Consider the following 126,187-nt stretch of genomic DNA (forward strand, 5'->3'; position numbering starts at 1 on the left):
CATACTTCATACTTGAAGGCGTTCACGGCACTGTGGTGAAAGTCTCATAATAAGAAGTGCTTATGGGAAGATGAGGAATGCAAAATGTTATTACAAACAGCCTGAAAACAGGCACAGAACCAAAGACATGGTTTTCAGATTATGAAGAAAGAAACTTGCCAAAAAGGACAATATTTAATTGAATCAGCATTCACGTTTGTTTATTTTTTTAGCAGCGATGATGGACAGGAATAATGATAGAACGCAAGAGTGTAAAGCAGGTGTTGAACTTTCAATCTCTAATTTGCTCTAAAAGCTGAATGTGCCATGTGCTGCATGTTAACACTTTTGAATAATGACCACATCAATATGACAAGTAGGTATTATCATAAACAAACAGGTAATCTAGGAAAAGATCAACAACCTCGATGATGCATTTTACATTGCGTGTCATCTGGGCAGATTTTGCAGTACAGCACAAAACAGGAAGAGGGCATTGTTCTTTAAGCGTTTTTTAGAGTTTCTAACAACAGCAGACGATGGAAGGAATAAAACGGCAGTGGAAAAATGACTTCAGACATAAAAGGCCAAAAAAAAATAATTACTAACTTTGAAGTAACATAATCTGCATAACAACGATTAAAGGCTGATAAAAAGTTGGGCCATTAAGGTTCCCAGTGCGTCACAGTGTGTTCATATTTCAACTAGATAGTTTCAACATATTGCTCTTTGAGTTTGGCGGTAGTTGGTAGGTTGACATGACTTTATATATTAGCTAATTATTTCGCCCTTGTTTATACTGATACAACTGCACTTAGACGTTTGTTGCTCCTTTAGTTGTCTAATGTTGCTTTGAAACGTACATACAGAAGTTCCAACTGTATGACCTCTTTTGGCATTTAAATCAATTTCTCACATTTGTGTTATATATTTGTTTGTAGTCAATTGGAAAAGCAGCAAATCCTGATATTTGAGAAGCTGAGACTTCAAACTGTAAATGTTTGGCTCTTACGCTTGATAAAAAAACTACACAATTCATCAACTAATCGCTCCAGCACTAGTTCTGGGGAAACAGAGTGCTGCAGCCAGCAGCAGTAAAACAGGCTGCAAACGAGTCAGGGCATGTTCGCACCGTTAATTTACGTCCAATAACAAAGCTTGATTTTGCAAATGACAATAGCCGATTGTTATTTTAATTGTCTAACAACTTATGGAAAGGATCCCTACAAAGATTGACCTTATTGTTAAGGAGCATAATCAGTTTTGTTTAACTGGAAACAGCCCTGAACTCGCCTTTGCCAAACCCACCGGAGTCCATTTAAATAAACAGTAATTTTAGCATGTATAGAGCCAGCATATTTTCATATCTAACTGGGAGAATTAAGGGTTTATTTTAACCAAACCAAAGTTGGTGATTGTTGGAACAGTGGAAAGATGAACCAAGACAGTTTTGCTGAGTTTTATTTTTTTCAGTCGACTTTGAATAAAAGTTGTTTTACAATGATAAATTACTGTTTGTTGTAAATGGAGTCTAGTGGGATTGGCGATAGCAAATTCAGGGCTGTTTCTGTCTAAAGAAAAAGGATCTTACTCTCTGATGAAAAGAAATAGTTTTCATAAGTTGTCAGACACTAAAAATAATCATCAGAACATGACAGTGGCAAAACAAGCACTTTTAGTGGACGAACACTGATGGTGCAAACAAGCCCCAAGTAGTTATATTGCAGTCTGCAGCGTTCTCGCTTAATACTCATTGTTGTGCCCATTAGTCACACGAATAACAAATTTAGCCTTTAAAATCCATGTACGTTTGCATACATACACAAAATCTAATGCATTCACTTCTGCACACATTTGTGCACTGTCACACTCAACCACAGAGAGACAAACACACAAGCCAACTGTTAGTTCCTGTCACACACACACACACACACACACACACACACACTCTCTCACATAGTAAGAATTCCACTGAGTGCAGCAGCAGTCATCTCCTCCTTGCAGCAGTGAGATCAAATCAGTCTGTTTATCTGATGGTGAACCTGACATTAGGCCAAACTAAAGGTCCCTGCTCGGCTTCCTCTTATCAAGCCCTGCAAACAGTGAACTCTATGGCCCGGCCCCTCACAAGGGGAAATTGATTACAGCCTCGGGCCAAAACGGCAGCAAGTCCGCAGCTCTGTTCATTCCATTATGAGTCCCGGAGCCGAGCGGGCCAAGGTGGCTATTAGCTACAGGTTCTGGATCAGATCCTCAGATATTATTTGATCTCGTAACAGTGATGGGTTGAAAGGGAGGTGTAGGTAATGTGAGCTTAGATGCAGGGTTAAGGGTTCATAAGACCTCAGTGGTGACTAAACAGCCGCGGTCAAAGCTTTTAACGAGAGGTCTCGGGAGTTCATATCGGTTTGACATATTTTATTTAAAATGGATGTATTGATTGTAGTGAATGTGGCAGACCACAGCATGCACACTCTACGACATGACATTTTAAATAGGTTGTGTGTCTGTGTTCATGGGGCCTACAGAATATGTCACACATCTGCATTGTTTACCTCTGTTTTAATATTCTGTTTAAATTTTTGTGCGAGATAGATGGAAGAGGGAAACTAACAGAGCGAGAAAGTGTGTGATGGTGTGAGAGAGACGAAGAGCTAATAGTTTTAGGGCATTCCTGTCAGTGCTGCTGTGTGATTGCAGGTCCTGTGTGGCTTCCTGAAAACTTTAACGCTTAGACGGGTTTGATGTAAACACTCAGAGGAGACAAAGATGGGAAAGTCCCTGAGATATTTAACTGACTAATTCCTCCACCGGTTTTTCTTTCTCTTTGTTCATTTCTTTCTTTGCTTTGCCTCAATCATTCCACTGTGGCGGAAGAATCTGGGAATCCGGGACATGCAAAGCAAACATGCCCTTTTACTTCATCATCAAAAAATAAAAGGAAAAAGTGTGAGTATGTGTGCTACAGACATGCAGGCATGCACGCACACACACACACACCTCCACCTCACAAACAAACACACCTTTTTGCTAAAACTTTGCTTGAGGCATTTTATTTCTCCAATTAGACTTGTCAAGAGCCTGACAAGTCTCAACTTTGTTCGCTCCACCAGACAGGAAATTAAAAATTGTATTCAGTTGTCTTCCAACTCAACCAAAAGCAGAACTGCTGTTTGGCACAGAAACATACACATTTTTTCATCATAATTCATACTGTAAAATTTAATTGTGCATTTCTATTTCATTGCTGACTTTTGCAGTTTAGTAAAGCCTTCAACCTTCCAAACATAAATCATCTTCTTATTTAATTTTGTACAATTTGTTCAAGGTTCATGTGCCAAATGAGTGAGGTTTGCGACTGTATATAGGCAATACAGCAAGTACCATAACTTACGGTATTCAAAAGTACATTTTACTGTTGTAACCCACTGGTTCTACAACTTTTAACACTGTGTACCAACTCAGAAAATGTAAGGCTCTCCAAGCACCACTACGACCAATATTAAAATACACTTGCGTAGTCCTGCCCTATTCAGCTATGGAGAGTTCACACAGGAGGCAGGTGTATTCCTAATTGTTAACTGCTGTCAGCCATGTTGTACAAAGAGGTAACACTAGAACTGACACCTAAACTCTTCCACACAACTGTAATACACCACAGGGGCCAGCTCCTCATCAGGTGCTGTGGAGACTTCACTGGCGCTGCTTAGGTGGCCACGAACACTTGCGCTTGGTTGAGTTTCAGCTCAGTTTCAACAGCACTGCTTGAAATATTCTCCTCCTGATCATTTCTCCACCCAACAGTTCCTGTTTGAAGCCACATTTTTATCTCCTCTTACCATCTTGCCATCCGAGTATTGCTCGTAACTATTGCGGCCGTATGCACATGCTACGTTTATGAACGTGACATTGTGGCAGGCTGATATCAAAACAAAAATGTTACAGTGTAGGCAAAGCTTATTTTTAATGACATGTCGGGGATCTCATTGTTTAAGTATTTTTGTTTGACGGCATTCTGTATATTTAAATAAATTCACTGATTTAAGAGATTGCGGAGATTCCCCTGCATACCACTAGAGGGAGCTCAGGTACCGCCAGTGGCACACGTTTCATAGTTTGGGAACCATGCTGTAATTCATCTAATACTATAACTGATCTGCAACTTCTTTGACACATTTAGGCCTGATTTTGTTTTTAAGAATAGATTTGTTCAAAGAGAGAGATTCGCACATGCAACCGTGTCAGATGCAGGCGCGTTGGAAAATATCACTTAGTCTCTCAACAGGAAATCCCGCACACTGCTCTTGCTCAGCTTCACAATCTATTAGTAACACTAACGTATTGTTCCTACTGGACCTTCGTCAAGAGTGTCCAACCACCTTGAACACTCCTGACAAAGGTCCAGTAGGACTGAAACAGTAGTGTTACTAATACATTTTTAAGAATAGATGAAATATTAATGATTGGTTAGAAATGTCAATTACCTTAACAGTATAATTAATGTTCATGGAATCTATGTTTGATTGGTTTAACTACCAAAAAAAGCAGTAGTGCTTATGTTTTGTGGTATAAAAAAAACTGCCATTAACACAGTAATTTATCCATGATTTAAAAAACATATAAAGTAAAAAGTGACTGAGGTACATGTTATTGCATTTACAAGGTGAATCAGCACAAGAAAACTTTGTCCACCAGCAACTCTAAATGGCAGTAAAATGATTTGTCATTTCCTCTGGGTGAAAAAATTACCAAACCTGGAGTTGGATACTAAACTATGTACTTATAAGGGTATCGAATCTTGTTACTTCTAGGTATCAATTCACGTTAAATCAATCTGTGCCAAATTTTGGTACCTAAGAGCACACCTTGGTCTGTGCGCCGGGTTTAGACAGAAGGTGAAAGCACTACAAGGCGCCCCAAAGCTGGAAAGCCACCAAGGAGCTCCGCTGGCTTCCCAGAAAGCCGAAATAATCGCTGCAGTGTTGATAATTTCGGTCAATCTGGTCTATTTTCTCTCTATTTTGTTTTAGAAATAGTCTGGCATCACTGTTGTTTGTGATTGCAGACAAACAGAGACTTAGCTCTATGTGTGATTAGAAAGGAGCAGAGGAGCAGAATCACTTGTTGACTGCAGCTTGTTCAAAAATTACATTTTTGTTATCAAAGAAAGACTAAAGGTACCAAAAAAGATGCAGATACCGAATTTGAGGGACCAGCACCAGCACCATTATCGGTTAAAATGTGAGTGGTACCCAACCCTAACCACACCTGACGCAATTTCACTTATGCAAAAAGGTTTAATCTGGTTTGTTGCAATTCTCTCTCCAAACAATTACAGCCCTAGTTTGTGTTTAAGGCTGATAATGAGTGATGCCTTTCTTTTCCGTCTCCGATCCATCACCACAACATGCTGAGGTGAGAAGGCCCTTCTACACTGTACATAAAGAATAAACATCTATAGAAGATGCAAATTAAAGTCTAATTAAGTTTTGTAATCAGATGTGTAATTTACTCTCTGAACTGTTCTCGCTTCATCTCGAGAACAACACATCGTACCTCAAATGAAAAACTGTGACCTGCATCATTTGTACATGCAGTCATATCATGCCCACACTAACCGCAAAGCCAGACGTATCGGCCACATGTCTGCGTTCCCATGCGTGCACACCCCCACAGGGCGCCTGCCCCTCCCTCCTTCCTCCTCTCTGATGTGTTTTTCATGTTAACACTTTGCAGTGCCTTAGGTACATCGTGCGGCTTCCCGCCATACACAGCCCTACCAAGCCCATTTAGAATGTTTTTGTGGGATAACATCGTTTTTATTTTTCAATTAAATTTTTATACTTTTGTGTTTTTCCCCCTTTTCTTCTTTTAAGGGTTGCTATTTTCCCTCGTACAGTTTCCTTATGTGCCGTTTTCTCCTCTCTGTTCTCTTTGTCCTGGAAAAAAGCTGGTTGCTAACTGTGTTTAGGTCACAAACTGAAACCTTGGTTTGACTGCCAAAAGATGATGAGAATGAAAGAAACATTTCACAGTAAGAACATTATTGGAAAATCTTATGTAAGCTGTTGACCAGAGTTTGAAGCATTATTATGAGCTTCACTGTCCTTATTATGCTAAATAAATTATGAAACTGAGTTCCAGTGGTAGTTGTGTTTACCCAGTTATTACAGGAGGAAAGTAGCTTATTACATTTACTGAGTTCAGTTTTGAGATGGTTTACTTGAGTGCCTCTTATAAAAAAAAAAAAAAAACATAGTAACTTACTATATTTTAGATACACATTAACTATCTTTATCTACAGCTAAAATTATTTGTAATTTTGTATTAGGAAAAAATGATAAGCTCACAAAATATGATGCGTTCCTGCTGTAGAGTGAGTGAACAGAAAACTGGACCTCGTGGCTGGACTAGTTGGGAACCACTGCCCTAAACATATATTACTGTTTTAATGCTCATCGTTTTAAATGTATCACTAGTGTTATAAAACAGTTGTAGTTACACTGTAAAACTTAGCGGTGAGGTTTAGGCAATAAAACTAGGTGGTTAGGTTAAGAAAAAAGATCATAGTTTGGCTTTAAACAAGTACTTAAGTTATGTCTGTGACATGACAGACATCACATACACCACGTCACATATATCGCTATCGAGTATACTACACATTCTGGCATACTAGACTACACTGTTATTAAAAGAGGTCAAATGTGACTTTGGGACACAAACACCTGTCTCCTAGGCGAAAGTCCTGTGCTTGTTTGACCCATCTACCCCCACTCCAGCCCTCCCTTTAAGGACTACGTCCATCTATACAACATTATTCCAACTTTGTTGCTTTTCTCTCTGATACTTGAGTGCTTTTTACTGCCAGTACTGTCCCAGACTTTTTTTTTCTTGCGCCACCATGAAGTTGACATTCGTGGTTTTAAGTGTTGAAAGGATTGTGATGAACTCTGGTACAGACATTCCCATTCCCTGCATTAAGTACTAACTCTGAAAATATTAGCATGCTAACACACAAAACTAAGATGGAGAACACAATAAACGTGATGCATGCTAAAGTGCAGCATGTTAGCATTGTCACTGTGAGCATGTTGTACACTGATGTAGCGCAGAGCACTGCTATGCCCAAGTATAGCATCATAGAGCCGCTAGTCCTGCGTAGCCAGACCTATCTTCACACCATTGTGTCAGCCATAGAGAAAAGTCTGGAAGGATACATTATCAGTCTGGTATATAGGAAAAAACACTCTGGGTTGTTTGTACTTCACTAAACCAATCACAGTCATCTTGGGGATCACTGAGGCCAGGATGTACCGACGGTGGCTTTGCAAAACAGGAGTACACACGTGGCTGATTCATTTTTGATCTGTCCCGGACCACAGCACTATTACAAATGTGTTGGTGCTCCCCAATCTCTATCATAATACAATGTTTACTGTTTGTACACAGGAAGTATGTTTTATGTTACCTACAGCAGCAACAGCGGTTTCTTTGAAGCAGTGAATATAAACACAGATAAATACCAGGGTTGAATAGATAAAGATAACCAGCTTACAGAGATTCAAACTCAATCAACAGGAAAACCAGTAAATTAAAATCACACAACATTCCTCGCTGATTTTTACAAAGTCCAGCTTAGAAACACCACCACTAGGCAACAAAAGATGGAGACAAAATAAAAAGCACACGGATTACAAACCCATTTCACAAATTATCACCTCACCAAACAAACTCTACAAGCAACAACCGATCAATCAAAGATGACTGTACCAATCAAACAAGCCTCTGAAAACAAAAGAGAGCAGACAGCATCAGCCCCTCTCATCTCTTTCCCTCTCATCACCTCGCACCAATCTGAATCTTGATTTGAATGGTTCGACGACGACTGATGAGGAGAACCAAACGCTTTGAAGCATCAGTCTGACCGGGCTCCTTTACGCCACCCAGCCAAAGTAATGCCATATCACATTTGACACCCCAAAGACTGAGAAATTGATCCCTCAGTATGGCCATTGATCGGGTTGGGGTTTGAACAGGCGCTCGGGCCGAGCATGGAGGGAAGGGTCAGGAGCAAGATGTGTGCCTGGCTCAGGTCTTTTGTTACAGGAATCGATGATCTCCCACCATGGGGGAGATTAGCCCAGTCAGGTCATACCAAGCACAGCATGATCTTATATCATGTTATGTTTGTATATGTGTCTGTCGCCAATGTGTTAATCTGACTTATCCGTTTGTCATTTTGCAGTGCTTGTGAGAGCAAAATTTAAAAAGAGAGAACAACATCATGAAAGAAGATCCTTGTAAGCAGAGCTGGCCCAACACATAAGCAAACTATGCAGCTGCTTCGGACCCAGTGGCCCGCACAAAGCTCCCAAGAGCGCCTGAAATGTCCCACAAACAAAGTTGGGCGGTCCCATACTTACTACACAAGTTGTATAGGCTCCGCATATTATGCTAGGCCCCCTCATCTCAAAGCTGGTGTCAATGTTTACAACTTCTACAAGAGCATAATAGAGAACTATCCTTGTCGCCACGAACAGAGAAATGACACCACGGGGGGCGATGAACCCTTTGGTCTGTTTGTATCTTGCTTGCTTGTTTGCCGTCACTTCCAGGCTGTGTTCTGTGGCTTTGTGCCTGACAAAAGCAACAGTGAAATACAACTAGTTATTACATTTGATAAACGCCGGTGTTTAGAGACTGCAGCTCTGAAAAGATAACTGTGTTGTGTGTGAACATGCATTCATTTGCGCATGTAAGAAATCAAACTCGTGCTAGCCAGCAGCAGCCTCTGTGACCAGTCCAGACAAATACGAGGGTGATAGCACTCCTTATGGGTGCTTCGGTCACTGTACCAGACCTCACACAATATTATCAGGTATTTTAAATGCATGTTCTTTACCATACAGTTGCCTTGTGCATCACATCTTTTTGGTCGTATCATATTCGTTATCAGACAGGTGAAATTCTGACCTTTGCAACGACAACATTAAAATATGCATCAAACTTTCGACAGATCAAGCAAATTCATGTGATTAGGGGCAGATAGACAAATTCTGTATTTATTGTTGGCAACTTAAAGATAGTATTGCTGCTAATAAGTCCCACTTTAGTCTTTACATGCTTATTCATACATTACCAGAGTTTAGACTACAATACACATAAGTTGGTTTAGTCCCATGTGAAGAGGCAACATGTTACCTTGAGGAGAGTCCCCAAACATTATCCACTTAGGGCCCCAAAATGTCTGGGACTGGCCCTGCTTGTAAAGATCGAGTTGTGCTCTAAAAGAACTAGATACATAGAACAACATGTTGTTTGAGCACGTCAGGAGACGAAAGTGTTTATACCTGTTGCAAACAGCCACAGTCAAAAGGCAAAGTGAAAAGCAGGCCGTCAGAGAGGCAGGGAGATGCATCTATCATTAAATATGGGGTGACAGAAATAGTTTCTGTACAGACTGACGAAAAGAGAGCTTAAGAGAGAAGTTCAAATCTGGGTTCCCTTCTCACCTCTTTCATCAATCACAATGTGAAGTGGGTGTAAAAATCTGATTGAAATTGTCAGACAAAATCCCCCAGATTGCAAATTTGAAAAGCTGTGGTAGGAGGGGGTTTCCGAAATTATTCGACGACCTGACGAGCAGTTCTGATGAAGTACACTGACGCCTAAAGGGTTGAGGTAAAAGTGTGCACGAGTCTGTTTGTGAAACATTTCCTGGAGGAGGTATGCATCCCTGAGACAGTTTCCGTTTGGCTTTACTGGAAGGTGAGACTTCGAGCAGACACACAAACACGTCCACATTTTCCCTGAGGCCAAATAAAAAACGTCTGTGCCATTTATCTCAACTACAAGTTCATACACTGACACTTAACAGTACAGGCATTGTTTGCAGGGAGAAAAAGCCAAGCAGACGGGCGTAATAGAGCATGCTGTCTTATAATGTGCACACATCTCTAAAAAACACAGTCAAGTCTCTCCAAAACAAAGATGTGTTTGTTCTTTATTGCCTAAAATCGTTTTCTTTTCCGAGGTGTATTTTACTTGTTGAAAATAAAAATACATTACATAAGTTGTCATGTTGACACATATTCAGTGTTATTGCAGCACTCATGTTTACCAAACAAACTGGTTAGTGATGCTTTAAAGCAAAGGAAATGTTGGGAATTACACACAACATCCTGTCAACAGGATGCTGGAGTCAACAGCAACCAGTGTGCACTCCAAAGACTGTTTTTATTTCACTCTTACATTTAGATTTGCATGTCCTTGTGAAGATTTCCCATCAATGTCCACACCCACCATCAAAATGTAATTCAGGTAAATGGTATGAAATTTAGCCAAACTGAATTTTTGAGGCCAATATTAATATTTGAGAGTTGTAAAAATCTGACTCCATATATGAGCTAAAATTTTTTTAAAAACAAAAAATATATATTTTTGACAGGCATCCCTTGAAGGAATAGTTCGGCATTTTGGAAAATAAACTTATTTCCTTTCTTGGAGACTTTAAAAGGTATACTATGCTGAATTGTACGGTTAATTTTTGTAGATACGCTGACCAGCGAAAGTGCAACTAAAAGTCAACTCCAAATGTACTCTCTCTGGCACTTTGCCTGACCATTAGCATTGTTTTTCCCAGTGCTGTGTCTCTTTGGTGCCTGCTGCTTACAGTCGTACACCTGGTTGCTACCTGAAGCCTCAACCTCACCTAAGTGTAGCATGAAAAGGGAAATAGCCCCATACCATTGCAATTCCACCTTTTTCCACCAAACAAGGCACATTGTATTTTTGCCCAAAAGGTTGTTTTAAGTTTGCCTGGGCTGGTCTGAGTATTTCGGAAACTGCTGATATACTGGGATTTTCACACACAACCATCTCCAGGGTTTACAGAGGATGATCCCAAAAAGAGAAAATATCCAGTGAGCAGCAGTTCTCTGGGTGAAAATGCCTTGGTGATGTCAGAGGAGAATGGCCAGACTGGTTCAAGATGATAGAAAGGCAACAGCAACTCAAATAACCACTGGTTACAACCAAGGTGTGCAGAAGACCATCTCTGAACCAACAACACGTCCAACCTTGAAGCAGATGGGCTACAGCAGCAGAAGACCACACCAGGTGCCACTCCTGTCAGCTAACAACAGGAAACTGAGGCTACAGTTCACACAGGCTCACCAAAACTGGACAATAGAAGATTGGAAAAACGTTGCCTGGTCTGATGAGTCTGGATTTCTGCTGCCACATTCAGATGGTAGGGTCAGAATTTGGTGTAAACAACATGAAAGCATGGATCCATCGTGCCTTGTATCAACAGTTCAGGCTGGTGGTGGTGTAATGGTGTGGGGGAGATTTTCTTGGCACACTTTGGGCCCCTTAGTACCAACTGAGCATGGTTTAAACACCACAGCCTACCTGAGTATTGTTGCTGACCGTGTCCATCCCTTTATGACCACAGTGTACCCATCTTCTGATGGCTACTTCCAGCAGGATAACGCACCATGTCACAAAGCTCACATCATCTCAAACATGACAATGAGTTCACTGTACTCCAATGGCCTCCACAGTCACCAGATCTCAGTCCAATAGAGCACCTTTGGGATGTGGTGGAATGGGAGATTCTCATCATGGATGTGCAGCCGACAAATCTGCAGCAACTGTGTGATGTCATCATGTCAATATGGACCAAAATCTCTGAGGAATGTTTCCAGCACCTTGTTGAGTCTATGCCACCAAGAATTAAGGCAGATCTGAAGGCAAAAGGGGGTACCAGGGGGTGTACCTAATAAAGTGGCCAATGAGTATACACTCAGCAGTCAGAAAGCTTATCATGAAGGCTGGAAACAGGGGACAACAGCTAGCCTTGCTTTGCCAGGTGACAAAATGTGCCTATACTAACATCTCTTAATCAATTTATCTTATTAACCAATCTTCTATATCTCATTTACATCACCACAAAAACTCAAGTGTAAAAAGTGGAAAAATGACAAGTTGGGTTTTATGTGTTTCACAAAATAATCCTTCAGAAAGAACCAGAAAAAGAAAGGCAATACAGTAAATTATGAGAGAAACAAAAGTGAAAGCATAAGCAGAATCCAAAAGAAAAATAATAAAAAGCAGGAGGAATATGGGAGAACAGAGAGCAGAGGAGGTGAGAGCTGAAGGCTTTGGCAGGGCCAAAGCAGGCCACAAACAGACCAGTGCTAAAGGGCCCAGGACAAGTGTTGCCATGTCCCCCTGAAACCGCTGAGGCCGCTGGGTAATGAATAAATAAACACCCCCTCCAACCATCTAGCCTCTTCCTCTTCCTGCTCTCCACGTCTGGCAGCCAACACACACACATACATATGCATACACATAGAGAAACTGGCACATGCACATAAACAATGCACACAAATGCATACATGCATGATTGCCATCGGCCTGACAGACTCACTAACATGCAGGTTTATGCCGCAGAGTCTCTGTGATTGTGTGTGTGTCCGTGTGTGTACCGGTGGTGTTCTATACATCCACCTGTCCGTGTGCCAGAGTTCCCTGCTTTGCCTACTTCACACCGTGTTTTATTTGCCAATCCATATTCATCCAAGGCTCGGTGGAGACATTTGGCTGGCGAAGCCAAAGCCAGGCAGCCTCAGTACATTCCCACACTCGTGCCATGTATAACCCAACTGAGAAATCACCCACACGCCAACATAGAGGCATGCGGCAACGCCATGTCAGAGCTTAAGAAAACAAGAGACAAGAAGCTGCGAGACTCACAGGGATGGTGCATCGGCTACACATCTCCGGGCCTGACAGTCAGTGAAAATATTTTCAATTATTCAACTTGGCGGATTGAGAAGCCAAAGACAGAGCAAAGGCCTTTTAACATGTAACTTGTTGTGACAACGCTAAAAGACCGTCGTCACCGCCTGATGAAATATAGATATTTTGTTTTGTTTCCAAGAGGATTAATTTGTCATTACCAAGTTGTTGCTTCGGAGAAGGCTGAGATCTCCACTCCCGTTAAATGTCAGGAGGAAAGTGAGAACAGGGAGGATGAAGGGAGATGGTGAGTGAAGGACAGAGGTAGCAAACCTCTAGATATGATCTGATGAACCAGGAAACATGGAGGGAAGGAAACACTTACTGTGCTCTTGGGTTTGATTGATATGTAGTGGAGGACAAAATCCACAGTCCTCATTTTGTGTAAAAGTAAAGACATCTTTCAAAGTTTTTTGTACCACACAAAAGTCTTTGTGCAACTATCCTTCTGCTGCAGCTCAACAGGGAGGATTAAATACACAAGCCCAAACTGACACCAAACTTTTCATGTCAAGTTAAATATAAATAAAAGGATAAAGTTTCACACCCAGATTTATCAGATTTCTGTGATGACAAGCCTCCAAAATGACGTTTACACCAGTAAAGCTGTCCAATTACACCAGACTACTTGAATGGTTTTAGGTGGGGTAATGACTCTTCAAGCAAAGGTGAGCCAAGTTTCATTACGTTTTTTTTTTGGTTTGTTTTTTTTTAACTGGCAATCATGAGGCTGCTAATTAAAATAATATCCCCTCGTCAATCATAACAACCTCAACAACAACAAGCGTTTTATTAAACAGTCAATCAGTGTAACTGTATTGTCAAAGCCAGGGTCGGATATTAAGGAGACTTGTCCAAAACATTTCCTTGAAAGTTCACAGAAGTGCCACTGAAATCAAATATAAGAGGGTTTGATTTAAACTAAACTTGTGTTTTGATGAATAAAAAATCAGGAGGCAGAGATTACACAGTCTGGAGCAATAAGGAGTTTTGTCAGCCAGCAGTAAATGACAATGCAGACTCACTCAAACCACACACCAGTCTTTCCCTAATATACACACACAAGGGTGTAGGTTTTGTTTAAGCAATTTGGGGGGGGGGGGTTAAGGGTCATCTACCAGAAAATACTGAGCACTTAATTTCCTGCTTTCTGATAAAAAAAATTCATGCATCAATTTCTGCCATTTCTGCCTCAGATTATGGTATTAATGTCTTTAATTTTGTCAAAATAAAAGTCCTTGGCTATGTTGAAGGGGGAACAAAAGCACATGTTCTAAATACTGAGGGGTGACATGTGCCCTGTGCCCCCCTCACACATGTACACACAAGTACATAATCCCATCTACTTACCGAAACACAGACACACATACTTATTGCTCTCCATCAGACAGAAGATTACACGGCAACCTTGACCTGTCTGCCCATCGTAAATTACCACACAGCCTCCGCTGGCACCTCATCCTTGTGTGTCATCAGCTCGCGCCCACAACCGCCATTACACTACATCAGTGCCTTGGTGGGTCCGTTGTATGTAGTACACCATGTTTTGCAATGTAAGTGACCTCCTGGTGTATTTGCAGCCAGGGGCGTCGTGGTGGGGGGGAAAGTGGGACTGATTACTGGACTGTGGACTGTCCCCGTAAAATAACATAAAATAAACTAAATTAAAATTGGCTAAAAATATAGTTTGAAGAGTGAACTTTGTATAAAAAAAGTGGAAGCTCCCTGAGGTCCCTCTTACCTTTAAAAGGCACAAACTGGTTTGGGTCGCCCCTGCACTAGATGCAGCTAGAGCCGAGGGAGTGACTGTTAATGCTGCTTGAGCACCAAAATACATGTTTTTCCCCAAGAGAGGTAAATCAGGGTTGCAAAAAAAGAAAAGAAAGGCAGAAAGGGAAGGGAAAGAAAGCAAACTGGCTTTGTGTAAAAACATATATATATTTCAAAAGGTCCGTGAGAGAGACATGGATCGATAAGGAAGCACAGGAGCCTGAGAGACTGCTTATGCACAGGGCCCAGAATCTGGTGTTACACCCCGGCTTGGTGGAATATAATTCTATACTGAGCATCTTTATGTGTTAGTCACAGCTGGGAAATCTGTAGCTGCATGCTGCATGGATTCTGCATATGTGCAGAATAAAATGGCAGCAAGTGATGACCAATTTTATTCAAAATAAATTTAGTTAGTTCTTGAGTTTTCATTTCTAACTTTGAATGAATCACTTTACTGTAACTGGTGTAACATTAATATATATCGCTACACGGATTTGGGAGTGTGGCAGGTAAAACCACAGTAACTTGTTCCTACATTACTGAGATAGTCAGCAAGATGGAAAACAAGCGTTTCCAGGTCACGAAGGAAAGCAGACGATAATGAGAAAATAAGAGCGTAATGGGAGCCCCACTTTACGATTCAGCCTGATAAGACTGGTGCATCTTTACAACAATAAATTGTAACCCCAAGCAGCTTTAATTGAACTTGGCAATTAAAGTGATTCAGATGCTGATCATTAGACCTGAGCACTGGCTACACTCACTCATTCCCAAACATAACGGGCTTGCAGGTACAGTAACGTGGCGAATAAGTGCTCACAACTTGATGCAAAAGACAAAACAATTAAGGTGAAAAATACGCCTGCCCGCTGCGTCGATGCTCTTTGATGGGTTTATTCATCAATGTTTTGACCTCCGCTGGCCTTCATTAGATCTGCCAAAGCATCAGCAGATAACGTTCAACATGCAATGATCAACACTTTCATCAGTGTAAGGAGAGCTGTCACTGTAATGTGTGTCAAGTAAACAAAGTAGGGGGTCAAATTTCCAAAAGACAGACATGAATCATGAATTACATGTTTGATTCACTTTAACCTTGAGTGATTGCAGAAGACAAGCGAGCGTTTCTGTCTGTATTCAGTACATGCATTATGTGTCTCTCTCTGTCCTACACTTTATATGGATGCAAATGAGGATCTGACTGTTTATATGGATGCATACAGACATGGAAAAGTGTGTGTGCATGTGTGTGTGTGTGTGTGTGTGTGTGTGTGTGTGAGTGATATCAACGTGTGTTCTCTCTGCTCTCCATGCTGCTCTGCTCCCACAGTGCCCCTGGGACCCATCTGCCTCCCTGTTATTAATTCATCAGGCTTAACCATGCAGCGCTTTATGACTCTGTTTGGACTGACGAACTATCACACACCCGTATCTCTCTCTCCCTCACTCCATCTCAGGAACACGGTATTGAAAAACAATATCTGTCACCGGATGCTGAACCTACACTTGCAGCTTGATATGCCTCTTGCATTGTCTGTTATATGTCCTGCCATCTTGGCCTCTGTATGCAGCTCTGTTGTCTCATCAATACAGCGTGCATGAGCGTAGATTGTGCTCTGTCTCTGCATTGCTGTCACCAAGAGCAACGTCTGCTCAATTATCGTTCATGGTCAGTTCCTGAAGCAATTTTCCATCTTTGTGTCAATTTTACAGTGTCAAAACGTATCTTAAAGCCGCCCAGTGATTCTGCAAGTACTCTCAAAATCACTAAATCACTCAGAAATGATTAAGCTGAATAAAAACCAACAAAATAGAATATCTTGTTACACTTAAGAGCCCCTAAGAGGGCCAAAAATAATTTCTCCGAAGGCCGCAAACCTTCTTTGGGCAGCCCTGAACTCCAAAACTAAATTCACTTTACTAGGACTTTGACTGCGGAGCTAATTCCCATCACGGAAACTATTTTGTCTGAAAACACAGCTGATCGTGACCATGTTCAAAAATAAACCCTTTTAAAGAACAAAATCTAAACTTTGCATTGAAAGATAATCTAAGAATCAATCAATGCCCTTCACGTGAATACGTCTTGATTGCCATGTCTAAACCTATTCCCATCAAAGACACAGAGAAGAGATCTGAGATTGCGGTACATCAAAAGAGTTTATCTAGCTAGTATTATGTGGCTGTAAATAGCTGCAGCAAAGATACGAGACGCACTCGCTGAGAACTGAGAAAGTAGAAGTGCAGAGGGAGGAAGTAAGGATAGGAAATGAAGAAAGAAGGGAAAGTCTTTTACTCTCAACTCCAGGAGTTCAGAACCAGACACTGCATTCCTCAAAAGATACAAAAATCAACAAACAAGATAACTACTTATTTTTTGCGACTAATAGTAGAAGTTTCTCTCTTTTTTTTTTTTTTTGATAAAACAGTTTTGCATTTTTGCCACTTACCAAGTCTGATCTTTTAGTTTCTCTGAGTTTGAAGTTAACATATTTTGCACCCAATATCACAACTGCAACTCCACTGTCAACTTCCTAACATCTAAAAGAGGCCATAAAAATCATCTTCTGACAATAAAAAAACAAAACTGGACTTAAACTAATTTACTTAAGAAACAGACTAGATTTTGTCAATTCTCTCCACTCTCTCCACATTTGTTTAATTTTGGTTAATTAATGTAACTTACAGGTCTGATACTGTGTTCACTTCCTGGCCTATTTTAAAAAAAATACTGCTTTTATTTAGAATATCATGGCACAGGTGAACAATGGTTATTTTTTTAACTATCACAAAAAATCTAAGTGACACTCTACTCCACGTTGTCCCTCAGAGATTAACACTAAGCTTGAGGACATCCAGGGGGAGTTCTTATGGGTTCACCAGTGGCTTACTACTGTGGTTATACTGCCCCCCAGTGGACATAATGTGAAGACAATTCTCTGCACTGGACAGAGAAAGACAATCAGCATCATGGCATCATGCATAAGTTAACAGCGTGTTCTGTCTCAAGTTACAAGTTGTGTGATCGGAGGAGAGGGGTGTGCTAACCCTGCAGCAGGGTCTGTGTCTTGCTCAAGGATACCTCAGCACTGAGTATGTAGCCGGGTGGGACAGGACAGACAAACTATTGTTCTTATCCACAATATTTGCAGGTCACAGAGTTTGTTCAACATATATCAAGGCTCCAATTCTTGGCCTTTAGTTGCCATCAGTGGCAGCCATTTTTCAACATAAAAAATAGGGAGTAGGACAGTAGGAGAAGGGGATATATTGGCATAAGTGCATAAGTGTACCTGAAAATAGGAATTATGTTTTTGTTGCCTTAGAATGAACAGTTTATATCTACATAGAGGGAGCAGGTCCTCATTCACAGAGTCTGCCATGTTGCACCGCTATTTTTCTACAGTAGCCCAAAACAGACAAACCAAACACTGGCTATAGAAAGGGCAATTCATGTGTTTGAGTCAGCCGCTGTAGCTAGCAGCCCCTCCACAGAGAGCAGCGTCAGAAAAATGCTTTTTTTTTTTTTTTTTTTATTTATGCAAAACTGCTTTATTCTGCAATTTTACTGGTTTAAATAAACAGTTGTGTTTGTTTTGGAGAGGAAGACACCTCTGTGGATAATTAAGCTCTCCATAAAAACCTCCTTAATATCTGCATCTTAAGTTATCAGAGAAAAAAGGTGAGCACACACAGGTTCTGGGCTAGTGGCAAGTCTGCTATGAGCCAAATAGCGTCTGTGAAAAACTGATTTCTAATGTGGAACTGCTTTATTCAGTGTTTTTACAAGTTTTAATCACCTGGGGTCTCACTTATAAAACAATTTTTTGCTGTTGTTGTTCTTTGTAAAGCATCTTTTTGTATCCTGGAGAGTGCTACATAAATCCAATATATTATACTAAAAATGTACATACGGACAAAAGCCAAAAATGGCACAAGTGACAAAAAATGACAAAATGTTCGTAAGCATGAGCAAAAGTGTCTCCCATCAATTCTATTTTAATAGATCACAACTTTTGCAGAGGGAGTGGCATACACCTCTTTCAGGCCTTGTTTTGTGCATACACAGTGTTTATTAAATGAGACCACAGGTCTGTTGGTTTTGGAGAGAAGAGACCTCTGCGGATAAATCAGCTCCTGGTAAAAACCTCCTGAACAATGAACACTCAAGGAATCCTAACCGGGAATAAATTTCAGCTAGCTGCAATCTGCAATCCTCACAGATGCATCAAAATCTAGCGGTGCTCTGTTTCTTTCCTTTAAGGAAAGGATCAAATCTTGCTGCTGTAGTCAGAACTGGAAGCAGACAACACTGCACGTGCATTGGTGCTTTTTCTCGTGAGCGCACAGGCATCTGTTTTAGAGACAACGGCAGAGCTATTGTTTGACTGTGGGGTGAAAACTTCCACTAACACATCAACATCACAAATGGATGTGCAAATTCAGCTGACAAAAAAAATAACAACACATAATCCTGAATAAAAAACAAAAATAAAAGCAGAGTCTTGCAGTGACTTACTGGGTTTATTTGTGAGGGATCTATGACAAACTTAACAGCACTGCTAGTATTTGTAACAAATTGAGGGTGAACACTTAAGATTCAAATTCTGTAAAGTATCACATTAAACACAAACTAGAAAGAATACTGTTCACAAAAGCACAAAAAAACTGCATTGATGTCCGACGGAACACAGAATTGGTGATACTGAATATCCCGAATGCATCAGAAAATTACAAATACAAATATTTAAACAAGTAAACTATACTTCTGCAACCCACTTGAGCACACACACACACAACACTTCACCCATGATACTACAAGACATTCTCTTACATATGTGTGGAAGACACTCTTGTTTGATTTTTGGAGTGCTAACGTTGAGCCTCTACGGAACAAAACGACTGACAATGTTTGAAAATGGCTCTGACAACATGATTACAGAAGTGACAGTATGGCAGCTGTCACTTCAAGAAAAAGTCAAAAAAAAAAAGAGAGACATGGAAATGTAGGAGAGAGACTGAGAGTCGTAGAGAAAAAATGTTGAGAACGATGCTCTCTGTGGAGCAAAGGAGTGAGAATAGCTGACAAGAGAAGGAGAGCAGTGATAGGAGAGGCTTTAAATGGAAGAGGATAAAGGATGAAACAGGAGAGGTATGAGTGGTATCATTAACATGGCTAAAATACCAGCATACAAAAAAGACAAAGAGAGACATGGGGATTTTATTCCCTCTTTGCTAAAGGTGGACGACAAGATGGTGAGGCAGGAAGGAGGAAGAGGAATGAGGAGAAAGTGAGGAAATCTCATTAGGAAGCATCACAACAATACAGCACAATGCAGAGCCGCTCCCTGATGTGTGAAATAAATCTTGACCTCTTATCTGTGAGAACACAAACTGTGGTGATTTATACCCGTTTAACCTCCACTACTGATTTTGACAGTTCACTCAAAAACATAAATGCATGTTTTATCTTTTACCAACAGTGCTTTTTATCAGTCTAGATTGTTTTGGTGCAAGTTGCTGAGTGTCAAAGATATGAGATGTCTGCCTTTTCTTGAATAAAATGGAAGTACAGTGGTGGAAAAAAGTTTTCGGACACCCCGTGCATTTGTGAAATATTGCATTAAGAATCACTCTTAGGTCTTCAAGTGCAATTTCTTTTAGTACAGTCACAGCCAAAATACTAAATAAATCCTAAAAAAGCCATTAAAAACTTAAAATTGATTGGTTCCATAAAAATACATAAGAAATTTTGAGTATTGGGTCATTTTGGTACCAGTGATGAAGGTCGTTCTTTTTATTAAAAGACACAATTTTTGTTGCCAAGCTTTGTGTCTACATAAAGCCAGCACATTTGAAAGTTCTTCAGACACAAAAATGGCTAAAACAAGGAACCTAACGCAGGAAACACGCCTGAAGATAAAGATTCTCAGCCAGGAAGGGTACAGCTGCCGCCAGATAGCCAGGAAGTGCAGATGTAGTCCTTCAGCAGTTGGATACACTCTGCAGAAATACAGACGAACCAACAGCTAGGAAGACAAACCAAGATCAGGGCGTCCAAGGGTTTCTCCAGCAAGAAATGACCGCATCCTGATCCACATGTGCAGGCAAAACCGCCAAATGACATCACAGGAGCTTCAGCAGCAGTGGTCAAACCAAACTGGTGTCCAGTGTTCCACCCGCACTGTACGTGGCCGACTTTTAGATCATGGCTTAAGGTCCTACAAGGCTATCAAGAAGCCCCTGATCAATGAGAGACAGAGGTTAGCCCGGCGTCGTTGGGCCCAGGCACACAAGAACTGGACAGCCAGGAACTGGAAGAAGATTTTGTGGTCAGATGAGTCCAGTTTCCAGCTTTATCTTCCTCCTACTAATGTGAGGGTACGCAGAAGGCCAGGCGAAGCATTATCTCCAGCATGTACAGTACCTACTGTCAGGCATGGTGGAGGCAGTATCATGGTTTGGGGATGCATGAGTGCTGCTGGTGTTGGTCATCTCACTGTCTGTGATGGCACATTGAACTCTACCAAGTATTGTACCATTCTCGAAACCCACACGCTCCCTTCTGCGCGTGCACTGTTCCGTCGAGGTAAAAACTGGATGTTTCAACAAGATAATGCCCCTTGCCACACATCCAAGGCCAGTAGAACTTGGCTGCAGGAGCACAGTATCCAGGTCTTAGAGTGGCCAGCTCAATCCCCGGACATGAGCCCCATTGAAAATCTGTGGTGGATTATCAAAAGGTCTGTTTCAAAGCATAAACCAAAGAATTTAGAAGAATTAAAAGCAGTAATTCAAGAAGAATGTGACAAGATTACCCCTCGACAGTGTGAAAGACTCGTGGGGAACATGCCAGCCAGGATTAGAGCTCTACTACGTGCCAATGGCAGGACTACTAAATATTAATTTGATGGTTTATTTATTTTTTGTTCAGTTTTGAACACATTCTCTGTTATTTGTTGACTTTGATACCGACAATGTTGAGAACTGACATATTGAAACTGTCAAGAATTTAGTTTTGTTAGTTTTTCTTGTAAACAATAAACAAAAAAATATAATTTGTATTTGTTTGTATCTGTCTAATGCAGCCACACCTTTTGAAACACAAAAAAGATTTTTCCACAAATATTTCATGATAATATTTGAGATTGTGTAAAATTTTAAGGGTGTCCGAAAACTTTTTTCCACCACTGTAGATGACACTCGGCTTGTGAGGCTCAAAGTGACAAACATACACATGTGAAAAACTCAGCAGCAATGTCTCTTTCCAGAAATCATGACCTGGTTACTCAAAATAATCCACAGACCTCGTTGTGAGCTTTTCATTTAGAAACTATTTTCTTTCCAAACTACACCCGTCAACAGTATCACTGCACAGAAGGAAGCGTGCATCTACTGTTCGCTCACCTAGCACCACTGACGCCAACGCTACTGCTCAGCTGCGGAGGATGCCTGTCACAAGCACGAGCATCTCGTCCATGAAAAGATGCACGCTTCCTTCTGCATAGTGATACTGTTGGGGCGGTGTAGTTTGGTGGAGAGAAAATAGTTCCTACATTAAACTGCTCACAACAAGGACTGTGGATTATCTTGAGTAGATGGTCAGTCATGGTTTCTGGAAAGAGACATTGCTGTTGAGTTTTCAATCTTTTTTTTTTTTTTTTTTTTTGATGACAATAGAAGTCAAGTGCCACCTACTTCCATTATATTCAGGAGAGGGCAGATATCTCATATCTCCAACTCACACCAAAACAGTCTATGTAGATTGATAAATAGCACTACAGGTAAGAGAAATATGTATTTTTGATTTCAGGGTGAACTGTTCCTTTATACAACAGATGTTTTAGATACAGAAACAGCTGAAGAAAAGAGGTATTTGGAAGCTCCATCTTACTTTAGGATTTAGTGTCAGTTTCTTTGTCTTTTAACTGAGATGCCTCTACAATATGTGTGATACAGAAGCATAAAGACACTGGTGTAAAAGGCAGATTTGGGGACAGTAAATGTAACCTGGAATGAGCACATGGCTCCTGGTGGAGACAAAATGTTACGGCAGCCGTTTGTGGAGTATCACCCTGAGCTGTTACGGTAGAGCAAGTGAATGTGTCTCAAAATATCTAGACATTAGACTTTCTCCAGTTCAGCTCAGCTGAGTTACACAACATTAACATCATACGTTAGGTGGAGGTGGTGACAGGGGTGGACAGAGTACTAGCGTATCCACACAAATAGAATTTCTGTTATTAAAGAGCACGTATGATTACAAGTGATGACAACTTTTAAAACCGCTACCAAGAAAAATGTTATTACATATCGTCACTGTGTGACGGCCAATTTGGCATCTTGACTGTAACTTGTATATTATAAATTCATCCCTTCAACTATTTCCTCAGATCAGTGACGTTCTCTATGCAGTGGTCACATTTGGTTTAGCCCTCTTTAAACTGACTACTGAAACTTGAAAATCCGTCTGATTCAATATCCTGTTTTTTGCTTACCACACTTCATTAGAAATCTATATGAGCAATAGTGTAAAATTTCAATTAAAAGTCTCGTCCCAATTAAACGCCCAGTCCTTTTTACTAGCCCGGTGTGGCTACACATTTTGACAAATAAACACCTGTCTCAGTTAGACGCCTGGTCTGGTTGCCAAGCAGTTTGTTTTTTGTAGAAGTCCGGGTCGTTTGCCACCTCAAATTATGTGTCCATTCCTCTATTACCCTGGAAGTTATTCAGATTCCTTTAGTCCATAAGGGTTCAACAGAATCAAAAGAGTTTCTCATAGAAATTCCTGTTTTAACAGGATAAAGTGGTGTTGTGTCGGTATGCTAGGTGCCGTAATCCTAGATTGATGTCTGTCAGAATTAGATCAAATGAATGATTCATAACTGATACATTATCTGAAGCCTAATTTTTAAACAAGTAATATTCATACTGGTTTAAATAAACAATTTGATTGTATGTTCCGATCTTTGCTGAGCAACAGTTTTGTGTGAAAGGAATGAAAGGCCTGTCCCAAATACAGGCCTGCTGAGTTCATTGATTTAAGCAAATTAATAGCCCGGGCTATTAATAGAAGTTTTACGGTAGTAGAAACAGATTTTCTGAAGTAATCAAAAATACAGACTGATTGCAGTTACTTTCTCTGCACATTTAACTATTTAAACAGCAACCGTTTCAAACTGACAGTTATATCCTGAATTCAGCTTCAGTGTCAAGAGGGCGTCTAATAGCCTGCATGTAACAATCAATATAAACACAGCAGAGACAATACATAGTAAACTGAAAGCAATGATATATAGTTAGAGCCCCTGTAATGGATTGAAGAAAAAAAGATTTCCCTTACAGAGTCTTCCCTCAAGTCTATTAAGGTTGCATTTTATTACACGCAACACAGCTTTCTCATATATTTGTTTGATATTTTTAGATATTTGTTAACACAGAGAGACCTCATTATTCCTCAGAACCTTATACTGTAATCTAAGCATCCAAAAGTACACAAAGACCGCCATGAACCCGACGCATATGGAAGCTACTGACACATGATGGTACAAAGATGGAAAACTTAGAAACGCCCTTGGCTTTAGAAAGTGTTCACACACTTTCTCTTTCTCCAAAAAACAAACATCTTTTAGCTCCTCGGGTAAACTGCTGCTATCTCTCCATTTCCTGCCCCAAGCAACCTCACTTAGTGCCTTTCCCTTCAGGGAGCTTTTTCTTGGCAAACAGGGCTGTTTATTTTACTAAAACGGGCCCTCACTTCAGCTGGTTCGTCTAATTAAAATGTTGCAAAAGCGTCGAGGAGTAGGTATTTTATTTAACAGCTAATTGTGCTGACACCAGGGACTGGGATATTTTATGCATACACTTTCCAGGATCTTGGGGAAAGAACACAATTGTATACACACATATATATATACACACACACACACGTGCGCGTGCGCGCGCGCACACACACACACACACACACACACACACACACACACACACACACACACAGGAGATCAGTTTCTTGCTCATTGGTGGGATGAATTTTAAACAGTCAGGAGTATCGAGTTAATCAGTGAGAATTCAGTGGGGGAATATCAGGTTGCCTTTTAACAGGGGAGGATGCATGTATGATTAACGCAGCGCTCCCCATTGGACTGAGCAGAATAATTGTCTTGTTTACCAACAGGTGTTTTTAATCTAGACACAAGAATTAACAATCCTTGTTTGTAAGGGCGCTCAGGGGTTGTCATGTTTGAGATGTAATGACTTGCCGTTTTTCTTGTCAACGGCTCGTGTCATCCTAATTGAGTGTTTCAAGTCAATGAATTTAGAAGGGACACGGCGGATCTACAAAAAAAAAAAGCTTCATTAGTGTTGTTTTGAGTGGACATTCACACCCTTAGTGTTAATTAGGGTGTTCACAATGAATTTGTGTCAATACATTTTTAATACAGCCCTAAAGTTGGCAAACTGTTCACACTCAAACACTTACACACAGTCACAACCACAGACTGATAGGAGGTAACAAGGATTCACACCAAAAATGTCACTGTGTTAAAACAAGACAATGAAATACAAACCACAAAGTTCAATCAGAGTAACAGATTAATGTGTTTAAAGACTTATCAAATGCCAAAAACACTGCTCATCAGTTTGCAGTGCTCACAGACAGGATTTTAGGACAGGAAAGTTATCACAGCAGCAAGTATTTTTTTGTTCAAAGTCAAATCTTATAACATAATCGACGAGGTAAACGCGTTTGCTTGTATTTCACTGGCGAACATAATGTCTTGCTGGACAACGTCACATCATGTTGCAGCAAACAGAAGGCCATGTGTTGTTAGCTGGTACCCCCAGTGTGTTGTCGGACTGTCTCCCCTCAAATAAATGAGAGGGCTGTGTTTTTTCATGCAAGGTTCGATTCAGTCTGAACCAGGCGTAAAAAGAATACTTTGCCTCTTACGTGATCATGTAAATGTCAGTTACTTGCCGCGTTATGTTGAATTCAGGGAAAAAAGTTTTTCTCACATGCCCTGACAGTGAACGGAGAATCCGAAAAGGTGAACATGAATTGAAGTCATAGTGATTTGAGTTTACCAGGAAAACTATGTCAAAACTAGGGATGCATAATAATATCGACACGTCATCGGTACTGGCCAATATTGGCTTTAAAATAAACTATTAGAATCACCAACACACTTTTTTCTGATTTTGCACAATGAATGAATGAATATTACAAACACTGAAAATCATTGTATTTCATGTCTCCATCTGCTGGTGGCCATCATGATAAGAGTATGTACACATGATGTGATGTTAATTCCACTACAGAAGAGACCTGATGATCAGTGAAATTAATTGGGTATATCGATATCAGTATTGGTGATCAGCCAAGTAAGTTGACATATATATTAGCATATTGGACATCTGCAAAAAATCCATTATCATGCATCCCTAATCAAAGCATCTGTTTTCAAACTTTCACACAACTCATGCAGTATAATCCAAGTCTGGTTTATCCAGTTGTATGTTCAGCACTTCCCAAACACCTGAATTTTGCTAAAATCTTACAACGCTTCCGCATAAACAGCCAAGTGCACCAGTCATCCGTGCGTGGGACTGTTTAGGAAATACTACGCATACTGCTGGATAAATGGGACTAGGATTATGCCACACGAGTTGTGCGGGTTTGAAAACTGATTTTTGCTGTTAAGCGTCGTCCCCCTTTACTTAAAAGTCCTCAAGAATTTTCTACGCTTTTGGATTCTCTGTCATGATGAAGGCATGACGGAAAAACAAAGCTTTCTTCACAAATTCAAGGTAACAGGGTGGGAGTAACTGACATACAAATCATCATTTAAGGGACAAAGTATTTGTAGTGACCAGGGGTCACCGGATATTCTCGGTCATTGACCGTTTTTTTACAACAATGACCGGAAAATCTGAAGGCCGTCGGTCATTTGACTGGTTGCAATTACCACCCCTGCCCACTTGGCGGCGGAGTGCACAGTACCGCAGAGAAAAAGTCATTCATCTGCTTCATGTAGTGTTGTTGACATAACGCCCTGGACACACCGGACACAGAACCGAAGCACGGCGCCCAGCAGCGGAGGCAGTTTTCAGTCAGCGCCCATGTTAACATATCAGACTGTCCACACAGGCCGCTGAGCAGAGAGGAGCGCCCACAGAGGCAACGCTTCAGTTCGGCGTCTGGTCTATTTTTCACGGGAGCCGCAAGCGCTTCTGTCAAGCTGGATTGAGTGATCGTACCAAACAGGAAGTCGGACACAGGAAAGACGAGAGAATCCAGCCAATTTTCAAAATAAAATAACAACCGCACGCACTGAGGAACGTGAGGAGAAAATACCATGTTTATAATTTAAAATAACACAACAGTGCATAACCGAACACATTTTTCAATACCCTAATCACTTCATTACAATTTTAATTTTGTGTCACCGAGCCTACAGGCATAACTACATAACGCCCTGGACACACCGGACGCGTTAGTGACGCGTTAGTGCCCTCCAGTGTGTCCAGGGCGAAGCCTAATGGCACGGGTGTGTGGATGTCTGTTCATCTTTTCGTTCATGTCCTTATTAATTCACACTTTATAACTTGCTTGTTGGATTTATTAAAAACGAACGAATGAAAACTAAATGTCGTTGAATATCTTTATTATCATTTAAAAACGAAAATTAAAATGACCAGTAAAAATAGATTATGACCGGATTTTTATGACCCTGTCGGTCAAAATGACCAGCGACGAAAAAGTCTAGCGCAACATCTGGTAGTGACTAACCCTATACTTTAGCTGCTACTGGTTGCTAATTGGCTGAATTCTAATTTTCTAATCTTTACCAATGCCATATATCATCATGCGTTTATTTTCTCACCAGTGTCCATAATGTCCGTATAAGTTTCAACACAGCCATATACATTTTAATCTGAGCACAGTCGAAAATAATATCAGCAAAGCCTGTGCTTACTGGCATGAATACCATGGCCTGCCTCAGCCAGTGGCATAAGCCACCTACTGGCATGGCGGGATAATACTTCTAACACAAATCAAACATATGGCTCCAACAGTATTCTCCTAAGGCCCTTGATCCAGGTCCCCTCAGTGGTGGTAATTAAGATGGGATGCTTAACTTGTTTGGGGATCAGACTGGCAACGCTCACAAGCCCACATCACAAACATCACTCAAATGTTCAGAGCTGCAACTAAAGATGATAGTTTCTTGATTGTTTAGTTTATAAAATGTAAAAAAAAAAAAAAATGTCAGACTCAGAGTCTAGGATAATTTGTCTAAAATACAATAATATGGGGCGCTCAGTAGCTTACCTTGTAAAACAGGTGCCATGTATACAAAGGCTATGTCCTTGTCACAGTGGATCTTTGCTGCATGTCATCCTCTCTCTCTCTCCCCCTTTCACTCAGAGGGTGTCATATCTAATAAAAACAAAAAATAATCTTAAAAACACAAAAATATTTAATGCACAATAACATAAAACCAACAAAAGAAGCAACTTCCATTCATTGGAGAAGGTGGAACAAAAGGAGGGGTTGTATTTTGCTTAAAATGTACTTAAACGATGACTCCATTATCGAAAAAGTTGCTGATTTAATAAATAAGTCAATTGACAGAAAATTAAGTGGCTATTTTTTTCCGGCTTTACATTATATACATTTCTTGCAGGGTTATTGTCCTGAATAAACACGGTAAGATGTTACTGTTTGTGGTCCATCCCTGTGGACTCCTTTCAGTAGACGTGATGCCAGTGGGAAATAAATTTATCGCATTTAATATTGTTACTCTCTGTTCTTCGTCATTCTGGCAACCAGACAAACAAGGCAAATCCCCTCACATTATCAATAAAAACTACTAGCAGGATTTTTTCTCTCTAATGAGGTGTTAAAACACTTGGGCTGTGGTCTTTGTGGCTGAGGATGGTTTGAAGGATAGTGTGAAGTTGGTGCAGTTATTGAAGCAGTAAGGGGGGGGGGGGGTGTCCTCAGTGAGAGTAAAGCCTAGCTTGTATTACCTTTTCACACGTCAGCCTGAAGCTGACAGGTTGCTAAAGCAAAGGTATTTTAACATCCAATTTCAACAGTTTTGTGGCACAATTGTGCGAAACTTGGGGTGAAAATGAAAATGGAGAGAGAGAGAAAGAGGGACCTAAACTTGGGAATGAATGGGGGGTTTTCTTTTTTGTCTTTTATCCTGCAAAGGTGGAAAAAAATACCTGACACACACACCAATACCTTTCATCGAGTGTGCGTCTCCCTTCTGTCATTTCTCACCTACGCTGAAAAGAAAAAGGAGTTTTAAAAGTGCTGGAAGAGATTTTGTGATACAAGATTGCAAGCTACAGGACCACAAAACTTCTATTTAGCTGATGTACCCTGATGTGAAACTGAAAAGCTTGGACAGAATACATGTTACGATGTAAAAACAGGAAAACAACAAAACTGGTTGTTTTTTCTAACACTGCACGAGAGGCAGGGCACACGCTGGACAGTTCACCAGGGTAACTGCGTGTCAATAAATGTAGATATGGGTTGTAATACGCTGCTTGCACCGATGACCTAGAGACTTTTTTTGGGGGGGTTGTCTGTTTTTTTTGTCTCTGCTTAAATTGTGAAATTAAAATGAAAAAGACTACAAAGATTTTCAACTCTCATTACCTTTTTCTGACCAGTACTGCTCACAAAAAAGCTAATTAAACCATGAAAGGAATGACTCCATATTTATTCATTTATCTACCACGAGTAAGATATCACTCTCATGGTAAATATAGTTAGCTTGGATTAAAAACAGCAATATTTTTAAACTCTTCTCCTCATATCTACCACTCAGTCAGTAATTCACTTTTCTATATGTACATGACCTCTCTTCTGTGATTTCGAATACAATAAATCACAGCAGACTGAAGCTAAACTTTGAGCTACTCTTTCAGCCCTCCTCCCCTCCAGTGAGCCTGGTAGGATCCCGTCCTATTTAGAAAAGGGTTAGCCAGGATTAAAGGGTGTTTCTGTCGCTCTTATCTAGTGTTTGAGCACTTGATCACGGAGGCGTGCCCTAATCCGAACATCGATGCGGTTCCATCAACACGCTCTCCTGGAGCAACTCGCCAACAAAGGGGCTGTTGGGGCTTGTTTAGATGGGGTCCCCACACGCACACACACACACACACACACCCACTCACACACAACATACACACACATGCACAGAAACACACAGATCCCTTTTTAAAGAACACTGTTTCTGCTGTTGCTCGCTTTGATAGTTGATGCCAAACGTCTAATCTCATAAACTTCTGCTTGTTCGCTGCTGACGGACTCAGACTTAAGATCTGTGAAGCGTTTGTGTGTCTGCGTGTGTGCATGTGTGTGTGTGTGTGTGCGTGCAGGTCTGTGTGTGGTGGGTTTGTTTGGAAATCTAAGTGGGAGATTAAGTCAGGTTGGTTGATCACCAGTGGATTTGTTTACAGCAGGCTTTAGACAGAGATGATAAGCTGTTTATGTCAGATCTGTCATGAATAATTGCAAATGTTTGGGCCTTCTGATGTGTGAAACAAGATAGCATACATGGGATGGGGGCTTTCCATCAGTGCAGATAAGCAAACAGCAATCACGTATCATCTTTGAAAAACATTTTTAATACCATTTGGGCCCTAAAATTGACAGTGCGGCAATATGCATCATCAACGTCATTTAAATATATTTTTTCAATATCAGGCACCTGGAGTGTTTTTAAATGACTATAGACATATTTTAATCATATTCTGCTTCCATTTCAGCCTAATAACAGATATGAGAAAGAAAATGAATTAACTTTGAGATCTGTAAATCCTTGATTGAGGGCAATGGCTCCCAAATCAGAGATCAGGAGCCCTCTAAGGGGTCACAAGATCAATCTAAAGAAGAGGCTAAAGAGGCTAAATAATGTTCCAAAACTTGGAAATTTTGGAAGAGAAAAGGTAAATTGCCACTTTTCAAAATGGGGTATTTAAATATTTCTGCATATTAAGGTCCCTGAACAGTCTTGGAATTGTATAAATCAGGTATGACTGAAAAACTGAGAGTTGACAGCCATATACTCTTTACACTTTTTCAGTTCCGCACACAATTTGACCAATATCTGATTAAAGTAGCCATCATGACTGAATGAATGAACCCACAGAAGATACAAAATACATGTGGAAATATGATTAATTGTATTATATTCACAGGAAGTCTAAAATTTTGCGTGATATCTTTAGTTTTGCAACAATATTTGGGGCAAGAAGTGAACTGGGCCAAGGCAAAAGTTGAGCCAAACATGGTTAAAAGCAGAAGAGTTAAACAATAAATTCCACATTCAAGGTAAGATAATTTAATTGTGTTGTTAAAATTCATTAAAAAATTGAGTGCTGGTATATTTGTGTCTATCTCAGAGTTTATATACGTGTATCTCTACGAACAAGGCAGAAACAGACGGACTGAGTTTGGTCAAACGAGAAAAAAATGACCCTCTGCTTCCCTTGTGGGCCTGCTGGCTATTTGACAGGACTGTATATCATACTCTTGGATGAGTCGTAATTGCAAGTGACTGTTCTGCGTTTCTCAGAAGTGGTTGTGTGTTGTGTGTGTGCGTCTGCGCGTGTGTGTGTGTGTGTGTTTGTAGAGGGGGGTGGGGGTCGGTGGTGTTTTTGTAAAAATAAAAGGAGAAGTGTTGCGCTTGCTGTGGATTCTTAAGGAAATTGCTGTCGCACACGCAGGGGCTGGAGCCGTGGCTGGAGCCGGGGCCTGGCGACGGAGACAGGAGAGTCTGGCTCCCAGAACCATTACTACGCCTGCTGGAGCCATGGAGGCCAAGCTGTGTGTGAGAGGGAGTGTGTATTTTGATAATACTGCAAGCTTTTGGGGGCCAGGCTGGACACAAGGTGGATATGTGAGGGTGTGCTTAAGAGGATTCAGTGTTTTTAAAGTTACCTCTACTAAATTAAAATCATCCTTTTCACAGCATCAGTGACTGCTTGTTCTTTGTGTCTGGGGTTTGATCTCCATCTTACGTTCATTAACACTCTTCTCCAAATAATATTTCACCATAATCTCCGTTCTTTACAGCTAGAATAAAACTAAGCTGCCAAAATCAATTTCACTATCAAATATTAGCCTTTAAAAATCCACACAAATGTCTGTATTTTGATTACAAATAAAGGATTAATATTGAACATGGGAGTGTGTGAACTGTGCACGCATGTGTTTGTATGGAGGGTCTTTTTACACATCACCAAGACGGTCCTTGTTGAGAATGTAATGCTATAAATCTCCACAACGTGAACAGAGAGCTGGAGTCGCCACTCTGGAGAAAACACAGACTAAACACTGATGACCCCAAAGCTGACCTTGAACACACACACACACACACACACACACACACACCAAAATGACACACATGACCATTTTCTGACCTTCTGTCCCAATGGATAAGTTTCAGCAACAATTTCCTGATTAATGGCACAGCAAGAGGAGAAAAAGAAATGGTGCCACGAAGCTATACGGACGCAACTACCACTTATTTTCAGTACTGATTAATCATTTGTTCAATACAACATGAGATAATAGTAAATAAAATGGCCATCACAGTTTCCTATAGCCTAATATGACCTCTTCAAATTGCTTGATTTGTACCAACAGTCCAAAACCCAAAGATATTAACTTTACTACAATGTAAGACGAGGAAAAGATGCAAACCCTCACATTTAAGAAGACGGATTCATCAGCTGTTCGCCTATATTGGGCCATTTTAAAATGATGGTCTTGATTAATGGCGAATGACTCATCAATTAATTGACAAACTTGGCTTTGTGCAGGCCACCACATAGAGGATGAATGACAGCTCCAATAAGCAACTGGCGTGAGGACTAACAAAGTCATGGCAAAGCAGCAAAGCACATTTACTTAAGTACTTCTACTTTCTATTTTGTGATTTTTCTACTTTTGCACCACCACATTTCTGAGGAAAAGAACCTTCCTTTGCTGCACAACAATGGTGAAAAGAAATAACAGTACATTTACTTAAACAGTGCTCATTTTACTGTGAAACCATTCACCTCTTCACAGCACAATTACGAATAAAAGACAAATTACAGCCGCTCTGAAACATTGTCTTATAGGTGTCATGCTTCAGATGGGGGCTGGCTTGCCTAAGAATGATGGAGTGCAAAATAACCCAGGAAGAGACTGTTCAAAAACAGAATAAGAATGAGGAGCACTGCATATCATTAGTTTTTGGTCTAACTGGTGAAGTAATCCAACATTGACAGCATATGAGTTGTCTGGACACGGTTCTTAATGCAGCTAACGGTGCTACCTTCAAAAACAGCGCTAAGCAACACAACAATGCTGACAGAGCTAAAAGTTTAATCAGGAAGAAACTATAAACTGGGCGCTAATTTCTATAACAACGCTGTCCTGATATTAGCGGTAACCCCCATATAGACACAGCGCACAGCAGCGCTGATGAGCTAGCCAGTGGGATACACACGTGTGATAACATGCGCACACCAGGGCGGTTCTGCTTACGACAACATAACACAGAGAGGCTTGGATGAGCGTGACTTCATTCTCTGCTAAGAACGCCATTATTCTATTATATCTTCAGATATCAACTAGTGGTGTGTGCTAATGTTCTGAATGCTGCATACAAAACCTTTTTTTCCAGCATATTTAGAGGTGAGCAGCTAAAAATACACCATGTTGCCTTTCATTTCTCTTAAAAACTGTGAAAGCACGTCTTATATTACAGCTGATATGACTGTTTTTATTATCACAGGGTTTCCCACATATTCATTTATTTGTGGTGGCCCGCCATGATTAAAACATCTGCCGCCACGTTTTGATTTTCTATTGTTAGAGCTGGACCGTTCATTAGGAGCACTATACCGTTCAGTTATTCATTGCGCCACACTCTTGCAGCGCAGAGTGTACTCTAAGCACAGATGGAGCAGCAGAACAGCAGGCACAGTGAAAGCGAAACCAAACCATTCATGGTGATTGGTGTAAAAGTTTGCTTTCACTCCAGCTGCTCCTCTTATCCATCCACCTAATCAGCTCTGATTGGATCGACTGACCAATCATCCCACCTACCACTCAAAACTGCTGAGGGGGAAAAAAGAAGAATTCAGCCTGCGCTACATTCAGGGACTCGCAACAAAGTAAGAATTTAGAGACAGACTAATACACAAGGATCAGACACACAGGCAACAAGAGCGTTTGTACTGGTTAATCTGCTAATTAATCATTATCTTCTCTGTAAAATATATAAAACAGTGAAAAATGCACTCAAACAATTCCTAAATCCCAAACTGATGTCCTCGAATAGCTTATTTTGTCCAATCAACGGTCTGAAACCCCAAAATTACCATTTTATAGTCACTATCACACAGACTAAGAAGCCAATCCACACATCTGAGAAGCTGGTATTTTGGTTTGAAAATCTGTTAATTCAGATGTAATTTCCTGTCCATCAACTAACTGAAAAATCAATAAATCCTTTCAGCTCAATTAGGAAGACTGAGCGGAGATTGTCTAATAGTTTTGGTTGAAATGCTTCTGTATGTCTGAAGTAAGCTCTACAAGTATGACAGTTCTAGGGAAGTATTAAGTTATTGAGTTTGTTATATCAAAGGGGCAAATTAAATACCTTTTTTAAACTGACAGTTCAAGTGAGGGGGCTTATCAGATAAAATGTGATATCTAACACACATTTCTTATAGAAATACAAGAGCCAAAAGAATGAGCAGTTATGTGATTCTCTGTCTCCCTCTGCTGGACCAGACTGGTAGTGTGTGGTGGTGACACTGGGAAGAGTTGCAGCAGTGTGACCAGACTGGTAACCCAAGTCCCAGTGACTCCAGTTTGCCCCCAAAACCCCACAAGAACTGTTAGGTCGACCTCTGACCTGTTACCACACACTGGGGCGACCTCATTTATCACCTGGATGTGGATTGTTGTGATAGAGGGGGTGGAGAGAGGGAGGAAGGAGGGTGCATGTGCCGATGCTGGTTTTTAAGTTGGGAGTGTGGCTTTTGGGGGTGTAAGCACTCATGAAGGGAAAGGAGGCTTTTATGTACATGTACAAAAGTTACAGACAGAGAGACGCTGTCTGGTTTGATTCTGATTGGCCGGGGGGGATGCAGAGAGGTCAGGGAGTCAGGCCTGATGAATGTTTTGTGATACTCAGGAGGGGAGGGAGCGCAGTGTGGTGTGGTTTGAATTAGAGACAAATTGACCCCCTTTAAAAACTTCTATGTATTTACTGTTGTGGCTGGGGGTGCTTCTGACATGAGCAGAGAAAATCAGAAAGATGTAAAAAGACTTGCTGAAAAACAAAAAAGTCAGCCAACAATTTTTATTTTATTTGTGTTCAGTTTTGCCAAGTATTCTGATTTTTCTTCCAATTTGGGTTAACAATTTCTCTGTGCGCTGCATCCCTGTCACTGCCAACCCTACATTACCATCCACTGAGTTGGCAAAGATGTTTAAGATATTTAAATACACCCCACAAGTCGGGGGCAACAATGCGAAGTAGTTCAAAGCACAACCAACGTGAATGTTTTAACCTTTATAAGTCAGAGCAGCAATGCTTTTCCTCCACACAAGATCTAATACAGAGTTTTTAAGGCACAACAGACAGTGATAGGTGATAGCGATAACCACACTTAAACACGTATATACCTGTATGCATACATATACACATGGCTGAATACATACACTCCCGTACACACAATAAGTCTATCAACTGTCAGGAAAGGCCAATCTGTAAATGTACGTTTTGCAACGAGATATAAAGATGTGAACAGAGGCAGCTGATCTGATGCTCAGTGGGAGGCTGCTCCAACGCCAAGGAGCAAGAACTGAACTTTAATCTGGACTCTGGAACAGTTAGAAGACCCAGAGTAGCAGACCTGAGGGGCCTGTTTTGGGCGGTATGGTGCGAGAAGCTTGGTTATATACTCCAGTTCCAGATCACTGAGAGCCTTGTCTGTGATAAAAGCACTTTAAAATGGCTTTTTAAAAAGACTGGAAGACAATGCAGGGAAGCCAAAATAGGTGTAACATGCAAGGATCGTTTTGTTTTGGTCAAAAGTCTAGCTGCTGAATTTTGAACAATTTGGAAAATTAAAATGTGGCTGCAGATGTTTTACTTGTGGCGAGCCACCACAGATGAATTAATGTGTGGAAAACCCTGCAGTATATACCAGAAACTAAAAAGAGTTATTCAAAAGGTTTGTTTATTTTCACCCATCACCAACAATTGGACAGCTAAATCTAAAGAAAACAGACAAAATATGTACTGTAAATATTTACATGTAAAATACACACAGCAGAAATAAAATTACCCGTTCAGTCAGTGCTACAGAAATAAAGTATAAGTTCCTCTAAGCTTCCCACTTCCTTCCCTTTTCAGCAGTTTCTCAGTTTGAGTTGACAACTCCAAATCAAAAGGAACACTGTTCTTCTACACAACATCCTTAAATCATTTTTAAATTGAATTACTTAATAAAATAAATGATTATAATGAGGAACATCATCACATGCTGCATGGAGCACAAATATCAACATTAGTACACACACACACACACTCACACGTCACACTTCTGTTCAGTGAGTGCTGGATGCCACACTATGACAAGTCAAAATGTCAAATAGACCCAAACCAACCAGAGCGACAATAGTTTGTGTCAATACAGACTAGGGCTGGGCAATACGTCCTGAATGTTATATCACAGTATTATTGGCTATATCTCCATACATGATATATATCTCTGCGAAAGCGATTCATTAATGCTAGGACTGGGACACAAAATTAAACATAACAATTTTACTGACCAATTACCCTCTCTGATGCAATAAAGTTGTAGGGATGACTATCTTTTTTCTCAAAAAATATATATTTTTGATTAATAATCATCAATAATGTGGATATAGCAAATAAGTGGGTTAAGGCAAGCCATAAAACAAGTAGCAAAGTCTGGTAAGTTGATACATTTACATCACTTTACTGTAACGCAGCCTTTAAAATGAGGGGAAAACCCCATTTATGCCATCTCACAATACATTAATATCCAAAATCTAAGACGATATATACAGTCTCATATCTTAAAAACAATATAACATCTTCATTAGCCCTAATACACACTACAGTCCTCGTGTTATTCTGCCAAATCTAAAATGTTCAGAGCAACCCTTAGGCTCCACACATTGGGCTTAATGTTATGGTTAAGATCTATACAACCAAGTCACGAGCCTTAAAATCATGGGTGCAGATCTGATGACAAGTTTGGGGGGGACACAATCTGATTGTGATTTTTTTTTTTAATTGCACGCGTGCAAATCATGCCCACAGAGCGCTTGAGATTACCAGCATATTTAACGATTTCATAGAGGCTCATCACCATCACCAAGTCATTCAAAAAACACTACAAAGAGAATCATATGCTTACCTTTACTGTTTATTTCTCTTAAACAGCCAGTAGTACATGGAACCAGCCATCACCCTCCTTTTCACTGCTTCGCTGTTAGTTAATGCTACTTCTAGTTTCAGGGTCTCAGGCATGTTATGTCCACTCACGTTCTCATCTCTTGCCTCTCATGGATTCCCATTTCTCCTCATCATCTTCCCTTTCTCCCAGTATATAGGACTACTGTATACATTTGTTCAATTTCAATCATTTAATCTATTTAAAATTGGGGGGGGGGACAATTTGTGTTTTTCAGAATTTGGGGGGGACATGTCCCCCCCATCCCCCCCGGGATCTGCACCCATGCTTAAAATGAAATGTTTAAATGATCTTGAAGTGACCCTGCACAGCAGCAGTAATACAGTACAGTAAACTCAACAGCACAAAGAAAGCCAGCATTAACACGTCATGTATTCTGAAGCCACGGCAGATTACACAGGTCAGTGACACTGTGCTGTGGAGCTATGATGGTCCAGTTTCTTCTGCAGTGACGTGCAAAACCAGCCAACACAAAACCAGGATATTTCATAAATACGCAGAGCAAACAGCAATCATTTTCCCTTTTGATTTATTTGTTGATTTGCAATATTGTACTTTTACTGTACCAACTATTCTTTAATTAATCTTTTAGTGGGCTAAATAAAATGTCAGAAATGTGTGGGAACACGCCCATCACAACTATATTTTCTGTTTGTCCAAACAAACGTCCACAAAGATATTAAATTTGTAGTGACTCTACTCAGAAAAGCAGCAAATCGTCACATTTCGAAGGTGGGAACAGTGAATGTTCGGTTTGTTTCCTTTATAATTTGAATTTACTAAAACATCTAATCAATTATTAGCATTATTGATAAGGCTTGTAAGTAAACGCTGCACTGTGACCACTTAAAAAAGGAGTAACCTTACCTTGCAGCAGATTGTAGCACCCCATGTGTTGACTTAAGCTGAAGACAGTGTAGCCCATTAGCATGTGATTAGCATTAGCTAAAACACACCTGTTAGATGGGAAGGGAGGGTCAACGTTAAGTTTAACTGTAACCGATATCATAAGTCAATATATACAGTATTCGTATTATACATTTCTAATATATGTAACGTCTTTAAATACCTTCACACACCGCCAATATCCCGAGCCAAAAACAAACTTTTACAAACATTTCCGACTGCGGTTGATAAGCCATTCCGCTACAGTTCAAACGATTTTGCGCACGTGTGGCCGCGCATGCGCAATAGGCCTAAGTGTTAGAAGACGTTCCGATACCTACATGGTCATGTGCGCATGCGTCTACGCTAATACGCCGCCAGATGGCGTCTCAGGTATGAAGTATGCTAACTAGCACACTAGGCCACTGGTTCCCAACCTGGCGGTCCGACCATAGACGTATGTCTATGGGGTCGCCAAAACTGATGAAAATAAAATGGATATTTTAAAAGTTAAGAATAATGTTCAAGATATAAAAAATTAATACACTGGCTTGATTTCTTTTAAAAACATGGGAAGAAGGCAATGAGCAAGGAAAATGACCTGGAAAGAGTGCTTAAAAATTATTATTATTATTATTATCATTATTAATGATAATAAGAAAAAAAATGTATTATTATTATTTTTATAATTCTCTAAATCTATTATTTTTCTCTGCAATTTGTGGGATGTTTCTTATCAAGTTGCTAACTGCCTTTTTCCCATGTTTTTTGAAGAAAAAATAACCCCCCCAAAATAGCAAGAAAAAATTAGCAAGAAATTAGCGAAAAGAGAATATTAAAAACAAGAAAATTAGTTTAAAAAAAGAAAAAAATAATAATAATAAAGTTAAAAAAAAACAAACAAACAAGGAAATTATCTGGAAAGAGTGCTTAAAAATCATAAAACTTCTGTAACATAATTTAAATGGAATAATAATAATGATAAATTGTTTTTTTTTTCTTTTTCCCTTGGTGTTTTTTTTATTTTATAACTCTCTAAATCTATTTTTTTTTTCTGGAATTTGTGGGAAATTTCTTACCAGGTTGCTCATTGCATTTTTCCCCATGTTTTTGAAGAAGAAGAAGAACAAGAAGAACAAGAAGAAGAACAAGAAATAACCTAAAAAAATGATCAAAAACATAAAAATTAGCAAAAACTTATCAGAGAATTTAAAAAAAAGAAAATTAGTCCCAAAAAAAAGAAAAGAAAAGAAAAAAGAAAGTTATAAACAAACAAACAAATAGGAAATGACCTGGAAAGAGTAAAATCATAATAACTCTGTAACATAATTCTAAAATATAATAATAACAACATCCCAAATTTTTAAATATTTTCTAAATCTATTTTTAAAGAAAAGTGATGTCAGGAAAAGTCATCTCTGATGCAATATTCACAGGGAATAATCTACTCAAAATTCCTCATAATCACTCATTTTACACAAACTTCTTACAGTTAGGGATTTGGTTTAATTGTACAGTTTATCAGCTATTCTGTACTGTTATTGTTATCAACTGAATATAATATGAAAAAAACATAAAATATGTTATTTAGTTAGGAGTTCTCAGTTCACGCTGACTTAGATTCAGATTCAGATTCAGAGTGAATTTATTATTCATGTCCAAAGACTACAAAGGTTTGTCAGAGTCTCCATATTTCATCAAAGTATTACTCATCTAAGCCCCTGAATGAGCATTTCATTGTCATCAGATTCTTACTGTAATGCTGTATTCTTCATCCTGTTTAGTTGTTATTTACTTCCTCTAATTCTTCACCCTGTGGGAGGGACTAGTGTGTATAAATGGCTGTCCGGAATAAAGAGGTCACCCTGCACATACATTGCTGTGCATAGTCAAGGTCAAACATTCAAATGAAGTAACTGTAGAAATGCACATTTCTGAGTGAGGGGGACTTTAAATAAAATTTCAAAAAATGTTTTGAGAGCCTATTTTTTTGTTAATGTGTGCTAGTTTGTTTGTTAGGTCCAACAATATTTATCATTATTGCTCATTATATAATTAATTTGACCTCTCTGACTTGGTAGCTTTTCTTGAAAAGTTAAATGCCACAACAATCATATATTCCTGTGAAATTAGTATATTGTGAATCTGTCTCTCAGAGCTGGGAAACAGAAAAATTAGACTGAATTTGTTGTGTTTACTCCACTGATGATGAATGGGAGGCCGACTCTGTGTGTGTGGACTCATTAACTGTTTATATACACAGGGGAGCTCTGGATGAATGACCCGTCAATTCCCTGAGGGGAAATATCTGTTGCATGATGTACATACAGAATATAGAGCAAATATTAGGACAGCATAAGGATACAAAAACAACAAGCACACTGACAGAAACCAGACGTACTAAAGATTGCCACCTACTTGTAGCTTTCACGGTGATGAGGTCAGCTCTCAAACAGAAAATGCTGTTCAAGTAAGTACTTTTTGATAATTAAATAACATTTACTAAATTTTTTTAAGTTCATATACTAAATGCCAAACTCAAGTGCAGGTGAAAAACAGGTTTAGCTACCCAACAAGGAGCATCTGGATGTTTTGAAATGCTGAAAACTGATGTGCCTTTTCTAAATACCTTAATACATGAGTTTATAAACTGTCAGAATAATATTCAATTGACAGTACAGCTGAAGGTTCACACCATATGGGGCATAGTGAGACTTTTCATCACAGAAAAGTCTGGTTTTACTATTGCAACATTCCAATACAACGGATGGTGTATGTGCATATTAATATGAATCGGTTTTGTAGCATCTACAACAATACAGGTTGGCAGCAAGAGAAAATAGTTTCCTTTAAATCAGCTAAGACTGACCATAGTCTGAATTTTTACATTTAAACCACATGGTGGCAGCCTACACACCAAATGGCCATTAAAGGTGATGCAATCATTTCTCAAATTGCTATAAAATGTACATCTAATAGAGTTGATAATGTAAAAGTTTTACTCACTGAGTCAACCTGAATACAGCTGCAGTTTTGTGAATATTATGTAAAACAAGTTTGGCCATTATCACCTGCGTCAAGGTTGTACTCCACATCCAGATCCTTAGATATGGTCAGGCATTCTCCACATCGTCATCATGTAACTTCAGTAAACTGCAAACAACAAACACATGTGAACACATGCAAGAAAAACAACAGTGGAGATGATCACTGAATATAGAACAGAATACTGAAAATCCCCCAGCTTATTAGGCACTGCGGTTACCCACACATGTACACTCCCCCCTCTCTTAATTATTTTAATTCAATAAGCTGTATTGGCATGACATGTCTTATGTGTTGCCAAAGCGACATTACAATATAAGACAGTGAAAATTCAAAAACAGTTAACAACAATGTATATTACAAACACTTAGACATAGATTTTAAAGGGAAATTATTAACTGAAGGAGTAAATAAAAAGGTAGAGTGTGATCTGTGATGAGATGAACTACATGTTGTTGTGTTGGTTGTCTCTTAGGCTGTGACACGCACTGACATACTTTGCTGCATCTATGGTGCTGACACTATTTTCTCAAAGTAGATGGTGCATTTTAGTCTGGTCAGAGAGTGAATCAAAATCTTGGAGTTAACATTTAATTTACTTTGTTGTGATGTCGTCATATGTGCTGCATTGTAGCAGGAAATGTTGCTTTGTCTTCACCAGGACAGAGCTGACACAGTGTGCCCTCTATTATATATTATTTAATTTAATTTAATTTAATTCTATCTTTATTTTATTTTAATTTAATTTATATTTATTTTATTTTAATTTATTTTAATGTATCACTGTGTATTTGTTTTTTGTTATAAATGTATTTGTCACCCTTTTTTCCTCCCCTCTGTTTCACATTAATGTAGCTCAGTCATTATTCTTGTTATTAACTGATATGTGTTGCTGTCCTTATTGTCATTCTGCAACCTCAGATGAGGTGGGTGCCAGTTCATTATTTGACTAACTCATGCCATTAAATGGTTTTGAGACAGTTCCTAAAATGCTACTAAATATGTTCATTAAAAACAAACAAAGAAACAAACAAACAGTGAAAACAGAGGGGGGAAAGACATTAATGGGTCCAGTTTCTATTTCTAAGAATCAATTAATCTGCTGTGGAGATTTTAAATTAACAAAAGGCAGAATTTTATTGTAATTAATACAGTAAAGCAGCAGTTAGTGTAAATGATGCAGCCCATTTTATAATAATAATTAATTAATAATTTAATTTTGTGTTATGCTATTTTATTTTATTTTATTTTATCTAATTTCAATTTAATTTAATTTAATTTAATTCAATTGAATTTATTTATTTATTCATTTATTTTTGGTGGAAATTGTTCTGTGAAACTGATTTACTGACATGAATACCCAAAGCAAATATGTGGCCATGTAGTGAAGTGTCAAGGATTCAAACTAACACTTCAGTTGTGATAAAAGAATTGCTGTTTTCAATTGATCCAATGATCCACTCAGTTGCTGCTTTGATTAAGAGACCCTGATCACAATGTGAGCTCCTCCCTGTTATCTTTTTGTAGTTCAGTCCCAAATCAAACAATGCTGCACCTAAAAAAACACAAAACATGTAGCCATGATCACAACTCACACATTGAAGTTAATTTTGGTACATTGATTTGACATGTCATTGTATGACAGAAGTTGTTATGATTCAATGGACAGATTTCTAATAAAGAAAAAACAGGAGTTGAAGTAGTTGAATAATTTGGTTTATACTTTTATCCCAGGCTTGTAGTGTGTACAAATATCCACCTGATGGCGCCACGCGACCACAGTTTCAAACTTGGCTGTGTTGTGTTTTTGCCCAGGCATGAACCTGAAAACAATGCTGGCAACTGTGTGGTGCAGGAATACAAATCTGGCAGCACTCAACCGAAAACAAAAGTGGCTAATCATCTAACTTCCTCACACTTTAGGAGATCAATAGGTGTTAAACAGATTGATCCGGAGACTAGTTCGCGACACAAAGGCAATAAGAGATTACGCACAGCTGCTGTGGATTACCTGAGAGATATGGTGGTAAAAAAAAAGTTAACAAGATTAACCAGAAATCCCTTTAATCTTTTTTTGTTTCATCATACATCATGGAGTTTATGAAGATTAAAGACTGTTATTTAATAAAATCGATTATTCAAACTGTGCTAGATTATGAGCAAAATTGTTAAAATAACCAACTCAAAGTAGCACGGATTTCCTCTGGAGTATCTATAATATTCCAATAGGAACCTAGAAGAGAACAAAGGTGACATGTCCGGATTTGAAATCAAGGATCCGGATAGGGGAACGGAGGAGGGGGGTCATTTATCAAGGGCCCCTACGGCTTGCAGCCAGCCACCGTGGGCCCTCTACCAAAATGTAGACCGACGTCACCGCTTCCGCCCAGCACCCCCCTCCCCTCCCCCTCCTCCTCCCCCTCTCTGGCTCTCCCTCCTCCCTCCCCCGGCGTCGTTGGAGCTGCTCGGCTGCCTGCAATCCAACATGGAGTAGAGAGAGATGGGGCTCTAGCGGGGCCACCCCTCGGTAACAACAGCGACGACGCGCTTTTTACGCACAAGTGGAACCGGAGTCGTCGGTGAAAACATGCGCCTTAGGACTTAAAAACGGAGTGTGTGCCTTGTGTGCCCGTGTGTGTGCGTGCGTGCGTGTGTGTGTTTGGGGAGTGAGGTGGTGGTGGTGGTGGGGGGGAGCGAAGAGAAGAGCTGGATTCGGCTACTAAATTGTCTGTGCGGGCTACGCAACCTACTGAAGGCGATGGGGTGTTAAAGTTCTAGGAAAGGGGGCATTTGCGATCCAGAAGAAACTGTGCGGCTTCGGGGGAGGAAAGAGGGGGAAAGTGAGGAAAAGAAGACGGAGGCACAGCCAGTCGAAGGCAAGCCAAAGAGCCGACACTCGCACAAAGGCGCAGGGGGGATTTATGCGGAATTGGAGACAGAATCGGAGGAGCCGCGGTGAAAGAATGACGAGCGAAAAGTATGCAACCGCCGTGGTACATTACCTGAGGTGAAACGAGAAAATGATAGAAGAAACACACCCAAACGAGTAAGTATTGAGCTCTCTGTCCGTCTGTCTTTTCTCGCTTCTCCCAGTGCCTACAAGTTGGAGATGATTCGGGCAACTTGGTGGAATGTGCAGCCTGTAACTCCTCTCTACAAAGCTGCTTTTCATGTGTGTTTTGCATTTATTTTACATTGTTTCCTCGATGGGATTTGGTGCTTGATGCTGCTGTGAAGTAATGCATTGACAGTGCTGTGGAAGAGGGGTTTTTAGGGCCCCCACCTTGGTGTAGACTAGTCTCGAGAAGGCAAGAGAGAAAGAAGAGGAGTAGGAGGAGGAGGGGAATAAGCGTGGGTGGATCGGAAACATTTTCTGAAAGGATCTGAAGCGAGAGAGCAGGCCCTGTTGCAGCGTAACTTAGAAACTCAAACACGCCCCGAAGTTACACCTTTTATAAACACAAACAGCAGCGAGCTCACGCACCTCTTGTTTGTGCGTCGATCTGGTAGAAAAAAAACAGAAAAAAAACCCCGACGACGTTTACAGAGGCAATTTCGCCTCGTTATTTGGTCACATCTGTGTGTTTGCTCCCAACCGAAGGGGGAAGTCTCACAGGATATGAGATATCCGATATGCCTCATCCGCCATCTCTTTCTCAATCGCCCTCATTTGCATAGCCTACCGCGCTCCATTCATAAAAAATACCGATTGTAAACGACGACTTGCCCTGAAAAAATACGCGTCTGTCTCCCTTTGGATCGAGCCTTGTGCGCTCCCGTGTGACACACACACGAACTCATGGGTCGTGCTGTTGCGAAATGAAGCTAATATAGAGCCGTACAATGTGCAGGCCCACAGACCTGTTTAAACGGCACCCATAGGCCTATATGGAAGCGCTTGGAGCTTAAAATTAGCTTTACCGAGAATAAAGCTCAGTGTGAATTAGCCCAAATTTAATCCTGGCAGGTGTCAGGAGCGCTTATAGCCTTTATGTGAGTGTTATTGTGAAAGCAGGTTTAAATACATGACAGTGTTTTTCAATGTAGGTGTTCAGAGGTTGCCAAAAGCTCCTTAAGGCTCAAATGAAAATGTGCAGACATCTGAGAAGCCGTGCCAGAGCCATTTAAATTATTGGCACCCAGTTTGCCTTTTTTATTTTTAAAAACAACTCCATGAGCTGATATCGACAACTCCTGTCTCTGTCAGGCTACACGGGGCTGTGCTCGGTAGGAATGCCTGCCTTGCAGATCTCTGTCGGCGGGGGTGGAAGGGCGAAGGGCACCGTAGGGGATGTTTGCGCTGCTGTGGCGTGACGCCGGCTCATTCATAAAAGCCCTCTAACCTTCAGCGCGTCCCCATTCATGCCTGTTGGTCGCACTGTGCTGTGTGAAGCCAGCGTACAGACACTCAGAGACAGAGTATGTCTGTCCCAGCGACAGACAGGGACAGGAGAAGAGGGGGCTGAAACATATAGCTCCAGCTGAATGTAATGAAAGTTGCAGCCATGGAGGAAAACCAACCTGGATTCACTCTTGTAGTGTCTCAAACTGTGTCAGCGTCCTCTGTGTGCCTCCATGACAGTACCTGCAACTCGGTGGTGTTGTTCTCAGTCGTTTATTTCTAAATAAACAGTTGCATTGATGTTAAAATCATAAATGTGTTTATGCTGATAATGCCCGGCTCATTTGTCGTGGGGTGGTGTGCAAATTGGGCCACGCCCACAACGTGACTGTTGATTGACTTCCGGTAACACAACAAAAGCTTTTTTGTCTTAGCCTACTGATAATACTTTTTAAATTATTGTTTGCATTTTTGAGGATTATTTAGTATATGTAGAGACAGACAAGTCAGCAATATCAGGAAATAAGCGGCAATGATACAATAATAAATTGAGAAATTAAAAAAAAAAAAAAGAAAAGAAGCAAATTACGTGTACATTATTTCAAAGGATGTAGTTAAATAAACCCATAAATTTAAGTTAAAGTTAGAGGATACATTATATAACAACTAGGTACACACATATCAACACACATGATACCCACATGCCTAATCTTACATGCTTGCACCCATGAATGTGTGTGTACCCAAACATGGACACATAGTTACACACACATTTATGTGAATGATAAAGAACAAGAAAACACTTCTATGCTGTCAATCTCATTACTTCCGCTGTCATATAATCAAAGATCATTTGGAACATAGGTTTTTATACATCTCAAAGAATTTTGTTGAGAGAAAGAAACAAACCAAACATTCCCATAGATCTATCAAACAGGTTTGTGACCATTAAAACTCTATAATAATGACATTATGCTGACAAAACTTAAGAGTTATTTGAATTTTAGTTGCACAGACTTCATGAAAATGGGAACAAAATATTAATTGTGTAACAGACATAAAATAGTAATGGGGAAATGTATATTATTGATCCTTGTTATTTGCAGTTCTTGAAGCTTTTTTTTTTCATCTTAATCAAACATGCACACATTTAAATTTACTATCAGGGTTGCAAGGTTATGAGATCCTCACAATAACGTAATCGTCCCAGAAAATATCATGGTATATGGTGTCACCGTAAAACTTTAATTAAAAGCCTAGTCCCTTCTACAAGCCAGGTGAGGCTATACATTTTGACAAATGAATGCCTGTCTCAATGTGACGCCCGGTCTGGTTGCCAAGCAGTTCATTTTATTTATTTATTTATTTTTTAAAAGCATGTTGTTGGCTACCTCAACTTATGTGTTCATTTCGATTACACGGTAAGTTATTCACAATCCTTTAGTCTGTAAGAGTCGTCAGATCAAAAGAATCAAAAGGGTTTTTCATAAAAATTAATTCAAGTTGTGCATATTGTTTTAACAGGATAAAGTGGTGTTGTGTCAGTACGCCGTAAAACAAGTGCTGTGTAACACTCTCTGATGCCCTCTCAGTGTCTGTCAGAGCTAGATGAGATGAATGATTCTGAATTTACATATTATCTGAGGCCAGATTTTCAAACAAGTAATATTCATACTGGTTTAAATAAACAATTTGACTGTATTTCCTGATCTTTGCTGCATTTTTTTCCTTCAATACTGCAGACAACGAAAAGCAGTATTATAACCATAATTTTTCATGTCGCGGTATACAGCTGCAACCTGTTTCCAATTCATATTTATGAGCCAAATGTTATTCAGGCTACTGTTAAACCCTTGAAGCTAAAATCATAACTGTAATGCAAATGAAATTTTAGGAAATCCCAGTATCTACAGTAGAAATTAATTTTAATTAGCGCTGATGCTAATATATATATATATATATAACTTTTATCTCTTGATTCTTGTTGGCTGACTTATATCCAAACTGGGCTGACCTAAAACATCCAACAGCTGCAGCCTCAGTTAGTGTATTCATATCTAAATATGAATGCATTTTACAGAATCGCCTATCATCAGCCTACTACTTCCTGTCTCATGTCACTTGGCGAGGCAAGCTAACAGTTAAAGGATTACTCAGAAGAAAAGTGTTTTAATGCTTATTGAACTGTACACGTTGTACGCAGTGGTCAGTCTCGGCTTATTTATGGTTATGCGTTTTGCATTATACCATCAAACTCAACAATATTTCTTTACAAATGTACGCTATCCCCTGTAAAACTTAGATGGTAACCTTTGGGTTGTACTATGCAGCATTATTATTATATTATTTATTGTCTTATTACAGGAAGGAATTGAATCATTGTGCAGTTATCTGCTGGTTTGTGTGTTGCGGCCTTCTTATCAGAAATAAATGAGATTAAGGCCGGGTCAGAAAATAAAAGACACACCTTTATACCTTTTGTGTCACATTAAAAGGCGCAGCAGCAGCGTAGCTTTTCCTCTGATTATGTAGCCCGCGTCACAGGTTAAATATTTCACAACCTCCCTAACTTTATAAACGGATATTTTTATGTCACAAGAGTGGACTTTTCTTCTGATGATGCACACTGCGGAGACTGAATGCACATTTGAATGCTTCACCTGCTCAGTGGACCAATCAGATCTGATGAATCAGCTTTGCTATCAGCAGGCGACGTGATTACGGACACACACACACACACACATACACACACATACACGTACATACATATTGTTTGAGGGCCTTTTGATGACTAAGTGTCCTGAACTAAACTATAACCTACGCCATCATGTCCTCAGTTTGGAGGATGTGCCTCTTGCCCTGTCCTTCCGAGGACATTTATTACCTTTTATAGAAATACAACATCTCCCTTGTGCACCCACCCACACACACACACCATGTAGAGTCACAACACGAGCAGAGGATGTATTGATCTGGTGTGTACTGCTGCAGGGTCAGCATGTGCACAGTCAGTATTGGACAGGAGATGCCCGCTGACATTCAGCTAAGGTCAACGTAGCAACGAAATATAATCCATCCCCGAACAAAAAGCACTCATCAACTGGCAAACACAGCAGTGAGGAGTTAGCAGGTCTGCATGTTCCCTCGGCAGGACTGTTCTGTTCCTCACACATATATTTCTCTACGTTAGCAGCATTTGATATTGAGACTATAATAAACTTGGCAGGTGCGGGATTTCACAGAAACAATGCATAATTGGCAGAATGACTCGTAATAAATCAGAGATACTGCAGAAGAGGGTTCTCGACCAGCAGTTATTAGTCCTGTTAGCTCAACACCACTCTTGGTCACACAGACATTTTCTAACACGGCTGCATCTACATTGAAGCATCACACATTTATGTAACAAGTGCACACTTGGTTAAATGAACAATCCAGCCTCAGGTTCCTCTGATACTGTTATAAAACCTGCTGTGTTGAAAGTATTTTTCTTGTTGTACCCACTTTCCTTCAGCTGGCCTTGTCTCTTATTTAAGGCTGTGTATTGGCAGGAATATGGTTATACAATATGTATCACGATACTGGGGTAATGACTCAATATATTGCGATATTTTAAGCAAGGTCCTATATTTATTTAACTAGGGAAACTGTTACTACATTGAAACAGAAGAGTCAAACGGCTAAAGATAGATTACAACACCACATGACCTCCAAGTTGAGGGTTAATGGTGCGTTCCATTTGCACTGGGAAGTCGTAATTTCTGAGTTCCTGGTTTGGAATTTCAATTGAAGTCGAATTTCTGTCTCGGAAAGACGAAGGAACCTCACAAACCCTGGTCTCAAAATCCAAGATGGCTGCTCCGTGCATTAACAGTAGTTAAACTTAAGTTGTTTTGTTTATTAACACTTGTGTCTTATTTGTGTCTTAGTAAATCAGTCGTGCACACGCTGCTGTCCAACTTCTGTCCATGGACATGTTGCTACGGTGTTTGTGTGCCTTGCTAACAAAGGCTAACCTGGCTTAAACTGGTATTGTTAACAGCATCTTGGTTTCACGACTTGTGAACAAGTGTTGCAAACTGTGGCTCTGTATGCATTTCTTTTGTTTTGATGACATTTCGACCTTTGGACCTTCTTTAAGATCAACAAGCATCTTGAAGAAGGCCCAATGGCCGAAACCTCATCAAAATAAAATGGATGCATATGGAGCCGGAGTTTGCAACACTTGTTTTCTACAATCAAGTCTATTGCCAGTGATTAGCACCTCATTATAATTTTTGGTGTGTGTTACTTTTATATTTCAACTCTGGTGTGACGTCATTTCCAGCTCCAGCTTCCGTGGTAAATGGTACTCAGCATTAAACAGCTTGTTTTGCTTTGACTTCCTACATTCCCCACAACACAACAACAGGCCAGAGGACCTGGATGTGCATTCATCATACCTAAAAAGTGAGACTGCTGACTTTGTTGCAACATGTGCTGGAGCTGCATTGCATTCTGCTCTATTGAGGCTTTGTGTAGAGTGTAGAAAGTGGTCTTTCTGGCTGTCTGTTCAGCAATGATTCTGAGGTGCTGATCATGAAACCTGACATTTCCAGTTAATGCTTGAGACTGTGCAAATATTATCTAAAGTCAGACTCTGTATGTGGCTAGCTAACATTTGTTTTATGTATACAATATTTGCATAAACTGAAAAAGAAGTGGGGAGGGAGCAGGACAGTCCTGGGGGGGTTTAGAAAGTGTGGGAAGAGAGACTCAGAGGGCCTTGGTTTTTTTTTTAGAAGCGCACACTCTTTTATACCATGTGTTAGACCTTATGATGACATAATTTCACAAACGAAAGAAAAAAAAATAGAAAACAGAAAGGAAACAAAAATAAACATAGCAATATATTATCTTACTTACAGACACAAAGTCCATATGCTGGTTTACATGGATCCACAGATAATTAGCGTAACATTATGACACGAAGCGAGTATGGTTACACATTGCATGTCCACAAATGAACTTCCTTTGCATTTTTGTCTCTATCTCTCTGTACTCCCCCTCCACACACACACAGACACAAACACACACACACACACCACACACATCATGTGGAACAGATCCTTGTTCACAGTGTTTCCTGTGTTTTACACAGCTCATCACTGGTTGCTAACCGGAGCCTTTATATAATGGCCCGAGCTGTTTATATCTGGATACCAAACAATGGACGCGGATTGTTTGCCTGATTTTTTTTTTTTTTTACTAATCTCTGCTCATCAGCTGACTGGATGACCAAGATTATAATAGCTTGAGTTTTCATTCACTTCACTCAGTGTGTTTTCCCCCCCTTGTCACACCAAGTATACAACAATCCACTGTGCTGGTTACTGAAGACTCTGATTCTTCTCGGCTCTTCAGTGAATGAACTCGGTGAACTTTCGCTTCCTCAGTAACCAGTTCGGCTTTATACCTAGTTTGACATCATAGTACCTGGATCATTGACTCACTGTAAGTCAACACGCACAGCACAGTTTGTGTGCATGTAATGTATGTTCTCATGTAGACAAATACTTTACTGCACTGTACGTTGTGTGCTCTGTTCTTCTGGCTGATATGTGATCGGTCTAAAAAAGAGTGAAACTGTAGCAATAGCTTTTATAATTTATCTTCTACCAACGCCGATTTTCTCCACATGACATTTACAGGAATGGAGATCATTTTGTGGGACATACTTTAAAGTTTATCTTGTTCGGTGTTGTGTCCGACGACTTGGCTGACCATGTCTGAAACTATTTTGCTGTGCCGGCCAAAGAGTTTATTCCTGTTGCATACAAGTCAGTCTGGGTCCTCCCCTGTCTTGGTTTATGTTTAGTCACTCTTATACAGCATCTGTGGTGATCTCACCTACATCAAAACAATTTTAAAAAGTCCCCCCGCTTTAAAACAGTACTCTCATTTTCGGTTTCAATGCACAGTCAGTTGAAGTTATTTCAGCCGGAAGCTTCTTGGAAACTGGATGTTTTCGTGTTAACATAAAACTATTTAACACATAATAGAGAACGCCTACAGGCTAATTTCAAACTAACCGCAAATACCATCAGGAAGCGTCGCAGAGCATCATGTGTAGTGGTAAATATCCCAGCATATTTAGACTAGGGAAGCCCTCGGAGAACAGACTTCCTAGTATTCATTATGCAAATCATTTTCAGTTGGTTTGGCACCCTGGAGCTGGACCACAGGCCGTCCAATTACAAGATAAACCATTGATGTCTGACAGTTTATGTAAACGAAGTCTACCTGTTCAAACACACCAGGGCTTGACAGATGTCAATCACAGATGCAGAGAGCATTAGAAAGCCCCTTGTCGCTTACATTTGACCCAAAGCGATAAGCCTAACACAGTATAAGAGGATATGAGGTATTATGGAGGGCCTTGGTTGGCTTTTCAGTCGCTTTGAAGAGGTTTAGAAGCAATTAGCTTATTTTCTGTACGGTTGCAGAGGCGCTTCAGGGATGCTAGGAGTGCAGTTACAAGCTGTTGGATAACGTGAAACACAGTTGGGCTTGGAACATTTGGACATGGTTGTTTTTGGACCAAACATCGTAGTATCCCAGAGTCTTTGTCCATAAAGGCTGCAGAAATAATGTTTTGAAATCCCACAATTAATTGGATTTGATTAAGGGCGATTTCGAGGCTTTGCTTTGCTCACATTTTTTAGTTTTTGTTTTACCATTTCATCTATTTTAAAACCATTAGCTGCAGTGACACTATTTTTCTCTCAAAGAGATTGACTGAGTTATCACATTGTGATTCATCAATTGGGTTTGGGAAGTCATCATTTAATTCCAGGGCTGGGCAATACTACCTTTTAAGATATAGCTCAGTACCAAGTAGTATTGAAACTTCTCCAGTCAAATTATTCTTGCATTCGATCCTTTTTATACCAGGATCTAGAAAAACTGACTATTTGGTTTGGCACACAGGTTTGGCATACAGCCATCACCGCAAGCATTTGATTTAATGTGTCGTATGATTGGCCCACTTCCACAAAAGCTGCAACCCACACAGTCTGTGGTGCGTTGAGGTTGAGTGCAGTGTATGTGATGGAATTGGCAGTTGAGCGTGACGAGATGCCACCAACACAAGCATTTTACGCAACTGTACTATTAAGTACTCTGTTGGCATCGGTATTTCTTTAAGGGTACTGGTATTGGTACTGGTATCATATTTTTTTTTAAATATTCCCAGTCCTAGTTACTGCTCCTGCTAATTAGTGACCTCTCAGACTCACTCACACCAGCAGCCTGAGCCTTGTGTTGCCCAGTCCGACATGGGAGCATTCCATTTATCTCCAGCTGATTGACAGAAAGCCGATGAAACTTCCCCTCAGGATCCTCCAGGATCAATAGTTGTGAATGAACTCTCCTCACCCCACCACTCTCTTTTTCTGTCTTTTAAATCCTCACAGTAAAATGAAAGTATGAATGATTGCCAGAATGAAATATAAGAAATGATCTTTGCAAAGTTGGCGACTTATCTGTGTAACAAAAATATAACAAAAACGTTGAAGAAAATTACACAATTCACCATCTTTATTTGTTGTTCTTTGTTTACACTTATAAACTTTATACCCTGTCACACACATTTGTCCACGCTTAAGATGAGTTCCTCCTCTTCTTTCCTTCCTAGCATCACATTTAAATCAGAAATACATTGATATACAAACACAAAACTCCACAGAATGAGTCTGAGTAATAGTCAAAATCCAGAGATGTTAAATTAACATTGATGTGAAACAGAAGATCAGCCAAATCTTCACATTTGAGTAGCTGTATTTACCACATGGTTGGTATTTTCACTTGACAAACCACATGTAATCAACTATAGGTTTCTGTGTTGTATATGTCATTGCTGTTGTCCTTTAATTGGAAGTGCTGTAATACATAGTTCAGTGCATCAAAAGTAAAACTAATAATGAAATATATCCAGACTGTGAAGCACCTTTGAGTCACTTCCTGATCATTGCAGACAGGGCGTGTGTTATCTGTGTGTGTATGGAGTTCCATGGAGAGAGGTGGACCCTGTGTGTGTGTGTGTGTGTGTGTGTGTGTGGTGGGGGGGGGGTTCTGTTGATCAGGCAGAGGTGCGGCCAGTCATTCCTTATCAGAGGAAGTATAGCCGCCCTTATCACACATGACTGGGCTGCCCTCACTGGCCCTTTTATCTGTCACACATGAGCTGGATTCCAGACCTGATAACCAGGCTGCTCCCCAGCCCCCTTTACTGTTTTATTGCAATACTGTTAGACACAGACCACGTCAGGTATTCGCAGGGCCCAGCTCACTGAGTCGCACTCCTAATACTCTAAAAGAATGCATGTAAAAAGTTATCAGCTCCAGGTGTAATTTAGCAGTGCTTTGACAGTAAATGCAGACAGAATGTGGCTTACATGCAAATAAATTTAACAATTACAATGTGAGAGTTCATTGACAGTGCACTAATGTGGCTTGCCAGGGAGTCTACAGGTGTGTACTCCACCCAAAGCTCATTTCCTCCATTATGAAACAAACTTGTTTGCAAGGCGAGGACTGGGCATAGATATACAAAGTACAGAATGGATGAACTATATGAAACGCAGAATTGTATTCACCAAGTGGCCTCAGACATCACTCCAAATGAATGCTAACAGCGCTCTGTGTCTGCTGGATGTGTCGATAGGCAACATGTTAGCTTACACATTCAACTTCACAAGGTGGTAATGTGTTTACAGCTTGTTTCCGCTGCCCTCAAGTGGCCAAAAACATCCGCTAAGGCAGATTGAATTAGCATATGATGCATAAGCAGCCACCTAAAGCAGGAGTAGGCAACACGTGGCTCTTTAGCCGTGTTTCGGTGGCTCCCGGTGGCTTTGACATTAAATTATCTGGAAGTGAATAACAGTTATTTTTTAACATTCATATTTTCATTTGTCATTGTTGTAGGCCTAAAGTGATTATCACATTCTTCAATTGTAAAAATGTGTAGCCTATACATCGAATTTAAAAAATATTTTAACGTTTCATCAACTAAAATGTGTGTCATACATCTGCGATCTGGTGCCTTTTCTTCTAAGTTTTGCTGAACTTGGGAAGCGGTGGCTAATTTGGAGTCTCTCTAGCAAGGCTAGCTATGGCTCCCAATCTTAAAAACGGAAAAGTCTTGGAAGAAAATTGAGGATTTAATAATACGTGGACAGATTTGTTAAGTTTCCCCCAAGTTAAAGTACGAAATAATTATAAATAGCCCACTGCAGAGTAGCCACCTTGTAGTAAATCATATTAATGAACGCTCATTAAGACCTATACATAATGTTGATGGCTAATTGAGATATAATAGGCTGTGTTACCATTATTTAAATATGTTTTGCGGCTTCAGACAGATTTTTTTTGGCCAGTAATGGCTCGTTTAATAGTAAAGGTTGCAGACCCCTGACTTAAACCAACACCAAGTCATGACCAAGACCAGAGTGTATCGAAACTGAGACAAGACCAAGTTTTGAGGGGTTGAGACTCCAAACAGACCGGTGCAAGTCTGACAATGTGTGACACACCTCTGATAAAATGTGAAACATGCAAAAAAAGACATATTACAAGCAAAAAGCTTCCCATGACCTCTGAAAGCTTTTAACTTTAACATTGCTGACCCTAGCTAACATATGTTCGTGTGACGCAATTTCTAACATAGATTCCTTCCATTTTTTAAAATGTGGAGGTGATGTACTCTACCAGAATCTGAGGATCACTCAAACAGCTGTGACGACCCCTACATTTATCACAACAAGGTCATATTTTTATACATTTGGCAATTCTGCTTGGTCCCACATAAGGCATAACCTCAGTGATTTCGGTATGGTCGGACCCAACCACTTCCCTATGTGATCAACAACCAGCTTAAACATTTGATTCAACCATACTTGTCTGCACAGGAAATTTAGCGATATCCCCAAAGTTGTGATCTTGATCACTCTTTAAGTCCAGTGTCCATTTTGTCTGCGACTGAGACAAGACCATCAAAAGTGGTCTTGAGACAGGTCTTGAGACCGAGACCAACCTCGAGTACTACAACAGTGTGCATAAGTAATAGTGCTGCATTGTACCCATAGTAACAAGCATCATTCACTCCCCCAGAAAAAGTATATAAGTGGCTGTGAACATGGAAGTAGAGCAACTACTACTTATCTATGCTGTTTTACATCTGTGGCTGCAGTTTGCTCAAAGAAACTGTCAGTATGTTTGCCTACCAGTTTGTTGAATTTGGTGCTGTGAGTGATTGTCACGACGCTCACTGTACTGGAACTCAAACTTTGTATCATTATATTGAATGCCGCCCACGCTAGCTGGAGGAGCCTGTGAGTCAGGTTCGGAGGAAGTCAGCCGGCAGAAAATCAGAAACGTGGCCTAAAGACACATAAAAACATTCACATCACATTGACAAAGCAACAGTATACTGGTGTACATAGAAAGAGATGTGGCTGGCAGCTACAGTGTGGTGCCAGTCTTAAGAAGCAGGAGCCAGACACACCCTGAACCTTCGACCTGATGGCAACAGCTTATATTAAATTAGAAGAGGATGTGATACATAAATTGCCTGCTCTTTCCTTATCAGTGAGGTGTTGAGTTCCCCCTCTATCTTCCTTCTAAACTGAGTCATCACTCGTCTTCTGACGCAACACCTTACATCCTCATCCCACCTAACAGAGACTTTGAAAAGTGCCTGCAGCTTTGAGCACAACAAATGTGATCGTTGTAAATCACCTGGAGCACACTTTTTGTTCAAATATTGTAAGTTAAAGATTGTTTATGCACAAATAGTTGATTATAAATAGTGTTTCGACCACCTTTTCTCAAGGTGGGCGTCACAGGCCTTTTTTCAGCATCTGCACCTCGTGCCGCATTCGTGCGGACAGAATTAGATTCACAGTTCCCAAATGTGTGTGTGTGTGTTTGTGCCAGAATGTGTGGTCACTCCCAAGTGTATTAAAGTAGCGCGTTGCTGCTGGTTGTGGCCGTCTGTGTGTTCCAGCCACAGATTACAGGGCCTGTCGGCAGACGGGGGCTCTAAACATGGGTCACAAGACGGCCCAAAATGTGACAAGTTCATCTCAGAGAGCTGATAGCCGGTGTCGTGTGTCTTAAAGCACTTGTGCTTATATAGCACAGAATTTGGTGTTATTTCTGTATGTGGGTGGACTGGATGTGTGGTTCTGTGTGTGAATGGTGTCGCACATGTGTTTGTGTCATGTTAAAACTGCTGTGGTGCTTTGATATGAAAGCAGCGGGGTGGATTTTCACACTTAACATTTGTCACTGTCAGAAAACCAACATAGGTTTTCACAGGAATACAACTAGGCCTGTCATGATATCTACCTTGTTGGACGATATATTGTCCCAGAAATAATTGTAATAAACAATAGTATTGCCATTTTAAAGGTCCAGTGTGTAAAATTTAGGGGCATCTCTTGGCAGAAATGGAATATAATATTGAAAACAACAGTTTATCATCATCTGTTATTTTTTATCTCTAAATGAGCTGTTTATATGAACATGCAGAGCAGGTCCACTTCCACAGAGTCCACCATGTTGTTTCTACAGCAGCCCAGACTGGACAAATCAAACACTGGCTCTAGATAGGCCACTGTAGTTCTCGCTTGGGACATGGGAGAAGTTTCACTTGGTTGCAATCTGCAACCTCACTGTCAGATGCCACTAAGTCCTACACGCTAGACCTGTAAAGAACATTCGTTCCATTCATATTATAGGTGCTGTAAAAAAAATTTAAAAAAAGGTGGAGGTGCCGCACCCGTCTTATCATGTTGGCTAAAATGTTGGTGAGATTCTTACATAAACAAACATGCATATAAATACAAGGATAACATCGCACCATATGTGGACATGACCTCAATCATTTTTGGTGACCTAGATAAGTCGATAAACATCATGACAGGCCTATAAACAAAGTCTGTTTAGTGGTTTCTTGTCACCGTATTTGTTATCAGATAAGGGTAAGTGGTCAGCAAACCTAACCAACACCAACGTCATCAAAACACAATATATACACACACACACACGGCTCGCGAGGTTATTTCAGGGTGAGGGAAATGTATCTGAATAACAAGCCCCAATTTTTTTTTTTTAATCACGAATCATCATTTTAAATCCCCTTTGTCTTTTGAGATGTTTTTCAAAAATGGAGAAAAAGAAACGGACTTAGCGGAGGTGCTGGAGCTGTAAAACAATCACAGTGAATGCAAAAAGCATCAGACACTGAACTCTGTAGCAAGCTTTTGGTCAAAGGGGCTTTAATCATTCATTCCTTTAGATGTTTGCAGTGGTGTGGTGGAGAGTATACGCTGGTGTAAGGGGTATACCCACCTCTTTTTCTGTTCGTTTAGAATACGCCCACCTATCAGCCACAAAGTAATTGGAATATATATAGGGGAGTACACCCACTTCCTCCTTGGTAGCCAACCCATCTACCTCATAGTACACCCACCTCATCAACTACCGCTACACCACTAGATGTTTCCATCATGCATCATGGTCTTTGAACCAACTTGAAACAACAAAAATGGCGCAAATGCACTGTTATCCACACCCAGAGCACCCTTGCATTTAACGCATTTAACCAGCAATTTAAACCACAGTAATGTGCCAGTCCAACATCTAACAGCAGCTGGCTGTGAAGACATTAAATAATATTAATTAGTCATTATAAAAGTCTGTTTCCAGAAGCCTAGCTCCACTTTAATGCTCATTACACCCTGCACTGTAGCCTCCAGCCAGCAACTGTAAAGTAAGTTAGATTGCTTCCTCTCAAGATCATGAAATAATGGAATTATAAATAGATCACTGACTTTTCTATTTTGAGTTTCCATTATTTCCTTTGTTGCCATTCAAGTTTCCCTCGTGGCTCAGCAGAACCTGAATGACTGTTTGCCTCCGCCCATTATGGTCTGACATGACAAGTGAAATGACACCAGCCTACAAACTGTACCACTAAAGCTCCAGTGTGCAACAGTTTTACTCTTCCAGTTATTGTTTTTAGGCCAGTTTTGAATCTCAAGTGTCTTAATTTAATTTTTTAAAATAATTTAACATGTAGGTTTTGTCTTGCGTGTCTTTAGAGCCCAAACACAACACACCTAAAATATCTGAATGGGAAAGTGTAGTCGGTTGAATTGGATTCAGAGAAAGCATTTATTTTAAGTGTGTGTGTGTGTGTGTGTGTGTGTGTGTGTTTGTGTGTCTGTGAATAATTGATGTGTGTGTGCGTGTGTGTGTGTTTACACAAAATCGCAAACCTTGTGGGAGAATCTGTAGTTGCTTTTCTGTCACCCAGTCAGTCAGTCTGTCATTCAGTCAGTTTTATGAATGTGTGTGGGCGGGAGCTGGTGAACCAGTTTTGCCACCTGTGTGTGTGTGTGTGCTGTGTGTGTGTGTGTGTGTGTGTGTGTGTGTGTGTGCATCAAATCCTTGGGACTGTCTGTAAGCTAATTATATAACAACACCTCTCTCATTCACTCCCACTCTGCCTCCCTCCCTCCCTCCTTCTATTTCTCTCTTCATCCCTTTGCCGCCTGCACACACACACACACACATACATGTACACACAGAGCAGCATCGATAGAATACACAGAGGTACATCCTGTTATTGTCAGATCATTCATGTGGATTGTGACCGCGTTCATTGTGTCCCTGTGAGGGTGGTGGCTGTCATGCTAATGCTTGAGAATGTCTTGTGTTTTACCGTTCAGCCTCCATTGTGTCGCCTCATGTTAGAGTCACTGACGACTCCATTGACTGCAGAGGGAGTTTTTGTCATGTATTGTTTAGTACAGCTGTATAGCACAAACTGTAGCTTTGTTATCAGTCAGTTTGTGCGACGTGTCGATCAGTCCACTGGCTTCTCTTCTGCTGCAAGTTCACAAACTATTTGGTGTGTAGTTAGGAGATGATTACTCTGGTTTATGGCTACAAAACAGGGCTACAATAAATGATAGTTTTCATTATGAATGCATTTGTTTATTTATGTAATTAAGTGATTAATAATTAGGCTATAAAATGTCAGAAAATGGTGGCAAATGCCCACTAGAGTCCAAGGTGACGGCTTGACATTGCAGAGAAAAGAAGCAAATCCTCGCATTTGGCGTTGTCTTTAAATTAACCAGAAAATCTCTTAAATTAAAGGGATACTTTGCCATTTTTTAACCAACTTTGTAGATAAACTATGGTAGACTTCAGCACCCACATTTCCCTGCTCATCTCTCAGCTCAAGTTGGGTCTTCGCTGGCTCTTGGGCTGTTGCTCAAACTACAGATTGTACTTCCTCATTTTCGTATGCCCACCACGGACACAAAGAGTATAGAAGCGGATCAAGAGAGTGACTCCAAATACAAACCAAACTCAGATCAAACAGTAAAACTAGGCAGTGCTGATAAAATATAAACTAAGATTCTGTTAACAGTCTTGCCTATTTCTTGCCTAAAATGTCACCAGAAACATATTTTAGTGCACTGTTTGGCTCTAATATGAGTATTATGAACAGGAAGTGGGCACCATGCTGTTTCCTGCATTGTAAAAATGGATGCTGAAAATACTGAGATTAAACAGTAAAGCTAAGCAGTGCTGATGAAATATAAACCAAGATTCTGTGACTGCGTTGCCTATTTCTCACCTCAGATGTTTGCAGAAACATATTTTAGCTTAACGTTTAACTGTAGTACATGACTGTTTGCTATCAGTCAGCCGCCATATTGTTTCCTGTGTTAAAATGGACAAGCTCACATTATGTCACCCACCAGCATGAGTGTTTATTAGCCCTGTATGGTGCAGTGCATTCTAGTAGTTCTAAGTTTTGTACCTCTTGAGCAAAAGCAAATGCCACAGCCCTGTTTTCCTATCTTTTCTCTGATCATGTAGCACCAACTTTAAAAGGACTTGTGTCTTTCTGTTGTATAGACAGCCCAGTTTCATGAATTGACCATCTTTCCAGTAGGGAAATACTTCTGTACTGACAAATGATGAGCCAAATTGTACATTTCTGTCTCTTATTTAGCGTTCGTTTCATGATTTTAAAGCAGGGAAACATCACAGTTTTGTAATTCTACTTGAGAAGAGCCTATTAACATTATTATTGTGACACTTAATATCATAGTCACAGTAGAGACACAAGCAGGAAATGCAGGGAGAGAGAGAATAGAGACATTAACAAAGGTCTCTGGCAGGAACTGAACCTGGGATGTTGCAGTTGCAGATTAATTATGTTTTAGTACACATACACTAAGCCACTGGATGCTCCAATAACAGACATTTTTACCAATAATCACAGGAAAATGTTTAGTTGAGGTAGTAGTCACCGTATTTGATTAACTGAGTGATCATCTCATGTTGAATTTCTCCTCTCGATGAAGTTGTGAGTGCCACCAAAGAAAATGTAACACCGAGCTACATTTACATTAAAGTGTGAGCGTGTGTGTGTTTGTGCTGACTTGTCCCGGTGCGACACCTCCCACCTCAGCACAGCGAGGACCAGGCAAAGTCGTGACTTGAGAGACGCCCTCAAACATTCTGCCACTGTGTGAATCCAGCTCTATAATAAACTGCTGTGGCATTAACTCACTCTTTGACTCAGGACAGAAAAATTAAGATGAGTTTGAGAGTACAGGATAGTCGATTTACACAAGTGGAGGCCAGGATGAAATGGTTGTTTGTGCCTGCGGAGGAAGCTTTGTTGCCTAAAGAGTTTTTTTTATTGCATGGAAAATATTTGTTCCATGGCTTAAATACACATGCTCATCTTTTATGTATCTTTTTGTTTATCTGGCTTATTATGCAAATGATGAAGAAGAAGATTTATGTTCCTACCCCACGTTAAGATGCAGTCAGCAGGTGGTGCATAGAGAAGATTTTGAGCTTGTTGTGCTCCTAAATGTTGATTGAAACCTCCTGTTCTAATCTAACACTTTCATTGTTGGCCGACATATTTACTGGCATCACTCTTGAAGTGTATTTTGAAGTTCACTTACATGGAAATGAGATACGGCATCTAGCTTGGTAAAAATAAGTGTACAGGAAATGATGTGGGTGGCATTTTAGATATGACAACACCCTACAAGATTATATTGTGCATACTTATTACCAGGACATAGTGGTAACAGAACCTTTTATCAGAATAATGTATCAAGCGTTTGTTTATCATTTGAAGCTGGTTATCTGGTTTCACTTGTAATGTAGCTGACTCTCTTCTTCTCTCTGTTTCTCCACGCAGTGACAGCTACATCGTGCGTGTGAAAGCGGTGGTGATGACGCGGGACGACTCGAGCGGTGGCTGGCTGGCCCAGGATGGGGGAGCTCTGAGCAGGGTCGGGGTGTGCCGCCTCCTGCCACCAGAGCTGGCACCCACGCCGACCTCCAGCAGCTCCCAGTTCCTCATCCGTGGTGAGCGGCTGCGGGACAAACAGGTAAAAACTCACAGGCATCAACAACAGCACGTCAGAGTTCCTTTAAGGATAAGATATGGAAGTTTATATGGAAATTTTATTTACAATAGGTGATCCTGGACTGTCCGCTGAGGAAGGACCTGGTGTACACCATAGCAACGCCCACATTTCACCATTGGAAGGTGGAGGACAGGAAGTGTGGCCTGTCCTTCCAGAGCCCGGCTGACGCCAGAGCGTTTGACAGAGGGGTACGGAAAGCCATTGAGGACCTGGCTGAAGGTAAAGGGACAGATTTTATAAATGCATGAAGCACTGATTTGAGCTAGGACACCCGGATGTTTCTTCATCACTGTGATCCCTCCTTGGATTGTGTTAATTTTACGACATAGTCCATCTCATGTGTTACTGCATGAGCTCCATGTTAAAGGCCTTTGCACACCAAGTCCAAATTGTTCGTATGCATCTTTTTATATCTATCATCTGTTAAAAACAGTTACGCACAGAAACCTTGCACACTGAGTCAGAGGTGTTTCGTTGTTTTATTTGTTGCAAAAGTTCGAGACAAAATAGAAAGACTCATTTCCTCCCTTGTTTCTCTCCACTGGAGTCGACACTCTGCCCGTGCCTTGCATTTGGCACTGCAGCTACCTGCATGTGCTGAGCTGTTTCTCTCTCTGTCTGTGTGCTGTTCTCACCCTCTATCACATCCTCCTCCTCGTCATCGTCATCCACTTGAATTGTACTATCTGACCTGTTGAAAGCAGGCTATCTGAGTTATGAAATGATACTCTGCACCCCGTTCCTCTTGTTGTGTATCTAGCTGTGCGTCCTGCAGGTTACGCCACATTTTCTTCACTGCTTGGTGGTCTAACAACTTTCTGACAGCTTTTGACAGATGCGAAAAAAGGAAGAAAATTGAACCAGTTTTTGAGTCAGTGTACTTGGTGTGCAAAGCGGTTTACCCTCATGAATAAATCCTCCAGTACGGTGTTGGAGCCCTGAAGTAATGGATGTTTTCCTCTCTGTAGGCTCCACAACCTCCTCTACAGCACTCCAGAATGAGGGCGAGCTTGGTGACGACGACGTCTTCACTGTAAGTTTCCTGCATTCATGTCCTATACATGTTGGAATTATGGTTTATAGAAAGTCAATCGGTTTTATACAACTAGCCACATGTAACTGCTGCATCTCTGTGTTGTCACATGACTAAATAAGGGCTGGGACACAGGCAGCGTCTTTTATCACCTGGAAAACGCGAGGTTGGGTGCTGGGTGCTGCTCTTGTCCCTGCTAGCAACTTTCAAGGGGGCAGAAGCAGGATGCATCTGACATTGCCAAGCAAATATACCAGCACCCTATGGGTCCATGTCATTGGTCCGACAGCCCATTGGTTCAACATCCCATTAGTCCGACTGTCCGCGGTGCTGAACGGCTCACAGCGGGCATATGGTGCGCCGCGACCGGCTCTGGGTCAGCTGGGAAAGGCTTGAGGCAGAGCAGGCTCACGGCTTATGTGTTTGTCACTTTCCTTTTCATTTTAACCCACACCATGATCTTTTCCTGACCCTAACCAAGTGGTTTTTGTGCCTAAACCTAACCAGACCTTAACCACAGGGCATCATGATGATTTCGGAACAACGGGACTTCAGAACAATGAGTTTAATATGGTCGGAACAATGGGCTGTCGGACCAATGGGCAGTTCCCCACCCTATCCAGGCCTGTGTGCAGAAACCCTAAGTTTGGAGCTGATGATCTTTTTCGTCCGTTGTTTTTTAAGTGTGGATTAGGTGTAAAAAAAAAAAAAAAAAAAATTGTCCATGGGACAGATTGTTAAGCTCAAGGTAGCCCTTCTCTAAAAATCAACTTCTCCTTCATATTTACCACAGACTCTGCCAGATATCTGCTGGTTATAATTGGTTGTTCCTTGTCACATGACTTGCCATGCACATTGCTGCATTCCAAAAGTTGAACTTTGTTTATCCCAGGGTGCAGCCATCACACTCTGAAAAGTAGGAGCTCATGAACACTTCTAAGCGCCTTTCCCACATCTACATTGACAACAATAGAGCTGAGGGTGCCAAAAAGGTGGCTTGTGATCGGCCCCTGAGGTGTCAAGGATATGAAGTCTGAACAAAATGATTGATAAAAGGACTTTGACATAAAAAAAAATCAAACTTAGTTCATTTTCCAAGTGATATGTCTCCACATAAGTCTGGGTATGTCATTAAAGTGATGACATTGTGAACTAGGAAGCTGTTGATGGCGATAAACACCCTCAGGATTCATCATTGAAACAGAAGTAGTACCACACACTGATCAACTGTTCTCACATCTCAAAACTTTGCTTCATCCATGTCCGCAAAGTATTTCAACTTCACTCAGGATCCCCTCCCGGTGTCAAGATACCTGCCACAGCACATGAAGTGTGTATGTGTGTGTGTGTGTGTTTTTTTTTTTGTTGTGTGTGAGGGCCTCTCTACCTTAAGCTAGCATGAAGGACCCCCTCCCCCCACTCCGTAACCAGACACCAGGAGCAGCAGGCCGGGTCACAAGGTCACTTCCTGTATCCCACCACCTCTCTCTCTCCTGACGACCCTCTACCCTCCTCCCTCCTTCCTCACCCACCCTCTGCACCCTCCCAGTTGAAAAAGAGAGCCGCCACCAAACAAGCAGCTAGCAGCTGTTTCCCAGCTTAGTGCAGGGCCGGTGATTTACGAGAGGAAGTGCCTCGTGGTTCATCTTTGACTTGAGCTGTCTGTAAGGGCCAAGACTAATAGGTGCTCTGCTGGGAGTGTACAGCCACCACAGAGACGCATACAAACACATGAGGAGGGGTGGAGGGGAGGCTACAGCGCTGTCAGAGGGGTGGAGCAACCCCTGAAATGGAGCATCAGGTTTTTTAGGAAAGTGGAAGCTTTCAGTGCAACAAATCTGAGGCAGTTCTCTAGTGTTGCTGCGTAAAAAGCCGCCATATTCACCCCAAATAAGACTCAGCTGCTCAGTTGAAGCGCTGTAGGAACTCATAAGTGTTACAGCTCAATTTTTAAAGCACAGAGATGGCTCACCCTGTTAGGTGTTTGAGCTTTAAGGGCCCTGAAACACCAAGAACCAGCACCAACAACGGCTGACTTGAGAAATACTTTGCATGTCTGCTTTTAAAATTTGTACTTGAACACACCACAAAGATTGCAGCTAATAGCCAGCAGACCTGCACATACATTCTTTGCCTCGATGAAAGGAATTACAAGCCTGTAGTCTGCATTTTCAATCCAAAAAACATATAATTGAAAGCACAGAGTATCGAGCAGCACTTTGGAAAACAAATTTGGCACAAAAAAGTGTGTTGGCGTGTTGAAATTACAAAAACACTGAGACAAAACAAAGCTGTGTCTCATTTATTTCACTCCTTCTGCTCCTGGGACTTCATCTTGTCTTGTGAATAACCATCTGAATTCAGAATTAACAATGAAAATCACAAGTTGATAACTATGGGATACAGTGCTGCTTGTGTTCCTCTCAGCCTGTGCTAATGACCTTTCCTAAAGTTAGCGGTGGCGGCAGAGTTTGCGAGGCGGGCAGTCGTGGACAGGGGGAAATGCTGCAGCAGATTTACAGCCTTCAGTGGGGGACGGGGGAGGACAGTGCGGAGGGGTGGGAGAGCTAGGATGGACATACTTCCCTAAATTATTCCTCATTCGCCAAACCTAAACTTAACCCAACCCTTCCTCTGTCCCTCCCTTCAGCACGTCTCCCTCTCTCTGTCTCTATTTTGGCTCATTCACAACAGGGGGAGTGAGAGCTATTGAAGCAATTCTGGGCTCATCCCAGGAGAGTGAGACGGCCCTGTTGAAGGATGAATCCTCCCGAGCTTTGAGTCAGGGCATGTTTTGTGTCAGAAAATAACTTGAAATGCCCTCTGTCCAGCCTTGGGCCAGAATATATAGACAGAGGATGTCCAGAAATATAAACTCTCCCCCTCAACTCCTGTCTGTCTCCCTCTCTCCTCGTGTGCAGTTTGAGCTCGCAGCAGAGAGTCTGTGTCTGTGTTTTGAATTAGTTGCAGCCGTGGAGGCCAGAGTCGGACTGGTTTTAAACCGTATCGGCTCCTCCCCCCGTTAATGTCTTCTCCAGGGGGGCGGGGCCCCGAGCGGAGGCAGCATGTTATGTTATTTTTGGCCGGCTGCTCTGAGGGCTTTGTAAGAAAGCTGGGGGAAATTCTCAGCATGGCGGTATCCATGTGGGGAGCAGGATATAATCGGGGATAGCTTCAGCAGGCAGACAGACAGACAGACAGACAGACAGACAGACAGACAGACACTAGATCTGGGTCATATAAGTCTGGCAAATAATTCATGCCATTGGTTATAGGTTTGTCAGAGTGCCAGGATTTTGACACATGGAGTAAAGATGTGGTCAGTTTCATAAAATCTGAGAAAAAGTTTGTTAGGATTTCCGGTGGTGATACCTGACAATGAATCGTGTCAACACTGCAAGAAATACACTCATCGTCCACTTTATTAGGTACACCTGTTCAACTGCTCATCAACACAAATAGTGAATCAACCAATCACGTGGCAGCAACCCAATGAATTTAGGCATGTAGACATGGTCAAGACGACCTGCTGAAGTTCAAGCCGAGCATCAGAATGGGGAAGAAAGGTGATTTAAAGGACTTTGAACGTAGCACCAGTGAGCTGCAGTTCTCTGGATGAAAATGCCTTGTTGGTGCCAGAGGTCAGAGGAGAATGGCCAGATTGGTTCAAGATGACAGAAAGGCAACAGGAACTCAATTAACATCTTGTTACCACCAAGGTCTGCAGAAGACCATCTCTGAACCAACCTTGAAGCAGATGGGCTACAGCAGCAGAAGACCATACTGGGTGAAATGCGTGATGCTATCATGTCAATATGGACCGAAATCTCTGAGGAATGTTTCCAGCACCTTGTTGAATCTATGACACCAAGAATTGAGGCAGTTCTGAAGGCATGGGGGGTGGGGGGCAACCTGGTACTAGCAAGGTGTACCTAATAAAGTGGCTGCAGAGTGTATGGTTCTGTTGGGACTGATTGTAGGTTGGAGCAGTTTAGTGAGGGGAAGAAACCTTAAAGCCTCTGCTGTATTTGATGTGACAATCTTAGTATAGCACTGTTTCGATAATGAAGCGATAAAGATGTCAAATCGTTTGAAAGTACTTTAGAACTTTAAAAGTCAGTGCTTGCTGCTGATCCCAATGATGGATGCAACCATTTTCAGGGCATTGGTTTGTCAGGTTACATTAATTTTGGCAGCTTTTTGTCCAAAGTGACTGAACATATTTAAGGATAGCAGTGTTGGTCTTTGACTTATTCGGTGACAATTGTCAGTTTCTATGAGATGGTTCATACAGTGTTTTGAACAACAATTGTCTTTTTGTGGGTGAAGTATTCCTTTAACTTTTCATCTAGTAACCAGGTTGAAATTTGAATTTATCATGTATTTTTGTTTAAGACAAAATACCTGCCAAGCTAACAACATTCCCATCAGCTTCAGCTCTACTTTGTGGTAACCGCTACTTGTTAGCATGCTAACAGGCTCAGCTAAGGTGGTCAAAACGTTAAACATGTTAGCAATGCCATTGTGAGCTTGTTGCCATCCAAGTATTAGCTTTTAGCTCAAAGCACAGCCTCACAGAGCGGCAAGCGAGCATGGCTGTGGACTCTGGTTTCATCATACGCATACTGTACATTGCGAGGAATCTGGGGTTCAGTGTCTTGCTCAAGGACACTTCAACATGTGGACAGGGCCAACTGAGCTATAGCCGCCTCTTCCCGAGGCATTGGTTTCTTTCCAGTAAAAGTTGAAGAGATTTGGGAACATTTGAAAAGCATGAATCAAACTTCTCATCTATTTTGTGCTTGTCAGGTGGATTTTTTTTCCTCTTGGAATAAAATCACATCGGTTCGGAAAAAAGGAAGCACGGAAATCTCATAGCTGCTGTGAGCTGCTGACAGAAGATGATCATGTAAAATTCAGCCATGGCCAAACCTTTTTTTGTTTTTTTTTGGCAGACAGGCTTGTTGACCATTGATACGACTTTCTACAGCTCTGTTGACTCCTGGTGATTAGCCATGTGGCACTCAAATCAAAATTAAACAATGCAGAGAGGGATCACTGAGTTAGGAAAGACCAGCATATCTCTTTCATATGATTCATTAAGAAAATCTACTCCACCTCAGCCAGTTTTTCTCACACAAACACCTGCCCCCTTGTCACTGGGTCACGTCTTGAATATCTCGGCGCACACATAACCAGGTTGACATGATGAGACAGGAGTCCTATCAGCTGGCAAATCCTCAGTGTGCCTGTCTGAAATCTGTCTGTCTGAGCGCTACACGGCAGCGGCTCCACTGTCTAGTGTCTGGCCAAGGTTTGAGTTGGAGTGGAGCCCTGACAGCCTTTAGCGGAAAGGGGACAGGATACTGTTCACACAAAAACACACACACACACACACACACACACACACACACACACACACACACACACACACACACAGAGAGTGGTGGAAAGAGAGACGGGGAGGTGGAATGTGTAGAAAGTGAGATTGAGGGAAGGAGGACAGGTTGCTGGGGGAGAAGACTCAGGGGAGAGGCCAAAAAAGGTGATACTGCAAAAAACTGTGCATGCAGAATGCTGGCTTCCCAATATCAAGTCGCACCACCACCTTTATATCAAGCATGAAAGATCCTTCTCTAAACTGTCAAATGATATTATCTGTGTTAAAGTGGACTTAGCAGGTGTAGGTACTATTTACTTTATGGTTGTTTGTGTTAGTGCTGAAACAATTTGTCAAATTAAAGGTCCAGTGTGCAGGATTTAGGGGGATACACTGGCAGAAATTAAATAGATGTATGTTTTCCTTAGTGTAGAATCACCTGAAAATAAGAATTGTGTTCTTGTTATCTTTTAGAATGAGCTGTTTGTATCAACATAGGGAGCAGGTGTTTCAACAGTAGCCCAGAACGGATAAACCAAACACTGGCTCTAGATAGGGCCATTCGCATTTTCGCAACAGCCACTGTAGTTTGCAGCTCTTCAGCAACAAAAAGGGCTGGAAAACACAGATTTTTTTTTAACCTGAAAATAATTTATTCAGTGTTTTACCGGTTTAAATCACCAGGTCTGTTTGTTCTGGAGAGGATTAAACCTCTGGATAATTCGGCTCCTGGTTGAAACTACTTGAACACTGAAGGAATTCTAACTGGGAGAAGTTTCAGCTGGTTGCAGTCTAGTATCCTCACCACTAGATGCCACTAAATCCCCCGAAATCTTACACACTGGACACTAAAGGTTAGCCAGAGGTTTATGTCATGTAAATTTATTATTTTTGGGCAGACTTAAACCAAGACAGTTGGTCTTGGTTTAAGTTTTCACTTAAAACTAATGGTATCCAAGTATCAGTCCGCAATAAATCCTACCTTCATAAAGGTTATAATGTTTTTGTCAGTATTGTTAAAGAACAGTGTGGATTTAACTGTGGATTTTATAGTTATTTCAAAGGCTGCAGTTTCTGCTGTCGTTGACTTCTATTGAGATATACTGAGGCGTTTCTAATATTTTGTCCACCCTGTTTATATTAATGAGGGCAGACCTATGCCGAATTTGATGATTCCTGCGTTGTTTTTTTAGTGGCTGCTGCAGATGTTTTATGGCAGATGTTGTTTATGAAAGTTAAACTCACACACGGGGATCCAAATGTGGATCAAATGGCTCGAGAAGCAGAGCTTACGCTTCCTGTTTTCCCAATCAGAGCTGCGCCGAGGCTTCCTGTTTTTGTTTGTCCAATCATGGCGTCCTCTCGGACCAACTATTTGTTTGGCGTATCCAATCAGAGTGCAGCTTTCAGCCGGCATCCTGTGTTTGTTTGTGCCCTTAGAACACCACAGACAGCTCATCCAACTCCTCCCAGAAACTGGAGAGCTCTCTGCAGCCGCTCGAGTCCTCGCCTCTTCCGCAGAGACACAAGTGCATGTTGGGACATCGCCACGACCTCCACGACCCCTATCAGCTCTCAGACCACTACTTCTTGGACCAGGTGAGTAAAAGGACGGACAGTGGAAAAGACATTTGTTTAGATATTTATTGTCCCTGAATATTTTTTTTGATCATGATATATTTTTTGTAGAAATAAATATGGTTGTTGTTGTTTACTGCTGATGTAAACAAACAATATGGGGTTTATCACTGCCAGCAATATTTAAGTTTCATTCTGTCTTCCTCTTCAGCCGTTGTCTCGGCTTCCCCGTCATGTCACCTTCCAGGAGGACGAGGAAATCGTCCGCATCAACCCTCGGGAGCGCAGCTGGGAGCGAACCACCGAGCGTCACTATGGACGCCAGTCAGATCGTGCCTGGCTCACGGGCTACGAGGACTACCGCCACGCCACAGTGCGTGACAAGTTCATCCAAATGGACGACTCTGAGTCCTACGTCCACTTTGCCAAGACGGAGGCGCAGAAGCACGACTACACCTATCCTCTGGCACCGGCCTTGTCACCTTCAGACTCTGACCCCGCCCTCGGACCCTTGGTCAGTAAGGGCCATGGCGGCTCGTATCGCCAGGGCTTCTCCTCTGTGGTCTCCAGCCAGCCCCGCTCCTTCCTCCCGAGCTCCTCGCCATCCACCAATGGCGGGAAGGGGCGGAAGGAGGAAGGGCTGGAGCGAGCTCAGTGCGAGCACTGCGGCGAGGCCTTTTTCATCTCCGACAACCGGAGAGGCCGATGCCACGATGCGCCGGACCCTGTGCGGGCATGCATCAGGCGGGTCAGCTGCATGTGGCTGGCAGACACCATGCTCTACCACTGCATGTCTGATCCAGAGGGGGACTACTTAGACCCCTGCTCCTGTGACGGGGGCGAGAGCAGCGGGGGAGGTCGACTCGGCACACGCTGGTTAGCTCTGCTTGGCTTGTCTCTGGTGGCGCCCTGCCTCTGCCTTTACCCGCCTCTCCATGCTTGCCACCGGGCGGGGCTCAGTTGCGGCTGCTGCGGAGGCCGACACAAGGCCCTAAGCTGAGCCGCCGCGCTCGGAAGCCTCTCGGAGCAAAAAATCTAAACCCAACACAAGCACAGGGAAAGGGAAGGACGGGGAAATACACAGAGGGGACAAGTGGTCGTGGCTGCTCACTCTCTTGCCTTGGTTTCTCTGGGATTCTCTACAAATTCCAGACACTGAAATAAGCCAAAAAAAAAAAAAAACAGTTGGTGCATTTTCTGAACGGCCTGGGAAGATAAGCTCCCCCTTACGGCAGACAGTTCTCTCAGCTCTCCACATGGCCATTTCATGCTCTGTTTCTAGTGAGAGAGCACTCTTTTTCAGGGGGCCTTTTTTTATAGCTGACCTATATGTCATGTATCACATATGCAGGTACTTTATACTTTGTACACTGACTCGGCGTCAAAGAACTTGAATTGTTTCTTTGTTCTATTTTTTCTCTCCTTTGATGTTCGCGTGGCCATTTTGTTTATAATCTATTCCAATATCAGGCCCGCTCAGCTCAACTCCAGCTACAAGAGAAATCAGACACTACACCTCTTTGCGTGTGTGAGTGTGTGTATGTGTGTGGATGGTATATGTGCATGCTTACAATGTGCGCCGAGGCCTTCTGTTGTCTGTACTGCAGCTCATAGTAAAGCTCATGTATATAGTCTACATAGCTCTCCACCATCGACATCTTCTTTGTTCACTGAAACAAATGTGGTACTCATCTTAATCTTCTAATATCCCAAAGATTCGTGTTTTTATTCTATTTATTTTCTCACTGAATTGATCTACCAGCAAAAAGGTGCTGGGTTGTGATTCACTCACTGAATGAGACGGTGCTCCAAGTCATGCTACGATACTCAAGCATCCGTCTCCCTGCTCCTTTCACGTTATTTCAAACAGTGCCTAAACTACCACCTAAACCAGGAACCCATTCAGTCTTATAATTCCAGTCAGCTTTTTGGCATATTTTACAGAATATATACTCAAAGCGGTGCAAGATTTTAAGGCTCTGATTTCCTCATCCTCTGCAGAACCTCAGTCAGTAGTCCGTGTCACGTCAAAGACTGAAAAATCAATCAAGAGATACCGTTAAACTTGGTGCCCGTTATGCCTTAAAATGTGGAGTCTGGCTCCAAACTTTACCCCCATCCCTCTGAAGATGTCTGCTACAATGAAAAACAGGAGCACGGTTACGGCTCCAAGCAATCAGCCTCACCACGTACTCTTTTAAACTTGGTTTAAACTATTTTTGTAATGAAAAGGAACTCTTAAAAAGGTTCTCATGTAAACTAAGGACTCCAGTTTGCTTGCGATGTACAATCAACTCCCCTCTTTAAGCCTTCAGTGGAGCCCACCGGTCACATGTGGAACAGCAAAGTCTGAATTGATAGGGATCTGAATGGTGCAACAAATTAAATTAGTGGTGAGATGTGTTTAAAATTATTTAACACATAATATCCTCCTACAAAGTGTAAGTTTAAAAAAACAAATACAGGTGTTAAAGCCCCCTTACAAGTGAAAATTAGTATAAAACCCTTAATTTTCTTGATTGCGAGTGAGTCTTATTTCAGTTATTTATAAAATATGAGTATACGTGTCATTCTTGAGTTGTGAAAGGAATAATCTGACACTTCAGGAGGTACATGTCTTGACTTTGTTGCCAAGAGTGAGATGGGAAGGTCGATACCACTGTCATGTTCGAGAGGCGGTTTGGTTAGCTTAGCATAAACACTGGAAACGGGGAAACAACAAGTCTGACTCTGTCCAAAGGTTACAAAATCCACCTACCAGCTTTAGGGCCTGTGTCCATGTAGTCTTTTTTTCTCAGTGCTGGCGTCTTCTTTTGGTGATGTCACTGTCGCTGCTTTAGCTAGGCTACTGTCTACTGTCACAACAATGACAGAAAACCTAATTTTCTGGGAGCAGATCAACTGGCAGATTGTGTTGTGCTTTGATCACCCTTCACTTTGTAAGCTTGAATTTGACTGTGTAGTCAACCTTCTGTTGATGTTGCGTTATGTTAGCTACCTGGCTAATGTTAGTGTCAAGATATTGTTGTCATAGAAACAAACCCACACGCAGCATGTCATTTAAAAAAAAAAGTGCTGCCAACACTTTTTGCTTTTTCTGCTGAAGGAAAACGCTATGTGCACACAGGCCCTTAGAGGTCTCACTTACTAACATGTTATATGTTGTTTGTTTTAGTCAGAGCGAAATGTGAAGTGCAAAATTGTTCATAATTGTTCAATCAAGATACAATGAGGTATAACATGTTGATGACTGAGCCAGGCTAGCTGTTTCCCAGTCTTTATGCTAAGCTAAGCTAATCATCTCTTGGCTGCTTGGCCATTACTGACCTTTCAGTAAAAGAAAAGATATATGAGTATTTACCAAAAAGTCCAAAGTATTCCTTTAAACATTTAGAAAGTATTTTTTATTTATAAAAAACATTTGGTTACATTCTCTGAGACTGTCACTATATCCTGACGGTGGTACATGAGACAAATAATCTGGCTCCTCCTAGTGCTCCTAATGGCATGTGCAAGAATCAACCGGGCCTGAACGAAAACAACCAATCAGAGTCCAGAATAGTGGGAGTGAAAGAAAGCTTTTCATCATCATCTTCTCTTTACATGTCTTCACCATGTACACTGTTATGTGCACGAGTGCACATAACAGTGCATTGTGCGCACAAGCAGCGATTTACATGTGTCAGAGACTTCTCCTGGCTCTGATTGGTGGATAGTGGATTCTTACAAATGCCGTTAGGAGCACTAGGAGGATGAGGAGGAGGAGGAACGTGATTTTTTTCATATGTACTACTGTCAGGATATAATGATTTTTATAAAAGTTACCTGCTGCATCGTCATGGCCAAATTGTATTTTTATTTTAAGACAACTTGCTGAAACCACAGTCACATGTGACTGGCGGGCGCTATCGTTCTGTCCAACAGCGTATTTTTTTCCTCCATGCCAGATTTGCCACATTATCATGCCCACAAACATAACGTCGGATATTCGACTATTGATTTACGAAACAGTTAAAGTCTGTGTCGTAGTGTGTGTGTGTGTGTGTGTCGATGTACAAACTCAGGCATTAGAGGAAAACAAAAACGCCGTCCTACCTGCCTGTGTCGCCCGCTGTTTGAGTGACACGGCAGCCAGCCAATCACACCCTCGCACTGACAGCACAACACTAAACTGACAACCGCTTGGGTGCTTTATGCTTCGTCTAAGCCCGGTTGATGGTGGCGTTAGAGGATGTGACCGGGAACACAATAAGCTTTTTATAATTAAAAAAAAAAGAAGAAGCAGCAGGACATCAGTAGGGTCCCATTGGAAAAGAACGGGAGTCTGAAGAACAGCTGAAACGCTGGAAACAAACATCCACCCCTGATTGTTTTGCCAAGGAAATGTCACTTACTGTAGTTGAAATACAGAATGCCTGAGGATGTCCTTTTCCCTTCCCTGGTTGTGTCTGTTTCATACATCCTGTCCTGTGTACCAGTATGTACGTCCTTGGTGTGTGTGTGTGTGTGTGTGTGTGTGTGTGTGTGTGTGTGTGTTTATCCCACATCCCTTTCCCCTCTCCTGCTCCTTGATCCAAAGCTACTGGGATCAGCTAAATATGCTATCACATACTAACACCTATCCAGTATAATCAGATCCTTGGATGATGTGATGTATTAGGGACAGGGCCAATCAGATTGGAAAGAGTGTGTGAGCGAGTGTGTGTGTGTGTGTGTGTGTGTGTGTGTGTGTGTGTTAAATCTTTTTTCTCCGTCTTGTCTGGTGTTTGAGTGTGTTCTCACATGTCAGAGCCATTTACAAGTGCCTGAACGCATCCTCTTTATCTCCTTGTGTATTTAAATTGAAAAATTAAAGAAACGACACCCTGTAATGAATTAGACCCATTTTTTACGCTTAGTATTTTTACCTCTGTAAAAAAAAAAAGAGCAAAAATTATATTATATATATCAAGTGTATGTTGTACATTTTTATTTCTATTTTTGTTTTTTTAAAATAACTGTTTCTAACATGTACGATGGATGTAGCTCTTGCTTTCGAGAAGGAACAGGAAGTACTTTGTAGATACTGAAGGGTGGCCAGGTCTGTGAGAAAACTAAAGTGAAATGTGTGTCTTACCTTCCGCCTCCAATAAAATGAGAGAAAACAGTGAAACCACACGCGAGTCTGCTGCTTAATTTTACTCTCGGATCGAAGGTACTTCCCCATAAATGGCTATTTTAACAAACCGCAGAGCTTCTGCTGCATGCATCATCATTTACCTCCGTGTTCCTCCTATGTCAGGTTTCTATAAGTGCATCAAATCAGTTAATTAAAGGGACAAAATGGGTCAGGAGTCTACACTCATGCTGGCCCTTCTGTACTTAGACACAGTGGTGCTTTGGGAAGGCATCTACATTCACAGAGTCCTGTGTCCCCCAGCTTAATATCCTCTTAATATGACACAATAAGGGTGCTTTCAGACCTAGAGTTGTCTTGCTTTGGTCTGAATCAGGGACTAATTTTGTTCCAAAGTTGTTTAACTGCCTAGAGTTGGTTCATGTTCTCATGGCAGCATTTACAAGCGGACCACATCAAATGCCTTGTGTGAGAAAGCTGCTCTTGATTGGTCAGAATTTCCATGTGGGAAAAATCCAGGAAGTAACCCAAACGTTGAAGAAGAGTACACTTGCAAGATAAATGTGACACTTTCTGATGTCACAATGGAGGGACAACTACGCAGGTTGATTTTAGCGCTGCTCATCGTGGACTATATTGCTGTCATTGTTCATTTTAGTCAAACCATACAGTTTGAAAACGAGGCGCGGCTCCAACTAGAAAACAATGTTTTGATGCATTGGATGTGCTGAATGTGCATATTAAGGCAGTACAGGAGGAGGTGCACATTAATAATCCTCCAGGACTGGAACATGCTCATGATTAACCCAAACAATGTGTCATGTGACTGCAGTTGCTTCACATCCAGGTCGCAACACCTTCTCAACACAAACGAACCGCACCAGACTTCATTTGTAACCGGACTTTTAAGAAGGTCTCGGTCCGGTTGTTTTGGTGCGCATCTGAGTGTGATTGCTGTGTTCAAACCTGCCCAAACGAACCACACTTAGGGAGCTAACGAACTTGAGTTCAACTGATCAGAACCAAACAGGGCAGGTGAGAAAGCACCCTAAGGAGACCTTTTAAAGGATTTCAAATGTTCAGTGTAAATTTCCCAGGGTCATTATGTTGAAATCAGTCACCTATAGCATGTGGCACACTGATGTTATACCCCTTGGAACCAAGCAGCAACTTTCAGTGCTAAAAATGAAGTCAGTGCATAGTGCTAAAAATTGCAGTTCCTCTAACGGCCACTTCAGGCTGGCTCCAGAAGCTAGTCAATCCTCATAGACCCCCATGTTAAAATGCACATCTTTACAGCAGAAATAAACACGTTAACAGACTGGTTTTAAAAGCAGTTTTAGTCTCAATAGCTAATTTGAACATTCATGACAAAAGAGATCATGGATACAAGCAGCCAAAATGACTTTCCTTTGTGGGGTGGCTGGGCTCAGCCTTAGCGATAGAGTGAGGAGCTCAGTCATCTGGCCGGGGCTCGGAGTAGAGCTGCTGCTCCTTTGCATTAAAAGGGGTCGGTTTAGGTGGTTCGGGCATCTGATTAGGATGCCCCCTGGGCGCCCCCTGTTAGAACACGTCCCACTGGTATAAGGCCCCGGGGTAGAGCCAGGACACGCTGGAGAGATTACATATCTCATCTGGCCTGGGAACACCTCAGGATGCCCCAGGAGGAGCTGTAAAGTGTTGCTAGGGAGAGGAACATCTGGGGTGAGTCAGATCCATCTCTTGGTCTTCCACAGCTCCACCCTTTAGTCACTTCTAAATTAAAAAAAAAAACAAGATGGAGATGGCTAAAATGCCCAATTTGAAGCTTGGTAGCTAGGCTCATTATTTAATACTTTCTATGCTTGAAACCTGCACCCTAAAACATGTGGGTGAGGCAGTTTTCTTGATTCAAGACGGTTGAATGGTTGAATGGTTGAATGGCTTCTTTAACAGCATTTGAAACTTTTATCTCTCTTTGCAATTTAAACTGTAGCCTGTCCCTTACAATGCTGGTTTATATCAAGAGACAAATGGTGAAAAACTCAACACAAGGCTAGGCTGAGCCCATGGGAGCATAAGACCCTGGGAATAGGACGACCCCAGTGCTAAGCTAATAATGCTAGTAGTGGGAGTAACAATGCTCTTAGTTAAGCTTGTTAGCTTTTTCTATTTAGCACCAAATACAAAGTAAAGCTAATGGGAATGTCATTAGTTTTGCAGCTATTTAGTCATGAACTTCAGTGTTTGGGGGGGGGGCGTTGGTGCTAATGGTGATGAAGAAAGTCAGCGGTCACCAAGTGAGTAGGATTCATCCTGCGGGGGAACGTGAATGTCTGTACAAAGACTTTATCCAAATTTTGCATTTGGCTAAAACGAAACATCACTTCCTGCTGCAAATCAAATCCTAGCAGATGGTTCAAGTATAATGAATTGCATTTTTGCAGGGACAAATAGTCATCAGGCCATATGAAGTCCCTGAACAGGTTTTTAAAAACAAATACAGAATCTTTAGAGAGAAATAAAATTGCGAGGCAGGAAGGATGTCCTGAGGAGATCTTTAGGATGAACAATGTCAGTCAAGGCCGCAGGTTTCGTGCTTCGTTCTAAAACCTTCCTCAGTTTGATGCACACAACTCCTCGTCAAGTATCTAATGAAAAAAAGCATAAAGAAACTTTGGCCTAGTACACCCTGTTTCATTTTCTTCAAGATGTCTTTCCCCGGCTGCCTCCCTCCCCAGCAGGAACATGTGATAGCCATCGAGGACGTCGAGCTGTTTCACTCAGGATGTCTCTGGAAAAGCATGTGGGCGATAATGATGGAGCGCGAGAGAGGGGAGGGGGAGGGAAGAGAGAGAAAAGAGAAGAAAAAGAAGGTCCCTGAGGGCTTTTGGGGGCCTGCTAAGCAGCTCAACGGCTGCAAACAGCATCTCAGTCCACATGTGCAAACATTTAAGATATCTGCTCGTGTAATGGGGTCAGCATGGCCCCTCTCTGGGTGCACAGAGCACCGGCGCTCACTTCCAGTGAAGTTTACAGGAATGGGTGGCTCGTCCCGCACCAAAGATAGGTGGAATTTGATGTTGTCTTCCTTGGGACTGAGATTTTGTTCTACGTTAGCACCCAGTGAGCATTACTTTTGCAACATCTCATCCTGTTGTGTTTCTCTGTCAGGTCTAAACTACCTGATAAACACACACAGAGCTGCGATGTTGCAGAAGTAAAGCTTGCACAGAGCAGGATAATTGTTAAAGCATTGCCTGACTGGGTTCAAACCCTGCACCTGAGATAAACTGTGTGACACTGTGCAGGAAAAAAAAACATCTCTCTACTCCCACCCTGTGGAAAATGTTTTAAGCTGGTAAGAGTTTGTGCACAAGCAACTTACAAAACAGTGCTGTTTATGAAGATAACAAAGTTGTTTTAAAAGTCTTTTTTTTTGTCATCAACGTCCTCCAAAAAGTTTAAAAATAAATGTTTTTAGTGAAATGTACTCAAGCACCAAAAGTAGAAGTACTGATACTGAGGGACGGTTGCTGTGATAAAATACTGATGTATGAACAAGAGCAGTGGTGGAGTACATTTACTCAAGTACTGTCCTAAAGTGAAAATCTGAGGTACTTTTACTCGAGTATTTTAATCTCCTGCCACTGTCTTCTACTCCATTACACTTGAGAGGGGAACAGTGATGACATTGAAACTTAGTAGCAACGAATTTTGTATTTGTAACTTTCTTTTTTCGGTAAATTGCACATCTTTAACAATTTTGTAATACTTCTTAGTCTGGAACTCTTATTCGATTATGCAATTCTTCGTTTTTAACTTTTTCTTTTTATGTATGATTGTTGTTATTTAATAAAGTATCTTCACTAGCCATTTTTTGGCTTCTAACCTCTCCTGCACAATGTTTCAATGTTTAATTTTAAAGCTTCCTAAATATTACTTCATTTTAATAATTTTTATTAATTCAATTTATTATTTTTTCTGCATTGAGTCGTTTTGCTTTTAACACTTAAATACATTGTCCTGATTGTACTGAATATTTTTAATTATGTAACACTTTCAATGCAGGACTTTTACCAGCAACAGAGTGTGTTTAGTGTGTTAGTAGTACTTTTATTTAAGTAAACGATTTAAATACTGATACACCACTGAACATGAGTTGCATGGGTATATGTCAGTGACAAAAGCTGAGAGGAAAAATGAAACAAAAATGAAAAAATTGGAGAGATTTTTGGTGATGTGGAGAGTTTTGTTTTAGAATTGAAAGCAGAAGTTTCATTTAATGTTAGTCAGAGGATTGTATGCTCCTCTAAGGGTTTAAAAAATATTTTTTAAAAATACTTTAGTGGCTGTACTGGAGCTTTTGATCATGTCACACAATTAACAGATGGAGTTTGCTTCCGCAGAATTTCCATAGAATGTTCTGAGCAATTTGGCTTAAGAGCTGCAGTTCGAAGTTCATTCATGAACTATGTCTAAAATGTATAAAATTCAGGGTGCAGTCATGCTGTTATCATGCCTTTTGTGCACGTGCATAAAATATTGTTGAGAGAGAAGTTGAGAATTTCACCAGACAAGAGCAAAATGTATGTAACTTATCTGATAATATGAGTTTGAAGAGTCAGCAGCAGCCACAGCTGTAATACTGAAAGTTTCAAACAAGAACCAGTCCCCGAAACTGCATCAAAGTATCTTAGTGAATGTCCTCTGTTGAGACCTGAGGATGCGTCTGTTTGTGCTCTGATGGGGAGGAAACTTCAAACGATGCTTCAGAGGTAACAGTTCATGGTTAAGAGGGAAGTGGCAGGAGTCGAGGGATTAAAATGGAACAAGGCCGGAAGAGTCTGGGTGAGATCTTTATTTCAGGCACGGAAAGAGAGCCTCTTCCTCTGGTGGCGCCAGTCCTCTGCCACTGTTCCATTTCCTCTTCCTCCTCCTGGTCTGTGTGTGCAGAGTTCTCCTCCTCCTCCTCCTCCTCCTCCTCTGTGGCCAAGCCTCTGTCACCTCCATACCTCATCCATCCGTTCCTATGGTGCAGTGTTTGTGTATCATCTAATCTCACCTTCAGCTCTGCAAAGAACTACAGCTGCACGATGACACACACAGAATTATTCTGCAACCATTAACCGGTCATTTCGCACGCAAAAGTGTCAGCATGTGATGGTTTCAGGTTCTAGAATGAGTCATTTCTTTTTCTTACACAATATTAAACTGAATATATTTGGGTTTTGGATTGTTGGTACGACAAAAAAAAAAGATCTGATGATGTCACATTCATGTCAAGGAAACTGATGGGTATTTTTACTGTGCTCTGACGTTTGGCATGATGTTTTTGTTAGTTGAGGTCCACTGAAGACATGAACTTTAAGTATTTATAGTCTAGTATAGTGCAGAGTTTGCATGTTCTCCCTGTGTCAGCGTGGGTTTTCTCTGGGGTACTCCGGCTTCCTCCCACAGTCCAAAGACATGCAGGTTAATTGGTGACTCTAAATTGTCCGTAGGTGTGAATGTGAGTGTGAATGGTTGTCTGTCTCTATGTGTCAGCCCTGTGATAGTCTGGTGACCTGTCCAGGGTGTAACCCGCCTCTCAGCCAACGTCACCTGGGTTAGGCTCCTGCCCCCCCCCCCAACCCCAACATGGTTACACATGAGTAAACACCTGTATTAACATCTGTAATAATATATCTAAAACCTTGGCTTCATTAAAGAAAGATGGAAGCAGGAACACTATCTTCTTTGATCTTCTTTTGCTGATGACCATATCAAAGTAGTTTCTATGTTGCAGAGCTGTGACGAAACAGTGCTGCACATGCACTGTAGTATTATACAGTGGTACAGTTTTTGGCCACTGAGGCATGGGCACATTATGAGACAATGGACCTCTGGGCACAGATATGCAAAAGGGCTCACCACCTCTCCACACAGAAGCAAGACACACAGTATTTGTGTCGGTGTTGCCTCTTTTTTTTTCATGATTTGTAGCCAGTAGTGTGTCTTTGAGTTAATTTTGTGCCTTTTTTTTTGTTCATTTTGTGTCTCTTCGTACTTGTTTTGCATCTCTTTATGGTCTTTTATGTCTCCTTGTGGTCATTTTGAGTCTCTTCCTGGTCTGTACCTGTTATTTTGAGTGATATTTTGCAGGTGAAGGCTGCAAGGGGCCTCCTGACACTCAAGTTTGCTGACATGAACTAGCATTAGTCAACATAAACTACTGGTTGTACCAGACAAAGTCAGGCTGTAGCAACAGCACAGGTCAGTGAATTAAGTCGAGAGAGGGTGCTTTTTATTGCTTTTTTATTGTTTATGAATTCAACTTTTTGTTTGCAAGACAAGGAATGTCTCATTTCTTCTTTATAAGTTACATAGTCTCGCTTTAAAAGTCAAACACGAGCAGGAAATGTTTTCAAGGTCTGCTCCAACACAAAACAGAAGCAGCAGTGGAAGGTTTGGAAATCAGTTCTCTCTGGCAGCTCTTTTATGATTTTACTGATGTTTATCAGTGAACTTTTCCTTTTTTTGTTTTAATCAATTTGTTGCTCTCAGCCCAGAGATGACTCACAACTGGAGTTGACTGGCTGCATGTCAACAAGTGGAGCGTGTCATTACAGGCTTTGCATGATATTCTGTGTTTCATAACATTTTTCTGACTGACAAAACAATCCCAGCTTATTTAGGCCCACGAGCTGGCTTTTTCCTAGAGCTTTCAACTATAGTGCATGGTCTTCAGGAGCAGAGTGGGTGCGCTCTGTTGTCATGGTGACAGATCTTAGTTGGGGTTTTGTCAAGAATGATAAATTTAAATGCTTAATTTCGGTGTGATTGGTGTCACACTGCTGACGGTGTCTGGGCAACAAGACTCATCTGTGTACACTGCATACATGAGAATTATTCTTTAAAACTTCCACATTAATAATAAGAGCTGAATTCAGTGTAGTCATGAAGCATGTACAGAGGATTCCCAATCTTTTCAAGGGAAGTGGAAATGACTGTGGAAACACTGTTTACTGTGAACTAGAGCTGAACAGTGGAGCCCCCAAAGAGGAGCCAAGAAGGAACGTGGCCATCCTGATAAAATTGCCGGCCCCCTAATGTCCCCCCTTGGCACAAATCATTAATGGCCGACCTTACTGCCTTTAAAGAGGCTGTGGTTTGTTCATTTTTAAGCTATTGTTAAAGTAGCAGTCCATTGATACCAACCATGTAGGCTTATAGAGAAGGGAGCTAAGTAACGCTCCAGTTGGACTAAATTTTACTGAGTGAACAACTGACATGGTCTTTTCCAAAGGGGTCCCTTGACCTCTTACCTCAAGATACCTAAATGAGAATGGGTTCTCTGGGTACCCACAAGTCTACCCTAAACTTAAGAAGCCTCGTTCCCAGTAACTGCTAGGTTCCTTACAATCAATATTCTACTTTAATTTAAAGCTGTGTATTTGTGTTTCCTGAAATTGAATTCCTGAAATTCAGTTATGGCTTTTGGTTTTGGTGCACCACCTCAAGATGTTCAGGTGCCCCATCTGGCCACCCTAACGAATTTGGGGGGTGCTGCTGGAGCTGAATGTTTATTTGGCTAATATTTTGATTATCTGGAGACAGTTTAAATCATTTTTCAAGCAAAAATGTCAAACATGATTTCATCTTTGGGGTTTGAACTGCTGGTGAGACAGACATTTGAAAACATCAAGTTAGGCTCTTAAGAATTATGATGGCCATTTTAACACTTTTTTTTTTTTTACTTTTTGTAGACTAAATGATGAATCAACTAGTCAAGAAAATCAATGAGTTATGAATATAATTGTTAGCTGCAGCCCTTCAGTGAACTACACTGGGTTTACAAGTTTACTAAATCATCTATTCAGACTAACATCCAGAGTCAATCTTTTGACTGTGGTTTCACATTTCTCTCATATGCTTACTCATATAACGCAGTAAAAAAAAAGAGGCTACCACACAGACATCCTTATAAATCACTTTTCTTTATTTAAATCAGCGTTAGGCAGTTATGCTATGAACAACACAGGAAAATAAAAACAAAAACAGTGACAAAAAGAAAGACATTAAAACATGAGATCCAGTTAACATTAACTGCACTTGGCACTGGATAGACGTTCATGGAAAGAGGAGAGAAAAAAAAATATACACATTTTTTCATACTCAAAATAGAAGTGCCTCCAGTAATCATTAAGTCGACTGTTGGGAGTGAAAGACTGGAGAACTTAAATATGGTCTCAACAGTATTTCGACGTCGATAAAATACCGTTTTATATTCCCAGTTTATAACGAAGCGCTGCACCCAGATTCAAATCGATCTCATCCTCAGCCTGCGACTGCCTCCGTGCTGTGGTGGATCTGAGTGAATACGACGGGTGAGGTGCTATGGCGTCGACACAGTCTGTAATATTGCTACAACTGCTCACACCCATTCATTCAGCTTGAGATTTACACAGAGAGAGAGAGGAGGCAGAGGCGAGGCTGTCTGATGACGAACAAATAGTATCACACCCCCACCCCTTCCATTGTCTCACCACCCACAAACCCCAAAGTACCATCACACACCTGGTGACAAGCTCAGGGGCTTTCCTTTGTGTATTTGTCCCTTTATAAATCAACCATCAATTCTTCATAAAAACATGGAGGAACTTCTGTTACCACAATACACTCCATTTACAATGGTAGTAGTGCACAGCAACAAAAAAAAAAAGTCAATGAAAAACAAAAAAGTTAAGATATAAATTGAACTCCAACAAAAAAAAAAAAAAGTACAAGCAGAACAAAAAGTAATCCCTCTCCCAGAAAAGAAAAAGTCATGATATCGTTTATAAAAACTGACATAAAAATGTGATCAGTTCTCGCTCACCTGGAACAGATGCTGAAAGCGGCCCGTGGCTGTTTGTGGTGGACCCTGATTGTGATATTACAGACGCTTTAGAGAAACTTTGCATCAATTTATCCCCTCCAGAGGTTGAATCAAAGGAAGGAAACTAAACTATCTGAACACTTGCTGCAGTAGCTGGTGAGTTTACCTGCCAAATATATCTCACAACACACCTATGTGGAGGTAAACAAGCACAGTTAATATTTCCTGACTTGGTTTTAACCTTCTCCACCAGACGTACACCAGCAGAGCAACATTAACCCTTTCAATTTGTAGTTTGAGTAAAGGAGGGGTTTCAGTGTAAATCTGCAAAAATGGAATTTGTTCTCGTGGGCTTGCGAGGAAAAGTGTGAGCCAATCCCAAACCAGGAGAGAGGAGAGGCAGAGAGGGGAGAGAAGAGGAGGTGACGGCTTGATTCCCTCTGATGTTTGAGAAGTATCAGAGCCGAAAGAGAGAGGAAGAGGGATAAATAGATATATACTCTGCGATGTGGGCGAGGGGGAGATGTGTGCATGTCATGTATGTGTGTGTTTGTATATATATGTGTGTGTGTGTGTGTGTGTGTGTGTGTGTGTGCGGTCTGTCCGTCCAGTGCTTTATCTGACGGTGACTCCGAGTTTTTCCAGCACACGGACTCCCTTCTCCTGGTACTCCTCCCGGGTCAGCCAGAAGTTGTCCTTGTCCTTCATGATGTCGGCCAGCACAGCTCCGCCCAGGAACACCATGTGCTTTCGCCTGGGAGGATCCTCAATCCGGATCTTAAATTTCTACGAGACAAGGGGACACGGAGACATAAAAGACGGCCCTGTGCAACAAAGAGCTGTCCTGCAGTCTGAGGCCGAGTTCAAGCTGCAGCTCAAAGTGTCCCATTGTTTTGTTTTCCCTCAACTTGGAAGTCATAAACATCAAAATTCGATCCAGAGGCTTAAAAGCTAGTTCATCCAGTTAAATTAATGACTTTTTAAAGATCTTTTTAGGACCACATAAAATCCATTTCAACATGTTTCACAACCATTCCGGCCAAAATATGACGAAAAACCAAGATTACTTATTATATCACGTTGTTTTTCGTACTTCCCAGCAGAACATAACAATAATTCTTATTAATGTGACCTGGAAACCGATATGTGCATAATTCTAATAACTAATTGATTAAAGGTCATTTAAGTTTTTGCAAGTGTTGCGCAGCCGGATCTATCTCCACGGCGCTGTGTTAGCACTAGAGAAAGATTTGGAAGCACTGATTATCATTCTGCTATAGGGAGAAAATAAAGCTCTGGCTTATTTATATATTTTTTAAACCAATCACAAATCATCTTGTGCAGCTCTAAGCCCAGGATGCAGCGACGGTGTTGGGGGTGAACTTGTTTTGGTGGAACATTTACATGTTAAAATGGCTAATTCTCTGCCAAAGAAAACTCCCACAAAAACAGTAACAGACGTATGTTGACTGTGAGATTCATCTTTCACTGATAAAAAAGACATTATTTGATCATCGGTGCCCAAGAGGTGAATCCTGACTATACTTCAGCTCTGAAGGAGCTCACTGGACCTGTTACAAGCGCAGATGATTTGCTGGCTGTATGTGGCTCTTGCAGAACATTATTATGACTATTGTGTGAATATTATAGAAGCTTGTGTGAAGAAGAACCGAAAAGAAAATCGACATCGGGCACCAGAGTCCTGCCAAACGCAATCAGGGCTTTTTGAGGTGCGTTGACAAGTTGTTTTATTTATTGCAGATCTTTACAACAATGCACTGAATCAACAAAGCTGGGATGTCTTATTGCACGATCCAAATCTTTGTCAAAACCTGCCATTTTCCGGGTGTAGATTGTTAGCTCGACTTTTATTGTTTCCTGAAGTGAAGGGGATATTGAAAACAGCAGATGGGAGGGAGAATGCTGGCCTAGATCGCCAACCAATGGCAGGCTTATAGCCCCAGTCTACACCTGGAGAGTCAGACTACATTTTCACTAAAATCAACATTTCCCCATCCTGACACACTGAGCTTTAAAGCTACCGTAGGTAGCAGTCGTGACATGGTTGACGACACATGATGGTACCAACTGAAACTCAACAACAAGGATTTAACAGCCTCCTGCCTGAACTATCGTTTGTCAAAACAATCCTGCTTTTTATTTGTGGGTGCATAACATTTCCCAACAGCCTGCAGTCAATAAAATCTCTTGGTCTTCTGCAACCAAGAGAAAACAAGAGACCATCTTGCAATGGGATCACTCCAGCCACGATAGAGCGATGCGTGACTTAAACCACCCCTACTTCCAACTACACACCTGTAAAGTTTCTTGACTGCATCTTGCACAATTGTGACATTATCACGTTGACAAAATCTGTCCACAGACAAACATATAAACAGACAAACACTCAAAATGGCTTCACGGGTACTTCCTGCTACAATAGGTGTCACACACAGACACAGACAACGAATCACGAGGGAAAAACAATGCCAGCCGTTGCGACTGGTAAATATTTACAATGTCTGAAAATTAAGTTAAAGACCTTCGGAGACCTGCAGATACCCTGCAAGCATTTGTACATTCAAATCAAAATTTGGAATTGCTGCCACAGCAAACACGAGAACAGCTATCATAATTTTGGTGCCCGAGGCAGTTTGGTTCGACCAGCATAAGCAACAATACATCATTATACCTCAACAAAACAGCTGGAGGGACTAATATTTGAAGTTGACACCTGAAACTTCAAACTTGAAAGATGGCATCATAACTGAACTGTGTTTGAACAAAAAAAGGGAACAAAACCAGATATGTATATCATTGGAACAGTGCCATATTGCTACTGGATATGGGAGATATGGGATCCTTTCATGAGGATATTGATAGAATATGTAGACACAATCTGACAATAAATATTATGACAGGCAATCGTTCCACCTGCATTAACACCAGCCGATGTTTTAGACCACATGGGGGCAAAACAAGCTGTAAACACAATATTGATGAAAATAATTATCACCTTATAAAGTTGATAGAGCAGATGCGAGCAAACACTGACAACATTCTAACATCCAGCAGATACAGAGTCGTATTAGCATCTATTTTTTAGCCTTTTTTGGGTCAATTGATAAATGTACATCAGCGTTAACTCTCCTTTAGCTCTGCTTTGGACTCTACAACACCATTCAAATGAGAGCGGTGAGAATGAACCAAAACAATGAACTTAAAGATGCTAAAAGGTTTCGAAAAGCTGAAGGAACTAGAGCTCTAATTCTCTGTTGATTTGTCACCATGAGTGACACATTTCACGTTACATACAATAATTTGATCCTCTGTTAATCTAAAATATTAGCTGGTGCAGCTTTAACGTGACACTCCACCCATAATCAGCTTGAAAGATGGCTTCAGTTCAAACTTAGTGACAAGTTCCTAAGACGGAAGAAGCATCAAAACATCAACACAAACTTCTCAAACCACTCCTGCCACACTTCTCTGCTCTCCGTCTGTATGCTCAGTATGTTCCAAACACTCATATTTTCACCAAATAGGGCGAAAGACGCAGCTTCTGTTTGGGGCTCACGTGGCTAGCTGTCTAAACGTAGCTGTGAGCAACAAACAAACAGCTAAACAGTGCAAAATACAAATGAGGTGGTGTATTTAGCAATATTTTGACTGTTTGGAAGATAGCATATGGAATGGCAGACAACTGCCATGTGCGACAGGAATGGTTTACAACGTTTTTATCCATGTTTTGATAACTTTTTTCCCCACTGTGAGGCCCTATCAACTGGAATACACTGTAACCGACATGAATTCAAGCTGGCCGCTGTGAGAGAATACATGACAAACTTTTTAACAGCCATCTTGGAAGTATTCGGCATAAAAATATTTAGGGATCACACATTTTGCTTTTCATGAAGGACATATGAAAAACACTATCACTACATATAAAGACTTGAATTCGAAAATGAGATAAACAGTCGCAGAAACCGAAGCCGGCTGCAGTTGTGGGCAGAAAAGTAAAGCACATAATGACTTGCTTTTAAACTCATGAGTCATCTGTAGACCTTTGTTTACAAAATAGTTCGGAGTAAAATCATCAGTGTCTTTGGGATACTGAAGTGGAAATGCGATGTGGGGATATTTTTCCAAAACAAATATTTATCATTGGGAAGTGAACCTCACATATGTTGTTATTAAAAGTGCTCTGTTTAAGTTAATTGAATGTCTGTTGACCTCCAGCACCACCTGGTGGTGGTCTAGGCACACTGCACCACTCTGAGACAAAACATGATAGTAAACTTTGCTCTTAAACCTCAGAGATGTGTTTGAGATGGATACGGTTCAAGTAGTAACTGCCCATAATTCAAGGTGTTTAATTTATTCTATTGTGAACTCTCAGTGTTAGGGAGTTAACCTCATCGTGACAAAGGAGATACTGTCAGGTGTCAGTCACTGTTTACACACTAAACTGACTCAAATATGTTCCCCGAAGTAGTTGTAACTCTCTGGCACTTTACTGCTCTCTCGCAAATGGGAAACCCCACCCAGGCCAACTTAAACAAACCCAGAGAATCAACTGGAAATACGAATTCACACCAACTGGGAGGCCTTGTGCAGTGAAGCCAGACTTCAGCTCATCTGAGTGTACAATGAATTGGTCGCAGTGCCACTGACACTAATCAAGTTCTAATTTGAGCTGAAAATTAATGTTGTATGACCTGTTTTCAAAGTCATACTGAAAACCACATCTGAGCAGTTTTAGCTCAGAGGCCTTCTGCGATGCTCTTTACACACTCAACAGTGTAATCATAAATTAAGGATTGATATCTCACCGAAAGCTTGGCCACATCTCCCTTGAGCACACGCTCCAGGTATAGCTGCTTGAGTTCCCTCTCCAGCCGGGACGGCAGGCCCGGGTACATGGTGGATCCTCCTGATAGCACGATGTGTTTGTAGAACTCAGGCCTGATGATGGGGAGACAGAGAGAGGGTGAGAGCAGAGCACCCAAGGAGAGAAAAGTCCACAAATGTTGAAAATGTACTTTGAAGACATTGCAGATTTACGTCCCTCAGTGAATTAAGATGAATTATACAAAACAGACCCATCAGCTCACACAGCAGGATTAAATAATGACGTATTGGGTTTCCATACCTACATTTGCTTGGTTATTTCCACTCTTTTACATACCCAAAGATCAATTTTCATACTTTCCATACAGAACTCTGGTGTGCAAGAAATATTTAGTTTGATATCTAAAACCCTCTTTTGCTTCAGTGGGAGCTCTGCTGGGCCAACACCACCATTTTGCATATCTGTGGCTTATAAATGTTGTGTATTAATGTGCTCAAGAGTGGAAACAGTCACTTTCAGTATAGTGTCTACTAATGTATCTTTATTGGCACTGAAGTGTGTCCATACTCTTTCGCTGGCCTCACCTGGTGTCTATATCGGCTGCCTGGATGGTGTTGAAGAGGAGCTCAGCCACTCCGACACCCTCCACATTGATGAGGTGGGGCTGGAACAGAGCCTCAGGGGCCTCAAACCGCTCTCCTCCCACCTTGATCACACGACCATCTGGCAGCTGGAGATGTGTGGGAGGGTTGAGATGAAAAGACATGGAAAAAAAGAAAATATGACACCACTGAAGAGGTAGGATTTAACGTATGACTCAACAGAGAGTCATAAATCTTGAATCTAAGAATTAGAACGATACTGTTCAGTGGTTGTTTGGGATGTATGAAAGGAAGTCGTAACTTCTCAATAAGCCTTTTAAAAGAAAAATGTGTGTGTGTCTGCTGCATAATGTTGTACAGCGAGTTAAAGCGCAGTGAGTGTAGACTCCAAACTGAGCAGAGTGAATGTGTGTGTGACTATAAAAAGGCTTCATTCAGCCGAGGGCAGTGGGAGGAAGTGGAGCCCAGCCACCGCCGCAAAGTGGCTGCACAGGAAATGATGTAACGCACAGTTCAGGGCCCTTCGGCCACAGTTACATTGCCCTCCTTGTTTCGGCACACAAAACGATACTTACACATACATGTTCACACACCTACACACACACAGTCGCCTACACTAACCCAAACACACACGGTCAGTGAGCTCTGAGACACAACATGTGCTCGGTAAGGCGTGCAGTAACACAAACTTCAGGACCTGCGTTTAGATTCTGTGGTTCCCTCTGCAGGGAAAAGGGCCTTGGAAAGAAAAGCAAGCCTGGTGGAGGAGCACTGCACCCCCATATGTTTGAGTCCCAGAGAAAACAGTTAGTCAGCAGCACTGCCCAGTCCTGAAGCAGCCAACAGATCCAACAAGGGGCATGTGGTAGTCTACTTAGCTCCGCACAGAAACAGATTTGGTTACCCCATTAAGTTTTGATTACTTCAAAATACTACCACTTCTGAGTAACAAATCCGTTGGGAGTGATTTTTTTCTACAATGCTATTCTGAGCTGAAACATGAAACTCATCCCAATCCCAGAGGGCTAAAAATATATTGCATTTGTACATAGAAATGACCAACCTAAAAAAAAGCAGTTAATGCACACTTGTATCCCAAATATGAAAACATCCTCTGCCTTCTTCATCTTCATATTCAGTCTCAGATACTCCTTTTTCCACCAACATGGAACGGGTTTCACTCCCATGTGCGCACTTTATTTTAAACCACTCAGAGCATTTCGAACAACATCAAAAAACGTTTCAAAAGCAAAATGTTGGTTCCCAGCTGGAACCAAACAACAGATGGTTTTCCCCAACCTGAAGTGCAAACTGTGGCGACATCAGTGTGCCCGTCACGTTCTACAAGTTGGAAAGAGAAAGTAATCTTGCACCTAATTGCCCTCTTATCATTAATGGTTGGTCCACTCTTGTTTATTGGATAAAAACAAATATCTGTAACTAATGATAATAATCAATGTGATCCACCATATTGCTGACGCATCCTTGTTCACAATGGTTAGGCTTAAAACTGGTGAAAAAGCGGGCTGGTTTGCTAGATAGCACCAATCTTTCAAGAATCCTGAGTGAAACTGGATCAAGAACAAAAGGGTATCATCGTCCTGGCTGATTTTCTGGTGCCCATATCTCTGATTTAGCTCATATACTGCAGTCCTTTAATCGCAGGTGTTCTTTTTTTTCTTGGTTGTTTTATGGCACATTAATTAGAGAGATGACGGCAGGAAACAGGTACAGCAAGTGGGACGACATGGCATGCTACCACAAGCACACAAGGGGAGACATGTTGGCGTTCATAAAAACTGCATCAGCGATCTATTAGAACTTCTCTTTTAGGTCTTAAGTCAACTGTTTGCACTGTTGTTATGTTTCTGATGTTTATCCAGTTCCCTTTTCCCTTATGTGATGCCAGCTGAGTGAATAATGCACAGAATATCTATATGAGGGTGGCAACTCGTTTTTAAGTCTGGCCTCACACTAGTTACTGTGTCGGCACACCTAATGAAATGACAACCACAAACACCAGCTCCGCAGCTGTTAGAAACTGTACAAAAAGCCACATCCTAAACCTCATCTGTAGGCACTACCAGTGACTGTACCAACAACCTGTGCACTTATGGTAGTTTTTATTCAAATCATTTTATGCTAAATTCAAATCTAAGGTGAGATTTATCCGTTTTATTTTGTTGAAAATTAAAAAAAATGCAAGTATATACCGTGTATGACTCCACCAGCACGGTGGTCTCCAGCGCCAGCTTCTGCTCCTGCTCGATGTTGTAGCCCACGTAGCACAGCTTCTCCTTCATCATGCGCACTGTCTCAAAGTCTGCAGAGTGGTTGAAGGCATAACCCCTCAACAACAACAACTGCATCATGCGAGGGCAAATGATGATGGGAGAGAAAGAGCAAAAAGAAGGTGAGAAAGGTCAGAAAGAATATTAATATATTTATATTTATTTAAATAAGAATTAGTGGTAGTGACAGGTCTTCTCATAATTAAGACCCTGTTACTTAATTTACAAAGAATGTGATGCTGGTTTCCCCTTTCTAAAGAGCATCACAACACTGTCAAATTCCAGATTTTGATGATAACCCATTTTTTAAGACTAGACTCGAACACATTTGCTACACTAAAATGCCTAAAATATGAATTAAAAGGCGTATTTTAGAAGTAGAATGATGGTCTACAGTACGTTATAATGGTGCAGCACTGTGAAGTCTTATTATCTAAAATCTACCATGGGAAGATCAACCCACATGATTTTTAAATCAATCAAATTGACACATTCATACAGTATATACTCGACTGACTGTGTGTTTTGCTAATCTGATTTGAGAGTCTGTCATGGCTGATACCTTGATGAGGTAGCGGGTGATGTCCCTGCCTGCGATGTCCAGACGTCTTGTCAGATGCGGCAGGCTGAAGCCCTCATACACTGGACAGATGTGTGTCACACCATCTCCCGAGTCCACCACCACACCGGTCAAAAGGCCTGAAAAAGAAAAAAAAAAAAAAAAACCCACACACTACAGTTAATCATCTACAATCCTACCAAACTAGGTGTGTTTGTTTCTGAGTTTTAACCAGTGTGTGCTTTGGGCTACTGATTGTTAGCCTTGTCGGCTGGGTAAACATACAAACCTGGAAAGATAACACATCTAACGTAAGAATCAACTGCTAATAATGGCTCACTTGTTAGTAATAACCTCAGAGACACAACAGTAAAGCAGCACACAGACATCATGTAGAGCTGTGTGTGTGTAAGACACAGACTGAGGCTCACTGTGGGTTCAGATGATTTCAGAATTCATCTGATCCTGCCTGAAGCACCACAAAGGTTGGTTTAACCCATGTTAATACTTTGGATAATGCCAGGATATCATGTCTGTCACTGGAGCATTATGAAATGATAATCATGTGACTTTCTGACACAAAGAGAAACATATCTGGTATCCAAGTCGTCTCATAAAACAAATCTTTGCACAAACTCTTTGACAAAGGTGTGGTCGTTAAATACAACCACATAAGAATATTTCTACTATTAAAATGAAAAGCCGTCTGCCTCTGAGCTCCTCAACTACTATTAATTTGCCAGTTATAACACAGACATAATTCTGGTGTCAGGGGAAATCTAATTTATGAGTGACAGGTTTGCTGGAATAGAACACCTGCAAAATCTCTGTGATAAGGAAACTGATTAAACTTGCAGAGCAAAGCATGCACGTCTGTCTCCCTACCTTGGGCATACAGTGTCAGCACGGCTTGAATAGCAATGTAGACTCCTGTAAACTGGTAGGTCTCAAACATCACCTGCAGGAGAAGCCAGAAAACATCAGATAGTTAGAACAGTTGTTTTTACCTTCCCTACACGAGACTACAAAACTACCTCCAAGCTGCACACATACAGAAATAATCGTCAACATACCTCAATGATTTTTTCGCGGTTCTTGGTGGGGTTCATGGGCGGCTCGGTCAGCAAGATCTTGCAGTTGCGAGAGTCGATGTTGAGCTTCTCTGGGCCGAAGGTGTAGTCCCACAGGTGCTTCATGTCATCCCAGTTCCTGACGATGCCGTTCTCCATGGGGTAGTTGACTTCCAGCATGGAGCGCAGCTCGCTGGCCTCGTCCCCCACCATCAGGTCCTGGCGAGAGAGGTCAAAGATCAGCAGACATAAATATTTAGAAGCTCTGCAGTGTTGCACTCCACTTCTGAAAGCCAGTTTGCATCATCCAGAGTCACTGGGAGTAGAGATGAGCACTGAGTATTGGTTTGTGGTAATGAAGTAAGTCATTTTAATTTGCCCGCTTGGCCTGCTGGTCACATAATTTCAGAGAAACTGGATCATCAAGCCAAGTCATCTGTTAGATGACGACAGCTGCAGTAATGTCCTCGCCCAAAGTAGCTTTTTGCTTTAAAACTCAGTTACCCAACATGCACAAGCCATCTTTTTCCATGCATCTACACCTGGAAACACTTGCGTTTCCCTCTAGCTACAGTAAACCACTTGTTTTAGCACCATTCAACTAGCTGCATGCAAGGCAGCCTGGCAATGTAAACAACCGCTGGGTTAGAGCTTAGTGTTAGCCACACAGTCAAGCATCTCACGTTCCACTTGGAGACATCAAAAGCCTACTGAAGGCAGCCATTTTATGGGTTCATCCTGTGTGCTTTGGCATTAACAAAGTACCAGTCACAGCCATTGCCTCCATGTGGTCTCAATAAAAAAAAAAAGGAAAAAAGAAAAACAGAAAAACAGATGTGCTTCCGTCTTCGACTTTCAGCTGTCTGCTATGCACCCTCAAGTGTGGACACTTCCTCTGCACTTGTAAAGGTGAAACACCCGCAGATGCTAAAGCAAATACTCTGAACTTAAATTAGATATGTTTGTGGCATCATCACAGTGAGGCAACTAGATCTGTGATGCACATACGTACACAACATTTAGCATTTAACACCACTTACTGTAGCTGCAGCTGACATTTTAAGTTCTTTTTTTGCTGAAAACTGTTGTGATTATTTGAGTCCTTAAATAGCAGCAGGATTTGGGGTTAGCTGTCAGGATGCGCCAGCAGATCAGAGACTCTGAAAAATGGAATCGGTCCAAAATCTCTTTTAGCACTCCATCGATAACAGCTGGCCTCTGATTCATCACAGCCATTTCTACAACACTTTGAGCCTGGAGAGAGAAGTGCATTAACGTAAGGGCTGTATATCTATCAGACTCGCTGCCACTCATTTGGCCAACACTCAAACTCAACAACAACTCGTCGGGATGCAGAAAAATGGGATCATTGTGTGAGTAAAAAAGCATAAAAGAAAACAAATGAAGAAAAGACACTGGACAAAAAAAACCCCCAAACATCTAAGACAAAACAAAAAAAGAGTTTAATTTGGTTGAGATCAAAACATGGCACAACTCTCTGGCGCAGGCAAGAACAGGAGGCACACACCAACCTGAACTTACCATCTTCTGGGCATTCTACTTCATCAGGGGGGAAAAAACATGGAGGAAGAGGAAGGTAGATATAAAGTAAAAAAGATGAATAAACCAAAAATTGGGAAGAACAGGAGAAAGATAAAGATAGGTTTCATGCTAAAATAATGGGAAACCATCTGACATTTAGACCTCTGCTGCCAAATCAGCTGATCATTACCAAAATCACAGTATTCAAAGACTTCATATTTGCAGGAATACACTAGAGATACTCTTGTTTATACTAGGAGGATGTCTAAAACAAGCTAGTAGAGCTATAGTTGGAGGATTGATTCTGTTATCTAACAGATTTGAGAACTGAATGACACTTACTGGAGCTCACCATGAGTCTATAACAGATTTTTAGACGGGAATTAGACAGTCTATGGCTTTGATTTTGTGCTTTTATATATCTTGCTTTTTTACTCGTTTGCAGATAATATTTTTGTCTCATCTGCGGTTTCCTGACCAGGTCTTGCCCTTGAAATCAAGACTTTCTGGTCAAATGACTCAACAGCAACATCAGGTGGACCAGCTCCTACCTTGATCACAATGTTTCCAACTTTGGCTGTCGAGCGAATGATGGGCCTCCCAACAAGCGCAGGGAAGATGTGCTCTGGGAAATTGGAGCCTGCATAGCCACACTTGACAAACTAGAGGAGAGAGACAAGAAAAGCAGAGCACAGAGGAAGTGATGTGAGGAAATACATTTGAGCACTGATGAGATAAACTGTGCAATACAGCCAGACAACATCCCAGTCATCCTGCTGATAACAGTGGGCTTAATTAGCATTTAGACGGAGATAAAAATGTAACCACCGACGTCACCACGCCAGAACCTCCATGTATGTGTGTGAACATCTGCAGCTAGTGCCTTCTTTAGCCTCCATCACAGTGATAGAAATGTATACCTCAGATCTTGAATGTTAGTATGATGGGGCTGACCGATACTGACACAAGTCATTCATCAAAATGTTTTTTAAAGAATTAAGGATTATGATAATCTAAACCAATACTAAGAGATTTTTTTTACATTAAAGAATCTGACCTAAGACTTTTTTCCAAACTGTTAGGGTCAATGGGTAGATTCAAGGATGATCTGCCAGGCAGGGTTTTATTGATTAAAGTAAAATTTGAGAATTAAGTCCACACAAATCATTCCTGTAATTCCCCAACAAAGGAATTTGGTTAAATAAAATTTCACGAAAAACAACTGAGGTGACCCGATTCTGTCTGCAATGTAATTGGAATCAGCTGCTGTGTGAATAACCATCTCACAGAACCAGTTCAACTCCCATGGTGAGTTTTAGGGGAAGATTGTGAAATTTACGAGTAAAACAAACAATTCAGAGTTGTCTGTCTCCTTGTTTTGCAGCTGCATGTGCTTGGTTAGGAGCGTGAAGAAAAGTTCAACTGTCAGATTTTACAGTGGACTATGATGTGAAACAGCATTCATCAGAGCTCTAAAAATGTGCTGGTGACATATGTGGCTGTGGTTCAGACTCCTCTCACTTCCTCCTGACTTCTCAATTCAACCCTGACACAGGGCAATTTTTTTTTCTAGCTCTGCATACAGCTCTTGAAAAAGTCGTATCTCAAAAAAGCCTTATTAGTCAGTAGCATGCTGAGCCGACATCCTCTTTGACTGCTGACAAGGTTTAGAAAGGAAGTCATGGCAAACTAAAAGAAACCTGTGTGCAATGAGTAACTCCTTAACAAAAGAACAGATCAGCAAAGTTTATGTTGTACACTGGATGGGGTAGAAACTGCTCATTCTGTCAACAAACCACAGCAGATTGAAAATCCCCTAAATACACCAGCCTAATATCATTATAACAATTACACTATACCTCATACTACACTGTCCTACATCTTACTATACTATGTTGTTAATATGTTATACTGGGGCCTTGGGCACTTGTGATGTGCCATTGGTGCGTAATTGTGTGTGTGAATAATTAGCGCTAGTTATGGTCATGATGAGCAGGTGGCGTCTTGCATGGTGACCTCTGCCACCAGTATATTAATGTGTGTTTCAATGGGTGAATTATGGCTTGTGATGTAAGGCTTTGAGTGTTCACTAAGACTAGAAAAACACTACAATGACCATTTACACAGGATATATTTCTATTTTTCTATATTAATACAGACAAGAAAAGAATCTTAACTTAATCACAGTACATTAAAGCTGCAACAATTAATTGATTAGCTGTCAATTATTCACCAACTAAATTGACAATTTGAGTATTTTTTTGAGTATTTATTGGTTTGTAAATGTGATTATTTCCTGGTATCTTTCCTCCTTTATGAGAGTAAACTGAATATATTTGGGGTGTAGACAAAACAAAACATTTAGGGAAAGTCGTCTTGGGCTTTGGGAATCACTGAAGGACATTTGTCATCATTTTCCCACATTTTATAGACTAAACAACTAATCGACAGATTAATCACCACTAAAAATAACTGTTAGTTGCAACCCCATTACATATTATTTTAGTGCAGACTGCTTACATAGCACTAGACTTGTTGCTATTACTCATACCATGATGTCACTTTTGTGTCTTTGTCTTATTGGTCTGGTATAGTTCATATTTTTTCCTCTATTCTTTATACCAGCTTCTTAAATGTGAATATTTTCTGGCTTCTTTCCTCCACTGTGACAGTAAACTGAATATGCCTGGGTTGTACACAAAACAAAACATTTAGGGAAAGTCATCTTGGGCACTGGGAAACACTGAAGGACATTTTAGACCAAACAACTAATCGAATAATCAAGAAAATAATTGACAGATTAATCGACAATGAAAACAATTGTTAAATGCAGCCCCACTACATATTAATCTGGTGTAGGCTGTTTAAATAACACTAGACTCCTTGCCAATATTGACACCTCTGTGTCACTTTTGTAATGGTCTTATTTTTACTTCTACTCTTATATTAGTCATACATACCTCTTTTATTTTTTACCTCTCTATTCATCTGCACCTGTTCCTGTCCTTGTGCTGTTGCAACACCTTAATCCCCCCTCTAAGGATCAATAAGGGCTTATCTTACTTTATAATATCTAATGGACTATTTAACCAACTAGCTAGGTTGTGACAAAAGTACCACACAAAAACATGTGGTGCAGATGTGACCTTCATTGGGCTGGTGGTCGGTTGTTATTTGCCAGTAATGAAGCCTGTTTCGTAATGTTTCTCATGACACACCTAGAATTTCCTCGAGTATCTGTCAAACCGTCAAAAGCCCTCGTCTATCCAGTAAGGACATGTTAAAACAAAGCTGATTGAGGACGGGTGCATGAGAGAAATAAAGTATGCGGTGTAGTATTTCCACGACACAAAGACCTGACTAACTCCAACTTAGGTGACATTTCTATCCGGGAAGTTGCTGCTGAACAGGAAAACATAAAAGGTGGTTCATTAACCTGACACGGCCTAGCTACCGTTACACCTAGCTGACAAAAAAACTAACATTAGCCGCTGTCATTGATAGTTAAATCAAATGTGCAAGACAAATACTGAATCTGTAGACAATGCATTGTTTGCAAGACAAATCACAGACATGACCGACGCAGCTGCCAGACAGTATAAACCAGACAGCCAGCTGTTGGATGCTAGCAGCAAATTAGCAGGCTAGCTAGCTGCTTTAGCTTAGTAACCAGTGGTAGCAAATTGGTAGTTACTCGTCTGCCTTAATTTTGGGGGGTTGTACTACTGTGGGAGGTTTAGCCAGAGCTGTGTATTCAGCTTTTACCCCGACATTTACACCCACCCTACGTGCCGTTTCCGTGTCGGGTCCGGATGAATGAAAATTAGCAGGCTAACAAGCTAGCTAGCTAGCCACCCAGTTAACGCTAGCTAGCTTGGACGCTGACAGCCCCACTTCCTGTTTCAGCAAATCGCTCGACATAACGGCTCCGTTCAAAGCGAGCCACGGTTTGAGAGCGTGTCGGGCCAAAGCAGCAAACTTACCCCGGTCCCATTATCACAGACCACCACTTTCCTTCCCTGGCTGTCCATTATGTAAAAGCCCAGTTGCCGCTGAACCTCCCTCAACTTTCTTCGGCAAGCCGGAAGAAAGACACACCAACCCGGCCGAGAGGAGGAAGGGAAGGGTGCTCATCCGGTGTGTGACAGAGACGTTCAAATGTCAGTCACTCCCTCCAAGATCAATGCAAAGCTTAAATCTCCTTAATTTTACCATCACAACAAATGCATTGACTGATTGCATCGCTAGAAACAAAGAAACCTCCAAATTCCTGGATCCGTATATTCAATGCAGCCTCATTCAGTTTAGAAGCCTTTCATCTGGTTATAAAGGTTAATTTTTATTCCCTAAAACTGTCTAGATCTTCCGATCAAGCATCATGGTCACATCAATAAATAATTTTGCACATCCCTGCCCAAAATTGTGCAGCTCTTTAATGTTAAAGCAAATATTATAGGGTGAATTCAGGGTTATTAAGACATAAGGTCAATTGGGACAGTAAAACTATATAGGCTTTATTTTCTCAACTGATAAGTAAAAAAAAAAAAGGTCTTAGCTTTGAAACCACACAATCAAAACTGCATGCCCCATCATAAGTGTGACATCATGTAGGTGGATGGGGCAAGATTCAAACAGGAAGTTGACCCTGCAGTGTACGAGGCGAGGAAAGTGACATGAGCTTTAGCCAGTTTTAATCATAAGGTCATAAAATTGTCATAGCTCCTATACTGCACAAACCTACTGATTATAAATCAGTAAAAATGTTTCTATATCTTGTGTCTGTTTTTAGAATTAAGCTGTTTTTATTTTGTCCCATTTACACAGATATGCTTTGGGTGAATGGGGCGGTGCTAATAAATTTTAAAAATCAATTAAATGTGTTCAATGAAATTTGGTGGGAGAGAATTAAGAGAGGATGTGGGAGGAAGGGGGCTGTTGTGAGAGTGAGGAAATACAGCTTTCTATTGCATGAGTTGTGGACGGACTTCAGCAATACATTTTTTAACAGAAATGTACATGGAGTCTTAATTCATAATGATGAACAGGAAAAGAAAGATGTGCATGTGAAATTATATCAAAGTATAAAATAAATTGTGCAATAAACATGCTAACACTGGCCTTAATCAGTGATAAGATGTGCTATCCCAATCACCCAAATGATACAAAAAAGGGGTTTGGGGTTAGTTTAGTTAAAAGGGTTTTTCATGCCTAATTGGAATATGATACAACTTTCTTCCTCCTTAAATGGATAGGTAACATCTTCAGTATTACAGAAATGTATAATTTGTTTTAACTGATGGCAAGAAATCTTACAGAAGGAGGAAATTCAAAAACTATACCAATCATCCTTAATTCACCCCAGAGTATTTATACTCACTGTACATTTTTATATTCTATATTTATGTTTCTAGACTTATTCACTAGTTTCTTTTTTGAAATGTTCTCTTACTATGTTTATTGTCATGTACCAAAGCACCATGGCAGATAACTGGCAAATAAACTAATAAAGTCTAATATGGCTGTCAGTAGGAAGCTGAAAATAATGAGAGATCAGCATACAAAGCATTTATATGTCAATCTAAATGAAGAGACAGGTCAGTCTATGTATGATGAGAAAGATTTGTAATATTAAAATAGGCCACATGAGAAAACTGTTACGAGAGGCAACAGGTAAACCAAAATTAATCAGTTATTCCTCTGAAATCAGATTTTAAACTGAACGTACAGGTTAAATTTGATTTTTGTAGGTGGTTAATGATATAAATGTGAAACCCCCATGATAAGATAAGGGTAAAGACATTGATTAGTAACCCCAAATGAATAAAAGTATGAAGGTGGTACATCCTGAGGCAATTTCATTTGTTTTATTTCCCACCATTTTTTGCTGATCTTCAAATCAGCCCACTGAAACTACTCTCACATTATTGATTGTTGTAAATTGATTATAAATAGCAGGTTGAAACTGGAGTCAAAAGCCAAATAACCAGCTTTACTGGATGACAATCTACAAACCATGAGACAGTAAGATAAGAAATTTAAACTTTCCACTGAAAGAAAATATTCTCTCATAGTCCACGCATCTTCTGTCTCCCATATCTCTTAAGTATATTACACATTTGTCTATAATAATTTACATCAAAACAAAATTGACATATTTTACAATAACAATAAATACACAATCAAACATAACTTTAATGGTTAGTATGCTGTAACACTGGTTTGCAGATTACTGCACATTGAAATTTCTACATCAGCTGATACATGTGCAGGTATTCTGCTTCTCTACTTTCAAAGAGCCTTAGTTTTTAAGACAAAGACTGAGGATAGCCAGCAGGTGGAGTATTTTGACCAAAGCAGGTGGATCAACTAGAGTCAGTGCCTCTTGTTTCCTTGTAGCACTTTGTATATCCATGGAATATTTGAATCTTGTGGTAACTGCAATAGGTTGTAGGTTGAGCAGTCAGTGTAAATGTGTGTGGAGATACAGCATCACTGTAATTCTGGGGAACAGCATTGTTTGGGTAGGAGGATGCTCGGGAACATGAGGACCTTGGCCTGCATGAAAGACAGGTTAGGGAGTGCAGAGATCACCCTGTCAGCCTCTGCACTCAGCTCCTCGTCCTGCTGAGGTTTCCTGGTGAAGAACACACACAAACACTATTTAAATACACACACAGAGGACAAGGAGATGCTATATTAAAAAATATGCAAAGTACGTGGATGTAAAAACTGGGCTGACCTGACTGAAATGCTGGTTTTCTCTGCTGTGGACATCAGGCGATTCAAAACGTCCTCCATGTGGCTGCTGTTAGCGCTGGTTTCCAGTTTGCTGATGGTCAACTCATACAGGTCACGGTCAACTCCTTTACATGTGAGTGTGTGTAACAAACACACATTAAACTCAATGAGTGTCAAGAGGATTTACACACCCACAACACCAGCTAAATTTAGCAACAGATACTGGATTGCTTGGTATTTCTGGTGACTGCTTTGTGGCTACAAAAACCTCATGAATGACAATAAAATCTACATCTCTGCAGTTTCACATGCTGACCTGGAGGAGGACTGGTGCTACGGCTGCTGCCACTGCTGCTGTAGGATCTGCTCTCCTCCTCAGGACCAAAATAATCCAGGTTGAGAGCAGAGCAGCCTGTGCTAACAAGGGAGGACAGTGGGTGAGGATTGCTGCAGGGTGAAGAGGAACGGGGGGAGCTTGATTTGATTTTCATAAAAGGAGAATGAGCATCTGCTTCTGACTGATGTTTTCTCCTTTTACTGAGAAAGGGGGGGAAGACTGAGAGTGATAGACACTGCAAACAAAGCTTAACAAAGCAATGCAAAGCCGTTATCCAACTGCTTTTTATAGTCAGATTCAGATCCAAGCCACCTCCTAGAACGAGGTCACTGATCTTCACGTGGATATAACATGACTCAGGTGACCAGGGGTCCAAACACTTGAGTTTGATTTTGTCATTTAAGTCTAATAAGAACACCTCCGATCATAACACAAGGGTTGCAGCTACCTGAAAAACATTTTAATCATTGAGACGCTAGAATATTTATATTGACTGCATAATACTTTCAACTATCAAATAGTTAGCTGCCGTAACAAATGTTTGCCGTCCAGCTAGACTCTTAAAAATTACACCATCTTTAAAAGAGTGGCCCTCTAAACAGTTTGTCTTACAAACTGACACCAAATCTCTGCAATGTGCGTAGCTGTTTAAATACTCCAACTCTGCATTCAACCAGAGAAAAAGTGACACAGCTTCCAACGAGAGAGGAAAGCCGAGGGAAGAGAGGCGAAACCAAGCAAAAAGGATTGACTGATTTATTTCAGTATTTACAAGGATTTCCTACAAGTCCTTATTGCAGTGCATTAAATCTGGATTTGAGCAGTAAATCTGAAGAAATAAAAAACAAAATAAAAAGATTTCCGTCAACAAACTATAGGTCCAAAGTCCAAGTGCTTTTTTTTTTTTTTAGAAAACAATTGCTGGCATAAAGGCACAACTCATATGAAATACTGTAACTGCAGTTACAGAGATGTTGTAGAAACACTTTTGATTGGTAATGAACTACTGACAAGTGGATTTATGGTGAGATTTTTGAACACTCCTTTATCCTATTCAGCATGCTCATACAGTAAATGTGTCAATGCACAGGGAGCAAAATAATAAAAGGAAAAAAACTAAAAGCAGCATAAAGTGTTAACAGTTATCTCCCACACATTTTAACTAAATTGCAGAATAAAACAAAACCCCAAAGAGAGATTTCATATGACCAAACATGTGAAAAATAATGAAATAAAGAATTAAATATAAGACTACAAACAAAAAACAGTTTTAAATATATGAAGTGCATATCAGTTTGAAGTAGTGGCTGATTGTTTGACTTTAAATCACTTAAATTCTTTAAATGTATTCCTAAAGTGAATACAATTAATTTATTTTGACCTTTTCACTGCACTCAGCACCTCCTACAGAAATCACACTGCCCTCTGTTGTGCATACTTTACTATTACAACACTGTTCAGTGGCTACAGCTGTTAAATCTAAATGTTAATGTTGTCTATACTTGTGTACTCATCTAGGTGTCTTCTAGAAAATTATTGGTACAGTTAATGAAACATGTTGATCAGCTGTGACAGCCTGCATGCCACAAACCAGAACTAAAACTCAAACATGTCAGCATGATGACGACTCAACGGTGTCATACTGAATATGCCATTCAGGCAAGCACTTCCCTTAGCCTACTGTAAAGAGAGTTTTATCATTTCTTGTTTTTTCTTTTAAATTTAATTTTGTCACGTATCTTTATGAGCAATGGTTATGCAGGGTTGGAAATTAGCACCAGCCAGATGCTGGTAAAGTCTGCAAGTGGCTGCTAGACTAAAAACAACGGTAATCTATTGAGTGGCTGGTAGATTTTGGAGTCCACCAGCTGCAGTTCATTTCCAAACCTTGGATATGCTACAAAGCTTTTATTTTTACTTCTTGTCTTTATACTTTTGTGTTACCCATTTAAAAAGCATGCAGCAGAAAATGGGTTATGCTGCAAAGTTTGTTGTCTATCACTGTCCTGAAAAACAAAGTCAGATCATATCATGGCCAATTAATACTTGGATTTAACTTTGTTTTTTCAACGAGCGGCATGCTAACAACAAACTAGTTTTCCAATTTTAAACACTTCCTATAAAAGTTCACAGGGACACCAACATAAAAGCTAATCTGTGGAATTTGTAATTCATGCTTTTTTCTAGTATTTCTGTAGTTTCGTGAATAAGTCATTCATTAGATCTAGGCCAGCTCCTTGACAAATCCATACATGAAGAACACTCCATGTACAGTTAAGTTCACTCATAATTGTAATAATTATTTATGGAGTTCAATTTTTAGTATTAATTCTGTGCAAATACTGTTCTAAGCACTATGTACTAAATCTGATTCTTATGAAATCAAGTATTTCCTGAGGAAAGAATGGCTCTGATTGCCGTTGTTGCTCTCGTTTTAAAACGTCTTTTTTTTTGGTTTCTCCTTTCGAAAAGGTGTCTAAGATAACTGAGGGGACCATGAAACCCTTTACAAGCTTATAAGAACTAATAAATTGTGTTTATAATCAAAAACTGAAGACACTTTAGTGTCAAATAAAACCAAAAATTGGATGACGCTGTCAAATTTAGTGTGTACAGTCATGCACAAGGCAAAAGGTAGACAAGTATAAACACTGGAAGTGTTGGTTCAACTTCCACAGTGGCTACCAATAAGCTAAATTAAAATGGTCCTGTAGATAAACACATCTGTTAAAATCAACATGGCATATATTATGACCATACTCCATGAGTTGACTGATATTTAGTGGGGTATACAAATTCAGTCCGTAGTGCTTTTCAAATGTAACATTAATTTAGCATTACCCTCAGATTTTTTAGTGTTGTAGTTTAAAAAATACTTCAAATTCATCAAGTAGCACAATAACAGTATGCACATCTTGTTTTCAGTAGACATCATACTAGTTTTCAGTAGTCTTTACCCATTTTTGGTGTTACAACTTCAAGATGGACACCACAAAGTTTGCCCAGAACTGACACTAGCAAATACTGAGATAAATTCTTTGTAAAAGGTGGCAGCAGATAAAGATGAGACACTAGAGTAGCTTAAGGGAGGAGGAGAGGGAAGCCAGTACAGTGTTTCCCCTGCAACTGTTCTGGAAAAATTGTGACTGATGGGTTATTTTTCTGCATGGTTACACATCTGTTTCACTTGGGAGTCCCAGTTTTTGGGTCTGTTGGGTGTTAAATGTCTACGTTTTCTTGTTTGGACAAATTATAATGACAAACATGATTTCTGAACACCAGCTCTATTTGTGTTATTCATGAGAGGACATTAATACAAATCACAAAATGTTGTGGTTACCCACTACAGCTGAGTGAATAGAGGGGAAACACGTTGTAACTTAAAAGAAGCAGAACATGCCCTAGAGGAAGTGAGGAGGAGTCCAGAGTAAAACTCTCAAACATTTAGGCTTAACAGAAGAAGCCACGCAGGGGATGGCTGATACTGTAGTCTACTTCCAGCCCCAGAAGTGAGGGGCTCGGCGAGGGGACGTACCGTCCTGAGAGCTGCTAAGGCCACGGCTGCTCCAGTCCAGCTGGCTGGAAGGAAGCGCCTCCTACACAGAGAGAAGGAAACAGCAACAGTAGAGCAAATTTAATGGCATGAGCAGTAAAACACAGCTTTAGAAATATCTAGTGGTGGCTGTTTCCCACATTGTGAGTGCGTGTGTTATCCTGTCATGTGTCTCTTGTTCTTTAATCTAACATAGCTGTTACAAGTCAAATCGAATCAAATCAAATGAACCTGTAGTGAATCTGCTGAGGGGTCTGGTGTGTCCCGGGGCCCTGGAGGTGCCTGTGTGGTGACCGCTGTGTGTCCTGGAGAACAGACAGCTGACACAGAGTCTTTGGTGGGCTCGAGTATTCCCTGATGAGCGCATGAACACAGGATGGAAATTAGAACATGCACTGACAATGGTTAGGACCACTGAAACCGCTCTTCTTACACCATTACAATGCTTCTTCCTCCCAGTAAAGAAAAATTAATATAGTTCACATTTCCTACAGATGACTCACCAGGCTGGATGCAAAAGCAGGCACAGCCACCGCCTGCTTCTTCGTACCAATGAACACCTTTCAAGAGGTAAAGACACAAAAAGGCAGACTTTTATCTAAAGCAGCCAACAGGAGTGTCACAGCTTGTAATTCTGCCACTATAGATTGTTTTGTCCTATTTTAATTCAGAGTATAATGCAGGCAAGTATATTGATCTGGCCCTGGACTCACTGCAGGGACGGGTGTTGCAAACTACTGTAGCATCTACTATAAATGCTCGGATACTGGCATCAGATAGCTGTTTTAAGTTTGTCTACGTATACTGTATCTGTCTGAACATTGCCCTTCAAGATTCAATGTTGTATTTTGTATTGTATGTATTTTTTATGATTTGCTGAACTCACAATATTCTTTGTCTCCACACCAAGGCACCCGAGCAGAGTCCTGTTAGTGTGGGAACCTCCCCACTGAAACTGGAGACCAACTGCGTCATGGATGTCCCGGTGTGGCCACCACACCCCCCGCCCAATCCTGAGAGATGATAAGAAAATGACAAAGCAGCATATTTCAGAGACAATATTTTTTTTAAAAAGGAGACAGGATAAACTCCTGCATCCTGAAAATGTTACAGACTGTTACGTATCCACCATCAGGGAGTCATCCTCACCACTGAGATCTGGAACAGGGTTCAGGTGTCTCCTCCTCCTCACTCTCAGGGAGGTATTGAGTGTGAAGCAGAGCAGTGAGGCTGAGCACGTCCTCCTCACATTCCACAGTTGGGGTCTCTACCTCTGGAAAACTGGCCAGGAGAAGCTGCTGGACACGGCAGGACAGTGACAGCTAGAAGGAAAAAAGGGAGAAGGCTCACTTTTTAAAAAACAAATGTTCAAATGATTGATTTTAAGCTCTTGCTGTTCACATTTCATTGCCTGTGAAACACTCAGGAAGTCTGTCTGGCATGTGACAAACAAGTAAACTAAATAATGACAGGAAAAGGAATACATAATCCATGACGAGCCCTTAAAGTATTCTCTGTGGCCTCTAATTATCGTTATAAAGAGCAACAACAATAAAGCCAGTGTTTAGGGAAATGTCTCCCACCTGACAGCTGTTCCTCCTGGAAACCCCACATTGCCCTGCCCTGTCCTGCTCCTCCTCAGTGTCCCCATCAGTCTGCAGGCTGCTGAATGGCTCTCTGAACTGCGTCCAAGTTTTCCCCTCCTCCTGAACCCTTGGGTCCTTGAACTCCGCCCACGAACCCTCTCCGTCTTCCTGCGTGGGCGCTGAGCAGAAATCAGCAAAGCTGTCACTTGGTGGGAGGTTTCCTAAACTCTGCACCACTGCATCAGCTTTTTGGACGTGTCCTTGGTCCCTGTGATGCTCGAAACTGCAGTCTGTGAAGTCTGCAAAATTGTCTTGTGAATGTGTTCCAGGTTGTGGCTGGTTGGAGGTAGCAGAAGTTTCCTGAGTCGCAGATTGGTCGCAATAATGAAAACCCTTCTCTGCCATAGACGGTCTGAGGTTTGCCAAGCTGTTGTTGACAAAACAGTCAGAATGCCTGTCATTTCTCAGCTCTTCCTCCTCATCATCATCAGTCTGGTCCCAGTCAGTCTGATCCCAATGTGAAGCAAGAGATGAAACATTTGGTTCCAAATCCGCAGAGCAACCCTCAAATGACAGATCATCACAGAAGGATGCCAGGTCCTCTGATGCAGACTCATACACACTGAAAGTTTGAGGGACAGTAGAAATGTCTTGATCGTCTCTGTCTTCGTCTGACTCCCCATCCTCCTGCCTCCAACTATGCCTCCTTATGCTCCGACTAGTCTTCTCCTCCCCAGTAGGAGGCTCTTCAGATGGAAAACCCAAAGCAGCTGCAGCTTCCTGAGGCTGATGGTGGTCCTGAGATGGTGGCACGAGTGCTGCATCTCTGTCCTCACAGTGCTTGACCTTAGTGCAAACATTTTCCTTTGCCTTACATGCACATTGAGATCTGGGCTCAGCGTCCATAACAACCTCCTGTCCTTGATCACAGATTTGTTCACCCATGCTGCTGGCAGAGTGTGTCTCTTCCCCTCTGCCATCCCACAGCTCTTTGCTGCTCATGGGAGAGAAGCCACAGCACCAGGGATGTGCTGCCTGCTCTGTAAACACAGTGAAATCAGCAAACCCTGTTTCTTCCCTGGGAGAGCATACACCTGCTGCAGAGGCTATGTAGGTCCCAGAGTAGTGGCCTCTTTCAGAGTACCCATTTGTGAGGTGCACACCTGATTCAGCGATACAATCCTGCCCTTCCACGTAAATCTGGCCGAGGCCAGACCCCGAGTCCATAGTGGGTGTGGGTTGGGATTGTTCAACTGGGTGATTAAAGCTACAATTGGGTTGATGGGTGGCTGGTTTTGTGGTGGGAAAAGGCTGTCTGAGGCTGGATAGTGAATCAGTAAAGCCAGGAGACGAGCGGGACACTCCGACGGAGAATCCACCAAAGTCCCCAAACTCGTCCTCCTCTGATCCCGCCTCTCCGTCGCCGTCATCATCCAGTGGAGGGGGGGTGGAGGAGTGCAAGGGCATGATGTCTGGCTCCATGGGTTCTCCTAGCAGGACCTAAAGCCCTCATGCATCTGGGATAGGAAAATGAAAACAACAGGAAGAGGAGCATGATGAACAGCTTCCTGGGAATCACAGAAAATGTTTCAGTGTTTTCACAACAGGAATTGCTCAACATGAAATTGTCAATGTAGCTTTTGTCTAGACTGTTGAGAGAATTAGCCTGGATTGAGCTGACTATGAAAGTTAGGGTAGGAGTTGCTATCCATGGTGCAACCTTGTATTTTCATCTTTCTTTAAGCACAGTTGCACAATGACGATTTGGCATCCCTTTGACATGCATCCACATCCCGTGCTAGCTGACCCCCAAGTCCGCCTCAGCTGACATCACATTGCATACTGACAGTTTTAGCACCCTTATGTTACGTGCCTATTTGTTCTGAGTTAGGTTTTGAAATCTCTCTGATTGCTTTTCAGGCAATTAATGTACTGAGTCCAGATTTCTCTCCCCTAACACATTGTGTGCAGCCTGAGGTCCTCAGACATGAACCATCTGGCTGTTCCAATAACTGGTTTAGAAATAGCTTAGACTGGAGAGCTCTACACTGAAAACAACAGCAAGAACAAAAAGCCCACAGTTCTCCTCGGCTCTGGAATGACCTGCCTGAGGATCCAAATTACTATTATTAGTTTAAAGGTCCAGTATGCAGGATTTATGAGGATGTGTTGGCAAAATGGAATATAAAATAATAAGTATGTTTTCTTTAGTGTATAATTACCGTAGAATGAACCACTTATATCTACACAGGCAGCAGGTCCTTGTCCACAGAGACTGACATGTTTCACCGCCATATTTCTACAGTAGCCCAGAATCAAAGCAAACACTGGCTCTGGATGGGGCGTCGGCCATCAGGCCCTCTGCAACAATAACATCGGAAACACACAGAGTTTTTTAATGCGAAACTGCTTTATTATTGTTTTAAATCACTGGGTCTGTTTGTTGTGGAGGGTAGGGTAACCCTGTAGATAATTCAGCTCCAGGTAAAAACCTCCTGAACATCTGGATCTTAAGTTATCAGAGTAAAAGGGTGAGCACACAGTAGCAGGTGCTGGGCTAGTGGCACATCTACGACGAGCAGAACAGCTTCGGAGAAACATTGATTTGTAATGTAAAACTGCTTTATTCACTGTTTTCACCGGTTTTAATTACCTGTCCAACACACTCTGACTCTAGTCACATATTAACATGTGGTCATGGACTTTCCACGTCCAGATATGATGTGCAAGGTACCCTGAGTGCGTTGGTTGTTGATGTTCTGGGACACCGTGTCAAGTTCTGCCTGTTACATGCATTGTCTTCTTTCAAGATACACTTCAGTTTCACAGGAAGTTTACTGTTCACATACAGCCTCTCTCAAAATAAATGCACTACGTTGGTACAACATCGCAAAATGACATTTTTTTTCCTCCAATAACTGACACACGTGGTTAGGTTTAGGAAAAAATAACTGGATTTGGCTTTTTTTGTCAGTGTCTGACGGTGCAAGTCACTGCCCAAGCGCTAGATTTCGACAACTTTGGAGGGAGACCAGGTTGACCTGTTTTGGAGAGGAGGAGGAGACTCTGCAAATAATTTGTCTCCCAGTAAAAACCTCGTGAAGAAAGAACACTAAAGAAAACCACACAGAAGGAGTTTTAACTGGTTGCAATCTGCAATCTTCACCGCTAGATGCCACTAAATCCTACACGCTGCTCCTTTAACTGCTTCTCTTTGCTGTTTCATAAACTATGCATGTTCGGTTTTGTGATTTGTTGTAATGCTATTCAGGTTTAATAGTTATATTCATTTTTTGTGAGACTTTCTAATGCTGGTTTTGAAGGTTGCTATACAAGCTAAATTATGATAATCCAAAATATTGTGTATCAGAGACAACACTAGAAGATGTAGGTATCAGTTTCATATCTGACAAAGGCTAAGCTCCCCCAAAAAGCAAGCATGACGACATAAGTTGGCTACAGTGTCCTGATTTAAAGGTGTGGCACTATTGTTTTGGTACAGTTCAGACATTCAGCAGACTGTGTCAAAAATAGAGGAACCTGCACAGATTGTTCCGCAAAGTATAGACTGGAAAAAATCTGAACCCAATATACATTTTGCACAATCTTAAAAGGTCCACACATCCTCTTTCTCTTAAAAACGTGTCAGATGTTTACATCTCTCTGAGGTATTACCAGCACTCTGTGTCCCCTTCTGCTGCTGATCCTGGAGTGGAAAAAGAGGCCAGAGCTGGCTGCAGTCAGTAAACTGATACAGGAAACATTATCCCGCAGCTTTGTGCTACTTGGATGAACAGTTCAAACCCACAGCAGCCACTTCAGGGTCATGGATTAGTGTATTTACATAAACACAGCAGAGCTGCTCCCTTACGTGGAAAAATAATTGACTGAAAACAGCCCTAATGATTATTATTACACGACAGATGCACCCCACTATCTGGCTTTGTGAATAGTCGGAAGCAGAAGCACTGATGTCCTGCCATTTTCTCCGGTCCTTTCTTCCTGGACGGACAGGTGTCAGATGCCATAACATGAACAGCTTAATGTGACGACGGATTATGTAAAGCTAAGCTAGCTATTTATGGTTAATTAATGAATGGTACGTTACTTTTAAAACAAGGTGCGACACCTAAACCCCAGCCCGCATTCCGTTATATTGTTCGCAACTGATTAGCTTCCACTGCCACCAGCTAGCTAGTGTAGCCCGGTATCTGACGCTAACCGTCCAAAGCAAACGATGACATGCTAATAAAACGAGGCTAACGGCTAGCTAAGAATACAAAGTGACAGCTTTTTTATTTACCAACACTTATTGACTTCGCCTCCTCGTCACTTCTTGTGTATTTCTTGTGCCGCAGCTTGGCTCTCCATCCTCTGGCATCATTCTCCGTAAGTATTAACTGAGATAGGTAAAAAGAGAAGAGCTCTCACTTTGTCTCGTTTCCAGGTGATGCAATTAGTCGCCGCGAACAGCAGATGGCGTTCATTTTGATGACCAGGAAGTGACTCCTCTGACTAATAGACGATCTTCACTTCCAAGCACAATGTCGCCACCTACTGGAGAGACTTGATACGACACCCATCTGCTTTACTGCTTAACATGCAGTGGGGGAAAGTAACTAAATACTTTTACTACAGTACTGTACTTAATTACAATTTTGAGGTACTTTTACTTTAACATGAGTACTTTGATTTGATATTACTTTATACTTTTACTCTACAACACTTCAGAGGGAAATATTCAACTATTTTTTTTACATCACTACATTTATCGGACAGTTGGAGTTGAAGATTATACAAACAAAATGTGATCAATTCATAAAATATAATACTTTTTAGACTATTCAATAACCATTACACGTCCTTCAAAGGAGAGTAATCATGACAGTGCACAATGTAGGGCACAGGGAACACACAAACAATGAAATTTTTAGATCTGGTCAAATTTAAAACTGCAATAATCATGTTTAAAGTGAGAAAAAATTCACTTCCACACAACATTCAGAAAATGTTTTGTGACAGGGAGGGGGGATATAATTAAAGAGGAGAATTTCATTTAAAAAACCCCAATGGGTTCGTACATCTAAGAAGAGTCTGTGTATTTCAGTGTATGGGGTGGAACAAACCACAAATATAAATCAATTAAGATATTTCTGGCAGATGTATTAATAAGGAAAGGTTGTGTTGCGGAAGTGCACATTTATTTTGTAACACTGGTGGTCCCTGGACTGTAAATAAACTGGGTTTATTACTTATTTATTAATTGTGTGGTAAATAGACTGGGGATAGTATATTAGTTGTAAATAAATTTGGGAATTTGTTGAAATAACACGAGTTAAAAGAAGAAATGTAAGAAAGTGATAGGGACAATTAAGTTTGACTTCTCCTTACTCCTTTTCGGACACTGTTATCTTTGTCTTGTTTGTTTTGTATTATGTCTTTTTTTTGTGGTTCGAAATGAAGTCATTCATTAAATTATATAAACCAATGTAAACATGATGAAGCAGTGTTTGGTTATCATGCAGCACAAACCTGGACTAACCTCCCAGCCCCAACTCTACAAAACTTTTTTACACTGCCTACTCTACCCTGTAATAACTGCAACCTCATTTTTAAACTCAGTCTTAAATGATTTTAAATTATCTTTTTATCTTTGCATCTCTTGTCTGCACTTTTGCTATTTTTAATGATTTTTTTTTTAAATTGTAAACCATTTAGTAATTAATTTGACCTTTTATATATATTTTTTTGTCTCTACTCTTTTATTGCAGATCTGCATCCTTTATTACATTTTATATTTTATTGATCTTTAAATCACTTTGAATTACCCTGGTGTATAAAATGTGCTATACAGCTGTGACTTTATAATGCTGCTTATGTGTTTAAGCATCAGTAATATTCCAGTTATATACTATACACGAAAGGGACCGCCCAACCCAACTGGTACCTTTACTTTTATACTTAAAAGTACATTTTGCTGCTCCCCTTTGTACTTTTACTTAAGTAAAATCTTGATTAAACTTCTACTTGTAACAGAGTATTTTTACTTTTGGGAGAGGGTTATGTATTCTACTAATATTTTCGGATGGTCTGAAACCATAGGAATAACATGTTTGAATTCTGAAAATGGGCATAGTTCCCTTTATGTAGAAGATATGAGAACTTCCTCCACCACTGCTTTTATAGCTGTGATTTTTCATGGCTGTAGGCACTAGTATCAGTGGGAGTATTACATTACATTTAGTCAAATACTAAAATGTAATGTAACATTTGGAAACACAGACATTAAGTGTGTTCCAGTTTCTGTTCTGCTATTAATTCAAGTGACACCTCTGTGGATAATTTTAGGGTAAGATAGAGTAGATAAGAGATCGATGTGGCTGCCTGTTGTCTGCATTGGTAGTGGAATATCACGGACTCCTCCCCAGTCTGATATGTATCCTGTTTGGGGTGCAGGAAGTAGTTGGCAATGTTACAAATGACAGTCATTAGTAAGCAAATAAGCAAGGATGAACACGGATCCAAAATTAAGGTGTTACATTTTCAGACTTTGTGCTGGATACATGGTTTTTATTGTAAGAGGTTTACTACCACGTTAGGTTAGTCTACAAGTATCACAAAAGGGTCTTTGTCATTACAAAATAGGAAAAATAGTTTATTTCATTAACAAAGAGGTGCAAAATAAACATGAGCAGTAACAGGACTAAAAACAGTAAGGCTTGAAGTGCTCAGAGATCTCAACAAAAGTGGACTGAAAAGGCTGAGGTCTTAAACAGAGGCAATTTCTAAAATGGCTGTAATTGTTTGTCTTTTTGCTCCAAACCTCTGATTCGGCACCTTCATTTTTTAAAAACTTGTTTAGAAATATTAACTAAGAAATTAAGAAATAATGAATAAAGTGAAACCAGGGTGTCTTCAGGTATCGGACACTTAAATCTAATGCTTTAATGACCTTTTTCAAGCAAACTTTTAACCAAAACCACTGGCAGGTGAAGTGAATAACACTGATCATCTTGCTACAATGCAATGCTCTGCTGAGAAACTTTTGGTTCTTGGCAGTCATGTGGATACCATTTGATGGCAGTGGCCTCCCAAGCAGAACAATGCGCCATGCTACACTGCCAAAACTGCTCCAAAGAACGTGACGAAGAGCTCAACGCATCAATCCGACCTCCAAATTCCCCAGATCCAGATGTTTTATTTTGACAAAAAAAAAAAAAGATGGATAAAATCAGATGAAATGTTTGTAGCAATAAAAACCTCAGAATTTCAAATTTAAGATCATTTAATAACTTTTAGGGCCGAGTATTTACAAAACTGAATTTAAGAAATGTTGAGACTTTTAAAAGGTTCTGCAGATACCCTGGAAACAAATGTCAATTCAGCCCGGTGATCAGTCCAAAGGCGAGAAAACAGTGTGGGGTTTCCCGGCTTCATGGATCCTCTTGTGGACCCACAGTTTTGAAGCAGTGTGAAACTCTTCACCACAAACCAAACAGCAAAACGAGTCCTTCCCTCTGAGCTCCTTCATACCGCACGTTTTGAGGTGAGAGCTATAGGCAACCTTTTTGCCGCACGCTTTGCAAAAATACGGCTTTTCACCAGTGTGCAGCCGAACGTGGACGTTGAGATTTGACCTTTGAGTGAAAGATTTACTACAGAAAGAACACTTGTGTGGCTTTTCACCTGTGTGAATTCTTACATGCGCATCCAGATGGCTCCTACAAGCAAACTCTTTGTCACATTCAGAGCACTGAAAGGCCCTCGTACTCATGTGAATCTTTTCAACGTGTCTGATCAGATCAGAGTCCCTGTTAAAAAACTTGCCACAGAAACGACAAGTCTTTTGCTCCCGCTGCTGCTCCGTTATGGCAACGTCACTTCCATTCCATTCATCATCAGTAAATGTCACTGTTATACTGCTGACAGGTGGCATCAGGTGGAAATCAGACTGAGCAGCTGTTTCTGATTTTGTAATTCTGACTTTTACATCGTCAGAAGAATCATCCGTCAAGTCTGGGGTGATGTGATGATGCACCTGCTGATTCTGACAAGGCGACCACAAATCATCTCTTTCATTCCATTTGTCATCTGTGCTTTCATTTTCACTCACAGTCACAGCCGTGGAAGATGGGAGCAGCTCACAGTCAGTGGTTGGTTCTGATATGGGATATATGACTTCAGGATCATTGCAAGTATCAGCCTCCATGTCTTGACTGATGCACTGATCCACCTGCTCCTGTTTGACCAGCTGGGAGTCATCATGGGTGTCGCTCTCCTCCACATTGGGAAGCTGGTCTGGCTGTTGTGAAGGCAAAATCTTCTCTGAGGCTGACTGAGTGTCTACAACGCAAAGACATATTATATAACTTGACAAATAATCTTGTAAAATCAAGCACAAACATTTGTGTACAAGCGCAAGTGAGATGTGTTTTATTCATGTGTTTTCAATGTGCCAAAGGTGGAGGATCAACTTTGTTTTTACAGCTATTACAGGTTAATTTGTGTTAATGAAGTTGCAGGATTTCCTCCAGCTACATAGCTAAAATCAAAGAGGAAAAGCTGGGGTTGCCATAGAGTTGTGAAGTACAATATGGGCTGATAATCTAAAGCGAAATGCCTACTAGTAGTTCTTGTGTTTGCTAATATCAATAGCCTCGCAATGCTAAACGGCTAGCTTAACTTACATAGCAAGTGGCTAAAGGCTACATCCATGATGACACAAACCTGCTCTGAATAATATAACTTCAGGTTTTAAAACGGTCAGCTGCTCGATCTGCTGTCTCAGCTGGATGACTTCTCTCTTGAAGCGGACAGCTTCATCCTGATACTCCGCTATCGTCCTCTCAACGAGTCCAAAGATTTCCTCGGCAGCCGCTGCCAATCGCTCGTTGACCAGCAGTCTGAGCAGCTTTGTCCCCGACATGATGGAAGACCGGCTAATATTACCGCTAAATGTGGAGTTTGGCGCTTCAAAATAAAGAATTAAACTCTTTGGGGACCCAAAATTCACATTATTCGTTCACATAAACTGAAAATTTGACGCTAGTTAGAGCGTCCGGTTCAACGTCATCACGTAGATTTAATTTGCAACAGCGCCCCCTGCCGGCGTGGAGGACTCACGGCTGCCACTAGTGGACAACAAATAACTATCAACAAACTATGAAAAATAACTCGTGCGTTTTATTTTGTCCACTTTACAATCGCTGATTGTTATCTTAAGAGCAAAATATGAAACTGAAAACCCTCAGAACAAGTTAGACACTGAATGAGCGCAAAAGGAACACAGTTTGGTCTCACTGCAAGTTTATTATTTGCACTGTGTGAAGATGTGGTTATTTGTGAAACTCAGTAACACAGCTGATGCTTTAATGGGCTTATAGGACCACAACAGCAACAATTCCTGGCTCAGTCTAAGCTGGATAAAGACAAGGAAAAACTGATGAATGCCTTAAACACTGATTTGCTCATGTCGAACATCTTTGAACTTGTTATACAAGCGAGGCACTAAAGCAGGGGTGTCAAACATACGGCCTGTGGACCAGAACCAGCCAACCAATGGGTCCAATGTAGCCCACTAGATGACTAGACTTAGAGGTGCCAGGTTTCAAAAGCAAGTTAAACAATGTGTTGCCTAATTTATGCAAAATTCTGCTTCAGAAGCTTTTCCACCCTGACTAGGATACAGTTCTTTGATATAACAATGAATACTCACCGTGACCATGTTTAAAGATATTGAACAATGTGCAAAATATTGTCAATCAGCAGCTTCAGTTCAAAAGAATCTGTATCAGGAAATGTGTGGATAAATGCACATGTAATGACAGTGGGAAGTAAACTGACTGAATGTGGAAAAACTGAGACATACTGTTGAATTAAACTTATTTTTCTTCAGACATCTCAGGCTGTTCATCTGTTTTGTAGAAGGATGAACGTCTGCAGGATCTACTTGTAATTCTTAACACAAAAAAGGGAAAAAATTGGGCTGTATGTGGCCCATGAACTACAGAGAGTTTGACACCCCTGCTCTAAAGGATACTTTAGTATCTACCAGGTCAAATCAACTTAAGAAATAAACCTGGATGTTGATAATCACTTTGTTTTCTGTGCTGAAAAAATGAAACAGATCCAAATGCAACTTTTGAAGACACAATCTCAGTTATATGTAACTGCAGTGATGTTACAACCATCTGAACACCAGTTACATGTTAACAGCAATTGGTTGAACAAAGCATGGAGTGAAGATCATCTGGAACGGTTAATTTGCATCTCCAGCACCAAGGTACAAAAACCATTTGCTCAATATTAATCAGTCAAATCATAACTAACACAGCCAAAACTTTGAATTGTATCAAAACAAACTGGTGAATAGTTTCTTATTCAGCAACGTTTAAACAAATATATTGCGTCTGTGAGAGGCTGTAGCTGGAGCAGGTCATTCCTTAATACTGGACTGCAGATTTTATCAAAAATAGACTGACTGACCTTGAAGTTTTTTCTCTTGTTACTCTTGTCCTTGCCGTTTCTCAATGATGTGTCGCCTCCATGACTTGTGAACCTCCATATGCAGCTTCAGATTTGACTCTGTGTGAAGGTCTTTGCCACATGCTGTGCAGCGAACAGATTTGTTTGTGCTTTCGTTTTGTGTGCCCTTGCAGTATTTTTCGTGCTGGCTGTAAGTGTAACTCCTCCCACATTTCTGACAAAAATAGGGCTTCTCTCCAGTGTGCTTTCTCATGTGAACAATACAGTTAGAGCTCTGAGTGAAACTTTTGCCACAAAAGTCACAGCTGTAGGGTTTCTCCCCGGTGTGGACTCTCATATGCAGAACAAGCTGTTGCCTCATTTTAAACTCCTTGTTGCATTCAGAGCATTTAAAAGCATTCCTGTCTTTGTGATCCTCAGATATATTCATTTCTTCCGGTGTGATGTTGCACTCACTCCTTGTTTTGCAGATTCTGAGATGATTGCTTTGGGCAAAGCTTTTGCCACATTTGTTACAAAAGTATGGCTTCTCTCCAGTGTGCCTTCTCATGTGAACAAGACGACTTGAGTTCTGACTGAATGTTCTGTCACAGTAATCACAACTAAAGGGTTTTTCACCCGTGTGAATTCTTGTATGCATAACAAGGTAATACCTTTGTTCAAACTCCTTGTTGCACTCCAGGCATTTAAAGGCTTTGTGCCCGTTGTGACTCGTATCTACATGCCTTATAAGATAAGAGTCCTTCGTGAAATGTTTGCCACAAAAACGGCAAGATCTTTCTCCCCTTGGAGGCTGCTCCAGTCCAATGAAAAGTGCAACACTGTGATGCTGAGGAGGCCATGGTGAAATTTCTCTTTGGTTCCAGCTGTTGTCTGCGCTTTTGTTTAAACTCACAGTTACATCCATGGAAGATGGGAGCAGCTCACAGTTAATGGTTGGTTCTGATGTAGGATATCTGACTTCAGTAACACTGGGAGTATCAGCCTCTATGTCTGGACTGATGCACTGATCCACCTGCTCCTCTCTGACTTGCTGAGAATCATAAGTCTCTTTTTCCTCCACAGTGGGAAGCTGGTTTGGCTGCTGTGAAGGCATGATGTCCTCAGAGACTGCCCAGGTGTCTAGAAGACAAAGAAGACACATGCTGTTACCTGGTGAATGACCCAGTAAAATCTAACACAAGTACGTTTGTACAAGTGGAAGCAAGATGTGTTTTAGTCATGTGTTTTCAATGTGTCATTACAGTTTAATTCATGTTGATGAATTTGCACAATTTTCTCCAGCAAAAAGAACATTTTTGAATTTGTGAAATTAAGTCTGGAATTACAATATGGGTTATCAGTTGTGTAATGTTACTTAGTACATTTACACATGTACTGTACTTTAGGACAATTTTCAGGTACTTGTACTTGAGTATTTCCATTTTATGGTTTCATGGTACTCAAAGACATTTTAAATTAGTTAAAAGCGATCATAAAATATAATACTGTAAAATACACACAACATCATTCACACATAAAAGCCGTTTTGATAAATGATGTGATTCGGGAGAGTTGGATGCGTCTCAAATGTGTCTGGGAAGAGTTTCAGAGGGAGGGGGTGGCTATGGAGAAGACTCTGTCGCCCCAGGTTTGGTGTATGGTCCTGAGTGGTGGAGTCAGGAGGTTGGCATCAGACTGAGGGAAGCAGTGTGGCGGTGGAGCAGGTTGGTGAGGTGGGGGCTGGTTATGGAGGGCTTTATGAGTGAGGAGAAGGATTTTGAATTGGATGTGTTGTGGGATAGGGAGCCAGTGGATGTTCTGCAGGACAGAGGTGATGTATTGGAGTTTATTTAGGACTTGATGATGTACCATAAGGAATGCTGTTACAGTAGTCAATTCTGGATGTGATGAAGGTATGGGTGATACTTTCGGCAGCAGAGGGGGAGAGTGATGGGCGGAGACGGGCTATGTTTGATGCTATGATGAGCTATGATAAAAAATAATGACATATTATTATAGATTAAACTACCCAGCAGTATATAAACTACTTAAAATGAGCTCCATCTTTACCAGCTGCAACATTAAAGTGATGAACACAGCAATGCATCAATAATTATAATCCAGCAATATGATACATATTATTCTGAAATGGGTCATTTTCTCATAAACTATATTACGTGTAACAGAGTATTTTAACAATGTAGTGTTGCTACTTTTATTTGAATAAGAGTTCTGAATACTTTTTCCATCAGTCAAAAAATATCTTTGTGGAACTTTACAATGCTAACAACCTTCTTCTGCTACTACCTTGCAATGCTAGCTCCTGTGGTTGCCAGTATCAACAGCTGACAATCTGTTACCTTGCAACTCTATACAGCTACAAAGCAACCAGACAGCTGCTACATTTACAGATGACACACACCTGCTCTGAATAGTGTTCCTTCACATTTTAGAGCAGTCAGCTGCTCGATCTGCTGTTTCAGTTGGTTGATTTCTCTACAGAGGTCAGCATCCTCAGAAGTATCAGCCTCATCGTCTGGACTGATATACTCATCCACCTGCTCCTCTTTGACCTGTGGGTGCTTTTGAAACTCTGTTTCATTCAGAGAGGGGGTCTCTTCCATCTTCTTGTCATGTTGCTGCAGTGAAGGAGGCAGTCCCTCAGAGGCCAGCTGGGTGTCTAGAAGACAGAGAGGACACATGATATAACCTGGGTTAATAGACAAGTAATATAACACAAAGATCTTCGTGCAAGTGCAAGATGTGCTTTGGTCAGGTGTCTTTAATGTGCCACTAAATTAAAACCAAAGAGGACATGCTAAACGCCTACTACTGCTTCCAGTGTTTGCTCAAATCAACGGCTATGGGCTGTATGTTCTCGTGCGATGCTAAACGGTTAGCTTACATACAGCCATGATGACACAAACCTGCTCTGAATAATACTACTTCAGGTTTTAAAACTGTCAGCTGCTCGATCTGCTGTCTCAGCTGGATGACTTCTCTGTTGGAGCGGACAGCTTCATCCTGATACTCCTCAATCGTCCTCTCAACGAGTCCTAAGATTTCCTCGGCAGCCGCTGCCAGTCGCTCGTTGACCAGCAGTCTGAGCAGTTGCATCTCCGACATGATGGAAAACCGGTTTATGTTGCCGGTAAATGTGGAGTTTGGTACACTAACTTTAAAATTAAGAAATTAACTTTGGGGGAATTGAGAGCCGCATAATTCACCAACGTAAATTAAATGGGCGACTTTAGTTAATACTTCCGGTTCAACGTCATGACGCACAGGGCTATTTTTCCACAGCGCCCCCTGTCGCCATGGAGGACTCTAGGTAATCCGCTCCAGGAAAAAACGAATGGGCTGGACTGTCTTACCTTTATTTTATAAACACATGGTGCAAAAAAACGACATGTGGGTTTTATTTCCTTCTTTGTAATAATTAATTGATATTTTCTGAGCAAAGTATTAACTTTAAACCCTCAGAACAACTGTAAAACACTGAATGACAACAATGAGAATACAGCTGGTTTCTTATCACTTGCACCGTGAATATTCTCCTGAGACCCGAACTTCTGTTTGGCATGCATTTTTATTTTCTCCTAACTATTTGGGATCAGTGGGACCCAATAAGTATAAAAAACAAAACATAATTAAGTCCCAATGTCCTCAAACGAGACGATAATTAAGTCCAAATGTCAAATGAGTACCTCCTAATCAAGAGTCTTAGCTTGTAACCGTTGCTAAAATTGATCAAAAATTGATTTGTTGCTATATTGAACTACAACCATTATTAACCATAAACAAACAAGTTTCAGCCATAGAATGTGATCAGGGGCCTGTATCACGAAGCAGGATTAATGTCTTAGCGAGGTAACTTCAGGGTTAACCCTGGGTTTTCGGTCTCACGAAGCCGGTTCAGTTCTTATCGGGGTAGATCACCATGGTAACTTACTCTGAACGGCTATCCTGCTCCGGAGCAGGGTAAGTTCAGGGTTGAATCTGATCCTATAAAAAGCACCACCCACTGGCCAATCAGCTGTTCGGAAAAAAATGACTCCGCTGACAGAAATGCAGCCCAGTCATGACGGGAAGTTTAATTCATTTGATTGATTTTGATTTGAAAGTTTATTTTGAACATTAAAAAAGAAAAGAAAGCAACAACAACTGACAATGAAAAGATTGTTCAAAAAGGAGTGGAAAGAAGTCGAACTTTCATCCCACGCCTTCATAAGAAAGAAACTGATCATTTGCGGACACTTGATAGCACCATTAATTAATGCCAATGTTTTGTTTTGTTGGAGGAAATGATCCCTGTTAAAGATAATGGGCCTAACTGACAGCTTTGCTGCTGGAAATGTGGAAAGTAGCCTATCATGTCTACACTTCATAGTGTTTGAGGGATTTTCCTTTTTGTTTTTTAAAGAGGGACACTAGGTATATTTTTGCACAGCTGTTAATTTCTAACACAGCTCAGTATCAGGATGATTTTATTCAGACTATCAATTTGGTGCTGATATGATTTAATTGTGGCGTCAGCTTTAAGCTTTATTGTAGCATATATAACGTTATGACAAAGAAGACCAGTTTATCAGACGCAATGATGTTAGACGATAATTGTAATACACGCACTTCATCTGCGCAGCATTGATTTCATGGGATTCAAGGGTGTGATCAGTGTCAGATGTACAGGTCCAGGTACTGTAGCTACTTGAACCAGTGATGAGTAATTTAACCTACACATCATTTTATTTGCTACCTTGTGTTGTCTTGATTTTTCCCTCTCTCCTCCTCTATTTCTTCTTTCCTGACCCGTTTTTTTTCTTCTCTATTATGTGATTTCATTGATGTTTTGACAGGGGAATTTCTTTGATAAGCTTTTAGTGGCTTCTAACCTCTCCGGCACTTTTCTTTTTGTTGTTCTTGTAAATGTTATACTGTCTGTTTTTAACATTATGTGCAAATAAACTAATCTAAACTAAAACGAAACATTATTCATCCCGTTATGCGTTGCCACGCATGTTTCCTCGTCCTGCAGCTGCCACGGTGTTGGCCTTTTCTGTAATGTTGCTTTTCTCCTCCTCATATTTTAGCAGAATTAATCTCTGATCCTCATGAGAAATACTGTTTTTTCCCTCACATACGGCGCTCTGTGAGGAAGCTCAGTGACGCTCAGTGACGCTGCGCTTCTCTCATGATTGTGATTGGTCCGCTGCATGCGCGTTCACGGCTCTTGATAAAACAACCCTGGGTTGAGTTACCGAGTTGATATCCAGCGTCGTGATACCGATTATCCTGATTGCCATTGTTAGGGTTAGTCAACCCAGGATGGGTTGATCTCGCTTCGTGATACAGGCCCCAGGTTTTGGACCTTGTCAATTTTTGTGTCAGGATCGGCTGCAGACTGACTTGGCAGAGATGGCTGCCATCTTGTTTTAACATGGATTAGTGTATTGTGCTCTCACTACCACTAGATGGCACAAAAAATGTCCACAAACAAGGACAACAGGTCTACATTAAGTAGTAAGAAGTATCAAGTGTTGAAGGTCAAGTAAACCTGATGTCCTCATATGATGACACAGGGTCTCAGGAGGATATATGGTTCTTTGTAAAGCTCAATAACATACCTGGCTCAGCCTATGCTCTCTGGAGACAGGCAAAACCGGCAAACATCTGAAACACTGGTTTTCCCATGTTGATCAACTGTGAATTTGTCATCCAAGCAAGGCACTGAAGGATAATGAAGTACCTAACAGGTCAAAACAACAAAGGAAATAAACCTGGATATCAATAGGGTAATGAATGAAGATGGAAATTAGATTTCATTCTAATAACAATGACACTACATTCAGTTCACATATACCTTTTGAAGACACACCTCAGTTGTATGTAACTGTAGTGATGTTACAGCCTGTCTGTAAACCATCTGAACAAATGATAGGCTACATGTTAACACCAATTGCATGGTGGGAGGTTTATTTGCTTCTTCATCATCAACGAAAAGAATATAAACAACGTTTGCTCAAAATGAAGCAGTCAAATAATCATAAATAACACAGCCCCAATTTTAAATTATATCCCCAACTTGTGGAAAAACTCCAGCAACATTTCAGGCCGCAATGTTGCAGCATTAAAATCATTATTTTTGCCAGTTAGACAGTGTGCAGCTTTAATTTTTTTTCTCCTCTAGTCTCTTCGCAGGTATGCCTTTCCACATTTGTTGCACTTAAAAGGCTTCTCTCCAGCACGGCTCTCACCCATATGTCTTATGAGGTCGACATCATTCATAAAGCAAGCACAGCAGATGTGACAGAACTTGAAATGATCAGATAAACTTCCTTTGGTCTCAAGTATATTTCCACAGATGTTGCACTAGGCCTTCCCTGTGAGCTGAGGTGCTCTGGAGAAACAGCAGCAGCCTGACGGTGGCTTCATGAGCTGGAGTCCTGTCTATCTCTTCTTCTTTATTTACATGTGCAGCAGCAGAGCAGTGAGATGAAGAGGCCTGACAGTTGGCGCTTCCTTCTGTTTCACTGTAAAGTTGTTTCACACAGTTGGAGGGAGCAGCCTCCAGCATCGCTGTGAGCTCCGTTTCTTCCTCTTTGATCTGCTGGAATAATTGATCTTGGCTCTGCCACGGCTACATGTTGGGATTCCAGTCCTGCTGAGAGGGAAACATCTCGGCTGACACTCCAGGGCCATCTGTTAAACATGAAACAACATTTACTCACTCAGATTGTGTGATTTACTCAAGCTCTGGAATACGAATAGGTCTCATTCCTGTCAGTCAGTCTTTGTTTTCTGACTGCCTGTCAGTTCTTATTGAGAGTCCTAAGCCTGCTGGGGAAGTATATTTGATAAAAGCTCAACTTTTGAGTTCTGAAACAACAAATCTTTTGAATTATTGATATTTCTCTAAGGTTATGAAGATATTTCCAGTTTGGATAACAGACTTGGACTGGTTATTGTCTGATCTACCACCCATATGCCCCGTTGATACTTCTCTAGTTGTTAGAAATTTATATTTTTCCCCCATTTTTACCCCTGATCAGTGGTGCAAGGTATTTATGATAGGCCCCAGTGCACGCTATTATGACGGGCCCTAGTGCACACTATCATGCACATACCCCCACCTCAGGGGCCCCAGTGCAACCACATTGCCTGCACTTTCTATATGTACGCCCCTGCCCCTGATCCATGGTGGGAGTTCCTTGAATTGGACTTGGCTCTGACCAGTCAAGGCATGGACACAGGACCTCTAGGGGTGTCCTGTGGAGTCTGGCACCAGGGCGTTGGCAGCAGATCCTTTGAGTACTGAGGGCTGTGAGGTTGGGTACCAACTAGTCCCCAAATCTCATCAGGTTAGTGACAAACACCCGGAGCGTCTGGAATAGGTGAGAGGGAGAAGGGACAGCAGGCTGGCACAGGCTCCGTTCAGATGCGAGATCCCAAGATGAAGAAATTCTGTGTTGCGTTCAGGGCCCGTTGGGAGAAGCCAAGTTATTGGAGCTGAAACAGCATATGAACATAACCTGCTATGCTACGTACCCTATAGCCTACTTATTCTGATTCATCACTGTTACATAACTCTTCTTGTCTCATTTTATTTGGAGCAGGTTCAATGCATCAATGCATCACTGCCGGAATAGGTGAGAGGGAGAAGGGACAGCAGGCTGGCACAGGCTCCGTTCAGATGCGAGATCCCAAGATGAAGAAATTCTGTGTTGCGTTCAGGGCCCGTTGGGAGAAGCCAAGTTATTGGAGCTGAAACAGCATATGAACATAACCTGCTATGCTACGTACCCTATAGCCTACTTATTCTGATTCATCACTGTTACATAACTCTTCTTGTCTCATTTTATTTGGAGCAGGTTCAATGCATCAATGCTGGTGTATCACTGCCCCCTAGAGGGCAAATGTTAAATGGACACTTCAAAAGAAAATTGAATACTGCCACTGGCTTCATCCGCTACCTACAAGAAAATAAATAAAAAATAGCTATTAATTATATTAGTTTACTTCACATGTAAATATACTATTCAACTCAATAAAAACAAATTGTTTTGTGCCTCACATTTTTTCATTTACACTCACCAGCCACTTTATTAGGTACACCTGTTTAACTGCTTGTTGACACAAATAGCTAATCAGCCAATCAGAAAAGTGATTTAAGTGACTTTGAACATGGCATGGTTGTGGTTCAAGATGACAGAAAGGCAACAGTAACTCAAATAACCACTGGTTACAACCAAGGTGTGCAGAAGACCATCTCTGAACCAACAACACGTCCAACCTTGAAGCAGATGGGCTACAGCAGCAGAAGACCACACCAGGTGCCACTCCTGTCAGCTAACAACAGGAAACTGAGGCTACAGTTCACACAGGCTCACCAAAACTGGACAATAGAAGATTGGAAAATCGTTGCCTGGTCTGATGAGTCTGGATTTCTGCTGCCACATTCAGATGGTAGGGTCAGAATTTGGTGTAAACAACATGAAAGCATGGATCCATCCTGCCTTGTATCAACAGTTCAGGCTGCTGCTGGTGGTGTAATGGTGTGGGGGAGATCTTCTTAGTACCAACTGAGCATGGTTTAAACACCACAGCCTACCTGAGTATTGTTGCTGACCGTGTCCATCCCTTTATGACCACAGTGTACCCATCTTCTGATGGCTACTTCCAGCAGGATAACGCACCATGTCACAAAGCTCACATCATCTCAAACTGGTTTCTTGAACATGACGATGAGTT

At 41.0% G+C, this 126,187-nt stretch overlaps 4 protein-coding genes across 6 annotated transcripts; 1 reads left to right on the forward strand and 3 right to left on the reverse strand.

Annotated features, from left to right (window-relative positions):
• The first annotated feature begins 43,478 nt into the window (after positions 1-43,478).
• On the forward strand, positions 43,479-75,042 carry LOC125903209 (sprouty-related, EVH1 domain-containing protein 2-like). Its single transcript, XM_049599980.1, has 6 exons — positions 43,479-44,077; positions 61,665-61,857; positions 61,947-62,115; positions 62,865-62,929; positions 69,750-69,908; positions 70,099-75,042. Exons 1-6 carry the CDS (start codon positions 44,052-44,054, stop codon positions 70,885-70,887), a joined length of 1,401 nt encoding a protein of 466 aa, XP_049455937.1. The 5' UTR covers positions 43,479-44,051; the 3' UTR covers positions 70,888-75,042.
• A 7,900-nt stretch (positions 75,043-82,942) lies between these two features.
• Positions 82,943-98,898, reverse strand: LOC125903211 (actin-related protein 2-B). Its single transcript, XM_049599983.1, has 9 exons — positions 98,742-98,898; positions 95,310-95,420; positions 93,220-93,435; positions 93,032-93,104; positions 92,150-92,286; positions 91,510-91,659; positions 89,279-89,424; positions 88,675-88,807; positions 82,943-84,628 (listed from the first exon to the last, which is right to left on the reverse strand). Exons 1-9 carry the CDS (start codon positions 98,787-98,789, stop codon positions 84,458-84,460), a joined length of 1,185 nt encoding a protein of 394 aa, XP_049455940.1. The 5' UTR covers positions 98,790-98,898; the 3' UTR covers positions 82,943-84,457.
• A 1,837-nt stretch (positions 98,899-100,735) lies between these two features.
• Positions 100,736-111,373, reverse strand: aftphb (aftiphilin b). Of its 2 annotated transcripts, XM_049599973.1 has the most exons (10): positions 111,276-111,373; positions 106,970-108,489; positions 106,536-106,708; positions 106,273-106,399; positions 105,890-105,946; positions 105,618-105,740; positions 105,369-105,429; positions 101,813-101,908; positions 101,498-101,621; positions 100,736-101,392 (listed from the first exon to the last, which is right to left on the reverse strand). In XM_049599973.1, exons 2-10 carry the CDS (start codon positions 108,452-108,454, stop codon positions 101,248-101,250), a joined length of 2,391 nt encoding a protein of 796 aa, XP_049455930.1. In that variant the 5' UTR covers positions 108,455-108,489; positions 111,276-111,373; the 3' UTR covers positions 100,736-101,247. The 2 variants fall into 2 exon arrangements, with proteins under 2 accessions (XP_049455930.1, XP_049455929.1); XM_049599972.1 differs by lacking the exons at positions 100,736-101,392; positions 101,498-101,621; positions 101,813-101,908 and adding an exon at positions 109,195-109,333 and having other exon boundaries at positions 102,575-105,429; positions 111,276-111,367.
• A 2,241-nt stretch (positions 111,374-113,614) lies between these two features.
• LOC125903206 (zinc finger protein with KRAB and SCAN domains 8-like) lies at positions 113,615-120,690 on the reverse strand. 2 transcript variants are annotated; one of them, XR_007451244.1, is made up of 4 exons: positions 120,367-120,690; positions 119,862-120,119; positions 115,700-118,579; positions 113,615-115,315 (listed from the first exon to the last, which is right to left on the reverse strand). XR_007451244.1 is itself a non-coding variant. In XM_049599975.1 (4 exons), the coding sequence occupies exons 1-3, from the start codon at positions 120,563-120,565 to the stop codon at positions 117,477-117,479; spliced, it is 1,560 nt and encodes a 519-aa protein (XP_049455932.1). In that variant the 5' UTR covers positions 120,566-120,690; the 3' UTR covers positions 113,615-115,315; positions 117,458-117,476. The 2 variants fall into 2 exon arrangements, 1 of the variants encoding a protein (XP_049455932.1); XM_049599975.1 differs by having other exon boundaries at positions 117,458-118,579.
• Positions 120,691-126,187: the final 5,497 nt, after the last annotated feature.

This window comes from Epinephelus fuscoguttatus, linkage group LG16 (genome assembly GCF_011397635.1).
Source record: "Epinephelus fuscoguttatus linkage group LG16, E.fuscoguttatus.final_Chr_v1".
NCBI lineage: Eukaryota > Metazoa > Chordata > Actinopteri > Perciformes > Serranidae > Epinephelus > Epinephelus fuscoguttatus.

Bases quoted from the DNA above. Each gene is read 5' to 3' on its own strand.
- LOC125903209 (XM_049599980.1), top strand. From the start codon at position 44,052: ATGATAGAAGAAACACACCCAAACGA. The intron at 61,858-61,946 runs GTAAAAACTCAC...TATTTACAATAG, and splicing joins AGCGGCTGCGGGACAAACAG to GTGATCCTGGACTGTCCGCT. The intron at 69,909-70,098 runs GTGAGTAAAAGG...CTTCCTCTTCAG, and splicing joins ACCACTACTTCTTGGACCAG to CCGTTGTCTCGGCTTCCCCG.
- LOC125903211 (XM_049599983.1), bottom strand. From the start codon at position 98,789: ATGGACAGCCAGGGAAGGAAAGTGGTGGTCTGTGATAATGGGACCGGG. The intron at 92,287-93,031 runs GTAGGGAGACAG...TTTCTTTTTCAG, and splicing joins GCTGACACTGTATGCCCAAG to GCCTTTTGACCGGTGTGGTG. The intron at 91,660-92,149 runs GTATCAGCCATG...CGCATGATGCAG, and splicing joins TCACCCGCTACCTCATCAAG to TTGTTGTTGTTGAGGGGTTA.
- aftphb (XM_049599973.1), bottom strand. From the start codon at position 108,454: ATGGAGCCAGACATCATGCCCTTGCACTCCTCCACCCCCCCTCCACTG. The intron at 105,741-105,889 runs GTGAGTCATCTG...TGCGCTCATCAG, and splicing joins CTGCTTTTGCATCCAGCCTG to GGAATACTCGAGCCCACCAA. The intron at 105,430-105,617 runs GTTCATTTGATT...CTCTCTGTGTAG, and splicing joins CCTCAGCAGATTCACTACAG to GAGGCGCTTCCTTCCAGCCA.
- LOC125903206 (XM_049599975.1), bottom strand. From the start codon at position 120,565: ATGTCGGAGATGCAACTGCTCAGACTGCTGGTCAACGAGCGACTGGCA. The intron at 120,120-120,366 runs GTTTGTGTCATC...TCTGTCTTCTAG, and splicing joins AGTAGTATTATTCAGAGCAG to ACACCCAGCTGGCCTCTGAG. The intron at 118,580-119,861 runs GTGTGTGTCATC...TTTGTCTTCTAG, and splicing joins AGGAACACTATTCAGAGCAG to ACACCTGGGCAGTCTCTGAG.